The sequence below is a fragment of the Tenrec ecaudatus genome, chromosome 18 (genome assembly GCF_050624435.1).
Source record: "Tenrec ecaudatus isolate mTenEca1 chromosome 18, mTenEca1.hap1, whole genome shotgun sequence".
In the NCBI taxonomy this organism is placed as follows: Eukaryota; Metazoa; Chordata; class Mammalia; order Afrosoricida; family Tenrecidae; genus Tenrec; species Tenrec ecaudatus.
This window is the reverse complement of record NC_134547.1, coordinates 8879721-9021006: the sequence shown is the minus strand read 5'-3', so window position 1 is coordinate 9021006 and position 141286 is coordinate 8879721. Positions and strand designations below refer to the sequence as shown.

General features: G+C 50.7%; 4 protein-coding genes across 7 annotated transcripts; 1 reads left to right on the top strand and 3 right to left on the bottom strand.

Moving 5' to 3' along the window:
- Positions 1–48587: 48587 nt before the first annotated feature.
- On the bottom strand, positions 48588–66578 carry BCAT2 (branched chain amino acid transaminase 2). 2 transcript variants are annotated; one of them, XM_075537090.1, is made up of 11 exons: positions 66489–66578; positions 61635–61709; positions 61030–61233; positions 53335–53445; positions 53140–53259; positions 52721–52884; positions 50992–51134; positions 50545–50630; positions 50208–50348; positions 50047–50121; positions 48588–49003 (listed from the first exon to the last, which is right to left on the bottom strand). In XM_075537090.1, exons 1-11 carry the CDS (start codon positions 66519–66521, stop codon positions 48965–48967), a joined length of 1191 nt encoding a protein of 396 aa, XP_075393205.1. In that variant the 5' UTR covers positions 66522–66578; the 3' UTR covers positions 48588–48964. The 2 variants fall into 2 exon arrangements, with proteins under 2 accessions (XP_075393205.1, XP_075393206.1); XM_075537091.1 differs by lacking the exon at positions 66489–66578 and adding an exon at positions 66314–66441.
- Positions 66579–68241: 1663 nt separating this feature from the next.
- On the bottom strand, positions 68242–96952 carry HSD17B14 (hydroxysteroid 17-beta dehydrogenase 14). The gene is made up of 9 exons (XM_075537093.1): positions 96865–96952; positions 96357–96395; positions 96130–96212; positions 94717–94783; positions 87214–87305; positions 69379–69483; positions 69009–69076; positions 68518–68614; positions 68242–68415 (listed from the first exon to the last, which is right to left on the bottom strand). Exons 1-9 carry the CDS (start codon positions 96950–96952, stop codon positions 68242–68244), a joined length of 813 nt encoding a protein of 270 aa, XP_075393208.1.
- A 578-nt stretch (positions 96953–97530) lies between these two features.
- PLEKHA4 (pleckstrin homology domain containing A4) lies at positions 97531–131360 on the bottom strand. 3 transcript variants are annotated; one of them, XM_075537121.1, is made up of 20 exons: positions 130793–131360; positions 130260–130443; positions 129393–129500; positions 127791–127863; positions 127600–127700; positions 127323–127432; positions 126440–126640; positions 125266–125557; positions 122497–122571; positions 121483–121530; positions 121251–121331; positions 120635–120784; positions 119932–120030; positions 116608–116748; positions 107033–107132; positions 106881–106957; positions 101182–101343; positions 98933–99000; positions 98431–98543; positions 97531–97997 (listed from the first exon to the last, which is right to left on the bottom strand). In XM_075537121.1, the coding sequence occupies exons 2-20, from the start codon at positions 130341–130343 to the stop codon at positions 97738–97740; spliced, it is 2343 nt and encodes a 780-aa protein (XP_075393236.1). In that variant the 5' UTR covers positions 130344–130443; positions 130793–131360; the 3' UTR covers positions 97531–97737. The 3 variants fall into 3 exon arrangements, with proteins under 3 accessions (XP_075393236.1, XP_075393237.1, XP_075393238.1); XM_075537122.1 differs by having other exon boundaries at positions 130260–130349; XM_075537123.1 differs by lacking the exons at positions 130260–130443; positions 130793–131360 and adding an exon at positions 129663–129794.
- Positions 131361–135110: 3750 nt separating this feature from the next.
- Positions 135111–140281, top strand: PPP1R15A (protein phosphatase 1 regulatory subunit 15A). Its single transcript, XM_075536998.1, has 3 exons — positions 135111–135410; positions 137308–139504; positions 139881–140281. The coding sequence occupies exons 2-3, from the start codon at positions 137312–137314 to the stop codon at positions 140217–140219; spliced, it is 2532 nt and encodes an 843-aa protein (XP_075393113.1). The 5' UTR covers positions 135111–135410; positions 137308–137311; the 3' UTR covers positions 140220–140281.
- Positions 140282–141286: the final 1005 nt, after the last annotated feature.

The window sequence follows — 141286 nt, the reverse complement described above, 5'->3', positions numbered from 1 at the left end:
AGACCAATCCAGGCCAGTGGGTAGAAAGTCTTTGGATCCAGTGGCGTTGTAAGCATCTCTGCACTGGTGTGGGTCTCCCCGTGGCTCCTCCAGCTCAAGAGCTCTGCCTCCATCAGCGTAACTCCATGTGGCTTGTCAACAGGAATATGTCACAGGGAGACAAAGCAGAGAGAGTGTGTCTGGCCTCCAGTGAGCTATTTATCTCCATCGCACCTCCAAATGAGGTCATCAAGCTGCCACCTGAATGACAGGTTACACTCCACCCCTTCCTCAAGTTGACAGTAGATAATGTAACTGCCGCAATTCTGATGTACAGAGGGTTACTGTGATTCTGAAACACCTGGAAGATAACCTAACAGCAACAACACACACAGCACAATCATTCTTATTGTTTTAGTCTTGCTAGTTTTAAACAAATAACTCCAAAATTGAGACTGTAAGCCACTTCTCCTGGAAATGATCTGAAACTCAGAAGGAGAATGAGAATGTGTTAGGCCGGGTTGACTAGAGACACTCATATATGTGTAAGAGAGAGCTTTATATCAAAGAGCCATTGTATACTGAGGAAACATCCCAGCCCAGTCCAGATCAAGTCCATAAGTCCAATATTAGCTCATATGTCTGATACCAGTCCATAAATTCCTCTTCAGACTCTTGTTGCCACTAGCAATGATGCCGAATGCAGGAAAATCACAGTCCAGTGGGTGAAAAGTCTGCGGATCCAATGGTAGTGGAAGCATCACAGGGTGGTGACAGCAGGTTTCTGACATATGGTTTGTCACCACATGGGTGAACTCAGAGAGAGAGAGAGAGAGAGAGAGAGAGAGAGAGAGAGAGAGAGAAGCATCTTCTGATGGCAGAACCAAGAGAGAGGAAGTTCCCAGAATCCTCATGAGAAGTCCACACCCACAAGGAAGCATCATCAGGCTGTGACCTGACTGACAGGCTAGACTCCACCCCCATACTTATTTGTCAAGTCGACATGAAATGATTTAAGCTACCACAGAGAAATTCCATCTTCCACAAAGCTAGGTGGCATGGCAAGTTCCGTTGTAATGAGGGCATGCCAACACCCAAGTGATTCAATAGGAGTGTAGGGAAATGTCCAGCATGGATGGCAAAGGACAGGCCAATGATCAAAACCGCCCCCCTCCCTTTGTTTGGGGTGTGCTGGTTGTGTCCTGAGTCCTTAATGAGTTGGTCACTGTGGCAGTTACAGAATTGTGTGTCGACTTGAAGTGTATGGTGGTGTCTAACCTGTCAATCAGATCACAGCCTTATGGTCCATCCTTGTGGGTGTGACTTCCTCATAAGAAGGGTCCTGGGAACCTTACCCTCTCTCTCTGCTTCACCTACCTGCTGTGAAATCACTCACAGTGCTGCCAGACGCACCGCCATCGGATCCACACCACGCTGCTCCCTCCTGTGGGGTGATCTCCCTTCATTCTACATCATTGTATGTGGCTGCTTGAGTCTGAGGAGGGTTTTATGGACTAGTATTGGACTTATGAACTTGTTCTGGACTGGGCTGGGATGTTTGTTTGATATATATTTTATACATACAAATATAAAATTTATATAAAAATCAATATAATTATTTATTATATACATTTAATATATTAAAATATATGATTACCTCTTGATATAAAGCTCTCTCTTACCCACATATAAATGCTTCTGGATGTGTTGCTCTAGTCAACCCAGCCTAACACAGTCACCAGGGGGGGGGGGGGAAAGTAGAATGCCTTCTTTTCAGAAAAACAAAACAAAAACTGAGCACCCTTTGGCAATTAAAAACGTTTATCCTCTAGTGCAGGATGCAGTGTAGAAATTTGTTTTTGCAGCCCCCTTGGCTCACTCCTGGTGGCATAACAGTTATGCATTGGGTTCCAGAGCACAAGGCCAGCAGTTCGGAACCCCCAGCTGCTCCTCAGGAGACAGAGGAGGCTTTCCACTCTGGCAAAGAGTTTTGGTCTTGGAAATCCACAGGGGCAGTTCTACCCCGTCCTGTAGGGTCACCATGAGTCGGAATGGCGGTGAGTTTTTTTGTTTTGGTGGTGGTGGTGGTTTTGGATCATTCCAGAGCCCCTATGGGGGGCAGTATCATGCACTATGAGAAACACTGAATGAAACACTGCCCTGCTTTCGGGTTTTTATAGGACAGTGAGCAGAAGGAAGAGGTGGAAGAGAAAAAGAAGAGGACACAGGAGAATACATACCCAGTTGTAGGAAGCTCCCCGCAGGTGAGGAGGGGTAAGGTGGAGATTGCATTCTGAACACCCTGGGAGATGTTGCATTCCTTTTCTGGGGTTATTGAAAGAAAGTACCGTACTACAAAGCGGGGGCGCTTTAGACAAGATTAATTTTATCATCTCACGGTTCTGGAAGTCAGAAGTCCAAACGCTCCCATGCTTTCTTGCAAGGGGAGGATCTTTTCTGCTGTCTCAGCCCCCAGCTATTGTGAGCGACGGTTGAGTCTGTAGCCAACTCGTGGTGGTGCCAGGTATTGCAGGTAGAACTGCTCCTTCCGGTTGGCCGGACCGCCATCTTTCCGGAAGCAGTTCCCCAGGCTCTTTTTCACACGGAGCTGCTGGGTGGATTCCAAATGCCAACTTTCAGGCTAGGCAACCTCAAACTTCTGGTGCCCCCCAGGACTTTTTGGTGTTCTTTGTGTTCATCCAAAGAGCCCTTTCTGCGTGGGCAGCCCCCGGGCAACCTTGCTGGGGCAACTCAAAGCAACCATCTGAGAAGTCCCGTTGGATTTGTGGATGCAGTTTACCTGCACGGGTCTTACAGATGCCGAAATAGGGGACTCGTAGCAGAATAGGAGGAGGCGAGGGGGGTGGAGTGACCTCTGTGAAACGGAGGTTTCTAGACGGTTACTGAGAAATGGGGTGAGTAGTAGGTCTTTTGAAAAAGAAGGAGGATGGACATCAGACATTGATGAGGTTGAGGTAAAGGTTCGCATACAGCACTACAAGAGTTTGGGTGGACCAACAGAAGCTTCCGTTGGTCCTGCGGTGTTCACATTGAAGAGGCCTAAATCAGTCATTCTATTCACCTCAGTTGGGAAGAACTCATGATGGGAAGCCTCACCTGGGACCATTAGAAGCAGAGGCTCAAATAAAGATACAAACTGACAAAAAGACCAAGGTATTCTGGGTCAGCCTACAAACAACAAGAACAAAAATGCCATGGGGGCAGGGGCGCAATGTCTGATGTGCTCTGACTTCACAAAAGGGATTGAGAATCAAACTCAATGCCAGCCCCAAATAAATTTCTAGAAGTGGACGTCGGACATGTCTCTACCCTCCAGCTGTCTTGACCAATTTTGACACCCACTGTCCCTTCCACAACACTCTACTCCTCTCCTGGGTTTGTGTGCTAGTCCAGGTTGACTAGAGAAACAAATTCACAGATGCTCATGTGGATAAGAGAGAGCTTTATGTAAAAGAGCAATTGTATATTGAGAAAACATCCCAGCCCAGTCCAGATCAAGTCCATAAGTCTGATATTAGCCCATATGTATGATACTAGCCCATACATTCTTCTTTAGACTCATGCAGCCATGCAATGATACTGAATGCAGGAAGATCACAAGTCAATGGTGGAAAGTCTTGTGGATCCAGTGGTGATGGAAGCATCTCAGCGCTGGCATGGATCTCTATGTGGCTCCCCCAGCTCCAGGGCTCTGGCTGTATCGGTGTAGCTCTATCTGGCTTGTTATCAGGACTATCTCCCTGAGAGAGTGTGTGTCCTGGCTTTTCATCAGGAATGTCTCCCAGAGAGTGTGTGTCCTGCCTCCAGGGAGGAAGACCAGAGTCCCCAGAATCCTCAGGAGAAGGCCGTGTCCACATAAAGGCATGATTGACTATGACCTGATTGACAGGCCAGACTCTACCCCTTTGCTCAAGTTGACAGGAGATGATGTAACTGCCACAGTTGGTTAATTCACTGCAATGGCCACCCAGAACATATTCACAATTATGGGGTTTATTGGGAAACAACTGGTTATAAAACAGGTTCAGAAACAGACTGTCTCCTCTCAGCTGTGCTGGCAGGCACACCCAAGCCCCCAGCCTCATGGCCTGCCTGGACAAGTCTTAGAAAGCACTTTCAGTCTTTCGGCCCTGTGGTCCCTTGAACTCCATCCTGGTTGGACCTCTGCCCACCAAGTGGCCACCCTGCCTGACAGCCTCACCCAAAGTCAGGTATAGCTCTGTGGGTCAGCAAACTTAGCTCCCCTGATTACGTGTCTGGATGCATTAATAATTATTGGCCATTAGGATGGACAATTGGAAACAAAGAAGAAAGGGCAGTCGTTGGAAAATATGGTCTTGGTGACAGAAGCAAAGCTGGAGACCACATGATAGAATTTTGCAAGACAGTGAAGAAAGCTGATGGTGCCCGGCTATCAAAAGATATAGCATCTGGGGTCTTAAAGGCTTGAAGGTAAACAAGCGGCCATCTAGCTCAGAAGCAAGAAAGCCTACATGGAAGAAGCACACCAGCCTGTGCGATCATGAGGTATCAAAGGGATCAGGTATCAGGCATCATCAGAACAAAAAATCATATCATATGAGGGGGATTGCAGGGTAGAGACCCAAACCCCATCTGTAGGCAACTGTTATTTCCCGTTACGGAAGTGTTGCGGGGAGGAAGTGAGCCAGTCAGGGTGTAGTGTAGCAACAATGAAACATACAACTTTCCTCTAGTTCCTAAATGCTTCCTCCCCACCCTCTATCATGATCCCAATTCTACCTGACCAATCTGGCTAGACCAGAGGATGTACACTGGTACAGATAGGAACTGGAAACACAGGAAATCCAGGGTGGATGATCCCTTCAGGACTGGTGGTTGAGAGTGGCAATACCAGGATGGTGGATGGAGAGTGGGGTGGAAAGGGGGAACTGATTACAAGGATCTACATACAACCTCCTCCCTGGGGGAGGGACAACATAAAAGTGGGTGAAGAGAGATGTTGGACAGTGTAGGATATGACAAAATAATAATTTATAAATTATCAAGGGTTTATGATGGAGGGAGGGTAAAAATGAGGAGCTAATGCCAGGGCCTTAAGTGGAGAGCACATGTTTTGAGAATGATGAGGGCAATGAATGTACAAATGTGCTTTACACAATTGATGTATGATGGATTTTGAAAACAGTTGTATGAGCCCTTAATAAAATGATTTAAAAAAAAAGAATTTTGCAAGACAATTTCTTCACGGCAAACACCTTATCTTCAGCAACAAAAAAAAAGGGAACTATACACATGGACCTTGCTAGACAAAACACACAGGGATCTAGTTGGCTACGTTTTCAAGAAGAGATGGTGAGGAAGAGCAAAATCAGCGATTAAAATGAGACCGGGGACAACAGTGCAACGGATCATTGATTGTTCAAATGTAGAATCAGACTGAAGTTGAAGAACATTAAAACTACCACCAGAACCAGAAATAGCTTCCAGTAGATCCCATTTGAATGTCACGAACATCTCAAGAACAGATTTGACATGGTGTGTGCCAGTTACATACTCTGTTGTCAATTTGAGAGGATTAAGAGTGAAGGGGTGGAGTTTAGCCTGTCAACCAGATCATAGCTTCATGACCTAATTTGGAGGCGCTAAGGACATAAATAGCTCACTGGAGGTGGGACACAGACTCACTCCCTGGGAGACATTGCAGCTGAAAAGACACATGGAGATACACTAGTGCCCTGGGCTGGAGGAACCACGTGGAGACCCCTGCTAACGCTGAGATGCTTCCAAAGCCACTGGATCCACAAGACTTCCCACCCACTGACCTGTGAACTTCCTGCATTTGGTGTCATTGCATGTGTTGTGTGAGTCTGAAGAGGACTTTATTGATTGGTATAGGACATATGGGTTAATATTAGACTTAAGCACTCGATCTGGACTGAGTTGGAATGTCTTCTCAATATTCAATTACTCTGGTATATAAAGCTCTTTCTTATACACCTATGAGTGTCTCTCTGAATTTGTTTCTGTAGTCTACCCGGACTAACACATGGTGAACATTATTGACAGATGACCAGATCAGGTGTGCATATATAGCCGAGGACCTCTACATGGACAAGAAAGAAAGAACAGGTCAAAGTTGGTGTTAGAAGCAGATGCCCTGGCAAAGAATAATAAAAGTGTGGGCTTCCAGAAGAACAAACAAATCTGTCTTGGAAGAAGGACAAGACAGAATGCTCCTTAAAAGGCCAGGATGGTGAGATGTTGTCTCTCATACTTTGGACATGTTGTCAGGAGAGATCAATCCCTGGAGAAGGACAATGTGACAGTTACATAATCTCCTGTCAACTTGAATGAAGGGATGGATTCTATCATGCCAATCATGTTATAGCCAATGATCCCTCTGTGTGGGCATGGCCTTCTCTTGAGGCCACCCCCGGTGGTGGGACACACACTCTCTCTGCTTCACATTCTGTTGACAAGCCACAGGAAGCTACGCTGATGGCAATCAGAGCCCTGGAGCTGGAAGAGTTACATGGAGAGCCACGTCAGCGCTGAGATGCTTCCACAAGACTTTTCACCCACTGACCTGTGATACTCCTGTTTTCATCATCATTGCATGTGCTGTGTGAGTTTGTAGAAGAATTTATGAACTCAGACATATGGGCTAATATCAGATGTATGGGCTAATATCTAACTTATGGACTTTCTCTGGACTGGGCTGGAATGTTTTCATAATACACAATTACTCTTGGATATAAAGCTCTCTTATCCACATATGAGGGTCTCTGGATTGGCTTCTCTAGTGAACCCAGACTAACACAGACATCATGCTTGGTAAAGTAGCAGGGTAGTGAAAAAGAGGAAGACCTTCCACAACATGGATTGACACAGTGGCTGCATTGATGGGCTGAAAGAGTAGAACAATCGTGCAGATGGCACAAGGCAGGCACTGTTTTTCTCTGTTGTACGTGGGATTGCTATGATTCGGAACAAACCCAATGACACTTAACCATAATCACAAAGCAAATGGAAGAAAGAATCAAGCGAAAGAGCTGAATAAAAGATTTCAAAGGGCAGCTCAAGAAAAGTAGATCTAATTGAACCATGGAATGTTATAATATCTGTAAGAGCTGCCAATCCAATGATTAAAAAAAGAAGGCAAAGTAAAGTATTATACTGAAATGTGCAAACACTTGGAGGTAGAAAACCAAAATGGAAGAAGATGTCAACATATCAACAGCCGAAAGAACTGAAGAAAAAATTCAAACCTCGAGTTGCAATGTTGAAGGATTCCACTGACAAAATATTGACTGGTTCAGGAAGCATCCAGAGAACAGTCATGGTACCCAAAATAGTAGACATTCAACCATTTCTAGAGGTAGGATATGATCAAGAACCAATGATCCTGAAGCAAGAAGTCCAAGCTGCACTGAAGGTATTAGCAAAATTCAAGGCTCCAGGAATTGACAGAATATCAATGGTTTCGGCAAGCTGGCGCAGCACTGGAACGACATCTATGTCAAGAAATTTGGAAGACAGCGATCTAGCTAACAGACTGAAAGACACCCATATTTGTTCCAATTCCAAAGAAAGGTGACCCAACAGAAGGCGACAATCATCAAGCAATATCACCAACGTCCCATGCAAGTAATCTTTCTGAAGATAATGCAACAACAATGGCAGCAAGGCAACAACAAAGAGTTACTAGAAATTCAAGTCAGATTCGGGAGAGAATTGGGCATGAGGGAGATCGCTGCTGATGCCACAGGGTTCTGGGCTGAAAGCGGAAAACACGAGCAAATTGTGTCCTAGGGACTATGCAAAGTCAATTAGACTGTGCAGATCATAACAAACGATGAATAATATTGGGAAGAAGGAGAATTCCAGAACATGTCACAATCTTCAGGTTGAACCTGTCATGAGACAAGAGGCAGTTATAAGAACGGAACAAGGAAATACTGCATGGCTTAAACTCTGGAAACGTGTGTTCCAGAGTTGTACCCTTTCATCACATGTGTTCAGTCTGTAAGCGGAGTACGTACTGTGAGAAGTTAAACCATCTGAAGAAGAACCCAGAGTCCCATATGCGGATGACAACGCCTTGCTTGCTGTGAGGACGTGAAGCACTCGCTGATGAAAATCAAGGATTGCAGCCTTTCAGTATGATTTGCAGCTCAATGCAAAGAAGGCGCACACACACACACACACACAAAAGCACAAGTGGACCAATAGGTAACAGCATGATAAATAGGAAAACAGATTGTCAAGGATTTCGTCTTGCTTGGATCCACAATCAGTGCTTGTGGGTACAGCAGTCAAGAGGTCAAAGGATGCGGTGGTTATCCATGCTGAAGGCTGCGATCCTTGATCTTCATCTGCAAGTATCCCAAGTCTCCAACTTCTCGGATTAGTCCCTAGGCATACAACTTGAATGAGTACAATCATTTTCTTTCTACCTTGTGTTGCTTGAGACTGCTTCAATGGCAAAGGAGACCTGAAAGACCCACAAGGCCGAGGTTGAGGTCAGAGAAACCCTCTCATAAAGAATGCGAATCCCAAGCTAGTCACATAGAAGTTGTTCACACACAGCCAGCTCTGGGATACAGAAAGGTTTCTCCCCACCCCACCCCAGGTTGGCTGCTGCTTGCTAGCATCCGAGCAGTCAGCTGCTTAGAAGTGATCTATCTCTCTGAGGGCAGCAGTCATCCAGAGCAATCACACTATTGTCTGTCCCACTGTAGGTGGAGCATCCTCCCTGCTGATAAGGATAATGGATTGTTTCCCTGAAGGAGAGTCCAGAGTCAAGGTCGAGCCCACTCAAGGAGGACCAAAGTTAGGCTGCCATCTTCAATACAGGATGCACCCATCTTGTCACATGTGTAGCCCTAGCTTGTCTCCTTCCTGTGACATGTATGCCTCTTGTACAGCCCCTTCCTGTTACGTATGTGGTCACCTATAATCGGGGGGGGGGGGCTTGCACACCCTGTAAGTATATATAAGCCTTGGTTAGAAATCTAGCTCCTCCTCCCTCTCTCTGTGCAGACCTGGCTGCTGAGGTCATGGCCATCCTGGAGGTGAGCCTGCTAACGTGAAATGTGTCTGACTCCTTTATTTTACTTTCTCTCCTATCCCTCCTATTCTGTATGACTTTACTATGATCTTTATATATTATAACCGTACAATTGCGCCTATGGAACCCCCACCTTGTGATATGGTTAGAGGCTGGTTTACCCTTACAGGCAGCTACTGGAGGGATGCAGGGAGGTGTCCCCGCATCTAGCCATTGCATCCTCTCTTCCCATAGGTCCTACCCTGAGACCACCCGAGAAGCTGCCAGAAGAGCCCACGGCCACATGGTCAGTGCCCTGTGAGCATCCCTTGGTGACCAGAAGAAGGCTGCTTGGTCCACGGCTGGCAGCTCCAGGGCCCATGGATAACATGCGATGTGGAAAGCAGCCGCGGTCAGAACCAGTAGAATTTGGAAAGAGGGTGAACAGGCTGAAGATGCAAAGAACTGGGTGACGGTGAACGCCTGTATGCTTGTGATTTTACTGTTCCGCGGACAGCAGCCAAGAATCAGACTGTAGGGTCAGCCACATGCAAGGTCGAAAATTGGATTGTTCGGAGGACGCTTCTGTAGGAGACCGGCCGAGGGAAAGCACTCTGGGAATCTACAGGGCCCGTTAGAGTAGGACTATTGATTCCCACCTGAAGAAATTCTTTCCTGGATCAGAAGGCAGAGGAGATGGGGAAGGGGCTGCGGCAATGTATAGGATGGGCTGAATGTAGACGTGGCCTTCTTGCACCCGCCACAGGCATGAAGTGCTCTGAAATAAAACGAAAATATTAAAAATTGCTATGAAGAAAATAGTGCTTAGGGGAGATCGAGGCAATACTGGACACACAATTCCCTCATTACATTTTATTTCAGAGCATCGTGGGCCACAAAAAATTATCTCGGGTGCCGCATACACCCGAGGGTCACCAGTTTGACACCCCTGCCCTAGATGGCTGATAATCCTTAGGGAGAATAGCCTCTGACCTGCTTCCATTGACCCCCAAGGGTCCGACCATTTACCATAGATAGCAGGCATCGTCTTAGGTTAAGCATATATTTGGGGGAGACAACTTGGGATAACTTTCTGTATCCCACAGACCTGTGATGGGGAGAGACCGGTCCCCGGAGAAGGGCATCCTGCTTGGGAAAGTGGAGTGACAGCGACAAAGATGAAGGGCCTTGAGGAGATGGATGGACACACTGGCTGCAGCCAGGGGCTCAGACAATAACCATTGTGAGGACGGTGCAGGGCCGGCCAGGGTTCTGTTCTGTGTCATGTCGGGTTGTTAGGAGTCGGTCCAACTCTGTGGCCCCTAACAACCATGGCCGGCCCAGGCAGGGACAGCCTTTGCCCTCAGAGAACCTTCCCCGGGCATGTGTTCAGTGACTCAGAGTTGGAGCACGAGGGCAGCATGATCACAAGCATGACCCTGACCATCAAGTACCAAAGGGCGCCAGAGTCGATCTTCCGATCTATGCTAATCTGCGCTTGGAAACTTCCTAATCACTTCCTTCTTGGCATCCCAGGTGATTCTTGATCAGTGATGCGTTGATCTGCCAGCCAATCAGGATTTGTGATGACTTCCTTTTGTTTGCTAAGGTGGCAGGTTACCCAGCTGTGAAGACGTGGACGTGGACGCGCCTAGTGATGACCTTGTGCTGAAGGTCTCGCTCAGCCAACAGTTTTCTTCATCCTGTTTAAGTCTTGCTAAAAAGGATGTCTATCTTATGGGTTTGAATTGAGGTGGGGGGTGGGAAGGGGTGTCCCTTATCCCTGAGATCAGCAGAAAGCAGAAGCAGAAATGTTCCCTAGCTAAGAGACAGCGGGTCGTCTCTCACATTCCTGCACAGGCCCCCCTACAGGAGGTGGGGACAACAAAATCAGGCGAGAATTAGCCACCCATAAAGAGTTTAAGTGGGCATGCTCCAATTCAGGCCCCACCTGTCAGATGGGCGTTACACCTGGGTGGCAATCAATACCATCAATCACACCTCCCCAGAGGCTTTAAATATCCTGGGGGGACAGGAAAGCAGCTCTCTCTTTACTCTGCTCCCTGGTCAGAGGCAGGTAGGAGGTGCCCACATAGCTGGACACACACGCACCCACTCCTGGGCCTCCTCGGGCCCACAGCCTCTCCTCACTCACTCTCTTTGACCCCCGCTCCCGGTCCATGGCAGGTCGGAGAGGATTCTCTCCCTCTTTGACCCTGCTCTAGTGCCCGCTTGGCCGTGGCGCTCGATCTCTGGCCTCAGGTCACCACTGTGGGTGCACTGTCCCACGAGGTTGCCCGTGTTCAGTTGTGGGTCCCAGCGCGGCTTCTACGTGGTTTTGCACACTTCCCGACACGAGTGTCCTCCTTTAAGGCTGTAAAACCTGAAACTTCATTTATAAAAACCCACTTGGGGAACCGAGTACAATAAGGTGACCAGATTTTAACATTGGTAAAGCAGGACACCATCGATAAAACTCATATCCTGGCGAAACAGCCACATGGCAGCCGAAAACCGTATACCCTAGCTTGTCATGCATTCTTTCCAAAAATCGGGACTTTTTAAAAAAGCCCGGGACGTTGCTAAAAATTGCTAAAAATCGGGACTGTCCTGCCAATGTCTGGTCACTTTAGATTACAAGGATGTACATAGAACCTCCTCCCTGGGGGATGGACAACAGAAAAGTGGGTGAAGGGAGACGTCGGACAGTGTTAGAGATGACAAAATAATAATTTATAAATTATTAAGGGTTCATGAGGGAAGAGGAGCAAGGAGGGAGGAGGAAAATGAGGAGCTGATACCAAGGACTCAAGCAGAAAGCACATGTTTTGAGAATGATGATGGCAACAAATGTACAAATGTGCTTGACACCCTGGATGGATGGATGGATGGATGGATGGATGGATGGATGGATCGACTGTGATAAGAGTTGTACGAGCCCCAATAAAAAGGATTTTTAAAAAGACACATCCCTTAAAAAAACAAAAACACTTGAATGACAAACTGGGCTTCAGTGTGAATTCTTTCTTGTGTGAAGCCAAGAGCAGAAGTTAGACTCAGATCCAGATCTGACTTTATAATCATGTTGAGGGCCTCTGTTTTTGATTCCTCCAGTGCACCACTCAAGTCAAAACCGCACGGCCACTGACCCTATTCGGACTCCCAGTGTCACCAGGGGACAGAGTAGAGCCTTTAGGTAGCTATAAACAGGGACTGGGGTGTCCCTCTCCAGGCCTTGACGCTCCCCCTACAGGAGGTTGGAAGAGAGCCAGGCGAGGCTCAGCCAGCCCAAAAGGCTAAGGCAGGGGTGCGCTCACATTTTTCCAGCATGCGAGCTGCTTATCAAATGATCAGGTCAAAATGATCTACCAACTACAAAAATGAAAAGCATATTTATTTTTATTTCTTGATTACATTTATTCATAAATGCATTGAGAATTCTTTATATGTACAATGCATGTTTATGTACCTTGCCTAACAGCATGAGTCCATGTTGCACAACACAACACAATTACCTAGGTACATTTTTTGTCATGACCTGAGTTTACTCTGATGACTTGCCCTGAATGGAATGAGCCAGGGATGCCTTGTCTGGACTGTAGCAGCTGACAGCCAGCCTCAAGCACACTTGCAAATGATCATCAGTCATGTTGGAACGGGACATGGACTTAATGATCTTCACATGGGAAAAGGCTGACTCACATAAATAAGTAGGGCTGAATACTGCAGTCAAGGAGGGAGCACATTTTCTCATGTTTCAGTGCTTTCCCTCTGCGAGTAAGTTCCAGAACTGTTCATGCGCATGGACTTCAGCTGAATGTCGGCTTGAAGTGTCAAAATCTCCCATTCCGTGTGAAAGTGATGCGTTTTTGTCTTCCTACTTGGTCCAGCTTTGAAGAGATAAAAAACAAGGTCTATAAATTGGCGATAACTTGTCAGTTTTGCCACACTTAGCGCAGTTTACGCATGCGTTTGACACCTAAAATTGCATCTGATTGGCTGCGCTGTAGATCTGTGAAGTGACGGGATTGATGATAGGTTTACATCTGTTTGTTTGTTTTTTTTTTAGTGCTATGCGATCTACCCACACTACATTTGACTAGTAGATCACGATTGATGTCTTGAGCACCCCTGAGCTAAGGGCCAGGTGCCAGTTCAAGCCCAAGTCAGATGGGTGGTACAGCTGGGTGGGCCCAAACTAGACCACGTGGGCTTCATTCAACCCATGAGGTCAACCAATACCTTCGACCACGCCTCCCAGCCAAAGGCCCCAAATACCAAGACCTGGACACCAGCCCGACCCCTTCTGTTACTTCACCTTCCTCTCACTGTGCCCCAGGCTCTCCGGTCTCAGGCTACCAGGTGTAGGTGTGCAGTCCCGTGTTCAGTTCACTGTAAAACCTGAAACTTCTTCCGTGCTTTATAAAAACCCACTTGGATCACAAATCAGGCTTTGGCGTGAATTCTTTCTCCTGCGAAGCCAAGAACCGAGGTATTTCCCACTTGAGAAACCTAACACTACCTCGTTGGTTTCCCGATCTGTGAATCTTTACAGGGACAGAAAACCTCTCCTTTGGCACCCCTGGGGGGACCCACGTGTTGACCTTAGGGCTAGCAGTTCAACACGTAACCCACGAGCGCCCCCCCTCCCTCCGGGGCTCCCCCAAACACACCACAATCATCACCTAGTTTGCTCAAAACTTTCCAGTTTGAGCTGGTTCTGTCCAAGGTGGCATCGCTCTGCTTCATGAGACACTGGACGGGCAGTCGGGCTGCGCTGGAGAATGCACCTCCAAGCTGCTTCACTAGTTCGCAAGTCTGGACTAGCTGGTGGTTGGAAGCCAAACCTGCCCAACCAGCTCACCTGGGTCACTGACCAGAAATAAGGACTTCTCTCGTCTGGGAATTCAAAGGGTTCTTTTTCGTTTGACCTCCTGCAGAGACATTTCCTTTCCACCAGAGATACTGAATCCGAATCTATACGTCAACACATGGCATGCCAACATCCCGGTCACCTGTACCTCTGTACTGCACACATGTGGTGAAGGCAGGGTTGTCTGACCTCCCAAGGGGGATGGGCTTCGACAATGATTCTTCTTATCTTTGTGTAGTGTCTATGAGGTGAAGGTTTACAGAACACATCATGGCTTTACAATTTTAAAAAATGTACACACATTCTGATTCCATACTTCCCTGCCAACCCTTCAAGGTACTATGGCTCAGCCCACGGCTCTCTCTGTTTCCTGTTTCCTCTCCTCCTTTCTTTGTCTCTAGCTCTCTGAACTTTGTCTCTGAGCAAATGATGCCCTTTTGTTCTTAGATGGTTGATTATTCTAACGTGGTCCTGAGTCATTTCCAGACCTGAAGGGCAAGGGTCATAGACAGATCCCACGAGTCTCTGTCTAACCAGTAAGCCTGAACAAGGGTAATTTCTATGAGGCAAAGGTCAGCCACCCTCCTTCTCTCCCACAGTTGTCATGAATCCTAACTGACACCAACTATTCCTCCCATGTCACTCTCTACTTCTCTGCTGGCTTGGATGACCCAATGGCCATATAGAACTCACAGACAATACCCACGATTATAGAGTTTATCAGGAACGTGCCAGGAGACAATTCAGGATCAGAAATGACTCAGGGTACAGTTCCTCAGTCAGGACAGCTTCTTCTCAGCTTACTCTTCTGCTTGTGTCTGCACACAGGTTTCTCTGGGCCTCTTGGACCGTTAGGTTGGATCCAGTCTATGCCCTGAGCAGGCAAGAGTTACAATACTGTTGAGTTTGGCCAGGAAGTGCCTGAAAGCACCCTACTTCAACAATAAGTCTTCTGCACAAAGGTCTTCAACCCTCTGCAGACTAGCAAGCCCATCTGCCAATCTCCTGGTCCTGCTGCCTCTGCCTTTGCCCCTGCTTCTCTCTGTCTCTCACCACATCCAGTGACACAGCTCTCTCGCTCTCTCCTCATTCTGGGAGGTTCTCAGTAAATGCACCTCAAGTCCAAAGAATACACTCGTAGCTCTTTGTTCTTGATGGTCCTAAGGGCCGCTCTTCGCTCTAGGTTTGGCCCTCTCTTCAGCTTGCTGAGATGGCAACACTGACCAATCCCCTCATTAGGATACTATATACCTTACTTACATGGTCTCACACGCCTTACTGGCATTTATTACCAAGCTATTCAAGCCCTTTGATGGGTCACATGCACCTTATTTGAATAGCCCCACCCATGTAGCCAGAGTAGCCATTTTAACTAATCCACCACATTTCACATAAGAATCAATTAGGGGGTGGGCGGGCAGGAAACACAGAGTGGAGACTCAAAGCCCATCTGTAGACCGTTGGACATCCCCTTACAGAAGGGTCACAAGGAAGAGAAGAGCCAGTCAGGGTGTAATATAGCACAGATGAAACATACAACTTTCTTCTAGTTCTTTAATGCTTCCTTCCCCCCACTATTGTGACCTCAAATCTACCTTACAAATCTGCCTAGACCAGAACATGTACACTGATACAGATAAGAGCTGAAACACAGGGAATCCAGAACAGGTAAACCCCTCAGGACCAATAATGAGAATAGAGATATCAGGAGGGTAAGGGGACGGTGGGGGGGAGAAAGGGGTAATCAACTACAAGGATCAACATATAACCCCCTCCCAGGGGGAAGAACTACAGAAAAGTGGGTGAAGGGAGATGGAGGGGCATGTAAGATATGAAAATAATAATTTATAAATTATCAAGAGTTCATGAGGGAGAGAGGGTGGTGAGGGAGGGGAAAAAATGAGGAGCTGATATCAAGGGCTCAAGTAGAAAGAAATGCTTCAAAAATGATAATAGCAACATATGTACAAATGTGCTTGACACAATGGATGAATGTATGGATTGTGATAAGAGCTGTAAGATGCCCCAGTAAAAGTATTTAATAATTTTTTTTTTTAGGAATCAATATGTAGGAATGCTTTGGAACAGTTCTTTTCTCTTGCTTTGGATCCTGCACCTGGCTTGTTTCATCTCACTGCAAGTTCTTGGGACATGAGCCAGGGACCTATTGTTTAACCTTACTTGCCAACTTTCACAGGCTTGTGAGCTGATGATTTGGGTTTGTCAGCCTCTGCAAACACCTGGGTCAGAAGAAGCCTCCAAACAGACAACTGACCCACATGTGCACCATGTTTCTGATGGTTCCTCAGTTCTGTTAGATGTTCCATCAAGTTATTGGACCCAAGGATGAGAGGGAGAGTTCTAAGGGAAGGAGTTGATGATGTTGGAGTGGGGCAGCCCTTTTTAAAAGTTGGAGATTTGGGCCTTCTTTCTTTAAGTACTGCTTGATAAGAATTAGCTTTGTTCTTATCTTTCTTTAAAAGAAGGAGTATTTGTATAAGTTTACACACAAATTTGATGTTGTGGATGTTTAATATTTGTGGGTATTCATTTGAACAGTTATTTTGTTTTAGCAGTAATTTTCACATTATCTGAAGGATCTTCTCTTTTAAATTACTCATTAAAATATTCCCAGAGTTCTTGTACTTCCATGACTGCCAAGTGGATTCTATCTCATAACGACTCCATAGGGCAGAGTGGAACTACCCTATAGGGTTTCTAAGACTGTCATCCTTACAGAAGCAGAGAGCCTCATCTTTCTCCCACAGAGCAGCCAGTGTGTTTGAACTGCTGGCCTTTGGGTTACCAGCCCATTACTTAACTAAGATACCACTGTGGTTCCTAATTTAATCAATAACAACCTACCTTATATACTCGTGTATAAGCTGAGTTTTTCAGCACCAAAAATGTGCTGAAAAACTGGGGTTCAGCTTATACACGGGTCAGTGGTACCCCAGCGAGGTGTAACATCTCACGGGTGATTGCCGTTCCTCCGCTGTTCATTCAAAGCCCCGCTGACACTGCAGGGCCTTGAATGTTTGTTTACTCACATCTAACCAATCAGAGCCGTCCTGTGACATGGACGGCTCCAATTCACAGAAGCACCCACAGTGATTCACTTACGCCGGCAGCTGAACTGGTAAGGATGTGTCTGTAGCTACGCTCTGTCTCTCCCCTCTGGTCTCTGTGTTAATTCACATCCTGCATGTCCCACCCTAGGCTTATACTCGAGTCAATCCGTTTTTTCTGGTTTCCCAAGTGATAATTAGGTACCTCGGCTTATACTCGGGTCTGTTTATATTCGAGTATATACGGTATATAGGTGGTTTAAAGAAACATGATGAAAAAAAAGAAAAGAAAAAGTCTGGAACAATCTTAAAAAAAAAAAAAAGAACCATGATGGTGACATGTTTAAGAGATCAGCTGAGGCACAAAAGATCAGCATCTCAGAGACACCCGCCACTCTGTGGCAGAAAGAAGTGGCAATCTTCTCTGTCAAGATTTCCAGCCTGAGAAACACTCGTGGGCCTTTCCGCTCCATCCCACAGTTGCTCTGTGGATCAGAATCCCTTCAACACAACTGGGACTATGAGTTTGCCCCAATCCTCTTCTGTTCAGTTTGAAGTGAGCTGTGTGGGCGGGGAGGGGGAGGGGATGGGGAGTAGCATGAGCCAGTATAGCTTTTAAGATAACGAAACTGTGGTTCTTGGAGGATCCCTGGTGACACAGTGGGTTACAAGTTGGGCTGCGAACCATCAGGTCAGCATTTCAAAACTACCAGCCACCGCATTGGGAAAAGATGAGGCTTTCCACGTCAGTAAAAAGTTAAAGTCCCCACCATTCCCCCCGCCCCCCAAAAAAGTTACAGTCTTGGAAATCCACAGGGCAGTTCTTCTCTGTCCTATAAGGTCGGTATGAGTCAGCATCAACTCAATGGCAAGTGAGTTTTGTTGGTTTTGCGTTATCGTTTTTGGAGTTCCTGGGAGGTGCACACTGTTGAGCACTCAACTCTGAGCCAACAGGTCAGTGGTTTGAACCCACTCAGAGATGCCTCAAAAGACAGACCTGACCTTCTGCCTTCATAGGGCACTCTATGGGGCAGCGCTATTAGACGCCTAGGAGGTTAGCTTGAGTTGAACTTGACTTGACAACGGCAAACAATAGCTGCTCGTGGGAGATCATGGCCTGGTTCTCAGGAAAGTTACACGCTGAAACAATTAGGGAGCAAAGTATATAGTACTTCAAATGTTTTCTCAAATGCTTCCCCGCCAAAAGTATTCTATGATAATACAGAGAGATAGAGAGGGAATGAGAAAGCCCATACAGTGCACTAGCGGTCATTGGGAAGCTAGATAGGGAATGTACAGAGTTCTGACCACAGGTGAGGGATGTGAATGATCTTGCTAACACAGAAAGCATTGTAAACTAGAGTATGGCAGAGATAATTAGGTTAAAATGTGGTACCTGGTTGTGGTAGTTACATAATCTGGTGCCACCTTGAGACTATTAAGAGTGATGGGGTGGAGTGTAGCCTGCCAATCAGATCGCAGCTTGATGACCTCATTTGGAGGTGATGGAGATAAATAGCTTACTGGAGGCCAGTCACATTCTCTGCTTCACATTCCTGTTGACAAGCCACATGGAGACACACTGATGGAGCCAGAGCCCTGGAGCTGCCACGTGGAGACCCACGCCAGCACTGAGATGCTTCCACTGCCACTGGATCCACAAGACTTTCCACTCATTGGTCTGTGATCTTCCTGCTTTCACCGCCACTGAATCCACAAGACTTTCCACCCACTGGTCTGTGATCTTCCTGCATTCAGCATCATTGCATGGCTACATGAGTCTAAAGAGGAATTTATGCAATAGTATCAGACATGTGGGCTAATCTTGGACTTGTGGACTTGGTCGGGATTAAGCTGGGATGTTTTCTTAACATACAATTAGTCTTTATATAAAACCCTTTCTTTTTTTGTTGTTGTTGATGATTTTTCTTTTTTTAAAATCATTTCATTAGGAGTTCATACAACTCTTATCACAATTCATACATACATCAATTGTGTAAAGCACATCTGTACATTCATTGCCCTCATTATTCTCAAAACATTTGCTCTCCACCTAAGCCCCTGACATCAGGTCCTCATTTTTTCCCCCTCCCTCTCCGCTCCCCATCCCTCATGAATGCTTGATAATTTATATATTATTATTTTGTCATATCGTGACCTGTCCTATGTCTCCGTTTACCCGCTTTTCTGTTGTCCATCCCCCAGGGAGAAGGTCACACGTAGATCTTTGTAATCGGTTCCCAATAAAACCCTTTCTTATACACCAATGAATGTCTCTGAATTGGTTTCTCTAGTCAACCCGGACTCATGCACTAGTCATTAGAGCTCCCTTTGGACTCATTTTGAATTTGTTCTAGTTTTCAATATTTCTTGCTTTCTTTCTTGACAGTACCCCATCCCCCCCCAGGCTTATTTTAATACAGTGGTTAGTCTTTTTGTTTAAAAAGCAGATTTGTGGTTTTATTTTTTTTAATCGTTTTATTGGAGGCTCTGACAGCTCTTATCACAATCCATGCATCAATCCATTGGGTCAAGCTCATTTGTACATAAGTTGCCATCATCATTTTCAAAGTATCTTCTTTCTACTTGAGCCCTTGGTATCAGCTCATTTCCCTCTTCCCCCCTCCCTCCCTCATGAAACCTTGATCATTTATAAATTATTATTTTTTCATATCATTAAAAATCATTTTATTGGGGGCTTGTACACTTCCTATTACAATCCATGCATGCATCCATTATGTCGAGCACATTTGTACATTTGTTGCCATCATCATTTTCAAAATATTTTCTTTCTATTTGAGCCCTTGTTATCGGCTCATTTTCCCCCTCCTTTATGAATTGTTGATGTCTCCCAATACCAACTTTCTTGTTGTCCATCCCCCTGGGAGGGGGTTATATGTTGATCACTGTGATTGCTTTCCCCTCTCTCCCCCCACCTTCCCTTACCCTCCTGGTATAGCTAGTCCCATTATTGGTCCTGAGGGGTTTATCTGTCCTGGATTCCCTGTGTTTCAGTACCAATGCACATGCTCAGGTCTAGCTGTATTTGTAAGGTAGAATTGGGGTCATGATAGTAGGGGGAGTAAACATTAAAGGACCAGAGGAAAGTTGTATGTTTTGTCAGTGCTACACTGCATCCTGATTGGCTGGTTCATCTCTTCCTTGTGACCCTTCTGTAAGGGGATGTCCAATTGTCTATACATGGGCTTTGGGTCTCCACTCCTCCCTCCCCCTCATTCACATAGATATGATTTTTTGTTTTGGGTCTTTGATGCCCATATGCAACTCTTGTTAATATGACCTAACTATGGAAGTGTATGTGTGTGTGTGAATTATATCTCAGTAAAAGTATTGGGAGTGGGGGAGACACCGACCAAAAAAATGCATGGAGTTTTCTGTAAATTGGTGCAATGTTTGTATACATTTGAAATTATATCACAATCCAGTCACCTCTCTGCTATGGATTGAGTTATAACTCCCACAAATATATGTTGGGGTTTTACTCACTGGTACTTGTGAAGGTGAAGTTGTTTGCACATAAAGTGTGTTATGGATAGCATAGTGTTCCCAAACATACATGCTATATAGAGGGGGAGAGGAAGGGAGAATGAATGACACATACCATACACCCCTCTACAGGGGGAAGAACAACAGAAAACATGGGGAAAGGGAGACAGCGGTCAGTGTGAGCTATGAAAATAATAACAATGTACAATCTCTCAGGGGGTTATGAGGGTTGGGGGGAGGAGGGAGAACAAAAGAGAGCTGATACCAAGGGCTCAATAGAAAGTAACTGTCTAGAAAAGAAGGAGGAAAACATATGTACAAACATGCCTGATACAATTTTGCATGGATTGTGATAAAAGTTGTACGAGTCCTCCAATAAAATAATTTTAAAAATACATGCTATAAACAAAAATCCCTACTCCTGTGGTTCAAAGTGAATGGAAGAAACAATATAGTCAAAGAGCTAAAGAGAAGATTTCAAAGTAGACCAAGTCAAGTATTATATAAATTGGCAAAGCCCCGAGTTAAGAAGCCAATGGGGACACCGACAAAACATACAGCTTTCCTCTAGTTCTTTAATGCTTCTGTTCTATCAAGACCCCAGTTCTACCTTACAAATCTGGCTAGACCAGAGCACGTACACGGGTACAGATAAGAGCTCACAACACAGGAAATCCAGGACAGATAAACCCCTCAGGGCCAATAATGAGAGTAGCAATACCAGGAGGGTAGGGGGAAGGTAGAGGAGGAGAAAGGAGGAACCGGTCATAACGATCGACATAGAACTCCCTCCCACAGGGACAGACAACAGAAAAGTGGGTGAAGGGAGACATTGGTCAGTGTAAGACATAAACTAATAATAATTGATAAGTTATCAAGGGTTCATGAGGGAGGGAACGTTGGGGAGGGGGAAAATGAGCTGATACCAAGGGCCCAAGTAGAAAGAAAATACTTTGAAAATGATGGTGGCAACATATGTGCAAAGGTACTTGACACAATGGATGGATGGATTACGATAAGGACTGTAAGAGCCCCCAATAATATTATTAAAAACAAAAATATTTTAAGTCGCCAAAGGGGCAGAACACACTCAGCATTTCTGATCTAGGGGGGGGGGATAATTTTAGAAACCTCAAGCCTCCAGTTGAAAACCTGAAGGATTCTATAGGCACAGAATTGAACCATCTAGAAAGCATCAAAAGAAAATGGAAAGATTACACAAAGTCGCTACTGAAAGTAATTGGCTGACATTGAACCATTGCAGGAGGAAGCCTATGAAAAAGTCCAAGCTGCACTCACAGGCTTGGGGAACAAGACTCCAGGAACTGACTGAATACTCATTTCAGCAAATGGATGTAGTGCTGGGAGCACTCACTTGTGTATGCCCCAAAAAATACCTTGGAAGACCTAACAAGATGGACAGAACCTAAATGCCCATCGATGAAGGCATGGGTAAGCCAACGATTGAAGAACCGGTAGGACATGATGCTGAGTGAAATGATAGTCAATCCCAAAGGACAAATATGGGATGGGATCACTATTGTAAAAGGTCCAGGAAGGGTGATCACACTCAAAGAGGGTCTTTGGTGATTACCAGGGATGGGAGGGGAAGCAAAGCTAGGACACGAAGAAAGACGACACGGGGAAACAATTGGGCCAACAGACTAATGGACCAAGGGAACCCGTCTCCAGGATCCTGAGACCCGATGACCTAGATGGTGCCTGGCTACCAGTACCAACTGCTCTGAAAGAGGCCATATTAGATTTGGGCTAGAGTGGGAGAAAACTGTGGAACAGAAATTAAAATCATTCAAGAAGGACAAGGCTTGTTGGATGGACAGATTGGTGGGCCTCCAAAGACTATGGCCCTTACTCACCATTCAGGCCTGGAAGGGAATTCATCTCCATTCCTCAGTTTTCAGCCAAACAATAGACAAGTCTATACAGGGACACAGGGGGCCCTGGTAGCACAGTGGGTGAGTCTTCTGCACAGCTCACTGCAAAGTCAGTCGTTTGATCCCATCCATTGCTCCTTGGGGGAAAGATGAGGTTAGTGGTTCCATCGAAGATTTATAGTCGCAGAAACCAAAAGGAGGCTGCTAGTCTGTCCTGCGGGGTCGCTATGAGTTGGAGTTGACTCAATGGCAGTGATTTTGGTTTGGTTTTTCTATCAAGCAACACCTTGGAATTACCAACCATTGGAAATGGAAAGGGCGGCGTTTATCCCAGGACAAAGCACAGAAAGAACAAATTTGTGTTGGAAGGAGTACTGCCAGACGTGAAAATATGAGGACATCGTGGCTTCTGGTCGTGACTTTCCACATGCTATCAGGAGGGACCGGTCTGCTATGAAGGACATCCTGCTCAGTGAAGTAGAAGATCAGCACAAAGAGAAAGACCCTCACTGAGATGGAATGGCACAATGGCTATAACAATGGGCTCAAGCACAGCATTGATTGTGGGCACAGGGCAGTGTTTCATTCTAGAGTACTTAGAGGGACCGCACAACAACATACCTGTGATTACCATCCCATTTGGGAATGGGTTTTCTTGATTCGTGAGTCAGAACTAGTTAAGGTATGTCTTCAGTTCACCTCTTTTGGAATATAAAAGGAGCAGGTTAAGCAAGCAGAAATGAGGGGAGAGATGCTGTGGTAGTTACACAATTTGGAGTCAATTTAAGAAGGGGTGGAGTCTAGCCCGTCAATCAGGACATAGCTTGATGACCTCATTTGGAGGCCCCCACGGAGATAAATAGCTCACTCAAGGCCAGATACCCACAGACACTCTGCTGGTTCTTCCTGCTGACAAGACACATGGAGCTATGCTAGAGCCCTGGAATTGGAAGAGCCACATGGAGACCCCTGCCAGTGCTGAAATGCTTCCACTGCCACTGGATCCACCAGACTGTCTACTCATTGGCCTGTGATCTTTCTTGCGGCATTTGTTGTCATTGCATGTGCTGCTTGAGTCCGAAGAAGAATTTATAGACTGGTAATGGATCTATGGGCTAATATCGTATTTATGGAGTTGACCCAGACTGGGCTGGGATGTCTTCTTAATGTACAATTGTTCTTTGATATAAAGTTCTCTCTTACACACATGAGCGTCTCTAGATTCGTTTCTTTAGTCAAATCCGGACTAACACAGATGCCATGCTACCTGGAGAGGCAACAAGGAGTCAAGGAATAGAAACAGAAATGGACCCTCCCTCAGAGCAGTACAGAGAGAACGCCTTCCCGGAGCACAGGCAGCCTGCATTCAACTGTGAGAAAATAGTTTGTTTGTTTGTTTGTTTGAAGCCACCCATGTGTGGTACTTTATGATAGCGCAGCACCAAATAACTAAGAAAGGTGCCCTGGTGGCATAGTGGGTTACATGCTAGACTGCCAACCACAAGGTCAGCAGTTCAAACCCACCAGCCACTCTTTGGGAGAAAGAGGAGGCTGTCTGCTCCTGTGATGACTTATAGCCTCAGAAGCCCACCGAGGCAGTTTCATTACTCTGTCCTACAGAGTCACTGAGTCTGAATTGACTCAGTGGCACAGAGTGCTGCAGTAACTAAGACCGGGTGTTGGAAGATGTTGCAGTTAACATGAACTCCTACTGGAGGAGGGTGAGCCTTAAGTCCTTCTTAGAAGGAGGAGAAGGAACATATCTAGGAAAGGTGGCCATGTTCCAGAGGGAAAAAGACAGCTGCAGGCCAAGTCACGCCAAGGACCAGCGACCTTCAGGAGAAGCTGGGAGAGGGCAAGGGGCTGTTTCTCGGCGCCTCGGAAAGAATCCACATGGCCGGCATCCTCGTTTCCGACTGCTGGCATCCAGGACGATGAGAAAACGCATTTCTGTCCTTAGAAGCCACCTCGCTGGGATGGTTTTGTCACGGTCCCCCTGGTAAGCGAAGTCAGCGCTCTGATGTGGAAGTGCGGCCTGGTCCGCGTGATGGCGCCAAAGCTCCTGGCGGAAGTTGAGAAAGTTCCTCTGGAGAGCTTCCGGGTCAAGATGGAGGACTAGTCCCACCAAGAGTAGAATTCTCCTCCCTAAGAAACAGGAGAAGCATCCCCAGTAAAAGACGTTTTAAAACCCAAGGAGAGAGAGCTTGAGATGCCGCTAGGCCCCAGAGGTCATCATTCAAGGTCATGAAATCTACAGAGAAACAGCATCCCATGTTGTCACTTGCCCTTTGATAGAATGTCAACAGACATTGGGGGGGCGGGGGCAGGGGGCTCCACGTTGATCCTTGGTTGTGGCAGTCTCGGAGAGCAGCTCCTGTGGGGCGGTCACGTCCATCTCCAGAGATTTGGCAGGTGTGTGTGTGTGTGTGTGTGTGTGTGTGTGTCATGGACTGGACTATTCAGGAGTATTTGCTTTTTGTTAATCATCAATTCCGTATGAAGCAACTCACTCGGCGGCTCAATTTTCACCAACTTCCGTGGCTAAAAATAGTAACGCCAAAAATGTCCCCCGTTTCCCTACCCCAAACCTTTGACCATCCCTGGCCAAAGTTAGCTAACGAGTTGTTTACAGTCGGCTAGCTCCTCATTGCCAGGAGTCCGCTGTCCAACTCGCCGTGACCCTGTTTGACCGACCCTGAGATTTTCCTGGACTGTAATCTTACAGGGGAAGAGATGCCCAGGTCTCTTCTCCCTTCTAGCTTCAGGTGGGTTCCAAGTGCCCCCTGTTCCATAAACAGTGGGGTGCTTAACCGTGCTGCAACTAGGGATACTGGTACAGCTGAACCCAACCCAACCTTCTACCATGGGGTGAGTTCCGACTAACAGAGCTAGACCCAACGGGGGCTAGAACAACAGTGGGATTCAGCTGGTCCCCAACGATTCAGGAAAAGAGATACCTAAAAAATATTTTTAGTTAAAAAAATATATACCTAATTTTTTGTTGAGCTAGTTGTTAAAATGGACCTGTAATCACCGTTTTGGATCAGGTGGATGGATTTGTGGAAATCACAAATTCACATTCCTTTCTCTCCCCCAGCCCCCTAACAGTCTATATGTATATATTTTACTCATTCCAATATATCCCTTCTCTTCCCATACATTTCTGTTGTCCAATCCCATCAGGTGGGGTTATACAATGATCAGTGCAATCAACTCCCCTCGCCCCAATTTCCTAATAGTCTTAATGGCATTTAATTCACATTGCCTACAATTCAGTAATTCAATCATATTAAGAAGAGTAGCACGATCATCTCCACAATCAATTTTGGAAGATTTTCTCCGGTCCTTGTACTCATGGTTATCATCTCCCTATTTCCCCACAACCTCTCCTGCCAGACCCCCAAGGAACCATGATTCCAGTTATTGTCTCTATCGCTTTAATTAGCCTGGATCCCTGCTCTTTAAGATTCCCCTGCATGACAGTATTCTAGGAAACCAAGGCAATATTCACTGTGTCAATAGGTATGGAAAATTAGAACTACCAATAATTAGACATATACTGGTAATATGCATTTATTTCCTAAAACGTGTTATACTTTTGATGAAATATGGTGTGTGGGAAAGCCCAGTCCCCCCACAACTAATCGTGGCTTCGATAGGCACAATTGTATGGTTAAGATATATATAAAGATTATAGTAAAGTCATAGAGAGCATGAGAGATAGAAGAGAGACTGAAACAATGGAGTTAGACGTATTTCATAGTAGCATGCTCACGTCAGCCTCACTTGGTGGTCCACGTGGAGAGATTTATTGCTAACAAAGGCTTATATATTCTCTGGGGGCATGCAAGCCCCCTAATGACAGGTGAAGACATACATCACAGGAAAGGGTTGTGCCATAGGTAATACAGTAATGGCAGGGGGTGATCTAGAGGTATCTATGTAATAGGAAGAGGAGGTAATGTGACAAGATGGGTGGATCCTAGATTCTGGGAGGTAGCTTAATTTTGGATGTCGCCCAGCCAGTTTGACCAGTTCTCTGGCTCACTATAGAAACCATTATCGGTAGGGTGGAAACCTCACCTACAGGAACCAAGCTAATGGTCGAAAGCCTTTAGGGAGAAGTAGCCCACTGTCCTTAATAGCAAGGAGTGGACTCTATCTGGGGTGGGACCAGACAGTAGTCTGGCAACTGACTGCCTTCAGGGAGAATGTCTCTAAGCATCTGACCTCCCACCATGTGCTGGCAAAAAGTCCCTAATATTTGGCATGTCTTTGGGGGAGACAGAGCTGGGGAAGACTGTTTATAATCCCACAGGTACCTCTTTAATTGTTCTTTTTAAAGTGCTAACTGTATGAAATAATAAGCTACCCTTTGGTACATAGTGTTTTTATACTTAAAACAGTCATTAGCACAATGATCAAGGTACAGCACCCCCACACGCAAACACACACACACACAACAGGACAAACAACAGAAACATGGGTGAAGGGAGACAAGATGGTATAAGATATGAAAATAATAATAATAATTTAAAATTTATCAAGGGTTTATGAAGGTGGGAGCGGGGAGGGCAAAAAGAGGAGCTGATACCAAGGGCTCCAGTAAAAAGTATTTCGAAAAGAATGATGGCCACCTATGTACAAATGTGCTTGATACAATTGATGTGGGGATTGCGATAAGAGCTATGCACTGAATCTACGCTAACAGGGTTGAAAATTTTGGAAAAGGAGAGCGAGAATGAGAATGGTTGCCCAATAGAATTAAACTAAAACCAAAACGAAACTGCCATTCAATCAACCGTGACTCATAGCAACCCTCTAGGACAGGGTAGAACTGCTGTGGTAGTTACAGAATCTGCTGTCAATTTGAGACTATTAAGAGGGAAGGGATGGAGTTTAGCCTGTCACACAGGTTATAGCTTCATGACTTCATTTGTAGGCGCTAAGGAGATAAATAGCTCCCTGGAGGTGGGACACAGACACTCCCTGGAAGACATTCCTGTTGACAAGTCACATGGAGCTATGCTAGGGTCCTGGAGCTGGAGGAGCCACGAGGAGACCCACGCCAGTACTGAGATGCTTCCACCGCCACTGGATCCACAAGAGTTCCCACCCATTGACCTGTGATCTTCCTGCATTCTGAGTCGTTGCGTGTGTTGTGTGAGTCTGAAGAGGAATTTATAGACTGGTATCAGACATCTGGCTAATATTGGACTTGATCTGGACTGGGCAGGATGCTTCTCTTAATGTACAATTGCTCTTTGATATAAAGTTTTCTCTTACACATAGATAAGCATCCATGAATTTACTTCTCTGGTCAACCTGGATGAGCACAGCTGCCCATAGTGGGTTTCCAAGACTGTAACTCTTTGTGGGAGTAGAAAGCCTCCTCTTTCTCTCCCAGAGCAGCTGGCGGTTTCCAACTGTTGATCTTGCAGTCAGCAGCCCAACATGTAACCACTTTGACACCAGATAACCTCTCCCTATAGAATTGATGCCTCCGCCTTGCATGTGCAGAAATGTTTGAGGGTGGATGATTTTACCACAAGCGTGTAAAGGGAGCTGGGGGTGGGGTGAGGGGAGGGACGACAGCGCTATTCAGATCAAGGTCTCCATTCGACAATTCTGATATTATCCCATAGGAGTGTGCATGTGAACTTATTCAAGCGGTGAGTTTGACACTTCCTATGAGCTGAGATTAAGGAGCCCTGGTGGGTACCGGTTATGCATCGCACAGCTAACTGCAAGGACAGCAGCCAGAAAGCACTAGCCACTGCCAGGGAGGGAGATGGAACTTTCTCCTCCTGTGAGGAACCACAGTCTTGGAAACTCACAGGGCACTTCTCCCCTGCCCTGTAGGGTGATACATGGAGGCGGTACTAGCTCCATGGCAGTGAATGAGTTCAGAGTTTGGTCAGATGAGATCGCGTCATCCGTTTGACGACTGGGGTCAGGAGCCTGAGACATTTGTCCTGAAGTCCCTCGCAAGCCAACCAAGCTCCAGGACAAGACCTGTTTTATAGTTAGACTTTGGCATGCCAGCAAGAATCTCGATATGATTTATTGCCTACAGCTGCCTGCTCTGAGTGTCTTGTCTGTACAGGGAAGCCTGGAACACTGATTCTAAGAGGCATGTCATTTTAACAGACCTGGTATTGACGAGGAGCTGGGAGTATGCGGGAGTTCTTCCTGCTGGGGTTTTCTCTGCCTGCTTGGAATACTTACTCTTGATGGGTGAGTTGCTAGTTAATCAAGTAACTCCCCCAAAATACATTGTCACACGGGGAATCCAGGACAGATAAACCCCTAAGAACCAATAATAAGAATTGTGATACTAGGAGGGTAAGAAAAAGGGGAGCAGGGTAAGGGGGAACAGATCACAATGATTGACATATAACCCTCTCGGGGGGGGGGGGCGGACAACAGAAAAGTGGGTAAAGAGAGACAATGGTCGATATAAGACATGAAAAAATAACAATTTATAAATTATCAAGGGTTTATGAGTGGAGGGAGGGAAAACATATCAGCTGATACCAAGGGCTCAAGTAGAAAGAAAATGTTTCGAAAATGATGATGTCAGCATACATACAAATGTGGTTGACACGATGGATATATGTATGGATTGTGATAAGAGCTGTAAGAGTCCCCAATAAAATGATTTAACAAGAACGAAAGAAAGCAGTTACATTATCTCCAATTTTCAAGTATTAAAAAGTACTGCGGTGGCAAAAAAATATGCTAATGTTTTAAACTTAACCACTGCCATTGGGTTGATTCTGACTCATAGTGACCCTCTAGGGCAGAGAAGAACTGCCCCTAGTATCAGCTCCAACTCCAGGAAGGGGAGGTGTTCCAATCTCTCTGTACCCTCTCCAGAATTTATTTTTTGGTGTGTTGAACTTTGGTGTCACTGGCAGATCTTCCCCCATTTAGTCTATTTTGGTAAAAGCTTTTGTGTGTAATTGGTTCCATTGGTCTACATTTCTATTATACCAGTTTCAGGCTGTTTTGACTAATGTGGCTTTATAGGATGTTTTTAGTAGGTTTTTGAAGTGCAGAAGTGAGAGGTCTCCTACTTTGTTCTTATTCTTAAGTAGTTCTTTACTTATCCTGTGTCTCTTTCCTTCCCTTATAAAGTAGGTAATTAATTTTTCCATTTCTTTAAAGAATGGTTCTGGGGTCTGGATCAGAATTGCCTAATATTTATAGATTGTTCTGGGTAGTGTTGACATTTTCACAATGTTAGTTTTTCCTATCCATGAACACGGAATATTTTTCCATTTGTGGAAGTCTTTTTTGGTTTCTCGTAGTAGTGTTTTGTAGTTTTCCTTTGCTCCTCTGATGAGATTTATTCTTAAATATTTCATCTTTGGGGTGGCAATTGCAAGTGGTGTTGTTTTCTGGACATTTTCCCCTCAGAGATATCTTTGCTATTGCACAGGAATGCAATTGATTTTTATATGTTGATCTTGTACTCTGCCACATTGCTGAATTGAATCTTTTGATTAGTTCCTACTATGTTAGACAGGGTTCTCTGGAGAACAAAACCAGAATGCTAATAATTTTATATATATTTATATAGATAGATAACATAAGAATAAACAGTTAATTAAATTATAAAGCAGTACAAATGGCTCAGTGCAACTCACTCCCATGAGACTGTTGTGAAACACCGGCAGCCCTTCAAGTCTTGAGGGCCACCAGGTAGTCCTCTGTAGAGCAATTCAGGCTATCCGGGCACAGGCAGCAAACAGCAAGGCAGGTCACCAACAGTCAGCCAGATGACAGGGTCTGACAGTCTCCAGCTCAAAAGATGTAATTTCCAATAGCGTGGCGAAGAAGGTCTTGAAGGAACCTCAAATTACAGCGACACAGTCCACGGGTTAGGTGTCCCACAGGTAGTGTAGCTTGCAAATGGAGGCACAGAACAAGCAAGGCAGCCACACACTGGTCCGATGATCAAAGAGCAAGAGACAAGAAAGGCAAGGTTCACCGAGCCATTTATCTTGCCGCCCTTCAATTAATCCCACATGTGTTCATTGACCATGTTGGCACAATAAACGTTAACTATCTCACCAACAATTTTCTTGTTGAGTCTTTGTATAAAATAGATTTTTGTAAATAGCGTTTAACTCCTTCTCTGCCAATTTAGATGTCTTTTATTTCTTTTTGTGGGCTTAGCTCTGGCTCAGACTTCCAGCACAATGTTGAATAAGAAGAGTGGCTGAAGGCCTCCTTGCCTGGATGCTCTCCGATTCTCATGCCCATTTACATATTTGACCTTATTATGTTAAGGAATTTCTCTTCTGTTCCTATTTGAGTGTTTCCCCTGAATTATAATGAATAAGACCTTTAAAAAAAAACTCACTGCCATCAAGTTGATTTTGACTCAGGGTAGGAGAGGGTAGAACTGCCCCTGTGTGTTTCTGAGACGGTTTGTAGAAGAAGAAAGTCTCATCTTTATACCAAGGAACAGCTGCTGGTTTTGAACCACTGACCTGGTGCTTAGCAGCCTAACGCATCATCCAGTATGCCACCAAGGTTCTTATTAAGGCCTTTAGCGTAGGAGGATGGATATATACTGTAAGCTCCTCCCCTCCATTAGGTGAGGCTCGAGTTGGTTATGCCCTCCTCTTCTCCACTAACAACAACAACGTGCTTCTTTATTTAAATAAGCCTTTCTTTGAGTAGAAGCTCCCTACGTCCCCAACAGTTATGAGGTAGTTAGTTTATTGTGTGAACCTGGCTGATAAACACATGTGGGGGGAAAATAAAATAAAAAATAAACACATGTGGGGTTAATTGAAGGGCGGAAGGTTAAATGATTCAGTGAGCCTCACCTTTCTAGTTCTTGGGTCTCTTGCTTTGTGATGGTCAGACCAGGGTGCAGCTGCCTTAGCCAGTTCCCTGCTTCAGCTTGCAAGGCTTATTTCCTGCAAGACATCCCCAAGGAGAAACCACATGGACCACGGACCTATCCCGATGCAGCCCTGGGTGCCGGAGCAGCAGTGTGGAGATCCCTGCCAGCGCTGAGATGCTTACACGTTCACTGATTCGGCTTTCCTCCTGCACGCAGCATCATTGCGTGTGTTTTGTGAGATGGAGGAGGACTTTGTGGATTGGTGTTGGACATATGTGTTAATGGGTTAGTGTTGGACTTGTGGGCTTGGGCAGCCCTGGGTTGGGATGTTTTCTTGATGTGCATTTAAGCTTTATATAAAACTCTCTCTTATACATGAGTTTCTGTGGCTTTGTTTCTCTAATGTAGCAGACGAACACAAGTTATTAATCTGTTGATGGTAAGAACACTCTTTCATCGTGTTGGCCAGGGAACCGCACCCCTTGACAGAATAAGGAGTTTGCAAATGAGGAGCTTGAACCCACCAAGAGGACTGGACAGCTTGCTACCTGATCATGCAGATAAGGTACCTGGGACCCTTGCGGCGCTGGGACCACACAAATAAGGTCTGTGGAACCCCAATGAGGGATTGGTCAATATGGCCATCTGCTAGACTAAAAAGAGGAAGAGCTGGTGGGTAGTGGTTACACTTGGGCTACTAACCTCAAGGTCAGTTGTTTGAAACCACCAGCCGCTCTGCAGGAGAAAGGAGAGGCTTTCTACTCCCGGGGAAAGTTTCTACTCATGGAAACCCGCAGGGGCAGTTCTATCCCGTCCTGTAGGGTTGATATGAGTCAGAATTAACTCCATGGCAGTGAGTTTGTTTGTTCTGTTTTGAGTCTTAAAAGAGTCAATGGTCTAGCAGAGATGGGACCACTACCACCAGAGATCACAGCCTTTGGACCTATGGTCCGGCTCTTGGCGCCTGCTAAGCCTGGGAGACGGTGAGCTGGAGTGCTGGAGATAGGAGCGTTAGAGAGACAGCAGCAGCAGAGGCAGGAGATCCATGGCAAGCAGTGCAGTGAACTTGCCGGCCCATCGAGTGCGAGAGCTGAGCTCCCTCTGGAAGGAGGCTTGCTGGTGGAGTGGAGCACCCCCGGGCATTCAGCGGCAGCACTAAAGAGCTTTCTATCATTTTCCTGAGCAAAAAATCCCCAAACTTGCTGCCGTTGAGTCAATTCTAACTCACGTCGGCCCTATAGCAGAGGGTTGAACTGTTCTTGTGAGTTTCTGAGATGGTAACTCTCTGTGAGTCTTTCTCCCAAGGAGTGGCTGGTGGGCTCAAACTTCTGACCTTGGGGTTAGCAGGCCAACGCATAATCACTAGGTTACCAGGGCTTCTTGCCTGAGCGAGGCAGAGGCCAGACCAGACCAGGAGGACCAGAGGGTCAAGAGCCAAGAACCAACGAGAGAGCTGCCTGTGGGCATGATGAAGAGGCCAGACTGACTGAAAAACTGCATCCTGGGTCTTTCCTGATCCTGAATCATAAGCCATCCCTTCCCTAAGAAATGCCATAATGGTGAATACCGTCTGTGAGTTCTGTGTAGCCAGTGAAATGCATTTTCTCACTCAGGGGAGTGGTAGGGAGTGCCAAGGGAGAGAGGGCTGGTGTCAGAGTTGGCCGGGCAATGTCTGATGTCCACCTGCCAGGAATCAGCCTTGGGCTGGGCTGCTGAGGGCATTCTTTCCCCATCCACCCAAGCCCTTTGAACTGCCGTCTCAGGGTACTGTATATTCCCCTTGGGGCCATATTTGCATTGGTTGTTGGTTTTTCCTGCAGTGATTTCTATGGTTCTTTATTGAGTAAGAAAAAAAATAGTGCTTTGTCTGTAACAGGAGTTGCAAACCTTACTCCCTAGTCTGTCATTTATCTTTGGGAACTTGTTTAGCATGGTTTGTTTGCTCAACAAGTGTGTTCCTGCTGTCCCTGTGGCTTAAGGTTTGGCCGAACAATCGATGGATCTGTGAGGGGAACAATCATGCCATGAAGGCGTGCTCTCCTAGGGACTGCCAGCCATGAATCAAAAGAGGATGATGGCACATCTCTTTTCAATATGTTCAGACCATCGACTGTATGATAGGTGAATTATACACCAATAAAGCTTTGCTCTGTTTTAGTGTGGGAAACAGAAAGGTTCTTCCCCAGGTTGTCCCCCCATCTCATATGCCAAACCCAAGATGCTGCTTGCTAACACATGGTCAATGTCTAGCCACTTGGAGGTCAGCTGCTTGAAGGTCATCTCCCTGAGGGTGATCAGCCATCTAGAACAATCAGACCCTAGAGTCTGTCCCACCCCAGCTGGGGCCCATTCCCTGCTGATAAGGATGATGGATTGTTCCCCTGAAGGAGAGCCCAGAGACAAGGTGAAGCCCACTCAAGGAGGACCAAGGTTAGGCTGCCATTAGGATTTTAGAGTCTGCCCATCTTGTCACATGTGTTCCGAACCCTAGAGCCTCCCCTTTATTGCATGTGTACCCCTACCCCGTCCCCCTGATATTGCACATATGCCTATGGTACAACCCCTTCCTGTTATGATGTAATTAGGGGGTCTTGCAAGTCCCCGAAAAGTATATAAGCCATGATTGGAAATATATTCGCACTCTCTCTGCGCAGACCTGGCTGCTGAGATCATGGCCATCCCAGAGGTGAGCCCTTGCATGCTTTCTCTGGTCTATTGTCTCTTTAATTTTACCCCTCAATTATACAACCACCCCTTGGACACAATCAATTGTGGGGGCTGCTACCCCACATTAAAGGGATTCCGCGCCGCTTTTCAAGAACCTGCCAAACTGTTTCCTCGATTCATTGTGCCTTTTTACATGGCTGGGTAGTATTCCGTTTCATGTACGTACCACACTTTGTTTGCCCAGAGATCTCTCTGACGGATCCTTGGAGTGTTTCTACCTCTTATGGATGCACTTGACTGGTGATGCTGGAGGAAAAAATCTAGTGCCGTGGACTGCAAAAGAAGGAATACGTTTGTCTTAGTACAGTCAGAGTGCTCCTGTGGGCAAGGAGACTTCAGACATGTTGACAGGAGGGACCAGTTCCTGGAAAAAGACATCAGGCTTGGTAAAGTAGACTGTCACTGCCATTGAGTTGATGCCAACTCATAGTGGACAGGTTAGGACAGGGCAAAACTCCCCCCATGAGTTTTGGAGACTGTAACTCTTGACGGTGGGGGAGGCCCTAAATAAGGTGGCTGCAACAATGAGGGCAGACGCAAGAAGCACACTGTGAGGGGTGCAGGGCTGCGCAGGGTTTCATGCTGTTGTGCACAAAGTCACTATAGTTGGGAACTAATTCGATGGCACCTAACAACAACATTGAAGTAGAGCTTCGTAAGATAGCCAAAACAACAACAACCATTTAAAAAAACACCCACAACCAGACGCACTGCCCTTCTGTCACTTCTGACTCATAGCTAGTTGATGGGACAGAGTAGAATGGCTCTTTAGGATCTGCGAGATTACCAATCATTCCTGGAGCCAATAGTCTCATCTCTCTCCCTCAGAGAGGCTGGTGGGTTTGAACCACTGACCTTGAAGTTAGCAGCCCAATGCTTAATGCACCGAACTACCAGAGCCTCTTTCAGAACAACCCCCCACACACACACAAAAAATCCACCCCAGTACAATCAAGTCAATATTGATTGAAAGCCCTATAGACTTTAAACCTATAAGGGAGCAGACAGCCTCACCTTTCTCTCCCAAAGAGGCTGATGGGTTTGAACCACTGACCTTGTAATTAGAAGTCCAACCTTTACCCAATTGCATCATCAGGGCCCCATAGGCGCCTGGTATGTTTAGGGCGGCTGGCTTCGGAGTAGGCCCCGTCCTGTTTAGTAACAATCTTCGACGTTACCCAAGAGGCTATGTGCCACAACCCTAACCCAGTCATTGAGTTAAAGCAGATTCACGGTGACCCTAGGGACCCTATGAGTCAAATTGGCCCATGGGGTTTTTGACCCTGCCAGCCTTTAAGGCAGCAGACAGCCTCTTCTTTCTCTTAAGGAGCTGCTGATGGGTTTGAACTCCAGCCTTTCAGGTAGCAGTCCAATGCTTCATCCATCCGCCCACCAGGGCTCCAAGTGACCACCTTGGCACAAAGTTAAGAACTTGTTTTTTTCTTTGACCTAAGAAAAGGCCCTGCTGCTAGACTTAAACAGACAGACTTGGGGACCAAACAAGAGATATTTTAAATATTCTTAGGGGAGGATGTGGCAGTTTCATCATTTCATGACAACTTGAAGATATAAGACCATAGGGGTGGAGTCTAGCCTGTCATTCAGGTCACAGCCTGATGGTACCTCCTTGTGGCTGTGACCTTCTCATAAGGAGGGTCCTGGAAACCTGCCTCTCTCTCTGCTTCACCTTCCTGTTGACAGAGCCACACAGCTGAGAACTGCCATAGCCTTGTGAGCCCTGTGATGCTTCCACCGCCATTGGATCCACAAGACTTTGTACCCACCGGCCTGTGATCTCCATCATTGCAAGTCGCTGTGTGAGTCTGAAGAGGGATTCATAGACTACTATCGTATTTATAGACTTGATTTGGACTAGGCTGCGATGTTTTCTTGATATTCAATTACTCCTTGACCTAAAGCTCTTTCTCACACATATACGAGTGTCAATGAATTTGTTTCTCGAGTCAGTTGGCCTAACACAGAGGGTCTTGACACAAAACTTTTACCATAAATCCCCTCAGCCTCCCTCAGGGAATGTTCCAGATAATTGCCACCTGTAAAGCCCTTTTACTCACTCACTCACTGTCCAGTCGATAGGCCAGGGCAGAATGTATGGACCAGAAAGACCCTCTTACTCAGTGGCTCATGGTTTACAACTACTGACTTTATAGTTAGCAACCCAACTGGAAAGCACTGTGCCACCAGGGCTCCGGTTAAAGCCATGTTTGTGTTTCCAACCAATCACCACAAAGCTCCTGCTTTGAGTCCTGCCTCCCGATCTTACAATCAAAACAGGGGAAACTAGTTCCTGGTTCCCAAACTATATCTGTCCCCGGGAGGCAGCTGACCCTGGACTTGGTGTTTACTCCAGGTGAGCTGAGGTGTTGCCGTTTGAATGTTTGGGGGTTTTCATTAAATCTTTGCTTCACTTACACAGAATCTGAGAAATGTACTCTAGTGTAATGCCCTCTGTGGCCGTTACATCATCTCCTGTCAACTTGCAAAGGGGTGGAGTCTATCCTTGTCAATCAGGACACAGCCAATGAGGCTTCTAAGTGGGCATGGCCTTCTCCTGAGGCTTGTGGGAACTCCTATCTTCCTCCCTGGAGGTGGGAGACTCTCTCTGCTACAGATTCCTATTGACAAGTCACATGGAGCTATGCTGATGGCAGCCAGAACCCTGGAGCTGGAGGAGCCACATGAAGACCCACGCCAGAGCTGAGATGCTCCCTCCACCACTGGATCCGTAACACTTCCCATCCACTAGCCTGTGTCTTCCTGCATTCAGCATCATTGTACAGCTGTGTGAGTCTGAAGAGGACACTATGGACTAGTATCGACATAAAGGGTAATATCGGACTATGGACTTGGTCTGGACTGGGCTGGAATGTTTGGGTCACCAACAGTCAGCAGCTCAGGAGCTTAGCAAAGCAGGCTCAGATGGGATAACAAACTCAAGTGATGCATGAGAGGACTCACCAGCCTCAAGCTCAAGCGATGGACACATCAGTAGTGTGGCGAAGCAGGTCTCGACGGAACCTCAAGCTCTAGCGACACGATCCATGGGTTGGCTGTCCCACAGGGAGTATAGCTCACAAGTTAAGGCAGAGAACTAGCTAAAGCAGCCACACGCTGGTCCGATCACCAGAGAGCAAGAGAATGAGGGGCAGGCCTTGCTGAGTCATTTATCTCTTTGCCCTCCCATCAAACTGCGACCTGATTAAGCCCACATGTTCCTATTGGCCAGGTTTGCACAATAAACCTACCTACCACACAGACGGCCACGTCTTCCTCCCACAGAGCAACTGGTGGGCTCCAACCGTGACCTTTCCTTTAGCAGTAAATCCCTTAGGCACTGTGCCACCAGAGGGCCTTCTGGTGTACGGACCTGACTGTAAACCACACTGTTAGTGTAGACAATGAAGCCTGGCCCCGTGTGGGAAACTGAAGCCCAGGAAGAGGGCGGATGCAGGCAAATTCTTTATGCTCATGATTAAGGAAGCCTGGGAGGCCGAGCTTCAGAGTGGAGGGAGGCCTCCACATTTGTGAGCTGGAGAAGAGTCCCCGTCACATTCTCCTAACTAAAGACCATCCCACAAGATCCTCCCATCACAGTGCTACCTTTTTTTAAAAAAAAAAACAAACATTTTATTAGGGGCTCATACAACTCTTATCACAATCCATACATATACATACATCAATTGTATAAAGCACATCCGTACATTCTTTGCCCTAACACAGTGCTACCTTAATGATACCTCTTACAAGCACCTGGCTGATTGCTAGCTGGCCGGCAGCTTTATCTGTAGGAGCAGACAGGTTGCTATTGCTCTCCCTGCTCAGGGGGGCCAGTCACTCCCCTTACCTGCCCCCAGCACTGCCGTCAGGTTACTCATTGCGGTAGTTACATAATCTGGTGTCAACTTGAGACTTAAGAGGGAAGGGGTGGAGATTAGCCTGTCAATCAGGTCGCCGCTTGATGACTTCATTTTGGAGGCACCACAGATATAAACAGCTCCCTGGAAGCGGGACACACGCACTCACTTCAAGACATTCCTGTTGACAAGCCACATGGAGCTACACTGATGGCAGCCAGAACCCTGGAGCTGGAGGAGCCACGTGGAGACCCACGCCAGTGCTGAGATGCTTCCACCACCACTGGATCCACAAGACTTTCCACCCACTGGCCTGTGATTTTCCTGCACCAGGCATCATTGCATGTGTTGCATGAGTTTGAAGAGGAATTTACAGACTGGTACTGGACGTATGGGCTAGTATCGGACTTATGGACTTGATCTGGATTGGGCTGAGATTTGTTTTTGTGTGGACAAGTATATACAGCTCTCTCTTACACACATGAATGTCTATAAATTTCTTTCTCTAGTCCACTCAGACTAACACACTCACCCCAATGAGCTCAGGGATCTCTAGGGTTAAGATACTGCCCACCTTGTTATGTAGGTAGGTGTCTATGGTTGGGGGTGGGGTGTGGGGTGGCTTGCATGTTTCAAGACGATGTAAGTTGGTGAAAGAATACATACAATCTCTCTCCCTCTCAGGCCTGGCTTGGTGAAGGAGGTGAGCACCCAAAACCTGTTGCCTGTCCTTTTACTTCTTCGCTTCAATTACACACCATCCCTTAGACCCACCGGTTGAGGGCTGGCTCCCACAGCCCAAGGCTCCGAGCGTGTTTACAAAGTCATTCTTATGAAGGAAGCCAGTCCAAGCAGTCAGAGCTTGTTTCCCAGGAGCTAGGTGGGCCTTAGCCTGTACAGGATTGGCACAGCTGCAGGCTTAACCCTTTCTTGCATACATACCTCCGCTAATGTTTGGGGTTTTCGACAACGGTGGTTCTTTGCAGGTACACTGTCTGGTGTTTCTTCCTGGACATGTCTGGGCCCATGGGAACCACCCAGCTCTCTGTTAGCAGTCAAACACTGAACCCTCAACCTGCCAGGACTCCTTCTTGCTCTCTAGGTACAAGTCCCAAATGCCTGGCCGGTCCTCTGGAAAAGGTCAGACCTAAGGGAAAAATAGGGTGCAGGCAGGGAGGTCGGGGGGGGGGGAGACAGGCTGGGAGACCTCACCCCCTGAGTTTCTTCACTTTCACTTGAGAAATGCGTTTGAAAGGGGGCTGGAGTGGGGACCCTTCCCTAGGATCTAAGGATCCAATCTAGGTTGAATTCCTAAAGTCATTGAAATTGCATGCATAATGTAAGCCTCTCCAATCCTTGAGTATCTTTTAAAAAGCATGATCAAATGAACTGCAGCAGCTGGCAAAGTTGGCTGATAAACCCAAGTGACTTCAACTTCCTGCCGCCTGATGACTTGAACTCACTGCCCCCTGACTTCAACTCACTGCCCCCTGGTGACTTCAACTCACTGCCCCTTAACTTCAACTCACTGCCCCCTGACTTCAACTCACTGCCCCCTGGTGACTTCAACTCACTGCCCCTTAACTTCAACTCACTGCCCCCTGACTTCAACTCACTACCCCCTGGTGACTTCAACTCACTGCCCCTTAACTTGAACTCACTGCCTCCTACTTCAACTCACTGCCCCCTGGTGACTTCAACTCACTGCCTCCTACTTCAACTCACTGCCCCTTAACTTGAACTCACTGCCTCCTACTTCAACTCACTGCCCCCTGGTGACTTGAACTCATTGCTCCCCAGATAACTTAAACTCACTGCCCCCTGGTGGAGCAATTTAAAGAGGGATGATGAGAACATTGGGTGACGTTGAGGAAGGGCTCCACACCCCTGAATTTATTGGAGTGGTGTCTGATTGCACATGTCCACCTACATTTTTTAATGTAAATCTATAAAGTGGGTAATGGATAGTGGGATGTGGGCACTGAGGGGAGACCAACTGGGTTCCCTCAACACCACAGGAGTAGCTCTTGGGCAGGGGACCTGTGCCTTGCTCAATCTCTGTATCCTCACCTCTAAACGGAGATGGAAGAACTGCTATAAGAATGAGACCCAGTACCTGGAGGAGGAAGGAGCCCTGGTGGCATAATGGGTTATGTGTACGGTTGCTAACCTGCTGACCACAAGGCTGACAGTTCAAGCCTACCAGCTGCTCCTCGGTTGAAAGATGAGACTGCCTGCTCCCACTGGGGTTTACAGCCTCTGTTCTGAAAAAGCTTCTCATTCGAAGGTCGTGAATAATGAGTGGGTGAAACTCAGGGTCATAAAAGAGACTAAGCTTACTAATCAGCTAGAGGCTGGTGGGACCCTGGAGACAAGACGATGGTTACATACGCTTCAAGTCTGGAACTGAACTCACCTTCCAGTTAGATAATCAACCATTTAAGATCAAAGGGTCTCCGGGGAACTCCCTCTGTCTGCAACAGAGGGGGAGGGACGGGAGGAGAGAGGTTCCTAAACAGAGAGCTTTGGAGAGGTGAGCATAGAAGATCTGACTTGAACAGTTAAAAGAGCGTCAGTACATCCCCGCTCTCCTCATGCTAGACCTGATCTGGTTTCCTGCATGATCCGGATCTTGGGTTTGTTTGGTGTTTGCCTGTTAGGATGTATCTCAGAGGAGGCATGTCCTTGGAGGTCACCCTCTTGGAGTTGTGTTATATGTTTTCCCATTTTTCAAGATGTGAAACCCACAGCTGATGAACTTGCGGAGACAGCAGGTAAAATGAGTGTGTGGGGGTGGGGTACAGTGGTGGAGGCAGGGATGAAGGGGAGATGATATCAAGGGGTCCATGTAGGAAAAGAATGTTTGGAAACTGATTGTGGTAACAATTGTACAATTCGGCTTGACGCAATTAAACTAGGGAAAGATATGCTATAAAAAAAGATATGCCATATATATTCTCCAAATTTTAAACAAATACCTTAATGATGATAAAATAAAAATATTTTCCAAAGTTAAAAGAAAAAAAAGATCCCAAGGGCAAAGGTCAGCGGGTTGGGAAAGGAGGAACTGAACCAGGGAACACGGGGAGGATGTGGAGCGAAGGTGGCACACTGAGCGGGGCTTCCGTGTGTGGCAGTTATGTAATCTGTTGTCAATTTGAGACTTGAGAGTGAAGGGGTGGAGTTAGCCTGTCAATCAGGCTGCAGCTTGATGACCTCATTTGGAGGCGCTAAGGAGATAAATAGCTCACAGGACGGGCAGGGGGGGAACACACTCACTCCTAGACCCACATGCTTGCTGACAAGACACATGGAGCTACGCTAGAGCCCTGGAGCTGAAAGAACTAGTGGAGACCCAAGGAATCTGTGCCCACCCATCCCCCCAGCAAGGGTGGCAGATCAGAACCCTGGGGGTGGGGGGTTGTTGTTTGATTTTGGCTTGTGGAAGCAGGTCAGATCTCTTTACCTCCTCTGTCTTAGCCTGGAGCTCCCAGGACACCTGTGCACTGGGTAGGAGTTGAACCCAGGTCTCCCACTTGGAAGAGGAGAATTCTGCCATTGGACCATGCTATGGTTGGCAGGAGAGGGTTTGGGTTGTTGGGGGAGTGTTGTGACTAATGAGTTGGGGTGCTGACTGCCAGGTCAGCAGGCAAAACCAGTAGCAACAGTTCCACAAGAGAACGATGCGTCTGTCCGCTCCTGTAAGGATTTACAGCCTGGCAAACTCACGGGGGCAGTTCCAGTCCATCCTGGAGGGTTCCTGTGGGTCAGACAGACTGCCTGGCAGTGAGGGGTGGGGGAGTTGTTAGATTTCCCGGGTGGGAAATACTTCGGTTCTTAGCCGAAGCCTGGTTTGTGATCCAAGTGGGTTTTTATAAAGGATGGAAGTTTCAGGCTTTACGGTGAACTGGACACAAGACTGCACCCCAATCCTTGGTGACCTGAGGGGGGGGGGGAAAGAGAGAGAGAGAGAGAGGTTGTAGCAAGGCCAAGCGGAAGGGTGAAGAACTGCTGAAAAAGAGAGTGGTGGCCTCCAGGTTCCAGTTTAAGGGCCTTCGGCTGGGAGGTGTGGTTGCTGGTATTGGTTGACTCCCATTGGCCGACTTAAGCCCACGTGACCTAGATTGGGCCAATCCAGGTGTACCGCCCACCTAGGTGCACAGTCCCCCTGCTGGCTTGGGGTCTAAATTGGCACATGCCCTTTGGCTTTTATCGGCTTCCAACCTCCTGGAGGGGCCCTTAGGCATGGAGAGGAAGAACCCCTTTCCTTGCTTCCTAACAGGAGGAGGGAGGGACCTGCATGGTGGGTTCTGAGTTGGTCTGCCAACCACAAGGTCCACAGGGCAGCCGTGGGTACCCTAGGGAGCAGTTCTACTCTGCCCTTTAGGGTCAATACCAATCGGAAATGGAAAGCCAGCCCCCAGGCCCGGAAATTCCCTGAAGCCATTACCAGCCAAGGGAATGAGAGCAACCTTGGGCTGCTCACCCAAAGGCTGATGGATTGAACCCAATGAGAGGGCTTGGTCACAGGTTGTCGCTTCCCCAACCCGTAGGGGTTCTCTTGGCAACGCAGAAGCTTCACGGCTGAGAGAGCCCTGTTGGGCTGCCCACCTCAAGGACAGCAGTTTTAAACCACTGGCCGCCTCTTGGGAGAAAGAAAAGGCTCCCTCCCTCCTCCAGAAAATAGTTCTCACGGGTGTTGAGTCAATGCTGATTCACAGGGACCCTGCCCCCCATGGGCTTCCAAGACTGTAACTTGGGGTGGGGGGGTAGAAAGCCCAATCTTTCTCCCAAGGAGCTTCTGGTGGTTTCGAACTGCTGACCATGCAGATGGCAGCCCAACCCGCAAGTAACCACTACCTGGGAAGCCCACAGAGGTAGTTCTGCCTTACCCTGCAGACTCGCCGTGAGTCAGAATGGACTCAATGGCCGTGGGTGAGACCGCTGATGGACAGGTCACAGTGTCTGGGCTACGCAGGCCCATACCCCCAACCCCAGTGCCCAGCCACTGGCAAACTAGACCAGAGGCAAAGTGAAGAGCCAAGGGCACTCGGCCAACTGATCACAGAGACCTGTTTGGATCTAGAGGAGCCTGGCTCTGTCCGCACAGAGATAACACAAATGATTGTGGGGGAACAGAGTTGAGGACGCCCAGACTCGTACAGCGGGAGAAGTTTCCAGAAAGGAAGGCCCGGGGGTGCAGTGGCCAAGCACTTGGCGGCTCACCCAAAGGCTTCAGGGCAGATGAGAGTCCAGAAAACCCAGTCCGTGGGGCCAGTCTACTGTAGGAGAGCTTCATTTCTGAGAAGCCAGTTTGCAGAAGGCCACTGATGACAGTGAAAGCCCAAGGTCCATTTGCAAAGTCCCTAACTGTGATGGGTCACTAGATTAGGGACAAGAGGGAGGGTGGTCTCTATGCTAAATGAAAATTAGCTGTTGTGTTAGTCTGGGGTTGCCTAGAGAAACAAATCCAGGGAGGCACATGTGTATAAGAAATAGCTTTATATAAAGAGTAATTGTATATTAAGAAAATATCCCAGCCCAGTCCAGATCAAGTCCACAAGTTCGATATTAGCCCATATGTCTGATACCAGTCTGTAAATCCCTCTTCAAACTCACACAACACATGCAATGACGCTGGGTGCAGGAAGATCACAGGCCAGTGGGCAGAAAGTCTTGTGGATCCGGTGGCAGTAGAAGCATCTCAGCGCTGGCGTGGATCTCCACGTGACTTCTCCAGCTCCAGGGCTCTGGCTCCATCAGCGTAGCTCCATGTGGCTTGTCAGCAGGAATGTCAAACAGGGAGAGAGTGTGGGTCTGGCCTCCAGTGAGCTATCTATCTCCCTCATGCCTCCAAATGAGGTCATCATGCTGCAACCTGATTGACAGGCTAGACTCCGCCCCCTTCACAAGTTGACAGGAGATGATGTCACTGCCACAGCTGCCCATGCCACAATACAGGGGTTAGAAAGAAATCAGGCACACTAATTAGACACCTATGGGAAAATCCAAAACTGAGCATGCTCAGACTAAGGCCACGTAGGCACAGGTGAAGCTAAACCTGGGCCCACACACAATGCTAGGCACATGACATCACGCAGGTGTGCATAAACTCAGCCAATAAGGTCAACCAATACCCTCAACCACGCCTCCCCAGCCAGTAGGGGTAAAAAACAGCCGTGGGAAGCTGGCCCTTCTGTCTCTTCTGTCGTTCAGGTGCGTGGTACAAGCGGAGAGTGAGATTTCTACCAATTGCGACCACACATATAACTGCATGTCAGGTGGGCCCGCTCACCTTCTTGGGATTTCCAGCTCGTGGCTCCGCATGCTGGTTCCGCGCTCCTGCTCTGGTCTTCCTTCCACGTGTTTTTCCACGCGCCCCTAAAAGGCCATTTTCAGTCACGAACTTTCCCATAGCCCCTTGAGAGCCAGAAACAGCGTGCACTACCTGAGACTGTATTACCTGAGACTGCCCTTTCCATCATCAAAGTTACTTGGATTGACAAAAGTGCTTCTGCCGCGTGGATTCCTTCAGCGCTGCGAAGCAAGAGCCAAGGTATAAACCATCCCAGAAACTAACACCTGGACTAAGCCTCCCCTGAATTCCTTCTAAGGAACCCTGGCGGGGTGGCCGTTGGAAACCAGCAGCCTCTCCCAGGGAGAAAGGTGAGGCTTTCTACTCCCGTAAAAAGTTACTCTCTGTTTTGAGAATGATGGAGGGCACATGTGCCTGACACAATGCACAAATGTGGCTGACACAATGGATGGAAGTATGGATTGTGCTAAGAGTTGTAAGAGCCCCCAATAAAATGATCTTTAAAAAAATATTACCATCTTGGAAACCCACAGGGGCAGTTCTACCCTGTCTTACAGGGTTGGTAGGAGTTGCAATCAACCAAACGCAGTCAGTTTGGTTTGGTTTTAGAGAATTTCTGACCACTAGCCAGGGGGGTGAACAGTCTTGCCCTGGGCAGAGTGCATTGGACAGTGGATAGTCTCCAGCCCCCCAGCCCTGGGAGGGGCAGTCTGCCTTAGGGGCTTGTCTGGGGGTGTCCACGATGGAGACTATATTTGGTAGTAAGGAGCCCAGACCTGACCGCCTCATGGGAAGGCCCTGGACCAGTCTTTGACCCCACCCCATCTGCCTAGCATAATGTACTAACGCACACGTCCCAATCATGGTCCCGCTCCTGCTTCTGTAACTGTGATGTACTGATCTGCCACCAGTCAGGCTTCGATGACCATTTCCTTTGTCCTCCCACGTCCTTTCTATGGTCGCCATGTCTCCGTAAACCCCTGGGTGTCATTATGACCGGAGCTCCTGTGCTCCCTCCTCCGGATGACGTGCCTTTGTCCTATTTAAGACTGAATAAATGAAGGAGGGGGGGAAAGACTTAATAAATGTTCTCCTTAAAATATATGAAGGGACCCCACCTCTGACGGCACAGTGGTTTCCTTGACGATTGCTCACTGCAAGGTCAGCGGTTCGAAACCACCAGCTGGTTCTGTGAAGCGTTCCAGTCTTGGAAACTCACAGGTGCAATCCTAGCCTGTTCTCTAGGGCCGCTATGAGCCCGCATCGACTTGATGGCAGAATTTGGTTGGGGGTTTGGGTTTTGTACCCTGCAACACTACTCCGTCACATGGGTTTGTTACGATTTTCAGGAGAGAGGCGACCACAGTGCAGGGGCAGAATGCTCCCCTTCCATGTGGCGAGCCCGGTTCAGTTCCCAGCGTGTGCCCCTCACACACTGCCAGAGGAGGCTGACCAGGTTTCAGCAGACCTTCCAGACACAGACAGACTAGGAAGAAAGGCCTGGCAATCTCCTTACAAACATCAACTGTGAAAACCCTAGGATCCAAGGATCTACCTTGGATCACTCATGTATAAGCCGACTTTTTTAACATTTTTATGCTGAAAAAGCCCCCCTCAGCTTATACTTGGGTGAGGGTCCCACTTACCTGTTCCCCGGTGCAATGCAGGTGTTCGCTGGTCTCTCCCGCTCATCTGCAGGCACCTGCAGCCTCTGTGGGTGGCCCGAGGACTGCTGAGATCACCGCTCTTCTTTGCTCCTGCACGCAGCCAGCAGCCTGTGTGGTCCATGTCCTACTGGGCAAGCACCTGCCCGCTTCTGTGGGCTGGTACCTGGGGCGCACCGCATCCTGGTCAGATGATGTCGGAGGCTGCTGCTCTTCTCCAGGGCTGTGACCAATGACGTAGCCTCTACAGTCTTACCTGTGCTTGGACATGCCCCCCTGCTCCACCCAAGCATTGCTGAATACAAGTACCGGTCCATCTCTGGTCTTGAATATACAGTCCATTTATTTACAGTACTTAGTCTTCTATGGTTTATATTTTATTGGCTTCTTAACTCCTATCGGATCCAGTGTTGACTAGGCTTGCACAGAGCAGCCTGTGTTAGGGTTCATAATACACACACTGCGTGTGTTGTATTAACTCTTCCCATACACATGTGGCAACGCTGTGTCTACAGTATCGCAGTGCATGCATCATGCAGCGCATATGTTATGGTCCCTGACAGACACAGGCTGCTCTATGCAAACAGTCATCCTGGAACATCGTCAGCCTGCGTTAGGCCTCAAACTATACAAGCTGCATTGTGTACGTGCAGTAAGGCAGCGTATGTAGTAACGCAGTGTGGATAGTTATTGTTGACACCATATTGTTTTTGTTGACCCTCTTTTCCACGTACAGAGCTAGTTTACTGTCTTTCTTTGAAATATTCAAAAACATTCAACCCACTGATGCCTCAATTAATGTAATTTTATTGGTATCTATCTTTATTTTGAAATTTACCAGTAGCTTCTGCATTTCCCGCCCTAGACTTATACTCGAGTCAATAAGTTTCCCAGTTTTTGTGGTAAAATTAGGTGCCTCGGCTTACATTCGGGTCAGCTACTACTCGAGTACACACAGTAATCTGAAACTGATCATGGGGTGGGGCAGCATCTTGTCCCCCTTCTACATGGGGCTGACCCTTTGAATCGACTGAATCTAACAGGGTCTTCACCCTCAAACTCCAAACCAAACTCACTGCCATGGAGTCGATGTTGACTCATAGGGACCCTGTAGGACAGGGGTAGACCTGCCCCTGTGGGTTTCTGAGACTATCAATAACAATCCTCATCAAGGAGAAGTCGATGGGTCAAATGACCTTGAAGTTAGTAGTCCTGTGCTTGGCCCACTGCACCACCAGGGCGTCCTGGTCTCCAGCAAGGAAGAATTCTTCATTGAACTGTAGGGAGCTAGATAAGGGACAGAGGGTTGTCCCTGCTATGCCTGCAAAGGCCCCATAGAGGAGGTTGGAAAGAAATCAGGCAACCGTTAGACACCTATGAAGACCCTAAACTGAACTTGCGCATACTCGAGCCCCAGGGCCGGGTGGGCCGACCAAACTAGGCCCAGACTCATGACATCACACAGGTGGGCCTAACTCAGCCAATGGGGTCAACCAATCCCATCAACCATGTGGCCTAGAATAACAGCAGAGAGCACACTCTGAGGCCATCTCTTACCCTGCTTCTCTTCTCTCTGAGGCAGGTAGAGGGCAGGTGTACATGCGCCCACTCCGAGCCTACTGGGGCACACAACTTCTTGACCCACATGCTCTCAGCCTCTAGGGTTCTTGACCTTCTGGGATTCCCCCCCACACACACACTCCAAGATCCGCGTGCAAGGGTGCTTTCTTCCACGTGGCTGCTCAGGCCCAGGTGTGTGCCCTTTTGAGACTGTAAAACCTGAAACTTGTCCTGTTCTTCTTAAAAACCCACTTGGGTGACAAAACGGGCTTCGGTGTGAATTGTTTCATCGTGAGAAGTCAAGAACCGAGGTCTGACCCACTTGAGAAACCTAACAGAACCACCACTGCCCATTAGGGGATGTAAGGGAACCAAGACCAAGTCTTCCGACCCTCCTGCCTGCGGAACTCACGTTCCAGAAAGACCAAGAGGTGACAGCAAGGAGCTCTGGCAGCGCAGTGGTTAAAGCGCACTACTGAAGGTCAGAAGTTCGTACCCACCAGCCTCTCCTGGGGTGGGGGGGGGGTGGAATGTGACAAGGGATCCATAGAAATCACTTCTGAAAATCAGCTCAGGGCAATGTCATCAACAGATCATGGGATGGTACAGGACCGGTCACCAAAGTCCCAAAGCCTGAAGCCACTGTTTCTGAGACTAAAGGGGTAGGTCCCTCCACCTCTCCGGTTGTTAGGGCCAACCTTCCGGTTAGCAGCCTCACCCACAACGCCACCAGACTTTAGAATCGTCTTGAGGTCCACCTGCTGCAACGTTACCCACCATCTGCAGGACTGGCTAGGGTGCTGCAGAGCCAGGTGAGAGCTGGGGGCAAGGGACAGGTGGGTATAGAGTATAAAGACTTGTTGGGGGGCGGGTTGGGGACCTCCAGGAGGCCAGAGCCTGGGGACCTGGCTGGCCTGAGGCACTGAGCTGGGGCTGCGGAGTGAGAGGCCAGGAAGAACAGGTACCAGGGAGACCATATGTGTGGTTGTGCCCAAGACAGAGCTGGGAGCGGGTGAGGGGCGCTATTCCATTGAGTTCGCGATAAAAAGAACACACCTGCGTCAGAGAAAAGGAGAAAGCAAAAAATCGGGTCTGCTGGGTCCCTAAGTAACAGGCTGAGGCCAGAGGTCTCTAGTTAAGACCTACCACCACCCTCACCTCTTGTGGGGTCCCCGCCCCCCGAAGTCACATCACTAGACAGAGCAGTGCACGTCTTGATCTTTGGCATTTTATTTCAAAATTGCAGCAAGAAGGACAATTCAAATCAACGGCAGCACCGGGAGTTCCCGCGAGGGAACGGAGAGAGGCGGAGTCTTGACCCCAAGCCCTAGGGCTGCGCCGGGGGATCGGACTCCCCCAGGGCCCCAGAGGCGAGGCTGGCGGCCAGAACGCCCGAGTCTGGCCCTTTTATGGCTTTGGGGTGCAGCAACCACGTGGGGGCGCCCGAGATCCAGGCATCGGGCACCCCGCCTTTTCCTTTCCTATTGCACTTTTTCAGGTGTGAGGACGACGGGGCTGGCGAGTAAAACGCTACACGCGTCGGCGGGGCGACGGGTTTGAAGATGGCGGGGCCCGGTCTGCAGCGTCAGACCGGGAGCATCCATTTGTGGGCGCTTGTTCCGTACTGCGGGGGCAACGGAGGCAGAAAGTGAGGCGCGGGCTTGGGCCGGACTGCAACTCCCAGCAGCCCGTGGGACATCCCAGACTGCCGTGTTTATGGAGCCGCGCCCCAGAGCCTCCTGGGAAATGGAGTCCAATCCGTGGAGGCTAGCTAAGAATCGTGGGTCCAGGGGAAGCATGGCAGAGAAGGGGGGCACAAAACAGAGTAGAACTGCCCCCTGTGGGTTTCTGAAACGGTAACTCCTTATGGGAGTAGAAAGCCTCATCTTTGTCCCGCAGAGAGAGCTAGTGGATTCGAACTGCCGACCTTGGGGTTAGCTGTCAGCCCAGTGAGTGAGGGCTACCCCTCCTGGCTCTTAAAGGGTTGGGGGCGTCAAAACGATGGACGGGAAGTTCAACTAGATGGTTGTTCTCAGTCTGGAGAGCTAGGAAAGGTGCCCAGAAGTTCTCGGGAGAGAAGGTTCAGAAGAATGGGAATACTTCCAGAAATTCATGGCTGGGGAACCGTTCTTGGGTCAGATCTGGCCTCGGAAGACCAGCATCTTCCTGTAAGAAAGATTCTTCAGGCCAAGTGGGGTAGCCCTGGACCCAGGGCCTCATGAGAGGCCAATTTCGAAGGCCAGAAGACCGGCTTAAGGCCCACAGGTTCACAGGAAGGCGAATTTCTCAAACAAGAATACCAGGTGCAGCAGAGGCTCATGAGAGTGGGTGCTGACACCAGGATAACTCAAGGATGGGAGAGGATCACACCACCAAGATGCCTAGGGATGTGGAGACTCAGCACCCCCTCCCTCCCCCCAGGTGAATGGAATGGGGATTTCTTGTGCCAAACGCTCCCAGGAAAAGCTTATCTGGCCCCAGAGGGACATTTCTGGCGGCCTGATTCTTAGAGTACAGACTCAGCTGGGGCTCCCAAAGGATCATGGGAGGGGCTGTTCCTGGCTCAGCACTCTGGAGGGAGATCAGCTTTCATTCCAGAGGCTCCTGGGGACTCCATGTCTCTAGGGAACAACATGTCCTGCCAACTGCCACCTTAGTATACCTCACCTGAATGGCCTTCAGCTCCGTCTGCAGGCGGAGAATCAGCTCAGGCCCGTTTTCCATGGTGGGAATGTGAAGTTGCTAGCGGGGAGAGGGGGCCGTGAGGATCAGGCTCCTCTGTGTCCCCTTTGCCCCTCCTGCCACCGATGCCAGTCTCGCCTGCTCACCTGGCCCTGGTACAGGATCTGGTGCACTGGGCAGACCTGGCAAGCTGTGCCCGAGCCAAAGACTTCACGCACCCTTCCGTCCTCCAGCGCCCGCAGCAGCTCTTTCATGGTGACCTTCCTCTGCGAGACCCGGAACTCGCCCTGTGGATGACGGGGACAAGGGGCCAGAGTTGGTGCTAGCCCAGAGGGTGGACCCACCGCAGGGCTCTGCCTGAGACCTAAGGGGAGACACAAGAAGCTGGTGTGCCCAGCCCCTTCCCGCCCCATAACCCCCCTGATGCCCAATCCATAAGGCATCAGTCCTGTCACTACCACCTCCACTTCCCAGCGCCCTCACCCAGGTCTGAGTCAGGTCCAGCACGCTCTGTCTGAGGACTCCAGGCAGGATGACACCGTCCAGTGGGGGGGTCACCAGCTCCAGCACTTGGTCAGGCGGGAGAGCGGGGCAATGTTATGTTTCCTCACCTCCTTATGCCCACTCACCCCAGCCTCCTAGAAGCCAGAATTCCCAGAATCCCCCGGGGTTGGGGGCTCTGATCTGCAGTGGTTCTCTTTGGGGGTCAAATGATCCTTTCACAGGGGTTGCCCAATTCATCACAGTAGCAAAATGACGGGATGTAGCAATAAAAATAATTTTATGGTTGGGGTCACCACCACATGAGGCGCTGTATCAAAGGGTCACTGTATGAGGAAGATGGAGAACCGCTGCTCTAGGGCCTGGTGCATCCCTTGCCCTGGGGTTCTGGGAGAGGGGCAGGGCTTGGGGAGTCCTGGGTGCACTCACCCCCATCCTCATGGGTCCAGTAGATGAAGATGTTCATGGTGCCCACCTCGGTGAGCTGGTGGTCCGGCCCGTACAGCCAGAGGACTTGCTCGCAGCCCCTGTTCCTTGCCTCCTGCTGTACGAACACGGTGGGCCCGTAATTCCTGATGGAGGGCAGCCTGATCAGCAGGGGACAAGAACCCTGTCCTCCCACTGTGCCCCAAAAGGGGTCTCCTAAGCCCCCCCCCCTCCTCCCTGGGACCATGTCCGAGCCTCTCAGTCTGCCCTTCAAAGGTCTAGCCTGGTCCAGGCATTTGCTCAGATGTTCAAAACATGGACTTGGTTGGTTTGGGGTTTGTTTTATTTTGCCCCTCCTCCTGGACACTTTCCCAGGAGTCTGGGTGGTGTCGCAGTTACCTGTTGGGCTCCTCACCTCGAGGTCAGAAGTTCCAGACCACCAGCTGTTCCTCAGGAGAAAGATGAGGCTTTCTATTCCCTTAAGGAGTTACGGTCCCCCAAATCCTCAGGGACAGTTCTACAGAGTCCCTGTGAGTCAGCCTGGCCCCGGGTGGCAATGAGTTTGGGTGTTTTGGGCTTTTTGGTTTGTTTTAGATACTTTCGCAAGTCTGGCAGTGCTGTCGGGTAAGCTAACTATAAAGTTAAGGTTGGTAGTTCAAACTCACCAGTAGCTTCAAGGGAGCTTTAGAATTGACTCAATGGCAGTAGGCTTGGTTTGGTTTGGGGGGTGGGGTGGGGTGGCATGGGACACCTTCCCTGTACCTTTCTCCCACCCCCACTGTACTGATCCCCAGTATTCAAAACTTCTGTACACAGGGAACCATCTCCCTTCTCCCCACTAGTCTTATTTGAATGGGGGTCACCTCCTCCAGGAAGCCCTCCCATCTCCCAAGCCTAGCCAGGCCATGGCTGGACCTCCTGGGAGGACCCCAGAGAACACATGGCTCTGGACAAAGGGGGTAGAGGGAAGGGGAGCCTACCACCAACTTGGAGCTCCACATGGCAACTCTGGCCGGACAGGGAGCTGCCCCTCAGGAGATGTGTGTGGAAAGTACCAGAGGACCCCTTGTGTGTGTTTGGGGGCGGGGTGCACACTTCCTGTCTTAGGACCACCCTTGATGTCCCAGGCAAGACACTCCTTTCTTCTCCCTGAGTCAAAGCCCTTGGGGGGCAAATCAACCAGCAAGTCCACCGGAGGCCTTCCAGGGAGACCGCCTGGAGGAGAGAACCTTGACCTACGTCTAAGCTTCCTTCTCGAGAGCCAGGAGGTAGGAGGTTCAAGTCCACCCCGAGGCTCCTCAGAAGAAAGGTCTGAACTTCATTTCTGGGGCCAGAGAGTCCTCCTCCCCCTCCCCTTCTCCAGTGGTACAAATGGTTAACGTGCTTGGCTGTTAACCAGGAGGCTGGAGGTTGGGACCATCCTCTGGGGTGCCTCGCAAAAAAGGCCTGGCCACCTACTCCCCTGCCCCCCAAAAGATCGGTCATTGAAAATCCCAGCGGAGCCCAGCTCTGCTGACACTCAAGGGGTCACTGGTGGCTCCTGGGCACCCTGGTTCCCAGGTTTCCTTCCTGGAAGACCGGCAGGCAATCCTACCCACCTGCTGCCCTGCAAAACCCTCTCCACGACCCGCAGATGGCTTGGCTTCCCTCTGGTCACCCCTCAGCAGAGGAGGAAACCGAGGCACGAGCATTCTAGGCAAGACGTGGGGGAGGGTGGCGTGTGGCCGCTTACCCCCCCAGCTTGCAGTCGCCAACCCCACCCATCCAGGCCCTCACGAAGGCGGGGTCGGCCAGGAGGGAGACGGGTGTCACGGCATCTCCCCGGAAGTAGGAGCCCACGGGGCAGAGGATGACATACAGCAGGGCGCTCGTGGAATGGCCAACACCCAGGGAGGGCTGCGAAGGACACAAGGCACGGGGTGGGGGTGGGGGTGGGTGGTGAAGGGGCATCAGGGACCCAGAGGTCCAGCTCCCCACCTTCCACCCAAGACCCAGACAGGAATCTGAAATCCCACTAGCCCCCTCCTCCCTCAGATCAGGGATTCCCACCCACCCCCCATTGCTCCATCCCTCCTCCCTCCCTTCCTGTGGCCCCGCATCACCTCCACCCTCCCCACCAGTGGGGCGGGGGGACCCTCAGAGTGCCCCCACCTCGTTCCCGATGAGCACAGGCCGCACATAGAGGCTGGTGCCGGTGGCCTCGGGAACCCAGGCCTGGTCCACTTCGATTAGGCGTCGGATACATTCCAGCAACTCCCGCTTGTCGAAACTCTGGGCAGAGGATGGAGAGAGTCAGGGGTCCCCGCGCCCCTCCCCGCCGCCAGCCCGCCTGGCAGGACCCCTCACCGGCAGGCAGAGGCGCTGGGCCGAGCGCAGCATACGTTCCATGTTGAGCCAGGGTCGGAAGAGACGTATCCTCTGGTCCTGGCCTCTGAAAGCCTTCATGCCCTCAAAGAGCTGCAGGGGCGGGTACAAGGGACCGGTGAGAAGGGGGTGCTGAGACCACAGGCCACCGCCCCGCAGTGGCAGGGGCTGCATGAGGCCCACAGGAGGCTGAGACGCACAGACAACGCACCCACCGAGACAGGTAGGGGCAATGACTGGGCCCCCAGCCGAGATGGAGACCCGCAGAGCGGCAGCAGAATGAGCGCCCAGGACAGGGATCATGCACACTGAGTGGCGAGGCAGGACCCAGAGACCAGACAGCAGAGAAGACCCAGCTTAAGCCCTGACCACCTTGTTGCTAATTTTCCAGGAAGTGGGGGAGCGTGAGGTGAGGAGTCTTCAGCGCCACCGTATTCAATGCCAAGGAGCCCTGGTGGGGTCCTGGAGTACTCATCTGACTGCTACCCCCAAGGTGGGAGGTTCAAACCCACCAGCTGCTCCTGCAGAGAAAGACCCTAAGCGACGGTGGCGGGGCTACCCTGCCCCATTCGGTCCTTATGAGTCCGAACTGACTCAGTGGCAGGGAGTGACCATATACTGCCACTGGGCCCCAAATGTCAGAGTTGTCAAGAAGGTGTGTGTTTTAAGGTATTTTATCTTTTTTACCCCCAGTAACACCTAATTTGTAAATTAAATGGTTTAGCCCTTGTCTTCCAGACATTCAAACGGATGAGGTCAGACCACAGGGTCTGGGACCAAGATCTAACAGCAAAAGGCAAGAAGGAAGGCGCCCAGGTGAGATGAACCAACAGGTGCCAATTGATGAAGCTGGGTGATCTGGGCCCAAGGTGAGCATTAGAGCAGAAAGATTAGGGATAAAGAGGATTGTTTGCCCTGAATGCCTGCGCCAAACGAAAATTAACTGGCCATGCCACAAGGAAGGGCCCGCAAAGAAATCAGGCACACATTAGACACCTGGGGTGGGGTGGGGAACATCCAGAGCTAAGCATGCTCAGAACCAAGGGCATGCCCACACGGGGCACCAGGGACTGCACGTCACACAAGTGCACTTGAACTCAGCCACTAAGATGGGCCAATACCCTCAACCACGGAGCAGAGAACTGACGGAGCACAGGCCACACCCTCTTCCAGGTGGCTCTCTCAGGGCTGGTGGTGGGATCTTCCTCACGCTCTCCTAATGCACCCATTTAGTTAGGCACGCCCCCTACCCACCCACCCAGGCCCCCGTGGATTCTTTCAGCAAGACTCGAGACATCAACCAGCCCAGCAACCTAACAGAACCACAAATGTTGGCATTGACGGTGCTGGCAAAGAGTCTTATAATCACCTTGGACTACCAACCAGAAGAACCAGTAAGTCTATCTCGGAGGAAGTACAGTCAGAAGGCTCCTTAGAAGCAGGATGGTAAGAGCTCTCCTCATGCACCTTTGGCCACGTGAGCGGGAGGCACCGGCTCCTGGAGGAGGGTTGCCATGTCTGGGAAGGTGGGTGAAAAAAGGAAGTCCCCGCATGAGATGGCTGTACACAGAGGCTGCAGCAGTGAGCTGCGCCCCAACAGACGTGAGGCTGGCCCAGGACCGGGCAGGGTGTGCGTCTGCTGTACAAAGGGTCGCTATGAGTTGAAACTGACTGTATGGCGCCTAACAGGGGCACTTTACAATGGAATGATGCTATATATCATGAATGACCCTCCATTGTTCTCTGGACAGAACTCCAAACCAATGTGGCCCGCCTTCTAATACTCTAGGGGGCTGGATGGCACAATGGGGTAACGAGTTAGGCTGCTAACTAGTCTAACTGGGTCAGCAGTTTGAACCCACCAGGGGGAAAAAAAAACAAAGCTTCCTGCTCCGGTACTGATTTGAAGCCCTTGGAAACCCACAGAGGCGGTTCTGGTCTGCCCAGTCAGGTGCCCGTGAGCCCCAATGAACTCGATGCCAGCCAGTATGAGCCCCAAGGCCGTCGCCTTTACATAAGCACACTGCCACCCTGCAGTGGGTGGGTTCAAACCCCGGGCCTTTCTGTTCATCGCTGAGTGCGTAAGGACTGTGCCGCCGGACCTCTCCCTCGGCTCCCGGGTGGTTCTAGGCTCCCCCCAAGCTCGGGTTGGCCTGGGTTGGGAAACGCTCCTAATTTCGCCCAACTCATCTCTCAGCTTCCGTGTTGCAGACCACAGAAACATCAGCATGCCAGTACACAGACTGGGAGTGCCCACCAGAGAGGATGTGTTCGCCTTAGTACCCGCACCCCAGCCAGTCCCCGTGGGCAGAGCTGTGCGTGGCCAGCACAGGGGCTTGTTGAGTGATTGACTGAATGAAATCAAAGTGGAAAGCAAGTAAGATTTGCCAGAACATTTTTAAAAGGAGCAAAAGATGAGAGAGAGTATATGTGTGTGTATATGCGTGTGTGTGTGTTGTGAGTGTGTGTATGTAAGTGGGATACCTATCAGGGATTACCTTACCAGATATTAAAACGTATTACAAACCTACAATACTTAAAACAGTGCAACATCGGTGGGATGGGCAATGGAACAGACAAGAAGACAGGTGATAAGCCAATAGGAGAAAACATCAGTAACTGAATAAATGTGGGTTCAAAGGGTCGGCCACCCGGGTTCCTCACAGACAATTAACAAGACCAAACTCACTGCCATCGAGTGGATTCCGACACACACAATCCCGTAGGACAGGGAGGAATGCTCTCTTTGCGTGTCTGAGACTGTTCATCTTTGTGGGAGCAGACCGATGGTCTCTCTGAGGGGGCCCTGCGGGGTTCAAACAGCTGACCTTGCGGTAACCAGCTCAGTGTGTGCCCCGCCAGGCTTCCTTCTAAAGAACTGAGGCGACTGGAAATGATTTTTTTTTCCTTTGTTAAGTCTCACAAGGTTGTCTAGAGTACAGGAAATGGGTTCTGCGGGTAGAAGTGGAACTTGGTACGACTTCTATGGAAATCCATGTGACATGCTCTCAAAATCACAAAATGACCTTTCCATCCAGGAACTCTTGAGGAAAATTCAATAGTATCTTTTTTCTTGGGGGGGGGCTGGTGATTACACACAGCACTCACCTTAAAAACTCATGGCCATCGAGTAACTTCCAACTTACAGAGAGACCCTAGAGGGCAGAGTAGAATTGCCCCTGTGGGTTTCCAGGTTGTTAACGCTTTACAGGAGTAGAAAACCTCATCTCTCCCCAACTGGGCTGCTGATGATTTCGAACTGCTAATGTCGCTGTTAGTAGCTCAACCAGCAACCCACGATGCCACCAGGCCTCTCAGGAGACACAGCACAACACACAGGGACTCGGCTGCTTCTATACGTTAAGCATCTGTGACACAGATGTCACGGCTCGCCCTGTGGGTTGCTGCTCGCCTGTCACCATCAACTCACTGCCCCTAAGGTGCGTCTCGGGTCCGTCGAGTTGCTGCTGTCAACTTGATCCACAAAGATCATTCTTGAACCAGAACGGTGCTCTCAAGCGCACCTTCTGGACGAATGAAGCTAAACTGGTTTAAAGAACTGGGGAGTGGGTTGTGGGACTATGTTTGGTTTCAGGTTTAAAGGTAAATTTCAGGGCAGTCCTTTCTGGGGTTCCTCCAGCTCCAGGAAGCCTGGATTCCATGTCAACTTGACATTTGGTTCACAGTTCCCCCCTCCCCTCCTGGTGATGAAGTTGCTTTGGCGGATCTTGGATGAAAATGTTCCAAAGCAGTTCCTGGTGAGGTCAATTAGCCGCACCTTCCATTTCCTCCTCTGGATCCCAGCTTCCTTTGTTGCCCCAGGCAAGTAACGTCTTGCTTGGATAGTCCCTGACAAGCTTTGAAGATCCCGGACAGAACAGAAGCACTAAATGTTCTGTTGGGACGGGGGACTAGGAGAGAAGTCCAGACCCTGAACCACGGCCCTGGGGCTCCGATGTCACAGTGGTGACTGACTGGGCAGTGTTCCACCACACAGGCCAGCTCACAGAAGCCATCCGCTCAACTATTCTTTCTGTCCCTATTGTCGCCCTCCCTTGCTTTTAAAGAGAGCGGTGCCTGCCCTAGATGTGACCTCTGGTGGCATTGTGGCGATGCATTGGGTTAAAGAAGGTCAGCAGTTGGCAACCAGCAGCAACCACCGTCTCCTTCGGAGACGGGTGAGGCTTCCCACTCCTGTCAACAGCTGCCGTCTCGGAAACTCAGGGGGCAGCTCGACCCTGTGTGATAGGGTCGCTGTGAGCCAGCATCGACTGGACGGCGGTGAGTCTCTTGTTTAGGAAAGCGCAAGTCCAATAGGAACAAACAACCCACCAGCATCCGGCTCATTCCAACTCCTGCCAGCCCCGGGCAGGCTACATGGTAACCCTTTAAGGGAGCTGCTGGTCGGTTTGAACCTCTGATCTGGAGGGGAGCAGCCCATGGCGTAACCCACTAGACCACCAGGGCTCCTTAGTCTAATATTAAGGAACTGATTCAATGAGCTGCCTTGGTTACAGCAACTACAAAGAAGGAGAAAAGGTTTTTCAAGAGCTGCTGTTGAAGAACACTTCAAGATATAAGATCTAATCTAGTACAAAGCACCAGCTGTCAACAACAAGGAATGCCCAGTTCCTCCGAGCGGAAAGAGAAGCTTGTCCATCAACGGTGGACTCTGGGAAGAAACGTTCTAGAAGGGCGTGGAACTGGTAGCAGGCCTCTTGGAGGGGCTGTTACGAAGATGGGTATGGGAACAACATATCCCCTTTGGTACATTTTGGAGTTTAAATGATGAGAATCGATGATCCACTTTTTTTTTTTAAATAAAAATAATTTTCTAATGAAAAAAGGCTGTCATGGACTGAGTTGTGATTTCCTGAAAGATGTGTTAAATCTCCACCCTTAGACGGACTATAAATGCATTTTGGCTTAGAAGTAGGATTTTTACGTGTGTTGTTATGTTAACGAGGGCGTCTCAGGGCAGGGTGGCTCTGAAACCTGGTCGCTTTTGAGTTCTCGAAATGTCAGAATACACACTTAGGAAAAAACCAATCATAATTACACGAATAACAATGAGCACAAAGAAGAAGAACATGTTCTAGAGTTGAATGTGGGGGGAATTGTCCAACTCTTCTGGATCCGACTGAATTACTGAGAGAAATGTGGGCATGAACACAGAGCTCGCGCTCTGTGACAATCCCCTACAAGAACTCCGCCCAGTTACTGAGACGGAAGAGACTGACATGGCTGAGGTCCTGCTGTGGACTTTCTGCCCCCAGGACTGGGCAGAGAAGAATTTGCTCTTTAAAGTCACCTGCTTGGAGTACTTGTGTGATGACAGTACTCGGTACCTGAGACAGTCGCCAAATCAAAGCAAACACAAAAGCAACCAGGTGTGCAGGGCAATGAGTAGCTTAGTGGTTGCCCAAGGCTTGGAGAAGAGGGAATGGGGAGGGAGTGCTTACTAGCTAGAAGGTGTCTATTCTGAGTGGTGAGAACATTCTAGAACTAGACAGTCGTGGTGGCTGCAGAACACTGCAAGCGTATCTCAGGCCACTGCATTGTACCCTTTAAAAGGGTCTTGTTATGTATTTTTACTACAGTAAAAAGAAAACCTAAGTAAAAATCTATCCCTGTTATTCAGGCATGCATTTAAGGGAGGGTGTTATGGGACATGAGTCTTCTGTGTCCTAAGCTGGTCTCAGCAGCCTCCTCGGAGAGTCCCGGGATTGTAGAAACATGTTTTGTACAGCAGGGCCTCTAAACCCAATAATTTCTCTGAGCTCACTCAACTGAAGAAAAAAATGCCAGTGGACAACCTGGCTGGGGTGGCTGACACGAAGAAGAGATATGGCGTTCTCCAGAGACCCACACTGCAGAGATCTCAGTGAGCCTAGTTCTGTCTGCCCCCTGAGACTTACCACACTATCTAAAATGAATCCATCCACGGTGTGATTCCACAGTTCACACGTGACTAGAAGATTCTGGAGGGGAAAGTTCTCAACCTTCTGGATACGGGGATCAAAGATTCTATAGAAGATTCCTGATCAAAAGGAGGAAAGAGCAGTACAGAACCTCAGATCTTCATGGAATCCAGTTTCGGGAGCCGTGAAGGCTGGATGAATCCCTGAAACGGTTGCCTTCGGAAGTATTTAAACCTTAAACCAAAAGCAATCCACTTGGAAAAATTTTTAAATATCATTCTCTGGCCATACCAGTCAAACATGTCCTTAACTCCTCCCCAATGTGGTGGCTAGAACTGCTTGCTTCTCTTGGGTGAGGCAATGGTTTCAGCTTGTATTGATGATTTCATGGGCCTTATACTGTCTGCAGTATGGATTACAACTTTTTCTTTAAAAATCCCTCACAGTCGGATCAAGAGGTAGCAACACGATAAATGGAGACAGAGATTGAAGTTCTCAGGGATTCTGTTTTGCTTGAAACCACAATCTACACTCGTGGAAGCAGCAGCAGTCAAGAGATCAAATGACCCACCGCACTAGGTAAATCTGCCGCCCAAGACCTCTTTAGGGCGCCGAAAAGCAAGGATGTTACTTTGAACACGGAAGTGCCCCTGGCCCAAGCCTTGGTACTTTCAGTCCCCTCAGATGCACGTGACAGTTGGACTTTTTGAATACGGAAGATCGAAGGAGAACCATCGCGTTTGAATCTGTGGCGCTGGCAAAGAATGTGGAAAGTACCCGCGGACTGCCCGAAGGACAGACCAATCTGTCCTGTTAGAAGTCGGGCCAGAAAGTTCCTTAGAGGCCAGGATGGGGAGCCTTGGTCTTACATACTTGGGACATATTGTCAGGAGAGAAGATGCCCACAGCTCCACTCAGAAAAGCCACCATGTCCTGGATCTCCCTCTAGAAATCCACCGCTGACCTCACACTCTCCACGGGCCACTCTGCACGGGCCCAAGGAGTTGCTCCCCCTCCTGGGTCCTCATTTGGGGGCTGTCACACAGTACACCGCATGGGGCACCTGGTCAAGCCCCCAGGTACCACCTGACTCTTCTCTCCCCGCCCCCCTGCTGCCCCAGCCCGTCAGACCCTTGTGTCCCTGGTTCCTTGGCAGTCCCAGGGCCGAAGCGACAGCCTTTCCTACGTGACCCCTCAGCTCGGCCTCCTCCAGCTCCGCCTCCCCAGAGGCATCGAACTCTCCCCCAGAGGGCTCTGCTCACAGCCACCCCCATGGCTCCCTGGGGTCTCAGGACAGAGAGGTCCAGCCCCTAGCACCTGCATGGCCCTGATGATGTCCTTGACCTGGCGCCCATCCAAAGATCGCCCCAAACCTGCCAAGGCAATTTGTACTTGACGGTCCTCTCTCCCTCAAGTACCCTCAAGAGATGCCTCTGTTTCTTTCTAGTGAAGGCCGGATCGATCTTGATCGATCAATCGATCGATCGGGAGTCTCCCGGCCTCCCGCAAAGCCCAGGGCTGGGTGACAAGCAAAACGTGGGGTGTTCAAGTTCCGGACCTCGGCATCCTCCCGCCTGGGATGTGGGCGAGCTTGGAAACCAATGGGTGGGTGGGGACACAGGAAGGAGAAACCGAAAACCCAGCGCGGTGGCCTCAACCAATAAGATGCGGAGCGAGCACGGTGGGGAGTGGCGAGTGGACAGCAGCGGGCTAGACACGCCGGGAAAGCACGCGGGAGCGGGGAGGGTGGCGCCACCTGCAGGGAGTAGTGGAGGCCCGAGCAGGCTGGGTGCAGCGAGAGGTTCTGGAAGGGCTTGATTTGGGGCTGGCTCCAGCCCCTGGACTGGGTCCATTCCACCATCAGCATGTGGTCAGTGAACGTCCTTCCAAACAGCAGGGGCTCGCTGGGGTTGGGCTTCTTTTGAGGCTTCTGCGTCCTTTCCAGCTGCAGGTCTGCAGCCTGAGGAGAGACAGGGGACCCCAGGGGGTGTCCTGGTACTTGGTGTCTGACTGCCCAATGGAAAAACTACACTTCCCATGGATCCCTGGGGTCACCGTCCCATAGAGAGAAGGCGTTTGCTGCCCTAGAGCTTTCTGGGAAATGTAGTTTCCGCTCATTTCCACTGCCTTAGGGCAAAGCCATTGAGATTCGCCCACTGCCAGTCACCTTTCAGTTCTGTGATGGGACCTTTAGGAACTGCCCAAATCCAACCTCAACCATCCCAAGCCCCTCCTCCCGCACACAAAAGAGTCCAGACAGCTAGACTTTCCTCCTTCAGACCCTGGAGTCCCACCCTCCTGCCCTCTTTCTGTAGACTCAGGAGTCTAGGTCCCGGGCCCCCACGAGTCCTCTCCTTTTACCTTGAAGTTGGAGGAGACACATCTTCTGGAACCACACAGAAGCCAAGGGACAGGAAGAAGTTTTCGTGCCCAAATCTGGGAGTGGGAAGAGAAGGAAGTAGGGTCAACAGGAGAGGACAGGGGATCCTGGCACCCCCTTTGCCACCTCCTGCCCCCAGAGGCCCCTCCTGCTAAGGTGCCTCCTTACCAAGCCCCTGGTCCTGTCTGATCCGCGTGGATGAGACAAGATGCCAGGAAAAGGCCATGTGGAGGGCCATTCCCAGGAATAAGCAGACTCAGGGCCCCTCCCCGCTCCCCAACAGAGGGCAAAGTTAAACCCTGGCACCTCCCACCACAGGAACTTTGGCCCCAGCTCTCTGACAGGCCCAGAGGAGACGGCAACGAGGAGAGGTGCACAGGTAAGTGACTGGGGACCCCAAAACCCTGACAAGAGCTAGAAAATTGAGGACCCTACAAGAGGCACCTCCCCAGGGGCCTCCAGCCCCCTCCTCCCTTAGACCAGGAAATGCCCTCAGACCCTGGAGTCTGGAGTCCTTTCCACAACCAGATCCAAGAATCCTGCCTGGGATCCAATACCCCAGCCCCCTCCTCCCTCCCTGTTGGTGGTCCTGCTCCCACCCCAGAATCTGGACCTCCCACCCCCACCCCCCTTCTCTCTCAGACTCAGGAATCCAAGTGTGTATTTTTTTTCAGGGTGTCAGGGCATTGACTGGGCTGAGATGGTCTGAAGTCCCCCACCCCCACCCCTTAGATACCACTTGGGTCGCAAGACAGTCCGATTCCTATGAGCCCTGTGGTTGGGGGGCAGCCAGCCACTAATAAACAATGCTGGGTCGCACCACCCCTTCCCCTGGCTTTGCCTGGAGGGAGCTGGGGAGATGTCTGGCTGTGTCCAGCTGGGTGGCTTTTGAGTGCCCTTTGACCCCATCATCCCACTTTTCCCCAGTGGTGGGAAGTCACTTGGAGGAGGTGGTGAGGTTGGGGCAGACAGGGGCTGGGTGAGCTAGCACCCATTAGTGAGAAGGCCAGGACCAATGATCAGGAAGTGAGTCGGAAGGGAGTTAAGCGCTGGAGGAAGGCCCCTCCAGGGGAGGGGTGCACAAGTGGCTGCCACCATGAGTTCAGGCATAGGGACAATTGTGAGGGCAGTGCAGGTCTGGGAGGTGTTTCATGCTGTGGTGCCACACAAGGGCTGGAGGCCCACTGTGCCTAATGTCTGGGGTCACCGAGGCTGAGTCCCGGATGGAAAGAGATGGACACACAGGGGCAGCATGGGGAATGCGACTGGCAGAGAGAATGAGTGGAAAGAGAACTTGTGGGGGGTATTTTGAAAAAGCAGAAAAAGCAAAGGGAGGCCAAGGGGCATGGAAATCTATCTGGTTCTAAAGAGAGAGGGAGGCACAGCCGGAGAGGGAGCAACTAAGGGCGGAGGAGAGGAGAGGGGAGGGAACAGAGAGAAACTCCAGAAAGATAGTGAAAGCCTGAGCAACAGAGCAAAAAGTCCCAAGGGCCTGGGGGGGGCGGGGGGAAGAGAAGCTGATATCAAGGGCTCAAATCTAAAGTTAATGTTTAGAAAATGATGCTGCTGGAGAGGGGTAGGGGGGAAGAGGAGCTGAAACCAAGGGCTCAATAGAAAGTAAATGTCTAGAAAAGAACGCAGCAACACATGTGCAAATATGCTTGATACAACGGATGCATGCACTGTGGTAAGAGCCCCCAATAAAACGATCTGTTTTTCCTTTAAATCATTTTATTGGGGGCTCTTAACAGCTCTTATCACAAGCCATCCATCCAGTGTGTCGAGCACATTTGTACATCGGTTGCTATCATCATTTCCAAAACATTTCTTTCTACTTGAGCCCTTGGTATCAGTTACGTTTTGGGGTTTTTTTTTCTTTCCCTAAAATGATTTTTTGGTTTTGTTTTGAAATCATTTTATCGGGGGCTCGTAGAACTCATCACAATCTGTCCATCCATCCGTCCATTGTGTCAAGCACATTTGTACATTTGTTGTCCTCATCATTCTCAAAACATGTGCTTTTCGCTAAAATGATCTTTTAATGGGGGGGAAAAAGACCTAAATAAAAAAAGTTCAGAGGGCCCAGCGAGAGGAGGAAGAGAGCAGAGATGGTCTTAGAGTTCTGGAGGCAGAGCAGGGGTGCAATCGAGACCCAGACAAGTGAGGCAGACTGGGTGGAGAGACTGCCAGAGACCCAGAGACCCAGGGAGAGGAAAAGAAGGGGACAGGCAGGCAGATCCCTGCTGCCAGGAGGCCAGGCTGAGGGAGGGTGTGCTTCTGGGCACAGCGCCACGGGGCAATTACACAAGCCCCAGCGGCCACTGAGGGGACCCTCCTTTGAGGGGGGAGGGGTTGTCAGCAGAGCACTTGCTCAGTTGGAGGCTTGAGTGTCCCCCAGACGTGCCTTGTCAGAAAGGCCTGGTGATTGGTGTCTGGGGGGAGGGTGGAATCAGCTGTTGGATACCCCATGGTGCACAGTGAGCCTCTAATGCATTCTCAGCCCCAAGTGGAGATGGACTGAGCCGCCAATGGTCCTCAGAGACTCTGCCAGGGTGGAAGAAGCTGCCCTCCTTCCCCTGGAGTATTATGACTCTAGAGGCAGGTGGGTTCGACTTAGGAAAGGTACCCCACCTCTCCTGTAAGAAAACTAAAACCCTCCAGTCAAGACAAGTTCATGGAGATTGAGGGGAGGGGGCTGGTTTAGAGAGGAGCTGGAACCCTTGGGAAGTGGGTGGAAACAGCCTCGTTTCCGGCATCTCTGGGAGGGCTCAATGTGCCCATCTATCCTCCTGCGGGGGCGGGGGAGGGGGGGAGAGGGAGGGGGGCGGGGCTGAGTTCTTGGTGCCACGCAGTCGGCCTTTCAGACAGTGGCAACGTTGGGACTTTAAGTCAAATGCAACCTAGTACCCACCACGAGGCTGTGGGGACAGAGCGTGTAGGAGGCTTGGGGCTGACTTGAGAAATGAAAGAGGGAGGATGGACCTACAGGGCAGGGCTTTGGGGCATGAGGAAGCTCCACTCTGCCCCATTTCAGCTCAAGACTGCCCTAACTCCACCTGGCACTGCCCTCCTACAGTCACCATGAAAGTCCTGCCAAAGTCCTGCACCATCACCCCCACCAACACCACCCCCTCCCCCGACACACACACACACACACACACACACACACACACACACACACGGCAGTTGTCCAAGTCACAACCCAGGAGAGGCCCCATCAGAGCACAGGGCTGTCAGCGTCTCAGCCAAGGAGAGTTCTCCCACAGTACTTGTTAGATTTCAGGACTGATCCCAGTCAGGTCCACCCCCGCCCCACCCCCAGGCCTCTCCACATCACAGTTCGAGAGTTCCCACTAATGCCTGGGAGGGGCCGGCCCTACCAAAACTCAGTCCTCCCTCCTCCGGCCACCCCGAGGACACAGGAGTATCCTTATCACATTTCCTGATTGTCCTGGTCACAGCTCAAGATTCTGTCTCAATTATACTCACTCACTCATAGTGTCTATGCTGACTCAATAGCGACCCTATAGGACAGATCAGAACTGCTTTGCAAGGCTGTAAATCTTTTATGATTATTATTTATGACTATTAATCAAGACCGCTTTCTTGGGGGTTCTTCCAGCTCTTATTGCAGCCCATACATCCACCGCATCAACCATATTTGTACATAGGTTGTCATGATTATGTTCTAGACATTTACTTTCTACTGAGCCCTTGGTATCGGCTCTTTTTTAATCCTCCTGGCCCCCCTGTAAATCTTTCCTACAGCAGAAGCCTCGTTGTTTTTTTTTTCTCCAGGAGAACGGCTGGTGGCCCAACTCTGCACAACCCCTGACAGCCACTAAGATGCAAGGAAAGTTCCATGTGGATCTTGAGAAAGCTGACCTCCGCCCCCGCTGCTGTCCATCAGGCCAGGAGGCCTGGTTGGCAGGCTCTTACCCCAACAGCAGCTGCTGGAGAGAAGGGCCTGGTGGACTGATCGCTCTTGAAAGATAGCAGCTACGCCTCAAAATGGTCAGCACCCCCCCCCACACACACACACACCACAGGGGCCAGAACGGTCATCAGGCTGGGCAGGCAGAGAGACACTCAAGGACAAAGTGGACACGGGGCCCCGCTGGCTTCTCCCAAGGTTAGGCTGCAGCCGGCGGCACACCAACGGTCGCCCGCTTCTAGGAGCTTCTACCGGTTTCCCTTTCGCTCAGAAACTCTGTTCTCTGAAATCACAGGGTCTGCCAGCTGTTGTTGGCATCGTCCCGGGAGGAATGGAACGTCTCGCTCCTGCCTGGCAGCCCGTATGTCACACTGGCACCTGGAACCGCCTCGATTCCCCAGCGGGGTGTGGAGCATCAGATAAGGGGGTTCGGGATGCTGCCTTCCACGTCTAACTTTCCTGCCAAAGAATTGGGGCCCCCGGAGGAGTCCTCTTCGCAGGCCAGACGTCAAGTTGAACTTCGTACACCTTCACCCTGCATGCAACCCCTGAAACGGTGCGCCCCTAACCTTGGCGCCCCGAGAGAGGCTGCCAGTTTCCACTTTTAACACCAGCGGGCCGCCCCCGCCCCCATCACAGCCCCACCCCCACCCTAGCGCCGTGCCCCCCCCAACCTCAACTCCCTATTTCTCCTTGTTTCCCTCTTCTGAGCCCTCTCCCCATCACCTCACAATCCCATCCCCGCCGAGGAGAGGCAACTCCCCCAAAAAGAGCCTCCCAACTCCTGTCCCGGGGGGCGCCCCCGCCATCGCCGAACCGGAGCCCCGGCGCCCGGCCGGAGGGGCGGCGCGCCCAGGGCCCCAACCGGAAGTGCGCTCTCCCGGGGGCTCCCCGGACCCACCTGCCCGACTCGCCCCAGCGCGGCCGTAGCCATGGTCGGTGCTCCGGGGAAGTGTGCCCGCCCGAGGCGCGGCCCCGGCGAAACGCGTTCCGGCCCCGCCCCGCGCACGCCCCTCCGCGCGCCCCCGCGCCCAGCCCTCCCCGCCGCCCGGCGCCCGCAGCCGAGTTTGGGGTGCGCAGGGGCGGGCGGGGCCCGGCTCCGCTCCAGGGACTCTCGTGCAGCGCCCCGGAGCGCTGGACGCAAACGCCTTCTTGCAGGCGGGTGTCCCTCCGTGGCCTCGGCTTTGCAAAGGCCCTGTGGGTGCTGGGCACACGCGGAGAAGGAACGGGGGAGAGACTTGCGAGGGATGGAAAAGGGACCGTGCAGGGACGGCGCACACGAGAGTCACGCGGCCGCCCTGGAGGGGTGCGTCCCTGCAGTTTTATGACTACGTTTCTCATGAGATAAAACACACGACCCACCACCACGCCATGGGTCCACTTGGACGCCTGTCCATCTCTTTTATTAAATCTCCATGTCAACCCGTTCCCCTCCCTCCTAAGGAGCCCTGGTGGCACCGTGGATTGATTATGCATTCCGCTGCTCACCCCCACGTGGCTGGTTCTAAGCCCTTAGCTGCTCCGCGGGAGAAAGACGAGGCTGTCTACGGGTTGCTTAGCCTCGGAAACACCCGGACAGGCTAACCTGGCCCCACCGTGTCCCTGGGGGACATTGAAATGTGGGTTCTTTAGAAAACTCGGAGTGCTGCCCCCCGGGGCAGGATTTCATGCGTCGCCCTTTGCGAAGGACTCTGTCCAATTTCAGGAACCCGAACCGAACCAGCCGATTACAGTACGCTTCTGTAACCCATGGTAGTGACCTTTATAGCTATGCCCCCCCACCCCCAGGCACGCCTTATCCGCAGAGCCTTGCGAGGTCCAGGCTCCCACAAATTCCTGCCTACGGGTTCATGTGTCCCAGCGGCGTCTTCAAAACACGGTCTCTGGGTCACCGCAACCTCCGCACTTTCACCCTCGGGGGCCTTGGCCCCGCACGATGACAGCCCCCCTCCCAGCCCCCCGGGCCCGCCTCCAGCGCCGGCAGCCACTTCGCGCGCCCTCCCCGGCAGGGCGTCACCCTGTTTTGCTCGCGGTCGCGGCGTTGCAGGGGCGGTGCCCCCGGCCGGCTCCCGCCCCCGCCAAGGCCTATCAGGGACTGCCGCACACCCCCTCGCCGCGGCCAATCCGCTGCCGCCCTGCGGCCCCACCCCCGCACGCGGGCCAGGCCGGGACCCCGCGCCCCACTTGGAGGCTGCGACGTCTGCAAGCGCCCAGCTCCTCCTTTCTCAAGACCCAGCGGCGCGGGTCTCAGCCCACCTCCCCCCTCGGGCATGGGACTATGGCGCCCTCCTCCTTCAGACCCAGGAATCGGGGGGCCCCAAGCACCCCCTCCCTCAGATCCATGAGTCCCAGCCCCCGGACCCCTGCACGCCCCGCACACCCCTTCTACCCAGGCCAGTAATGCCTGCTCTCCCCACAGAGCCCGGAATGAAGGCAACGCCGGCTTTCCCTCCTCTATTATCTCCCAATTAGCGCTTAATTCCGTCTCCCTTGCGGGCCTTTTAATCAACGCTCAGACAAGGCAGCCGCTCAGCTTCCCGCCGCCCCGCCCCCTCCCCGCCCCGCCCCTCGCTCGCCCCGCCCCTCCGGCGTCTGCCCCGAGGCCTGCCGGGAGTTGTAGTCCTCCCGGGCCCGGGGAGCAGCCAGGCAGAGCATCAGGAGGCGTCCGGGAGCACTTTCACGGGGGTCCCGGGGCTCGCCTTTCGCCCGGTGCCCAGCTCTGCACCCCCAGTCACGAACAGCTCGATGCCGGTGCAGAAGCTGGCTTCGGCGGCCAGGAACACGGCGGCGGCCGCCACCTCGGCAGGCTGGCCCATGCGGCCCAGGGGCTGGGGAGAGAGGCAGTAGAATGGTGACCAGGCCAGGCGACCAGGAGTGATGGCCGGCCAGCCCACTCACCCCCTATACACCCCCACCCGTCCCGCTCCTACCTGGGCCAGCGTGCCTTCTTTGATTTCGGCCTCGGGATCCGGAGCCGAGGCCGCCAGCTGCTGCCACATTGGCGTCCAGATGTTCCCAGGGGAGATGCTGTGGGGGGTGGGGGTGGGGGTGGGGGAGAAAAGATCACCAGGGAATTTTTCCCCCGAGTCTGGATTCTTGGAGGGGAGGGGGGTCTTCTGATCGATTCACACTACAAGTGGCTTTGAACACCATTCGTTTCAGACAAGGAACACGTTGCCAAACGTGGCGGGGGTAAAATCAAGAAGCTCCTGACACCTTGCACCCCACCATGTTACAGAAGCGAATAAGCACAGACCCGCTGTTGAGGGTGCGGGAACGAACATTTGGGGTGGGTTTGAACAGCCATCCCTTGAGTTGGTGGTTAGCAGGGAAGCCCTGGGTGTCACCCAGGGGCCTGACTCACACCCAGTCCTCCTGCTTCCCCCCAGGAGCGTCCTGGCCTCTGCAGGGGGGAACTCACCAGTTGACCCGGACGCCATGTTGACTCTCATCCAGAGCTAAGGCCTTGGTCATGGATGTGACAGCCCCCTGCGGAGAAGGGAGACCAAGGGAGTTGAGATGGTGGCAGGAGGGACTCGTGTCCCCTCCTCCCAGCCTCAGGGTCCACGTGGCCAAGCACACTCTTTCCTACAGGTGGGTCTCCTTTGGATGCAGGAGACTTGGTGTGTGTAGGGTGCAGCTTGGTGCTTAACTTTCGCCCAGGTCCTCTGGGAGAAATCTGGGACTCAGAGGGACGACGCCCTGGCCCTGATTCTACAGGCCCAGGTGTCAACAGGGAGGCCCACAGGAGGCTGGGGTGGGGGTGGGGGGGGTAGAGGGGGCTGGGTTACCTTGGAGGCCGCGTAGGGAACTGCCTGCTTCTGGCCGATCGCTCCCGCCAGGCTGGCGATGTTGATGATATTCCCTTTGGTCTTCCGCAGGTAAGGAAGGGCAAGCTGGTGGAGGGGGGGGGGGGTGATGAAGGAATAAGTTAGCCCCAGGTCCTTGCTGGTGTGTCCCTTCCCTGCCCCTGCATTCCTGAAATACAGGCACATGTGACCATGTTCTGGGGACATGCTCCTAGTTGGTACGGGCATCTCTTAGGGACAGGATGGGACCCGGAGCTCTACCGTGTCAGCTTTTCCCAAAGGCTCCTCTGCTGGGTATCTGCTCCACCATCTCTCCTTCGGGGTCTTTATCTCCCCGACCTCTATGGATTTCGGTCCTCCTCTCTCTGAGTCTGTCCTCTCTGATCTCCGTCCCCCCTTGCTTTCTGGGTCTCTGTCCTCTCTCTTTGACCTCTGACCCTCTCTCTCTCTCTTTGGGTCTCCACCCCCCTCTCTCTGGGTCTCTGTCCCTCTTTGGGTCTTTGCCCTGCCCCCTTATAGGTCTCTATTCCTTTCTCTCTGGGTCTCTGTCTCCTGTCTCTCTGTCCCCCCTTCCCTCTGAATTTTTCTCTCTCTCTCTCTGGGTCTCTGTCCCCCTCTCTCTGGGTCTCTGTCCCCCTCTCTCTGAGTTTATCTCCCCCTCTCTCTTGGTCTCTCCATTTCCCAACCCTTGTCCCCAGCAGCAGGACTAGGAAATGAAGGCTCTGCAAACACGGAGGACTGCAGGGCACGTGTGCTTATCCATGCATAGATGTCCAGTCCTCTAAGGTTCCCTCCGCCCTCGGAGGTGAGGGTGTGGGAGTCCCCCACAAAACACACCTCATTTTCTGCCAGCCTCCCCTCTGAACCTCCCTCCAGGTCCCTAAATTCTCTCTGTTCTCGTCTTTCTTTTGCCTGTGCACACGACAGTGAAGACAGTCCGATGCTCCGCTTCCATCCTTTTACTCAGGCTAGGCAGCCACGCTGCTGCTGGGTCAGGCGCCGACTCAACAACCACCTACTGCCAGCAAGTGGGTTCTGACCGACCCATAAGGACCGCCCCCGCCCCTGTAGGCTAAGTCAGCATAGAACACCCCTTTTAATATATACAATATTTTATTGACATTTCTTACTCCTTCCAATAGATCCCTTCCCATACAGTTCTGTTGTTCAGTCGCATCGGATAGGGTTACACAAACACCCATGCTATCAAACCCCCCCCCCACACACTCACTCACTTCCCCTACCCTCCGGGAACCCTTACTCCTGTCACTGTCTGGGGTGGGGGTGCGGGGGTCCTCTATCTTGTCTGCCAGGCACCGAGCGATCTTAAATGTACAAAGGAACATAAGCAAGTCTAACACGACCAACGGGGTCTATCACGCGCGGGCCATCATAGTGACGGAGGGAATCCTCAAGAACCAGAGGAAGAGTTATGTGGCTCATTGCTGCACAGCACCCTGCAGTCATCCCCCCCCCCCCCCCACTCCCGGCCAGAACTCTTGATGGGAGAAGAAAGTCTCATCCTTGTAGGGGGAGAGCAGTTACCGCCACCACCCCCTTCCAACTCCTAACCTTGGAGATTAGCAGCCCCACCCACACCCGGGCGGAGGGGGGACCTGCTCCTTCCAGTTCCTGCCAGTAAAGATTAAGGACCTTGGGCCAGCCAGCCACCCAGGGGTTCTTGAGGCAGGGATCCCAATAAATTCCCTCTCCAGCTCCCCACTGCCGGCGAGTGCATTCTGCCTCACAGTGACCCGACCTAACAGAGGAGAAATGACCCCCACAGGGTTTCCAAGACCCAATGGACGGCAGACTTTCCTCCTCTTTCTCCGGAGAAGGCTGGTGGATTCAAACTTCTGACCTCTCGGTTGTCAGCCCAGCACTTAACCCACTGTGCCACCAGGACCCCTGCCCCTGGGTCCACCCCCTCCGAAACAACCCCCACCGTGTTTCTTAGTCGCTCGATGTGGTGCAGTTTGTGGTTTACCCAGCATTCCACCCACCTCAGGAGCTCTGGTGGAGTAGGGGTTAAAGTACTCGGGATGGTGGGTCCAGAGGGAGGAGGGAGGGCGGGCAGATAAGCTTCCAGTGGGTCCTGGGTGGAGCTAGGTGACCTTGGAGCAAGGAGATGCTAAAGGAGTTCCTGGGAGGGTCAGTCCAGGTAGGGGCTCTTTGAACCACCTGGACCGCTCAGGTGAGTTGGAGGGAGGGATTTCTGTCCTCTATCTGTCTTCTCAGAGATGCCCTCCCCCCCTCCTTCCCCAGCAACCTCCCCACACTCCCCCCTTCATTTCTCCTCTAGATCCTCATAGCTACCTGCCCAGCTACTCATTAACTCCCTGCCCACCTCCACAGGTCCACGTGACGTCCCCAGGGCTCGGGCACGGTTTGGTGAACCAGCCGTACAGTTGACGCTTAAGAAATATTTGTCTTCCGTTCTCTCCTTGCCGCCCTCCCACACATTCCTGGAAGGTCTCTCCTCTGCCAAGGTCACCCCCAGTCTCCCACAAAGTCCCACTAGAGCAGTGGTTCCCAACCTTCCTCATGCCTCGATCCTTTCATACAGTTCCTCATGTGGTGGTGACCCCCCCCCAACCATAACATTATTTTCGTTGCTACTTCATCGCTGTCATTTTGCTACTGTGATGAATCGCCATGTAAATTATCTGATAGGCAGGATGTGACTTCGTTGCTACCAGTTGAACAGAATAAAAGCATCGTGATTCGTCACAAAAACAATATGCCATTATAGGTTGTGAAATAATTAGTTCTAATGACAAATCAATGAAATTTTGTCTTGAAGCATCGTGTCGCATGGGTAATAACAGTCTTCACAACCGGCACTCGTAGGGGGCGTGTATCTGCCTGTGGGCGGACCGCCTGGAGACGGATAGAGTAGCGGTGTCTCGGTTCCTAAGACCATCGGAAATATGTGCTTTTGGTGGTCTTGGGCGACCCCTGTGAAAGGGTCAAGGGGTCGCGACCCACAGGTTGAGAACCACTGCACTAGAGCCTACCTGCCTGCTCTCCCTCCCTGGCCTACTCCCTCCCGCCCTTTCTCAGACACCAACCCACCCCTGCTATCCTGAAGTCTCTCCCTTTTCACTCTGGCCTGCACCCCTTTCCCCTAAACGATGGGGTCCCTGGACCAATATGGGGGACACTTCCGCCGCCTCCAACTTGGTTTTGTTTCCCACCAACCAAACCCTTTTGCCATCAAGTGGATTCGGACTCATGGCGAGCCCACGGGGTACAGGGTAGACAGTGCCCCCGCAGCGTGGCCGTGGCTGTGGGCTTCGTGGTGGATACCAAGAATGGCAGGCCTGACCCAGAGCCTCCGCAGCGCTCTCCTGGGCAAGCGGAAGCTGGAAGAATACACCCACTGTCCTGCAGTCTATTCTGATGTCCACCCCAAGGGGGCAGAAGAGAAGGACGGTCCCTGGGGCTTTTCGAGAGTGTAACTTTTTTTTTTTAAGGATTAGATCATATTAGTCTAAAGACAAATAATGTGTGAGATGGAGAAGACACCCCCCACCCCCCCATCAGTATTCAAAAAACCAGAAAAGTCACAGAACATTAAAGAGATACTTGCACCCAGATCAAATGCTGGTCCCGTCTACAGGGAGGTCCACTGGCCCAGTATGGAATTCCGTCCAGCACCCTGAAGATGACCATGGCCTCTCCCTGATGACGGGAAGGCTGTTGGAGAAGCTTGCCTGTGGCTAGAGCGGATCTGCCAGTCTGAGGAGATACTCTGTGGAGGGGTCTGGGGATCCCACCGTCCCCCGTCCCCCGCTGCCTTCTCCAAACCGGGTGTGAGCCTGTCACTCCTGCTGAGAGTAGATAGCTATCTTTCTCCCACAGAGCGGCCGCCGGCTCTCACTGCTGACCTCTGGGTTCAGAGCCCAATGGGTCACCACCACGACACCCCCAGGGCACTGAGGGAACGGGTGCCTTCGAATGATGGTGTTGAAGACAGTGAACAACAAGCCCATCTGTCTGTCGTGACAAAGCCCAGCCAGTAAGCTCCTTACAAGAAAGGACAAGGAGACGGCCTCTCCTGCACCCTGAACCTATGAGTCGGGAAGGGCCAGTCCCTGGCGCAGGACATCAATCAGAGGGTCAATGGAAGAAGAAAAAAAAAAAAAACCAGATCCCTCAAGGAGACCAACAAACCAGCCAGAGGCTCCCCAAGTGGACCAAACTAGAACAAGGATGAAGAAGATGGTCAGGACCCAACAGTGGTTCCGATAGGTAGCCAGATTCAGGGACAAGGAGGGTTGGTTGTCCCTGTCATGCCTGGAGGGAAATCAGGCGACCACGAAACACCTATCAAGACCTTAACTGAGTATCCTCGAAGGCAAGCCCCCAGCCAGGTGGGAGGCACACCTGGGAGGACCAACCTGGGGGTGGGGAGAACATCACCCAGGTGGGCTCAACCCAGCCAATGAGGTCAACCAATACCTTCGACCCTGCCTCCCCCAGCCAGGGAGTGAGCCAGGATAAAGACAGGCACGCTCTGGGATTTCCTCTTAGTCTCTTTGACCCTGCTCCTGGACAGAGGCAGGTGGGAGGGTGGAGGACACACAGCCACCACTGCCTGGATGTGTCCCCTCAGGCCCAGCTCAGGGCCTGTGTGGGACCTACAGCCGCTCCCTTTCCCCAGGGCTCTCTCCGGCCCCAGTCCTCCTTCCCTTTTCTCCCTCAACCCCTGAGCCCCTGGGATCCCTCCCCCAGTTCTGCACGCGGGGGGTGCGTTGTATCAGGAGGTTGCGGTGACCAGTTGTGAGCCCCAGCGCAGTTTCTCTGAAATAGCGCGGACTCTTTTGAGACTGTGAAGCCTGAAACCTGTCCCGTCCTTCATCAAAGCCCACTCAGAGGACAAGAGGGGCTTCGCTGTGAATTCTTTCTCTTGTGAAGCCAAGAGCCGAGGTATCATCCAGTCCAGAAACCTTACAGCAGAGGTCCTCAAACTTTTTAAACAGGGCCAGTTCACTGTCCCTCAGACCCATTGGAGGGTCGGACTATAGTTTTAAAAAAAAACTATGAACAAATTCCTATGCACACTGCACATATCTTATTTTGAAGTAAGAAAACAAACGGGGCAAAAACACTCAGTGGCCATCCATCCATCCATCCATCCATCCATCCATCCATCCATCCATTGTATCAAGCACATTGGTACCTAGGTTGCCATCATCCTTTTCAAAACATTTTCTTTCCACTTAAGCCCTTGAGATCAGCTCCTCATTTCCCACCTCCCCCATCTTCCCATAAATCAGTTTTATAAATGGGTGTTTTTCACAAGAACAAAAGAAATCAGAAACAACCACAAAGAAATTCAGCCTGGCAACCCCTCTGGGGTCCGTGTTGCAACCAGCCACGTGGGCGGCGCGGAGTTGCAATCCACTTGGTGGCACCCAACCCCCTCCACAGCCCTTCCTTTGTGGCACTGAGTTCCACCTGAGGAAATTGAGACGTCCAAGTGGGGGAAGGGAGGAAGGAGGAGGGGTGGATGTCCTCACCCCCATATCAGAGAGAGGTGACCCCAGGACCTTAGCACACTCAGCCCTAGGTGAGGGACAGGCCCTGTCTGACTTCCTCACTCCCACCCTGCCCACTAGGGCCTCCAGGGAAATCTCAGCTCTTCCCTTCAGCCAAGGGATGTCATACGGATCTCAAACTGAGTGAGCTAGCTCGGGCACAAGAATCCCTTCCAGGCCAAGGTTCAGGACAGCTCCCAGCGCCTCAAGGTGAGGGCGCAGCACTCCGGGCTCTGTGGGCAGGGAGGCAACTGTTCTGGGAACCAGGAGCTGCTCTTACCCCTGTTTGACAGATGGGGGGACTGGAAGCAGGAAGGGTGAGACGCCACAATCCTCCAGCCCCTGAACGCCCAAGTAAGGCTACCTGCCTTAGGAGCCACTCCTAAGGGAGAGGGTCAATCTCAACTCACGCACGCTGCCTCCATGTAGATTCTGACGCTCAGCCATTCGGTAGGTCAGGGTGGAACCGTCCTTGTGAGTATCCGAGACGAACCCTGTCTTTCTCGCTAGGAGCCACTGGGGGTTCCCAAACCTGACCTCCCCGTGAGACAGATGCATAACCGATGCATACAGCGGAGCAGGGTCAGGTAGCCCAGTAGGGACCGGCTGGGGCTGGGCTGTAGTCATGAATTAGGGCCTTTGGAGAAAGGGAGAACTGATCGCACCCCAGGGGGTCAAACAACAGAAACATGGGTGAAGGGGGACAGCGGTCGGTGTAAGACACGAAATAATAATTTATAAATTATCAAGGGTTCAGGAGGAAGCGAGGGAGAGTGTGGGAGGGAGGGGGAAACATGAGGAGCTGATACCAAGGGCTCAAGTAGAAAGGAAATGTTTTGAAAAGGATGATGGCAACATAAGTACAAATGTGCTTGACGTTATGGATGATATATGGATTGAGGTAAGAACTGTAAGAACCCCCAGTAAAATAATTTGTATATATTTTAGATGGAGCACAGCTCCACGCTGGACACTGGGGTGGCCCGAGGTCCAAATCAACCTCACGTCAAAGGTGACCGATTTGGGTCCATTCCACCCACGGCAGCGCCATTGAGAGGCCAAAGGCAGAAGCCACCACGGGTCCACCCACAGGGGAGCGGAAGCAGCAAACGGAGTTCTTCTCCACAATGGGGTCCAGAGAAATGCAGCCCCGGCCTGCGCCCCAATAAGGATGCTCTTGACGCTGAGTGACATCCTCGTTTTAATATTTCCTAAATGAGGAGCTGATGCCAGGGGCTTAAGTAGAGAGCACATGTTTTGAGAATGATGAGGGCAATGAATGTACAAATGTGCTTTACACAATTGATGTATGTATGGATTGTGATAAGAGTTGTATGAGCCCCTAATAAAATGATTAAAAATATATATTTCCTGCTTTCTTTTCTATTGAGGTTTTTATCTGTTTCACTTTGTTATTCTTGTTAGGTTTTTGTTGGTTTTATAAACATTTTTCTGTGTATGAAATCCAGCAGAGGTAAATCTAATGGTTCCTTTGGGGTGGGGGTAGGGGTGTGTGTGGCCCTGGTGGTGTAGTGGTTATGCGTTGGGCTGCGATCCAAGTGGTCAGCAGTTCGGAACCACCAGCAGCTCCTTAGGAGAAAGACTGGGCTTTCTCCTTCCGGAAATAGTTACAGCCTTGCAAACCCACAGGGGGTCACTGAGTCAGCAACAACTTGATGGCAGTTTGGTTTCCTGATTTGGGGAGATGGCAGGGGAGAATGGGGGAAATGGAGAACTCATAAAAGTGAGTACAAGAATGTTCTAAAAACCATGTGGTAAAAAAAAAAAACCATTGTGGTGATGATTGTAAAGTTCTTCCTGATGTAGTTGGATTAATAATTGCATGATATGTGAATTATATGCCAATAGAAAAAACTAGATTATGTAACCATAAAAAAGAGCAAGGACACTGAGCCATCTAAGTGAGGCAACGACTAACTCCGAAGTGTGTGATACAAGGACTGTAAATAATAAAATCCAAATCCGAAGGAGGAAACTGTATCAGAGATTAAATTCTGAACACCAGCCTTGCAGAAGGCTCTGGATGACAGAGGAAGCCCAAAGTTGACTTGGAGAGCTGGGGGAGAAAGCAACTGGACCAAAGGGTCTGGGGGGACTTAGGGAGAGAGGTGGAGTGGGGAAGAGAGTGGTGAGCAAACAATGCCATAGACAGGGGAACAACTAGGGAATTAAAATCAACAACAAGGCAAGGAGGATGTAAAGATCCTGGGGGTGTTGGAGCAACAGCAGTCTAGCTGAGAAGAAATACTAAGAGGCAGAAGAAGGGCGAGTGTGATGGTGGGAAAGGAGGAAGGTAAAAGGAAACAGAGGAAAGATCTAGGAAGAAAAGCTATGGATAGAGGTGTAAACATAGATGTGCACTTATGAAAATATGTTAATTCATTAAAATAGAGGTATTGGCATAGGTACATGCATTTATATGGCAATACATTGAGGAAGTGGACAGACTTTGAGGCTCTGCTGAAGCCCCCCTCAACGCAAGAGCATTTTGTTCTGAAAAACTGGCATTCTGTGACGCTCACCCTCCCAACATGATCTCTGAAGACAAAATGGTGAATGTGGTGAAAAAGCGGATGGTGTCCGGCTATCAAAAGATACAGCATCTGAGATCTTAAAGGCTCTGTGTTAAACAAGTGGCCATCTAGCAGAGAAGCAACAAGCCCATATGGAAGAAGCACACCAGCCTGTTCGGAGATCAGGTACCAGGCATCAGAAGACCCAAAACAAACAACAACAACAAAATATTGTTGAGAACGAGGGGGATCAGGCCAGACACCCCAAAACTCATCTGTAGCCAGTGGGACATCCCCTCACAGAAGGGGTGAGTCCACCAGGGTGCAGTATAGCACTGATGAAACACACAATATTCCTCTGGTTCCTTGAGGCTTCCTCACCCCCAAGATCATAACCCCAATCCTGCCTTTCACTGTGTGCTAGACAAGAGCATGGACACAGGTACAGGTAAGAGCTCAGGACACGGAATCCAGGTCAGATAAAGCCCTGAGGAACACAAATGTGAGTAGCAATACCAGGGAGGGTAGGGGGAAGCTGGGGAGAGGAGGGGGGAAGTAACCAAGGGAGAAGGGAGACAGCAGTCGATGTAAGATATGAAATTAATAATTTATAATTTATCAAGGGGTCATGAGGGTGGGAGGGAAGGGGGGAGGGTAAAAAGAGGAACTGATCCCAAGGGTTCAAGTAGAAAGAAAATGTTTAGAAAATAATGATGGCAACATATGTACAAATTTGTTTGATACAATTGATGTACTCATTGTTATAAGAGCTGCCAGAGTCCCCAACAAAATGATCTTTAAAAAAAATTCATGCCCCCCCCCAAAATCATTTCCAGGGTCCCCACATGGATAGTCAGGAAGATGAACAGCCTTGCTATCAGACTGAGAGCCTTGTAAAGTTGATTGTAAGGGATGCAGTTAAGTTAAAATGTAACACCTGATCCTCTCTCTGATCGCACTTCTGACTCCTGTTAAAATTGTTTCCGTTTTTAATTTGTTCTGCTTTCTTTTAGAGGGACAAAGTTTTTCTGTTTCGTCTTTTGATAGAGGGGGGTAACAAAGTCAGTCTGTCCCTAATCAAATACTGGAAATGCAATAGCACCCCTGGCAGGATAAAAAAAAATCCTTTTCTACGTAAACCAGTGAGGATGTTCAAATTCAGCAAGTTTGGGCAAAGAACCAGCAAGGCCATGTGGATAAGCAATGGAGCTGAGACCTCAGGGAGGGGCAGGCCCAAGGCTGCCTCCTTGTTTCCTGTGATTGATCCAGACCTTGTTTGTCCCATGGATACAATCTTTGTTCATGGACACAAACCTGCTAAACATTCTCTTGTGCTTGGAGTGTGAGGTGGATTCGCACCAGAATGTTGAAGCGTTTGGAGGTACACAATGCAGCAGTGGTCTTGCAGAAGTAAACTTAGGAGTTCTTAAATCTTTTGTCTCAAACAGTGAGTGACAGGCATCCGGGCCTTATCTGCTGCCAACAAAATGACCATCTACGGCAGCGTGGGACTGCCCCCAAGGGGTCTCTTTCTCCCACATAGCAACTGCTGAGGTCAAACTCAGGGCAACCCTAAGTCTCTAAGAGAGACTCCTGCTGGGCATAGAACGATTCATTAATGGTCACAAGCTGGGCTGCCATCGCAGTGGTCAGCAGGTTCGAACCACCAGCTGCTCTGCAGGAATAAGCCTGGGCTTCCGACCACAGAGGGGGCTGGTGGCTTTGAACCGAGGACCTTGCGCATCACAGTTCAACGCATAACCACTGTCCTACCGGGGCTCCCTAAAACAGTGTGTTCTTTGAGGCGGCACGGATCAGGGAAGGCTTTTACCGGAAGGCTTCTTAATCCAAGAAAAGAGGATGAGTGAAAGGCGCGTGGGGGTGAGCAGGTGTGGCGGCAGGCGGGAGCTGATGGAGACATCACTTTTCAGTGTCCTAGAACTGGTTCTGGGACTGGTTCTCTGGCCTGGAGGCTGGAGCAGCCTGCAGAGGTGTCGGCCGCCCTCTGGCGTCCGCAGGGGGCACCCACAGGGAGGTCCGAGAGAGGAGGCTTGTAGAGCATTCGGTTCTCAACCTGGGGGTCGCGACCATTTGGGGGATCGAGGGACCCTTTCACAGGGGTCGCCTAAGGCCGTCGGAAAACAAATCTTTCCCATGGTCTTAAGAAACGAGACACCCCCCACCCCCGCTATCCGTTCTCCAGGTGGGTCTGCCCACATGCAGGTACGCCCAACTATGAGTCCCCCAGCACAAAGACTGGGACCCCATGCCGCAAGACACATGTCATTGATCTGTCATTAGAAATAAATATTTCGGGAAGAACTGGAGGAAATCATTCTAATCGAAGTAAGTCAGGCACAAAAGGACAAGTACAACATGAGCCCGCTGAGGTAAGTATTAAAAAAAAAATGCAAAGTGGCATAGGGGAAAAAGCTACTATATACAAACATTTTTAGGGTGAAGACTGTGTAGTATGGCAGAGACCAGACCAAAACCAGGGATGCACATGGTAGACAACTGGGGAGGAGGAGGGGAAAGGAAAACAAAAGGATGAATATAAGGAAGAAAAGGGTAGTGGGGTCATGGGGCACTAACCCACCCAAGGGGAGGGTATTGTTTATATCTCCACAGGGAAAGTGGGACCAGACTTCAACCCAGTGCTGCAAGGTGTGAATGCAATATCCCGGCGTGGAGTAGGGAACCAGTGGAGAGGTCTGGGAGGCTGGCCCCAGCACCCAAAATTAAGTGGATTCCTGCCCCTCCCCCAAGAAGAATTTGTTTCAAAGGACGACATTGACTCTGCAGCCCCGGGAGATGGACATATCTGATCAGAGCACACGGGACCAGATGAAGAGGGAGGAGGAGAGAGTGGAGCACAGCCTGGCCCACCAGGCCATGAGGATGATGTTCCTAAGTAGAGCAGCCAGTCCACAGAGAGAACAACATGGCTGGCTGCACTATGAGACATGATGCCCCTCAGTGACCAAGGGCGATACAGGGGACAGCACCGGAGACACAGTGTGCGAATTGCACCTGACCTGATCCCACCACACCGAGGCAAAGCACGGGGGGAGTGCAGCGGAACAGCAAGGGAATGGAGTGGCAAGGTCCCCAGGGAATGCTGAAAGTGGACTTTGGGGCCAGGGCGTGGTGCCCCAACAGACTGGACTGGAAAACACTCCTAAAGGCCAACAAACGATCCTTGAACTAAAAAAAGAAAGAAATATTTCGCAATATATAATGACAGATTGTTTTGGGGGATTACTCAGTATGCTTTCATGATGTTCCATTTGTAACCATGAAAATAGATCCAGTCGATCAGCAACACACAGTGATGAAGTCACCACAGAAATAATGTTATGGTTGCGGGGGTCACCAGCACAGGTGGAACTGTCTGAAAGGGTCTCGGCATGAGGAAGGTAGAGAACCAGGGGTTCAGACAGCAGCGATTGAGAGAAGAGCTCAGACTGCAGGCCTCATTGGAAGACACAGGTCTTTAGGGCTACAATGTAAGCACAGATGGAGAAAGAGAAAAGGTTCGGGCTGCCATCCACTGGGCTGGGAATCGAACCCACGTAGGGACAGACTCCACCGGGCTTCCTAAGCCCGTCATCTTTGCCAGACTAAATTCCCAGGAGCCATGGTGCTGGTGGGAGCCACCAACCTCTGCGTTAGTCATCAAGAGCTTCACCGTTTACACCCCCATAGCTTCCTCTGATCCCCAAATCAACCCTACTGCCGAGTCCGTGCCGACTTCCAGCCACCCTGTAGGACAGGATTGCCAGGTCTCTCTAGTGGGTCAAACGGCGGTTCTTGGCTTCGCAGGAGAAGGAATTCACACCGAAGCCTAGTTTGTCATCCAAGTGCGTTTTTAGGAAGGGTGGGAGGAGTTTCAAGTTTTACGGTCTCAAAAGCCGGCACGCTCTTTCAAGGAATGGTGAGCCTGGCCTCGCGTACTTGGCACATGTTAGCAGGAGAGACCCATCCTTGGAGAAGGGCATCGTGGTTGGTCAATGGAGGGGCGGTGAAAGAGAGAGACTCTTAGGGAGATGGGCAGACAGAGTGTGTGGGATATGGAAAGATAGTTCCCCGGCTCGTCACCCCCAAATACAGATGTCAGACCTAGGACACTGCTTGCAACTAATGGTAAATGATCGTCAAGGTATCTCCCTGAAGACACCAGCCATCCAGAGCAAGCAGACCCTACTGTCTGTCCCACATAGGTGGGGATCGCTCCCTGCTGTTAGGGACAGTGGATGGCTTCCCCCTGAGAGTTCAGGCTAAATCAAGTCTCCAGCTCAAGGGCAATCAAGGTTAGGCCACCATCATGAAGCTAGGGTCCGCCCATCTTGTCACTTGTGTACCCCCAATCCCTACCTTTCCTATTGTGTGTATACCCCTAGACCGCTCCCCTCCCATTACTGTATTACCTATAGCACAACCCCTTCCTGTGACGTATGTCTTTACCTGTAATCAGGGGGTTTGCATGCCCCCAAAAGATATATAAACCTTGGTTAGAAATAAATCTCTCTCTCTCCTGCCCTCTCTGCCCGCGCTGCGTGTATGGACCTGGCTGTGAGATCGTGGCCGTCCAGGAGGTGAGCATGCTACCATGAAATGTGTCTGACTTCTTAATGTTACTCTCTCCCATCTCTCCCTATTCTCGATGACTTTACTATAATCTTTATATATTTTAACCGTACAATTGAGCCTACCGAACGAATGATTAGTTGTGGGGGGCTAACTTCCCCCACAACGGTGGCCGCCACCGTGGGCTCAAGCCCGGAACCACAGTGAGTTTGCCTCAGGACGGGGAGGTGTCTCGCTCTGCGGGACATGCACGAGGTCCCTGTGAGTTGGAATGAACTTGTTGGCAGCCAACCATAGCAACCATCGTGACAAGAGCAGGTTGCCAACTCACGCTCCCTCAGAACGATTGGGTGGGTTCCACCTTTGGGGCAAGCAGCTGGCCGCCTGGGTTCACTAGTGTAATTGCATCTGCCGCTACAACCCTGTGTCCCCACCAGGCCCCACGCACAACCGGCAGGGCTTGGAGACATCTTTAGGGAGGGGACACCGTTCCACCCATCACAGATCGCCAGACCCACGTGTTTCCTGTCCCTCCGTTTGTTTCAGAGCTCGGCACTGGTTCGCTCCAGTTCCCCTCCCGGCTGAGAATTTTCCTGTCCACCCCTGGTATACTGAGATTGGCCTGGGGATGTGGATAAACTGTAGGCTGAGGTTCAGCGTATCGTATCTTGGGTGCACAGGTAAACAAACCCCCAGCAGGGGGTGGGGCTGGAAGGAACCTATGCCAAACCCGGGTTTGGTGTGTGTCAGAGGAAGTCAGCCTCCAACAACTCATCACGGGTTTGGTGAGCTCCATTGTACGGTTAGAATGTATAAAGATGATAGTAAAGTCGCAGAGGGTGAGAAAGACAGTACAATAAAGGAATCAGAGACATTTGATGGTAGATGCTCACCTCAGCCCCTCAAGGATCCATGGGGAACTGGGACAAGGAAGAGAGATCCTTTACTATCCTGGGACATCTATAGGGAGCCATAAAACATGCATCTTCAGTAATTACATGCGTCACAAGGTGGGTGGGATCTACATTAAGGTCCCGGAGCTCACAGGTGAGGAAACCTCACACCTGCATTGGGGGAAGGTGCAAGGCAGGTTGGGTGTCATGCGGGGAAGACAGAGCAAAAGGATCATGTCTGCTTGTGTAGGGAGATAGAATCAACCATGTGCTCACTTTAAGGCAGCACAGCTGTCAGGGTACAGTCTTTGGGAGTGCTACTTAAAACAGGATCATGTACTCGAACTTGACCTCTAACTTACCAAAGTGGTGGCTTTCCTACCGTGGAGTACCAGCTTTCCAGATTCCCTCTGGGATACCTTAGGGAATACAGTCCTCGTCCTATCTCCCTCAGTGTTCGTTTCCTACCAGTGGGTGTGCTTGTGTCAAAAGAGGTCTGCTCTTTGGGGATGCCAGTCAAACCACCGGCTGTCCAGTCCATCCAGGACTCTAGCGAGCCTACAGGACGGACGACAATGGCCCCGTGTCCTCCCGAGGCTGCGTCTTCACCAAGCAGACACCTCCCTTACTCGGCTGCTGGCTTTCAGCCTCTGACCACCTTTTGGCTAGCAGTCACGTGTCCTTGTCCGGTGTCATTCGATCTCTTGACTGTGGTTTCCGCGAGCCTTGATCATGGAGTACCAGTGGTGAAGAGGTTTCACATTGGACCACTAAGCCTCAAGGTTGGTGGTTCTGAACCACCAGCTGCTCCGAGGGAGCAAGAAGAGGCTTTCTACTCCCTGAACAAGTTACAGCTTGGAAAAGCACAGGGACAGCTCTACTCCGTCCTAGAGGGTCAGGAGCCGGAATCGACTCAACGGTGTCCATGAAGATGCCCGTGGTAGAGGGAGGGGGGAAATGAGGAATGGGTACCAAGGGCTCAAACAGCAAGTCCATGCTCAGAGAATGAAGATCGTAGCATATGTACAAATGTGCTCGAAGCAGTCGATGGATGGAATGTGATAGGAGCCGTACGCGCCCCCCAAAAATGATTTTTTAAATGACAGTTTCTTTAAATCATTTTATTGAGGACCCATACAACTCTTATCACAATCCATCCATCCATTGTGTCAGGCATGCTCGGGTATTTGTTGCCACCATCGTTTTCAAAACATTTTCTTTCTACTTGAGCCCTTGGTCTCAGCTTGTTGCTTTATTTTTTAAAGATCATTTTATTGGGGGCTCTTACAACTCTTGTTACAATCCATACATCCATTGTATCCAACATATTAGTACACATATTCCATCGCTATTTCCTAGACATTTACTTTCCATTGGGCCCTTGAGTTCGGCTCCTCTTTTTCTCTCCTTCCCACCTCACCCTCATGACCCCTTGATAGATGATAGATTGTTACTATTTTCCTATCTCACACCGACCACTGACTCTCTTCCCCTCTGCTTTCTGTTGTTCTTCCTCCTGGAGATGGGTGTGTGGTGATGTGCCATTCATTGTGATCGGTTCCCCCTACCCTTTTGGTATCACTACTACCATTCCTGTTCCTGGGTTCCGTGTGTCATGAGCTTTATCTCTTGCCTATATCTATGTACATGCTCCGGTCCAGTCCAGAGTGGGAAGCAGCACTGGAAGCCTCAAGGAGCCAGAGGAATATTGTGTGATCCATCGGTGCTCTACTGCACCCTGGTTGACTCTTCCCTTCCCTGTGACCCCTTTGTGGGGGATTTTCCATTGGTTACAGATGGGCTTTGGGTCTCCGCTTGAGAATGACAGTTTTAGAAAGCTCTGTGGGGCCAGTTTTCCTCGGGGTCACATTGGGCTGCATCAGAATGGACTTAACAACTGGGCGGACCCTCATCCCCTCTGAGCGGCGCCATCATGGAAAGATGAGAACATGAGCTTAATGAAGAAACGGTCACACATCTCATGCCACGGATGGCTTTCGAAGACTTGCTGGTGAGCAAAGAAGTGAGTCAAGCCCAGAAAGACAACCATTGGGGTGGGGGTGGGGGAGCAGAGCTGGTACCAAGGAGTCAAACAGAAAGAGTTTGTTTGTTTGTTTGTTTGTTTGTTTTTCAAACAGAAAGATTTTGAAAACGACAAAGGCAACTTAGGTACAAATGTGCTTGACACAATCACAATGTATGGATGGATGGATGGATGGATGGATGGATGGATGGATGGATGGATGGATGGATAGATGGATGGATATAAGAGCTGTCGGAGTCCCCAATGAAGTGATTTTAAAAAAAAGAAATAAAGACAGAAAGACAATCATTGTATGAGACCCCTGTTGTAGAAGAAAGGAAAAATTAAGAAAGAAAAGGGGAGGAAATGTTTTCCTACCAAAAGAAAAAGAGAAGGTGGAAGTCAAGAAAGAAAGGGAGGGAGGGAGAGAGAGAGAAGGAGGAGAGAAGGCAGGAAAGAAAGAGAAGAAAACAATGTAGATGGAGAAAGACAAAGGAAGAAAGAGGTAGGAAGGAGAGCCCCAGGGAGGAGTTGACTGGGACACCGTCACTGGTGAGACCACAGGATGGGCCACTGCACAACCACAAACAGCAGATCCCGCACCCAAAAGGGGGGAAAGATCGAAAACAAATACAAAGACAAAGGTCACCACCTTCAAAACCCCCCAGATTCCATCCTCTGTCAGATCGAACCACTAGTCTGAGTGGTTACACGGAAAGGCGGGGGAAGGTGAAAGTGACTCACAAGCTAGGTACAAACCAACCAACCAACCAACCAACAAAGCTTGTGGAACTGGAACCTCAAATTCCTTTAAATAAATAAAACCCCCCTAATAAATTGTTAAAATTAAAAAAAAAAAAAAAGAATCCAGGTTAAAACTATAGCTAAAGCCATTATCAAAAACTCATATCAAGTGCAGATTTTTACCATAAACATCAACACTTAGTAGGAAGTAATTTGAAATGGAACCCTTTTATTGCTTACGTTCACAGTATAATAAAATTCTCAATTTGAAAAATAAATAAATAAATAAATAAAACCACTGGGGCAGTTACATCATCTCCAGTCAACCTGAGCGAAGGGGTGGAGTCTAGCCTGTCAATCAGGTCATAGCCAATGAGGCCCCTGTGTGAGCATGAGCTTCTCCTGAGGATTCTGGGAACTCCTGCCTTCCTCCCTGGAGGTGGGACATCCCCTCTCTCTGCTGCATCTTCCTGCTGACAAGACACATGGAGCTACCCTGATAGCAGCCAGAGCCCTGGAGCTGGAGGAGCACAGGGAGCCCCAAGATGCTTCCACCACTACTGGATCCACCAGACTTTCCATCCACTGGCCTGTGATCTTCCTGAATTCGTCATTATTGCATGGCTGTGTACGTCTGAAGAGGAATTTACAGACTGGTATTGGACCTATGGGCTAATATCGGACTTAGGGACTTGATCTGGACTGGGCTGGGATGTTTTCTCAATATACAATTCCCCTTTGATATAAAGCTCTCTCTTACATGTCGGTGAGTGTCCTGGATGTGTTTCTCTAGTCCACCCAGACTAACACAACCACCCTCCAGCCTGGTTGAGACCAGAGGACCCCTCAAGACGATCACCCTGAAGTCACTCTTCAAACCAGGGACCAAACCAACTCCTCGCCCTGAGGTCACTTTGTAGCTAAAGAGCAGATTGGTTCAAAAAAAACACAAAATAAAATCAGGAGCACGCCAAGAATGACTTGAAAGATCAAGACGAGAAAGGTAAGGGGGTAGGGAAGCTAGATGAAGGGAAACAGAACAAGCAGAAAGGAAACCGTGAGGTTGTTCACACCGTAAAGAAAGCAACCCACGGCACCAAACAACCTGTGTTGAAATTGTTGAAGGGGAAACGAGACGTGACGCTTCAAAAAGGGCACAATAAAGTATGATTTTGGAAGAAGAAGAAGAAGAAATAATAATAACCCAGTGGGGCATGTGCCAATAGAGAGATTGGACTGAAGCTGCCACCAGCTAAGGAATGCTGAGGAGCTGCCAGAAGCTGGAAGGGACAAGGCAGACTTCTTCCCTAGAGCTTTCAGAGCACAGTCCTGCTGATGTCCTGACTTCAGACTCCTGACCTCCAGAACCAGGAGCCAATGCACCCCTGTGGTCTTAAGACACTCAGCCTTCCACTGTCCCCAGGTCCTTAGTACACACAGTCCCATTGTCCGAAGGTGGCGCTCACCCCAGTTGGGGCGCCCAGACTCACCTTGGTCAAGGTGTACATCCCCAGCAGGTTCACCTCCAGGAGCTGTCGGAAACCTTGGAGAGAGGTCTCTTCAGGCCACTGCAGGGGTGGATCTAAGAGTGAGAACAGGGCAGAGAGAAGAGGAGAGAGTGAGTGGAGCCTTGTAACCAGAGAAAGGGCGGAAGGGGGCCCAGAGCGACAAGCAGGAGGTGAGAAGGAAGGGAAATAGTGGAGCAGGTAAGACCAGTGTTGGGCTCTCCTCGTCTGGAGCAAAAGAAAAGGGGAAAAAAAAAACAAAGATTCAACAAAGAAACTAGCCCACAGGACTAGCAGCTCATGGGAACCATTGGGACCAGGAGAACTAGATGGTGCCCCACGACTAAGGACTGTTTGGACTGGGAACACAATAGAGGGTCCCTGATCCAAAGAAAGTAAAACATAGAACAAAGCTCAAACTCATTTTTTCTTTCTTTCTTTCTTTTTTTCAAGCCAGGCTTACTAGACTAGCAGAGATTAAAGGAACCCCATGACTGTCACCCTATGATGCCTTTGAACCCAAGGTCACCTTCCAGGCAAATAACACATTGCTCATAAAATGAGCAACATCGCCCACCAGCCAGCTTTAATCCTAAATCAACTTTTATCTTACGCCAACATAGAGATCGTAGGGAGGGGAGGGGCAACTAGATCAATGGAAGCAGAACAACTTGAATGGGAATCATAAGTAAATGCTGGCAGGGGGTGGAAAATGTCACCCACATCCTAGGGCAATCCGTACAAAATTGTTCAGTGGGTGTGGGGAGTGCAGAAAGGTTTTTTTCCCCAGGTTGTACCCCCGTATCATATGCCAAACCTAAGATGCTACTTGCTAACACATGGCCAATGGCTATCCACTTGGTGGTCAGCTCCCTGAGGGTGATCAGCCATCTAGAGCGATCAGACCCTATTGTCTGTCCCACCCTAGTGGATTATTCCCCTAAAGGAGAGCCCAAAGACAAGGTCAAGCCAACTCAAGGAGGTTCAAGGTTAGGTTGCCATCCTGACTTTAGAGTCTGTCCATCTTGACACGTGTATTCCCCTAACACCTCCCCTTCCCATGGCGAGGCCACACCCCTAGCTCGTCCCCTTCCTGTTACCTTTGGGGTTACCTGTAATCAAGGGGTCTTGCACGTCATATATATATGCTGTGATTGGAAATATATTCTCTCTCCCTGGGCGGACCTGGCTGCAGAGATCATGGCATCTTGGAGGTGAGCAATTGCATGCCTTATCTTGTCTGATGTCTCTTTAATTTTACTTCTCAGTGACACAACTCTCCCTTAGACCCCTTCAACTGTGGGAGTTGGAACCCCACAATGAGAACTTCACTTGTGTGAATTTTCCCCTGAAGCACAGCCAAATATCAAACTCACTACCATCGCATCAGTGCCAACTCAGAGCCACTCTATAGGACAGGGTAGAACTGTCCCTGTGAGTTTCTGAGACTGTCAGTCTTTATGGGAGTAGAACACCTTGTCTTTCTCCACCGGAGTGGCTGGTGGTTTCGAACTGCTGACCTTGCACTTAGCAGCCAATGCCTAATCACTACACCATCAGGGCTCCTCACATGAAAATATTATTTTTTAAAATAAAGTCAGATCAGTCCCAGCAGTGCCACGTCCTGGCTGTGTCAATCACCTTGTCTCTCCACCTGCAGAGCTTATAACTGTCACGAATTAATAACTGCACCTGATACTCGATGTCATGCATGTATTTGTGGAGTACATAGTAGGACTTGGGGGAAAGGAGAGTTAAGAATGCCCTACATTCTCCCCAAAAGAACAACAAACAAATCTGTCTCGGAGGAAGACTAGCCAGAATGCTTCCTTAGAAGTGTTTTAGAGGGGGAAAAATAATAAAATAATAAATAATAAAAAAATAAAAATTTTATTTTTAAAAAGTGTTTTAGGAAAAAAAAGAAATCAGAAGGCATATTGCATTGAACAAATCTGCTACACACGACCTCTTTAAAGTATTAAAGAGCAAGCTGTAAGAGCCTCCAATAAAGTGATCTTTTAATAAAATAAATACAAATAAAAATTCAAAATACAGTTTAAAAAGTGTTTTAGGCTGCAAAAGAGACACACTCCTCATGTCAAATATAATCAGAAAAGAACATGTATTAAGTCTTTAAAGACAAGAGGAGACCATCACCAGGTCAATGGCATCCACGGATTCCCAACTGGGAAAGAAGATACATTGGGTGGGGAGGTGGGGGGCAGGAAGAACTGTCACAAAAGTATGATTGGCAGCAGATCAATATGCAGATCACCATGACAGGTGGGACTTGGGACTACAGTATTGCACCGGGCAAGATCAACCACACCACTGTCTTAATAACTAAAGCCTTTATTAAACAGCCGGATCGAGAGCAGGCTAACGCCTGGAGCCCTCTCGATCCAGAACAAAATTCCAAACTTTTCATAGTTCAAAACGGGGAGGGATAGCCTAGCTGTTACATTCGTATCAGGGTAGTGGGGTTATGGGGATCAGCACAGCTCCAGGTGCTAATTCAAGGTCTCACGAGATAGCATACATTTTTTGCTAATTGGGCAGGCAGGGTTTGGAGATGTCACGTGAGCATCAAGGTCTACTTGAGAGGGCCGGTAGAGGGAAGAGAAGGGGGCTAGCTGTTATCAGGGGTTAAGGCCAGTTTGAACAAAAATGGATTTCCTTCGTGTTTGGGAAGGGGCCAGACCAAGGCAGCCCCTTGTACCAGCTTCTGGGGAAGCCAAATGACCTGGCTGAACTTCAAAGCACCTGAACTTCAAAGCACCTGCCTTCAGAGTTTCACAGAGCTTACCTGCCCGGACAGAACAATGCCCCCTCTCCCTAGCATTGTTTCCTAAGAACATGATTCACTGACAGGACATCACCTGCCCCGAAACTTGCCACCGCAACACAAAGCACCTCCCCTCCCCTTACCGGCTCATATGCCTTTAAGCTCGTACCCTATATAAGTCCCGCCCACCCCCGTACCAGGTGTGACTTCCCTGACCTAACTCGTTGGGTCGAGGAATCTGCCTGGGGGCTCAAGATGCCCCCTTCCCCTTCCTTGCTCTCCCTTCCCTCCCTCAATAAAATCCTTTTCTTTCACTTCTTGTTTTTGTCTAAACCCTGTCTCTGTCCTGCCACCCCGTCTCCACCTCTCAATATGTACCTCGCCAGATTGATTGCTATGTACATCGCCAGATTGATTTAAGGGCTTACAAGACTGGTCCAGAGCCTTCCGACCAAGGCAGGCAGGGAAACACTGATAACACATTAACTCACGACTCTTCACCAGGAAGCCCTGGGGACAGTGGTTGGTGAGACATTGGGCTGCTAACCAAACCGTTCAAAACCACCAGCCGCAGGAGAAAGACTGGGCTTTCGACTCTCATAAAGAGAGTTGAGTTAACAGTCTAGGAAAATTCACCAGGGCAGTCCTACCTTGCCCTATAAGCTTGCTACGAGTCGGCATCAACTGGTAAAGTCCGAAGGACAGTGAGTTCCATCCAGGACACACCTAGGCAAGCACTTCAAAGAGAGACTGTCCGTCCTTGGGCTGTCCACTCTCCCGGCACTCTGCCTGAGATCCTCTACATCCTTCTTGAAGAAGCACAGTGCATTCCAAGGAGGCTTCCTCTGTGTGGGGACTCTGCAGATGGAGTTTGGCTGTCTCTTTCTTTTGCAAACCAGGGTGCCCAGAATTTAAACTCTTAACACCGAAGCCAGGTGCTTTGGGCATGGTACCAGGAGGGATCCGGCCCTGGAAAAGGACATCATGCTTGGTAGTGTCCTCAGGACAACAAAGAAGCCCCACGAGGAGATGCGTGCCGGGAGGGCCTGGGAGGAAGCGTAAGCGACTTCATCTGCACACGGGAGACCATGGGGCTTGGAAGACCAACATGTGTAAGTCAGCCTCCGCAGTCCCAAGGCGCCAAAAGCGCACATTCTCTATGACATCTCTTCACATCCACCCTCCACAAATGATAAGCGTCTCCTACAGATGCCTGGCTTCACAGCCAAAGGATCCCTACCTTTAAGAGTATCCGCTGCCTTTGTATTTTATTTTTTTAATCGTTTTATTAGGGGCTCATGCAACTCTTATCACCATCCATGCATCCATCATGTGTGTAAAGCACAGTTGTACATTCATTGCCCTCATCCTTCTCAAAACATCTGCTCTCCATCCAAGCCCCTGGCATCAGCTCCTTATTTTTACCTCTCCCTCCCTCCCTGCTCCCTCTCCCTCACGAACTCTTGATAATATACAAATGATTATTTTGTCATATCTTGCCCTGTCCAACGTCTCCCTTCACCCACTTTTCTGTTGTTCATATTTCATTCTTAAAGGGCTGACTGACACGGTTGGTTTCTAGCTGGCCAGAAGGCTCAGGATATTCAAGATGAACACATTGCCCATTTCATTGTATGTACTAACGAGAGGCTTGCCATGCCCACTACTACAAAGCCTAGTTGTTGAATCCACGCCAGTGTGGGAAACGAACACTGAGAGAGATAGGACAAGGACGAGATTCCCTAACTTATCACAGAGGGAAGCTGGAAAGCTGGTATTCCACGGTAGCAAAGCCTCCGCTTTGGTTAAGTTAGAGGTCAAGTCCAAGTACATGATCCTGCTTTATATATCATTCCCACAGATTCTCCCCTAACAGCGATGCTGCCTTACAGTGAGCACGTGGTGGATTCTATCTCCCTACAGAAACAGACATCTTCCTGCCGTGTCGCCCAGCCCTCCTCATACCTTCCCCCAATGCAGGTGTGAGGTTGCCTCACCTGTGAGCTCAGGGACCTTACTGCAGATTCACCCACCTTGTGACGCACGTAACTGCCGGATATGCATGTCTTCAGGCTCCCTATCCATGTCCCAAGAGAGTAAAAATGCTCTCTTCTCCCACCTCCATGTGGACCATGGAGGAGCTGAGGGGAGCAGAAAATGTGTCTGACTCCTTTATGGGCCCCTCTCTCTTATCCTGTATGATTTTACTATAATTTTTATATATTATCACCTTACAATTGCGCCTACGGGCCCTTCGGTTGTCAGAGGCTGGTTTCCTCTGATTACCCAGACAGCTCTTCTCCTGAGATTGGAAATCAGTCACCTGCACCCCGCTTTCCTGTCTCCTTGATTCTATAATTGCAGCCACGTCACTCCTAAGGACCCATTCCACAGTGGGACCGGAGCCCACAGAGATGGGCTGGCACAGGGGCTGCACCAATGGGCTCAAACCTAAGGAGGACAGGTGTCTAGGGTCCTGTGAGAACACCACTAAAGACGGCAGCAGACATTCCTTCTTTTCCGAAGCTCACTCTGTCCGTCAGTCTGTCTTCTCCGCCCAGTTAAAGGACACCAGCTCACCTAAGCTGGCATCCAGCCCACTGGGAGTGAGACCCACCAACACAAAGAGGCACTGATCCTTCAAAGACTTAACTACCCTAGAACATCCTTTGTTCACCCTCTGGCTGCTCTTGGGTCTCACCCTAGGCACACCTACCTGGCTCAGGCTCCCCCCGACTATTTAACTCTTTCCTCACCGCTGTTGTGGTTTATTAGTATTACCTACTTGTCTCTTCCTTGATGTGATAGAGGTTTTCATGGTCTTGATTCCTTTTAAGTTAGCTAGTTCTCTAGCATTATGTTAGAGTAAACCAGCCTCTAAAAATCATGCGGTCTGTGGACTCAACTGTACGGTGATAATCTACAAAGATGATAGTAAAGTCACAGAGAAGAGGAGAGGTAGGAGAGAAGGTAACATAAAGGTGTCAGGCACATTTCATGGTAGCATGCTCACCTCTGGGACGCCCACGAGTTCAGCAGCCAGGTCCGTGCAGACGGAAGAGGTGAGAGTATATTTTCAATCACAGCTTATATATACTTAGGGGACACCGGGGAGGCATGCAAGCTCCCCTGATACAGGTAACCACCTACGTAACAGGAAGGGGTTGTGCCATAGGCAATACAAGCAATGGGAAGGGGAGGATCTCGGGGTGTACCCACAATAGGAAGGGAAGGTACTAGAGGGACGCATGGGACAAGATGGGCACATCCTAGATTCAAGATGGCAGCCTAACCTGGGTCCTCCTGGAGTGGGCTACACCTTGTCTCTGGGCTCTCCTTCAAGGAAACCATCCACTACCCTGATGCTACCTTCAGGGAGAGAGAGAGCTTCTAACAGCTGACTGCTAGCAAGCAGCACACAGCCTGGGGGAAACTCTGAGACTAAGGGCAGGTTCTAATCTTTTTTTACCTGGCTAACCTAAATTCCTTTCACTTCATTTCCTTTGATCTCAGGTTCCTTCGCCTCCCTCAATAAATCCTTTAATTAAAGGTCTTGCCCTGTATCTTGTCTCTGAGGATGATCAGGATGGTGTCTGATGTCCTCAAGGTTCCTATGAGTTCGCCTTGAGGGCACCTCACAGAAGGATGTTCAGAAGGCAAGGAGATAAAAAGAGGGGGGGTCAGAACAACAGACAAGATGGGAGATGGGCAAATCAAGGGGGGGGGCTGATGAGTGCCTAGAAGCCAGGACACCCCTGAAAGAGCACTGACTTCATCCTAAGCCTTTAATGTGAGTCCAAGGCCAAGGCCATCTTGACTACTTCATGTCCACTCTGTGAAGTCCCAGAGACCAGAGAGGCCAGGGGCCCAGAGAGAGCTCCTTGGAAATCCGGGAAGGGCAGGGTTGGCGATCGATTTCAGGATCATGAACAGTTGAGACTTCCAAAAGAGGGTCTTACAACGGTTTGTCCGCCATGGTAGGTGCCACTGTGTGCATCCATCTGGTAGAGGGTCCTTCCTCTCTTTCCCTGTCCCTCTCCTGTCCCAAACACCATGGATGCCTTCTCCGGGGCCTGGTCTCTCCTGAGAGCATGTCAAAATATGTAAGACAAGTCTCACCAGCCTCCTCAAAAGAGCCTCTGAGAGGCATTCTGCCAAGACGCTTTGTTTGTCCTTGAGCAGTCCATGGTGCTGCTGAGATTCTTCCCCAGCACAGTTGAAAGGCATTGCACCCCCCCTCCTTATTCAATGTCCAACCTCACACGCACTCAAAAATGTGTGGTCCCAAATGAGACTCATTAACAGCAATGGATGACGGCTGGTTTTCACAAATAGATAGCCAGGCTTTTCTTCCCAGTCTCTCTTAACCTGGGTGCCCCACGGCCACCTGACTCAGCCTCCCAGCCTCCAGGGACAAATGGGTGGTGGCTGCACAGGTGGTGCATGGGGTGGGGATCGGGCTTGGGTCTTGTCCTTCCTGGAAGGGAGCATCCTACCCCTGAACCTTGGGTTGACCTCATTTGAGATATGTGTAAACTGAGGCACAGAGAGACAAAGATACCAGACAAGGGCATATGGCAGCACGAAGGAGTTAAGACGGAAGGGCCATTCAAGGGGGCCCAGAGAGGGAGTGCAAGATGAGGGGTGTGGCGAGTTGCAGGAGGAGGAGGGACAGGAGGCCCTGGGTGGGGTCCACAACTCACGGTAGCCAGCGTTGTTGACCACACAATCCAGACGGCCGAAACGGCGCAAGGTCTCGGAGACCAGGACCTGGGGAGAAGATAACAACTGATTGGGAACCTGTGGTGGGGGTGGGGGTGGGCTGGTGGGGGCTGTCCTCTCAGCCACAGCAGTGGGGGAGCTAGAGGGAGATGGGACAGCACCACCCACCCCCAAATCACCAGGCATGGGAGGTGAGGGGGCAGAGATCGCAGGGTGGTGAGGGGCTCACCGCAGGGCTGTTTCGGAGGTGCAATGAGAAGGATATAGAGAGCCAGAGTGGGGCATGGGGACAGAGAGCCAGAAATGGGAGGGGAGTCTCTGGTTGGAAACAGAAACCTAAGAGATGCTGACGAAAAAGAAACGATGGAAGGGGAAGGGATCACTAGAATGGACCGTGATCACAGGACTCATATTGAAGGCGATTTAGCCGTGTGTGTGTGTGTGTGTGTGTGTGTGTGTAGGGGAGTGTCACGGGATGCTCTAAGATAGATGTGGTAGTGATTGTCCAGTTCCCCCTTGAAATGATTGAAGGATTGAACTTACTCAATTGTAGGCTATGTCAATTGCATGCCAATAAAACTGTTGCGGGGGGGGGGGGGGGGGGGAGAAAAGCTAGAAACCCAGCATTGGAGGGGAGCTATTAGGGAGCCCCACTTGGAGGAAGTCAGTCACGGAATCCATGTGACAGGTGTGATAAAGGCCTAGTGGGTTCCTCCTCCGGGGACGCTGTGTAGAGGCATTCAACATGGTTTGGCGTCTGACTTTCCAGCATAGACTGCCCTACATACAGGTTCTAACAAACCGAGGTGATCCTGAACCCCTGGTGGTAGGAATGTTTACCTTTCTACAAAGGGCCCCAATCTGCATGTGGCCTGTGCCCAGGCCGACTTCGAGGAGTCCGTGCTGTGAGACCCAACGTTCTCATGAGGCCCCAAACCAAACAAACAGGACCAGCAGGGCCTAGGGTGCGTCCCTGTGTGCTAAATGTGTCCGAGACAGGACCAAGCATGCTTTTCTTATCAAGGAGCTGAAAAAATGGTTGTGAACGTGTGGGAGTCAGAAAGCTGAATTAAACAGAAAGGAAGCTTTTTTGAATCATCGACAAATCGAATGGAAAAAAGTAAAAAAGAGGCTAGTGGAAGTGGAAGTGGAAGGGAAGAGACCATTTCCTGGCGGGGTGTGGGGTAGGGAGGCATGTCCCTGGCCCAGGGAGTATATTTAGGGGAAATGCATAGTCTGATCCCTTTGGGTCCCATGTAACCAAAGAGAGGGGGGAAAGAAAGAGTGTCCAGCATGGGAGGGGGCGGGGGAAGGAGCCCAAGGGGAGAAGAAAGAAGGGGTGGTGACACTTAGAATGGGGTTCCCCCCTCTCCCGGACACAAAAAAATGCTCACCTTCATATCTTCCTCCTTAGTCACATCACTGAGGATGAAAAGGGTACCAGGAAGTTCTTTCTCCAGGACGCGGCCCCCACTCTCTGCAGGGAGAGAAAGACCCGGGAATGGAACTGGTGGGGGGAGGGGGGGACCGGGCTCCTGGGTGTGAGGTGGGGAAGGGCTGGGGCTGAGACTCCGGGGTCTGCAGGAGGGGTTGGAGCAAAAGCAGGGGGGTCCTCACTCACCTTCCTTGTCACAGATAACCACCTGCGCCCCGCTGTCCACTGAGAAGATCAAAGGGAGAATAGGTTACCCGGGCACAACGCTGCCCGCTGGCGGACACCCGGAGGAGGGCCGGGCCGCCCCGAGGTCACCTCGTATTGCGCACGTCTCTTTAGGGTTCCCGGGGCAAAGGGCAGAGGCCCAGCTGTCTCCGCTGCTCGGCCCCTGCTGGAGCCTGCCATGGGCGCCCGGGGCCCTCGTCCCCACCCTCCGGAATCACCCCCAAACCCGCAAGAGACCCATGCCCCAAACCAGCCCTAACCCGGGCAAGGCAACGAAAGAGACGAACTGCCTCTAGACGCAGCCCAGATCTCAACAACCCCAAGCTCCAGGGTGTCATTCAAAAGCCCATCTTGGTGTGGCGATCGGATTTTTACAAGAGCTGTCCCTTCAGTGTTGGAATCGCTGCCTCCCAGCCCCTATTAGTCCCCTCGCGTCTCCCCAAACCCGAGCGCCCAGAGACATACTCACCGAAGGCGCGCACGATCCCCGCTCCGATGCCGCGCCCGCCCCCGGTCACCACCACCACCTTCCCAGCGTAGCGTGTCCGCGTGGCCATCCTGCTCCGACCTGTCCTCTCTCGCTCTACAAACTCCCCGGGCCAGACTTGTGCACACTTGTAAGGTCCTCTAAGGCCGTCGGATCAATTTCTCAATCGAGGCTGGGTTCCAAGGACCCGCCCCAAAGGCGGAGCTGGGGAGGTCTTGGGCCTGTAAATTCCAACCCAGCCCCTTCCACCTTCAGACCCAAGAGCCAGGGCCCTCCTCCTTCCCAAGTAGGAATCCAGGTGTCAAATCCCAGTCCCCACGTCCCTCATTCAGAAATCTTGGTACTCAGCCCTCCAATGGATCTCAGACCCAGGAATCCAAGTCCCCATCCCTTCCTCCCTCAGACCCCTGAGTCCCTGAGACCCAGGAGTTCTGGTTCCAAGTCTCCCCTCCAACCACAGAATCCGTATTCGAGACACCCCCAACTCCTCATCCCTCAGACCCACGAATTGGGCCAGTTCCTTCATCTGATCAAGGAGGCCAGTTGTCTTCCCCCCAGCCCCAGGCCCGCATTCTGGGACTCCAGCTCTGCTCCAGGAGACACCCCAATGTTGCAACTCCAAACAGATCGGGAAGAACAAACAATCTGTTCACTAAAAGTTCAAAGTTTTAATTCAAGCTTGGACAGTGTTGGGAAAATCAAATTTTCGCTGTGGAAACCGGGGTCTCTCCCAGGCGTGGAAGAACCCCCCCCCCCCCGCCCTCGGGCCACGCCCCAGGCGCCTTGATTGGCTCAAGATCTGCAGGCGGTACCTCTAGGCCCCACCCCACACTTTGGTTGATACATTTGGGCGGATCAGAAGCTGGACTGCAGTAGCGTAACTCGTAAGGGCCACGCCCCCTCGGCCGGAGACAGGGCGGGAGGGGCGGTGCCAGGCTCCCACGTGGACTCCCAGGGGGCGGAGCCTCTGCCACGCCCACTACTCAGGCTGGAGGAAGCCCCCGAGTGGGAATTGGCCACCGGAGATCTTGGGGGAGAGACCGCTCGGGGTGTGGGGTCCGGTGGGGGCGGAGGGGGAGGGGGGAGGGGCTCTCCTCGGGCATCCGAATATCCACCTGGAGAAGATGCGTGAGCAGTGAGAATGACAAGCTGCACGTCGGAAGAACCGGTCTGTCCTATGGTGCTGACCCCTCCCCCTCTGCACCCCTCCCCCCGCCAGCCTCCTCCCTCAGATCCAGGGGTTCTAATTTCCAACCTACTCCTCCCGCAGTCTTTCTTCAGACCAAGGGGTCCTAACCCCAGCTTCTTAGACCTAGGAATAAGGACCTCAGACCCCTCCTCCTTCATACCCAGAGGCTGATCCCCACCCTCGGTGCCCCTCCGCCCAAATTATTAAGCCCCGCCCCCCACTTTCCTCTGACCTGGGACCTTAACTTTCTGAGCCCCGCCCCTCTCATTACGCATAAAAAAACAAAGGATCCCCAGCTGTTCCCAGGCTTCTCACTGGGTTTTAGAATTCGACACTTCCAGAGCCCCCCACTCGCTCACCTGTCATCATCCGGTGCCATTGTGAGGCCTCTGTAGCCAGAGCTTGGGAGAGGCTGAGGACCCGCTCCCGGTGACCATCAGATGTGGGCAAATAAGGTGTAGTATTCCTTGGACTAGAAGGGAGGGGGTGAGGGGGGTTGTACACCTGTACAGTGAGACCTAAAGGCCGCGCTAGTCCTTCTGGGACTTGTAGTCCTAAGCACGTGGCTCTAAGGGACCCCAAACAAGGGTGTCTCACAGAAGCCAACGTGCATCATGGAATTTGTAGTTATAGCCACCCCCATCTCCGCAAAGGAGGGGCGGAGTATGGTGATCCACAGGGGGCATTAACCCCTGGAAAGTGCAGTTCACACTGCAAGTCTCCGGCTTTCTGATTTTTTGTTTCACGTGCCCAGTAACCAAGATCCTGTAAATATTCAGTATCCGGAAGTCTTTCGTCGGAATGCCACTCCCCTCCCCTTTGGCATATCGCCCTTCCTGCCCCCAGGTCCGCCCTCCTCACCTACTCCAGGACCCGGAGCTTCGGAGCCACTTCGCAGTCCCCAGGTGTCCCAAGGCATCTAGAGCAGGCTGGGGAGGAATCCGGTGTTAGGATTGGCGTGATGCGAAAGGGGCTCAGAAAACACACAGACACACGCTGTGGACAGACTTCAGTTAGGGGCCCTGCGCTCAAAACTCACTACCATGGAGTCTATTCTGATTCTCAGCGAGCCTATAGGGCAGGGTCGAACCGCCTCTGTGGATCTGCAACACTGTAACAGTTTATGGAAGGAGAAAGCCTGGTCTCTCTGCTGGTGGTTTCAAACTGTTGACCTTAGGGTTAGCAGCCCAACGCACTGCTACACCAATCCTCAAGTGGATTCCAAGTCACAGCAGCCCTAGGGAAGGCTAGAACTGCCCCTGTTGGTGTCTGAGACTGTGACGCTCTACAGGAGTAGAAAACCTCTTACCTGACCCCTACGAGCTCCAGGATAAAAGCATGGAAGGTTAAAAAAAACTCCCTCGGCTTCCTCCGCCCCCGATTCTAGGAAATGACAGGCCTCTCGTGACTTTGATCAGCCTCTGAATCACTGGAGGCAGCGTCAGGACGCCGGCCCTCCAGATTTCCGCCTTTTGTTTCAAGAACGATGAGCTGTCCTGTTTGTCACCCCCCCCCACACACACACACCACTTAGACCCAGAGTTGTGCATTTCCTGTTCCGCTGATGGCACAAACATTCCAACCCGGTTAACAGCATGGTCAGGGGTTCAAAGCCACCAGCCTCTCTGAGGGAGAACGGACGGGCCTGTCTGCTCTCCAAAAGATTTACAGGCGGGGAAGCCCTGCCTAGGAATTGGCAGTAACTCAATGGCAGTGGGTTTGGTTTGGGCTTGGCATCATGTACCAAGGAGCCCGGATGGCAGTTGGAACCCCCTCGCCCTGCCTCAGGAGAACGGTAAGGCCATGTCTGCTTCCACTGAGCCCCAGTGGCCTGGTGGTTACCCACTGCAAGTTGAACAGTTTTAAACCACCAGCCCCTCCAGGGAGAAAGACAAGGCTTTAACTCCTGTACTGAGATACGGTCTCGGAAATCCACAAGGGCAGTTCTACCCGGTCCTGCCTATAGAGTTGCTATGATTTGAAATAGACAGTTCTCCTACAGGGCCACTAGAAATCAGAATCGACTCACCACCACGGTGGGTTTTATCATATGTCTATTGATGGTAGCTACCATGGAGCCAGCTCAACCTGCTATGAACCAGAGTTTTCGTTGAGTGGCTTTTGGGAATAGACTGCCAGGCCTTTCTTCCTCGTGTTTGTTAGTCTGGAAGCCTCCGCTGAAGCCTGCTCAGCATCAGACAAACACGCAAGTCTTCACTGATGGGCGCGCGGTGGCTACTGGGGTGCAGGACTTGATAAGGGTCAACGTCAAGGGGACCTGGACCCCTGTGTCCCAAAAGAAAGGTGGGAATTTCACTACCCTGGAATCACCGTTGCCCCCATAACTCGTCTCTACCTCCCGGTAGACCACCATTGGTGTGTCCATGTGTCAGACGAGGTGGCTCCCGTGTTGCTGTACTACTAGAAGTTGTCACTGGTATTTCAGCCTTGGGGAAATCAAGTGATGGCATTGCATTGGGTCGTTCTGCTGCACAAGACCTCTAAAGCATTGAAAAACCAAGAGGGGACTGGGAGGACTAAGGTGGGCCTAACCCAACCAGGGTATCTTCCGTCACCTCCTACAGCCAGCAGGCTCCTTAGCGGCCAGGAGGGTGAGACTTCATCCATCTCACATGTTAGCGTGAGGAACCAGTCCCTGGAGAAGGGCACCGTGCTTGATAAAAGAACAGGCCCCCAAAAAAACAAAAGAGGAAAATCCTAAAGTAGATAGACATGGCGGGCTGCGACGAAGGATTCAGACAGGACCATACCTGTGAGGCAGGTACAGGACCGGGTGGGGTTTGGTACCCTTGTACATGGAGGCCCTATGCGTCCAAACCTAACAATCTCCCAGAAAGAATGGAGGGGCGGGGCCTCAGCGATCAGTGATTGGAGGGGCGGGGCGGCGCTCCAGAGGCCACGCCCCAGAGGGGGTGGAGCAAGATGCAGACTCCACCCACCTCCCAGCCACACGTCTGGGGCGACTCTGGGAACCGAGGTCCGGATGAGGGGTTGGTAGCGAGCACCCCACTTTACGGAGAGGCGGATTGAGGCTCAGACTCGCGTCATCGCCCGCCCCCCCCTTCCCACCCCCACCCTCTGCTCCTCACCCTGGGCTCCGCGTCGGGCTGGCGTCGCGCGGGGGGCAGGGTCCGGCCCAGGGGGAGGAGCCTGGGGGAGGCGCTGGGGAGGAGCGGCCTGGCCCACTCCTGGTGTCTGCGCATGCGTTCCAGCTGCTCCTGGGCGCTCATCCGGGGCCGGGGCGGAGGGGCCTGCAGAGAGGAGCATTGCGGGCCTCAGCCGCGGGCCCCCCATGTTCCCAAAGCCTTGTTCCCCCACGGGGTCCCAGAGTGGTCGCCGAGCACCCAAACAGACTCCGCACATTCAGACCTTCCGGGACCCTAAGCACCCTGAACGTTCATTCTGAGCCCTGGGTCTGCAGAATGTGCAAACCTGGTGGCGTTGCGTGTACACGTCAGACTGCTAACGACAAGGTCCCCAAAGATGCGGCTGTCTACGATCCTTGCGGAGTTCAGTCTCCGAAACTCACAAGGGGCAGTGCCACCCTGCCCGACAGGGTCGCCATGAGCCGGCATCGACTTGATGGCGGTGAGTTTTCAGGTGTTGTTTCTGAATTAGGTTTGCAGAGGGGCTCCAATTTACAGCAGAAGCCCCAAATCCACCCTGAGTCTCCCGAGAGATTCGGTCTCCTCTGAGTCCTTTCTGAGCTGTGACTGGCATGTGGGAAGCTCTGCCCACAGTTGTCAGGGCTTCGCCTGGGTGTGCCAACTCAGTGACCCCATAGGACAGGGTAAAACAGCCCCTGTGGGTTTTCTAGGCTTTAAGGGAGTAGACAGCCTCTCCCCACACCCAGGAGGGACTGGTGGATTTGAACTGTTGACGTGGTGGTTAGCACCCCAACCTGTAACCCCTATGCGGCCAGGGCTCCCAGTCATCCTATTAGGAATGAGTTAAATCCATGGTTTGACCAGCGAGAGCAGGCTGAGTTTTAAGTTGCTAATTTTGTATTGCCCTCCAATGAAGTTACAAATATCCACATGGCCTTTGGCAGAAATAAAAGAAAAAGTGCCCTGGCCCCACTCCAGCTTAGCACCATGGTGGAATGAACAGGCTGGAATGAACAAAGTCCAAGGTCCGAGTGGAGACCCAAAGCCCAACTGTGGACAACTGGACGGACATCCCCTCACAGAAGGGTCGCAAGGAAAGAAGGAGACAGCCATGGGGCAGCGCAGCCCAGAGAGAACACAGAACATTCCTCTAGTTCTTTAATGCTTTCTCCCACCCCCACCCCCAACTATCATGGTCCCAGCTCTACCTTACAAATCCAGCTAGACGGGAACATGTGCACTGGTACAGATAAGAGCTCTGGACACACAGGATCCAGGACAGATCAGCCTCTCAGTAATGGGAGTATCAATACAAGGAGGGCGGGGGAAAGGTGGGGGGAGAAGGGGCAGAAACGGGAAGAGACTATAATGAACGACGTATCACACACACACACACCTCAAGTGGACAAACACAGAAGCGTGGGCAGAGGGAGACAATGGATGGTGTAAGCTGTAAAAATAATAATTTAACCTTATGCAAAGGGCTTAAGTGGAGAGCAAATGCTTTGAGAATGATTGGGGCAAAGAATGTACAGATGCGCTTTATACAATTGATGTATGTATGTATGGACTGTGATAAGAGTTGTATGAGCCCCTAATAAATTGTTTAAAAAATAATTTATAATTTATCAGGGGTCCATGAGAGCGGAAGGAGGAGGAGGGAGGGGAAATGAGCTGATACCAAGGTCTAAAGTAGAAAGACAATACTTTGAAAATGATGATGACATATGTACAAATGTATTTGATACAAGTGATGTATGGATTGTTATAAGAGCCCCCGGTAAAATGATTTCTTTATAATTAAAAATAATAATAATAAAAAAGATCAAGTACCACTTCTGTTTCATTGAGTTCTGCAGTTACTGTCATTGTTAGGTGCCAGGGGATCAGTTCCACCCCATGGCAGTCCTGTGTAGAACATCATGAAACACTGCCCGGTCCTACACATCTTCACTGTGCCTTTTAAAAAAAATCATTTTATTGGGGGCTCATACAACTCTTATCACAACCCATCCATCCATCCATCCATCCATCCATCCATCCATCCATCCATCCATCCATCCATCCATCCATTGTATATCAAGCACATTTGTACATTTGTTGCCATCATCATTCTCAAAACATTTGCTTTCTACTTGAGTCCTTGGCATCAGTTCCTCATTTTTCCCCCTCCCTCCCCATTCCTCCCTCCCTCATGAACCCTTAATAATTTATAAATTATTATTTTGTCATATCTTAGACTGTCCGATGTCGCCCTTCACCCACTTTTCTGTTGTCCATCCCCCAGGGAGGAGGTTATATGTAGATCTTATAATTAGCTCACTGTTTCTACCCCACCTTCCCTCCACCCTCCCGGTATCGCCACTGTCACCGCTGGTCCTGAAGGGATCATCTGTCCTGGATTCCCTGTGTTTCTGGTTCTTATCTGTACCAGTGTATATCCTCAGACCTAGCCAGATTTGTAAGGTAGAATTGGGATCATAATAGTGGGGAGTGGGGGAGGAAGGAAGCATTTAGGAACTAGAGTAAAGTTGTATCTTTCATCTTTGCTACACTGCACCCTGACTGGCTCTTCTCCTCCCCAAGACCCTTCTGTAAGGGGATGTCCAGCTGCCTAAAGATGGGTCTTGGGTCCCCAATCTGCACTCCCCCTCATTCACAATGATTTGATTTGTTGTTTTTTGATGCCTGATCCTTTCAGCACCTCATGATCACACAGGCTGGTGTGCTTCTTCCATGTGGGCTTTGTTGCTTCTCAGCTAGATGACCACTTGTTTACCTTCAAACCTTTAAGACCCTAGGTGCTGTATCCTTTGATAGCCGGGCACCATCCACTTTCTTCGCCACATTTGCTTGTGCGCCCATTTGTCTTCAGCGATCATGTTGGGAAGGTGAGCATCGTGGAATGCACCGTATCTGAGCCCCTTGTTGCAGCCGCGGCAGTCATGTTCAAACGGCTGTAGGAATCCATCTGGGTGGGAGCCTTCCTCTTGTGCTGCCTTTCCCTTTCACCCAGCAGCATGTCAAGAATTACAACCAGAACATTCCATGGAGGGCAAGAATGGGGAGACTTGTTGTCGGGAGAGGCCAGTCGGTCCCTGGAGGAGGACACCGTGCTTGGTGAAGGAGTGAGTCCGTGAAAAAGGAAGTTGGCCCTGCACAAGACGGATTTGGGCATAGCGGCTTCGGCCCCGGGCTCCGCAGGATCGCTCAGAACCAGGCCGTGTTTTGCTCCATTGGGGCTGCTTTGGGCGGGAAGCCACTCCAGGGTACCAAACAAGAACAATCAGTCCTTCCCGAAGCAGACTGGCACGTCTTCCTCCAGAACAGCAGCTGGAGACTTTCAACTCTGTCCCTGGGCATCTCTACGGGCTTAACCGCGGGTGTAGCCAGCGCATCTTCCGTTTCTCCTGTAATTAAGCCCGTCTGCCTCAGCCCGCGCCCTGCAGTCAGTTCCCCGCGCGGCCGCCAGACGGCGAGCGCTCCTGCTTTTTAACACGAAAGAGACCTGTGGTCACTTTTGTCCCTTCTCAGCGGTGGCTCCCACCTCCGGACCAAGTGACCGCAAAGGTCTGGTGTCACACACACATGCACACACACACACACACACACACACCGGACCAAGTGACTGCAAAGGCCTCATCACACACACACACACACACACACACACCAACAACGCGGGCTCCAGCCACCCTGGCCTCCTCGCTGCCTCTCCCACCATTCAAGCACTGTGCTGACTTTGAGCCTTTAAAGTGAAGGTTCCATCTGCCTACAACACGTTTTTGGAAAACCCCGCGGGGCTCCCCAGACATCCCAAAGCCCCTTCCCTGGCTGTTTTTATGTCTGTTTCATAAGTAAAACCTGATCCTCCCGCAGTAAAATGATTTTTATAAAAGAAAAAAGGAAGGGGTAACCGATTGATTACAAGGATCTACATAGAACCTCCTCCCTGGGAGACGGACAACAGAAAAGTGAGTGAAGGGAGACGTTGGACAGAAAGTAAATGATGTATGTAAGGCATTGGGTTCATATGCTACAAGAGAATTCTTTAAAGTTTGGGTTTTTTTTAAATAATTTTATTAGGGGCTCATACAACTCTTATGACAATCCATCCATACATCAATTGTGTCAAGCACATTCGTACATATGTTGCCATCATCATTCTCTAAACACCTGCCTTCTACTTGAGCCCTTGGCATCAGCTCCTCGTTTTTTCCCCTCATGCCCTGCTCTCCCGCCTTTTCTTGTTTTTTTTTTGTTTTTGTTGTCATTGTTTTGTTTTGTCAATTTGTCTTGCTCTGTCTTTTTATTTTTGTGCATTTTATTATCTCTGCAGGTCTATCTAGATAAGATAGGCTGGATAAACAATCTAGAGGCAAAAATTAAGGGACCAATGGTTCCTAGGGGACATGGGAGAGGGGGAGGTGAGGAAAAGAAAGTAGTGTTAACCAACCCAGGGATAAGGGAACAACAAGTGATCCAAAATCAGTGGCAAGGAGGGTGTAAGAGGCCTGGTAGGAACTGATCAAGGGCAATGAGAGGAATTGCTGAAACCCAAATGAAGGTTGAGCATGATAGTGGGACAAGAGGAACGTAAAAGGAAATAGAGGAAAGAACTAGGAGGCAAAAGGCATTTTTAGAGTCTATTTGAGGATGGGGAAATAGATCTATGTGCATATATTTATAGGTTTAGTATTAAGGTAGCAGATGGATATTGAGCCTCCACTCAAGCACTCCCTCAATGCAAGAATGCTTTGTTCTATTAAACTGGCATTCTATGATGCTCACCTTCCCAAAACGATCGCTGAAGACAAATAGGTGCATAAGCAAATGTGAAGAAAGCTGATGGTGCCCGGCTATCAAAAGATATAGCATCTGGGGTCTTAAAGACTTGAAGGTAAACAAGTGGCCATCTAGCTCAGAAGCAACAAAGCCCACATGGAAGAAGAACATGAGCCTGTGTGATCATGAGGTGTTGAAGGGATCAGGTATCAGGCATCATCAGAACAAAAACTCATATCATTGTTAATGAGGGAGAGAGTGGTGTGGGGACCCAAAGCCCATCTGTAGGCAACTGGACATCCCCTTATGGAAGGGTCTCAGGGAGAAGACGAGCCAGTCAGGGTGTAATGTAGCAACAATGAAACAACTTTCCTCTAGTTCCTAAATGCTTCCCCCCACCCCCTACCCCCAGTATCATGATCCCAATTTTACCTTACAAATCTGGCTAGACCAAAGTATGTACAATACTACAGATAGGAACTGGAAACAAGGAATCCAGGAGCAGATGATCCCTTCAGGACCAGTGGTGAAAGTGGCGATACCGGGAGGGTAGAGGGAAGGTGAGGGAGAAAGGGGAAACTGATTACCAAGATCTACATATAACCTCCTCCCTGGGGGATGGACAACAGAAAAGTGGGTGAAGGGAGAATCGAACATTGCAAGCCATGACAAAATAATAATAAGTTATAAATTATCAAGGGTTCATGAAGGGGGGAGGGAGTGGAAAAAAGAGGAACTGATCCCAAGGGCTTAAGTAGAAAGCAAATGTTTTGAGAATGATGAGGGCAACAAATGTCCAAATGTGCTTGAGAATGGATGGATGGATTGTAGTAAGAGTTATATGAGCCCCCAATAAAATGATTTAAAAAATAAAAGAAATGATTGCCAAACATCCTTACCTTGGTTCCTGGTGGGGGAGAAGGGCGGTGGGGCACTTCAGGGCTAGAAGCCCTGGAGATCTTTGGGGATCCCAGACCTGGAGGGGCAGAGCAGAACTGGGTAAGGTAGGGAAATGGTGACAGAGACCCCCTACCTGAGCCAGGATGCTCACCTGAGGAGAGGTGGACGAGGTCTCTGTCACCCCCAGGGGGCCGTCCCCAGTCAGCCTCAGGGGACCTGGGGGAGCTCAGCTCCAAGGACTCAGGCAGACTCTGCAGGGGTCAGGAAAAGGGATGAATGATTAATACCACCTTTCATTTTTAATTCTTTCCCAGTTCTTAGCCTGGGTAAGGTTAAGACTGTAAACCAGAATCCAGAGGCCCCGGGTTCAAATTTCAGCACTGCTATTTATTGGCTGTGTGACATTGGGAAAGTTGCTTTACCTCTCTGGGCTACACTTCTCCTTTGGAGCTGAAGATGGGGGCCAGATGCATAAGGTATGTGGAGAAGGCAGTTCTTGTTACTATTATCCCCATTTTAAATAGGGGCAAACAGAGGCTCAGAGAACGAGGTTGAAAGTCGAGGCCAAAAAAAAAAATGTCGAGGCCACACTGGTCCCAGGAGCTGGGATCTGAACCCAGGTCCCCTGGACTCCATAGGGCTCAGGACCACACAGCATGGAAAGAATGCTAATCAAGAACAGAAGCAGAGCAGGAGGTGGCTGCAGGGGCTAATGAAGGCCAGGGCTCAGCAAAGACAAGCGTGGCGCTGCCTCCCGAGCCCCACAGGCACTCTCTGATGGTCTGTCACGAACCTACAGAAGGCGGTGCCCTGGTGGCGACCGTGGTCACGCACTGGGTTGCCAACCCCACGGTCTGCAGCTGGAAAGCCCGGGCACTCCTCGGGAGAAACACGGGGCTTTCCACTCCTGAGTCCAGGAAACTCACAGAGGCAGTGGCCCCTGCCTGGCAGACTCACTGAGTCATCATCAACTCGGTGGCGGTGAGTTCTGTTTTTTTGGTTTGGGTTTTGGAGCCTTTGGAAGCAGGAGACAGATGAGACTTTCCACTCCTGTCGGGCGTCCAGTCTGGGAAACGCAGCCACGGGGCTTGTTCTACCCTGCCCCCCGGGGTGGCCAGAGTTGGAATGGACTGGGCGGTGGCATGTTTGTTTTTGGAGTCTGTGTTTTGTTTCTGGACAAACACATTGTTTTCGGTTCCTAGTTCGCATTGTGTCGTCATGCAACCACCCTGCCCTTTCCCTTCTTTCTGGGAAGTAGCAGGGGAGGAGTCCTGGACGCAAACTGAGAACTTGTTCCACAACAGGTTGAAAGGCTGGTGGTTCCCAAGGACCCAGAACTGCCTCAGAAACCAGGTCTGGAGATTGGTTTTCCAGAAGGTTCCACTCAGGGAGCCCCTCATTAAAAGCTCTACCCCATGGGGGAAAGGAGACAGCGGTCGGAGTCAGAAACAAAATTAATAATCATTTATCAAGGGGGGAAGAAGGAGAAAAGAGGAGCTGATACCAAGGGCTCAAGTAGAAAGAATATATTTTGAAAAGGATGATGGCAACCTATGTACAGATGTGCTTGACACAGTGGATGGATGGACTGTTATAAGACCCGTAAAAGACCCCAATGAAATGATCTTTTCATTAAAGAAAGAAAGAAAAAAAAAGCTTTACTCTGCACCCATGGAGTTTTCCTGGAATCAGAATCGACGGGAAGGGGACTTGAAGTTCATGGAAAAATGGAATTGAAGATTAATGGAATATTCCTTCCTACAAACCTCAAAGCCCTACATCTGTATGGGGCGTATGCCCTTCCTTAACCTTCGTTTGCACAATTCGGTGACAGTAAGCATGCGTGTCCAGGGGCCCTGGTGCCACAGTGGGTGATGTATTGGGCTGCTAACTGCAAGGTTGGTGGTTCAAATCCTACAGCTGCTCCACGGGAGGAAGATGAAGCTTTGTGCTCCTGTAAGGATTTACAGCCTCAGAAACCCGCAAGGGTGATCCTACTTTGTCCTTGGTTTGTCCTTGGTCCTAGGACTGGGAATCTCCTCAAGGGCAGTGAGTTTAAATTATGTGTGTGTGGTCTTCATTCACCACCACTGTCCGTTTCCAAATTGTCCAGTGTCCCCTAGCAGCCAGCCCTCCTTTCCCCTCCCTCTCTCCCCCTCACTCGCCCCTAGCGAAATCTAATACACGTTCAGCTCTATACACCAGTACCGAATTCTTACAAGAGACTTGGATGCTTTTAATTCTGGATCTTTCATCTCCAGGCACAACCACCTCTTTTGCCCTGAGTCCGGAAGGACCGGATGGTGCCCAACTACTACAGCTCCACATTTCGATCGAAGATCGTATAGAAGAATCCTGATCACCAGGGGGAAGATGCAGAAAAGCATTGCAGATTCTCATGGAACCCACACATTCTGCAGCCACAGAGGCCAAGTGAAACCCCCCACAACGGTAGTCCTGAGATAACTCTCTAGAACCAGCCTCTAACGTGGCTGCAGCAATAGTTTCTAACATGAGAACAACGTGAGGATGGCCCAGGACCTGGCAGTGTCTCATGAACAGTCTTGCACACGGTTGCTATGAGTCGGAAACAAAGCCATCTTAAAACCAAGCCAGTTTGGCTTCACTAGGTTATTGCTTTTGTTTTTTAAGGCTTCTTTGAGCATTATGTTTTTTTCCCAAGAACTATCTAAAACATAAAAATAATAACTTTAAAAAAAAATAACTATCTACAAAGAATCAGATTGACCGTAATACAAAGAACCCACACAACCATCAATGTGTAACCCCCCCATCTCCCCGAGGGGGGTGAACAACAGAAACGTGGGTGAAGGGAGCCAGCGGATGGTGTAAGATCTGAAGAGCAATAATCATTTATCAAGGGGTCCCAAGGGTGGGCGGGAGGGACAAAAGAGGAGCTGATACCAAGGGCTCAAGTAGAAAGAAAATGCTTTGAAAAGGATGACAGCAACCTATGTACACATGTGCCTGAACAGTGGATGTACAGATTGTTCTAAGAGCTAGAAGAGCCCCCCACCCCCACCCCCGATAAAATGATTTCTTATAAATGAAAATAAACTAAACGCACTGCCTTGCTCAGCGCTGCCATCCTGCAGGACAGGATGGAACTGCCCCTAGGGGGTTCCCAGACGGGAGTAGAAAGCCCGCCCATCTCTCTCCTGAGGAGCGGCTGGCGGTTTTGAACTACCGACCCTGCAGTGAGCAGCCCAGCGTGTAAGCACGACATCACCGGGGCTTCTGAATTGGCACTAGCGAAGTGAAGGCTGAGACTGGCAGCTGGGGGGCGGGGGGGTGGTGCTAGCAAAGGTCTGAGTTTGGGCGGGAGCGTGGCAGGGCAGGTTGGGGAGCAGCCGTTCCGGGATACACCACTTTGGGACTGCCGATGTGCAGTGGAAGGGGCTGGGCAGCAACTGCCGGATCCCATCTGTTTTGCTGCATAGATAGATGCTCAGTGCGGAGAAAGGGAACGTCATCACTGCTGGGGGTCATGGCGCTGAACCGGATTCATCCGACCCTTTGTCCCAAAGCATGAAACCCCGCCTGTCCTGTTACGTCCACACCATCTTTGTTGCCTGACACTCACTGTTGCTCTGTCCACAAAACTGATCAACTTCTCTCTCAGCGGTGGGAGGGGAGGGAAAAGGGGGGTTGTTCTAGCCCAGGTTTTTTTTCTTTTCCTTTTTTTTCTATCTGTTTTTAAGCCCTTCTTGGGCTCCAGTCTTCACATTCTTTCTTTCTTTCTTTTTTAGTCTAATCTCTTTTTTTAAATCATTTTATTGAGGGCTCATACAGCTCTTATCACAATCCAACCATCCATCCATTGTGTCAAGCACATTTGTACATTTGTTGCCCTCATCATTCTCAAAACATTTGCTTTTACTTGAGCCCTTGGTATCAGCTCCTCATTTTCCCCTCCCTCCCTGATAATTTATAAATTATTATTTTGTCATACCTTCCATTGTCCGACGTCTACCTTCACCCACTTTTCTGTTGTCTGTCCCCGAGGGAGGGAATTATACGTAGATCTTTGTAATCGGTTTCCCCTTTTCACTCCACGTTCCCGGTATCACCACTCTCAGCACGGGTCCTGAAGGAATCATCTATCCTGGATTCCCTGTGTTTCCAGTTCCTGTCTGTACCAGTGTACATCCTCTGGTCTAGCCAGCTTTGTAAGGTAGACTTGGGATCATGACAGTGGGAGGAGGAAGCATTTAGGAACTAGAGGAAAGTTGTATGTTTCATCGTTGCAACATTGCGCACCCTGACTGGCTCCAGCCTTCAAAGTCTTATTGATAACTTCAGGGCACCCTCGGAGGTGATCTCTGCAATATCTCCGTCTGTGATCCCATGATCGAAAGGATCAGGAGTCCTGGGTTATTTACGAACACCTTCTTCTAGCCCGGGGACCCAGTGCTCAGATTCTAAGAACGGATGTTTTAGAGTTCGGGAAAAGCAGAGGGTCAGGGATACAGCTATGACTAGAGTCAGGAATAGGGTGCAGGGAAGGTATGTGTAAGGAGACCTGGTGCCTTCTTGGGTTAAGTGTTGGGCTCGTAACTGCAAGGTCAGCAGTTCTAAGTCACCAACCCCTCTGCAAGAGAAAGAGGAGGCTTTCAGCGCCCATAAAGAGTTTCCGTCTTAAGGGAATGCAGGAAAGATAAACCCCTCAGAGCCAACAAGGAAAGTGGAGATACCAGGAGGATTAGAGGAGGGTGGGGGAGGAAAGGGGGAATGGATCACAAGGATCAACCTAGAACCCCTTCTCAGGGGAATGAATAACGGAAAAGTGGGTGAAGGGAGAGAGAGAACGATGTAAGATATGGAAAAAATAATCTGTAATTTATCAAGGGTTTGTGAGGGAGGGAGGGCGGGTGTGGGAGGGAGGGGGAAGAAATGGGGAGCTGATATCAGGGGCTCAAGTGGGAAGAGAATGCTTTGAAAATGATGATGGCGGCATTTGTGTAAATGTGCTTGACACACTGGAGGAACGTATGGATTCTGATAAGTGTAAGTGCCCCCAATAAAAATATTAAATTTAAAAAGAGTGACCTCCGTGGAAACGCACAGAGGCAGCTCTATAAGGTCACTATAAGTCAGAACTGACTCAGTGGTAGTACATTGGAGAGTCAGGGTAGGGATAGAGTACTAAAGATAGGATTGGGGGGGAGGGAGGGGGAAAAGAGGAGCTGATACCACGGACCCAACAGAAAGTAAGTGTCTAGAAAAGAGTGATGGCAACATAAGTGCAAATATGCCTGATACAACTGATGTATGATTGTATTAAGAGATATAAGAGCCCGCAATAAAATGATCTTTTAATTTTAAAAAAAGCACCTTGATAAAATCTTTCTCAACTTCAAAAGAAAAAGCATAGACATTATTAAAAGAAAGCTGTATATTTTCTCTCAAAAAATGATAGGATTAGAGATCAAGACAGGGTTGAGTTAGAGTTAGGATTGGGGATGAGATTAGATTTCATGTTAGGGTTAGGATTAGGGTCGGGGTAAGGGATGGGGTTAGGTATAGCATTAGGGTTGGGGGCAGAGTTAAGGTTAAGATTGGGTTTAGGCTAGGATAGAGTTTAGGGGTAGAGTTAGGGTTAGGGTAAGCATTAGGGTTCAGATCAGGTTAAAGGTAAATTTTAGGGTTAGAGATAGGCTTACAGGTTGGGAATAAAGAGAGGATTATAGATAGCGAGCAAAGTAGGGTTCAATCAAAGGAGGAGGAAAGTGATTAAGGTCAGGGGTAGAGTTAGGGCTAGGACTAGGATTGGGGTTAGGGCTAGGCTTGTGGATAAAGGTAAAACACACTGCCATTGAGTCAGGCTCATTGTGACCCCCTGTAGGTTTTCAAGACTGTAACTGTTTACAGGAGTAGAAAGCCCAGGCTTTCTCCCGCAGAGCGGCTGGTGGTTTTGAACCGCCCACCCTATAGATGGCAGCCTGCCTAACGCTACCAGGACTCCTCTGTGGATAAAAATGGGTTCCAGATAAAGAAAGGGAGGAGAGGGCTAGGGTTAGAGGTAAGGTGAGACAGAGGGAAGTCTGTGTTCTCTCCTTTGACTTATCACCTTTGGAAGGTTTATGAATCATCAGTTTTCCCTTCGGCAATTCACACGCTTTCTGTTTCAGCTCCATCTTTGCCATTTTCTCCCTGTGACTTCCGTGTCCCCACGTCTTCCCGGAGGTTCCCCTTTCCATTCCTTCTTTCTGTTCCCACTCCTCCTTCCTCCCCGTCCCTTCTGAACTTCGTGCTGGGACACATGCTGCCCTTTGCCCTCAATAGTTGGTGATTCTAAGATTCGGGGACCTCCCTACGGTGACTGTTGCCCTTACAGAGGCATTTATTGTGTGGCTGAGAATCGGGCTCAGCTCCAGAACTGCAGGGTGACTAAGGGCTCTAGGTTTGGGGGTTCTGCCAGTCTCTATCGGGCCAGTAAGTCTCGGCTCATTCTCTCTCTCTCTCTCTCTCTCTCTCTCTCTCTCTCTCTCTCTCTCTCTCTCTCCCCCCATGCCCCCAGAACTCTGCAAGGTGGTATGTTCTTTTCTGTCTAACAAATGGCTCTCTGGGGTTGAGCTGCTCACCGCAAGGCCAGCGGTTCAAATCCACCAGCCGCTCTGAGGGTGGAAGATGAGGCTGCCTGCTCCCGTAAAGATGTACAGTCTTAATGGATAGTGTGGTGATGATCGCGCAGTTCTTTTTAATATCTGTAAACCACTGGATGGTAAGGGATGTGAATTAGATGGCAATCAAACATTTTTGGAAAAAGTGGGTATTAGAAGACCCCAAACAAATACAGCAATGCAAATAATGGGGGTCAGAGTGGAGACTCAAAGCCCACCTGGAGACAATTGGATAGTCCCTCACAGGAAGGGTCACAGAAAAGAACAAGTCAGCCAGGGTGCAGCACAGCACCAACGGGACACACAACATTCCTCTAGTTCTTTAATTCTTCCTTCCCCTCCCCACATTATCATGACCCCAGTTCTACCTTACAACTTCGGCTAGACCAGAGCATGCACACTGGTACAGATAAGAGCTCTTGACAAATGGAATCCAGGAGAGATAAACCCCTCAGGAGCAGTAATGGGAGTAGTCATACCATGAGGGTAGGGGAAAGGTGGGGGCAAAGGGGGGGCAAACAGGGAAGTGAATGTAATGATTGATGTCCTCCCCACCCCACCCCCAGCCAGGGGGATGAACAACAGAAACGTGGGCAAAGGGTAACAGTGGACAGTGTAACATATGAAAATATTAATATTTTATAATTTATCAGGGGTGCGAGGGGAGGGCAGGGAGGGAAAAAAGAGGAACTGATACCAAGAGCTCAAGCAGAAAGAAAATGTCCTGAAAATGATGATGGCAAAAAAATTTTTTTAAAGGAAAATGAAAAGAAAATGATGATGGCATAAGAAAATGTGATGAAGAAGCTGATGGTGTCCGGCCATCAAAAGATATAGCATCTGGGGTTTTAAAGGCTTGAAGAGAAACAAGCAACCATCTAGCTAAGTAGTAACAAAGCCCACATGGAAGAAGCACACCAGCCTGTGCGATCATGAGGTGTCGACATAGGATCAAGTATCAGACATCATCAGAAAAATCAAATTATTGTGTATGGGGGGGAGAGCAGAATGGGTACCCAAAGGCCATCTGTAGGTAACTGGACATGCCCTTACCAAAGGGTCACGGGGAGGAGATGAGCCAGTCAGAGTGCAGTGTAGCAACAATGAAACATACAACTTTCCTCTAGTTCTTTAGTGCTTCCTCCCCCCCTATATCATGATCCCAATTCTACCTTACAAATATGACTAGACCAGAGGATGTACACTGGTACAGATCAGAGCTGGAAACACAGGGAATCCAGGACAGATAGACCCCTGAGGACCAATAATGAGAGTAGCCATATCAGGAGGATAAGGGGAAGGTGGGGGAGGAAAGGGGAACTGATCACAAGGATCTATATATAACTCCTTCCCTTGGAGACAGACAACAGAAAAGTGTGTGAAGGGAGACATCAGACAGTGTAAGATATGACAAAATAATAATAATTTATATAAATTATCAAGGGTTCGTGAGGGGGGGAATGAGGAGCTGATACGAAGGGCTCAAGTAGAAAGCAAATATTTTGAGAATGATGATGGCAACAAATGTGCTTGACACAATGATGGATGTATGAGTTGTGATAAGAGTTGTACAAGCCCCCAATAAAATTATTTTTTTAAATGAAAATGATGATGGCAAACGCGTTTGATATCATTGATGTATGGATTGCTGTAAGAGCTAGAAGAGCCCCCAATAAAATGATTAATTAATTTTTAAAAAATGAATGAAAGAACAAAAAAAGTGGGTATGAAATAAATAAATAAATCTCGGCAGAAAATAAAGACATGGATCGACAGCCTTGAAATCCCAAGGCGCAGGTTGACATGGTCCTGTAGTGCCACTGTGAGTCGGAACTGACTGGGTGGCAGTAGGGCTGGTGTTTGGGTCCTCCAGGGAAGAGGCACTGATGTGTTGCGTTTGTCAGTTTCCATGGTGTGAAACAAATGCTCCCATCACGGTCAACAGCAAGCCACCCCGTGACATCACTGAATGTGGACTTGGGAAGAGAGCCACACACTTAGCTCTTGGGTGTAAGCTGATATAGTCAGACTCTGACACATACTGAACTGTCATCTTAATCAGGCAAAGGATGAGGTCAGGTCCCTAGGCGACTCACCTGAGGCTAGTATGTAATCAAGGGAGAGGGAAGGAGGTGGGTAGAGCCAGGAGCAGATTGGACAGGGAGTTGGGTGTTTGAAGAGGGAGGTAATGGGGTAGGGGCAGCGGATAACTTACTATACGTAGCCCTTATAACTTCCCCGAAATGGTTACATGAGACTATGCAAATGAGGTGCTTGTGATCTACCAAGGGGATTGGTCAGCTTACTAATAATGCAAGTAAGGTGTATGATACCCTTAGGGGTAGTCCGATGCAAATAAGGAACATGAACATCTAGACAGGGGATTGGTCGATTTTATCCTCCTTCTCAGCTTTAAAAGGACCCATCTCAGAGCAGAGAGGGAACTTGCCTGCTACCTGACAGGAGGAGAGAGAGTTTTTGGATGTAGGGTCTCTGTGCTGGCAACCTCCTAGACCCGGAGATAGGCTGTGGCACTGAGTACAATGAAGCATGGTGAGAAGCAACAGCAGAGAAACAGCAGAAGCAGAAGCAGGAGATGGCGGAGCGGGCTTCCTGGCCCAGAAAGCAAAAGAGTCGGCACCTTCAAGCAGAGACATACAGGTGGGGTAGGGTGCATTCGGGTGGTTGACGTAAAATTAAACTGCTTTGTGGCACTGAGCAAAGAAACCAGGCCAGTCCCTCTGGCCTCTCTGCAGGCATCTTTGAGAATAATTGTATCAAAGAACTGTATCCTGAGTTATTTCTGATCCAGAAGTGTAACCTGTTACTTCCCAAGTAAACCCCAAATGGTCCATGAGTTCTCTCCAGCCATTGGGATGAGTCATCCCACCCAGGAGAGAAGTAGGAAGTGCCATTGGAGAGACAACCGGTGTTGGAATTGATTTAAAAGAATTTTTTTTAAGGCCAAAGCGTAGAGATGCATCTGAAGTTAAGCAAATGTTGATGGTCATTCTCTCTCCCCTTCCTGAACTTGGAGAAGGTTAGACATTGCTGCCAGGCCTTTGTTCCAGGTAAGACTCACCTCTTTCTCCGAAGACTCCTCGCCTGGAAGCACAGAGGATGGAGACCCAGACTCAGGGTTGGGGGGTGGTTTCTGGGGACCCCCCAGACCTGCCAGCGTATCTTCCATCATCCACAGCTGCTGCTGAACGGATGCTCTGTCCTGCAGGGAAGGAGAGGATGATGGGGAGGGAGATCATGCATTTGCTCCTCAGAGCTGGGAAAAGGCAAAGGGGGGGCTGCTTCAGGGAAGGACTGCTCCACGGGGGGTTACAAGATCTTGAAAAAGTGGATCACCAGGTCTTCTGAGGCACCTCCAGGGGGGCTTTGAATGAATGCCTTGACTGTGGTGATGACTGAATACTACTTTTTCATATATTTAAACCATTGAAATTGCACGGTTCGTGAATTTTAATTTATTTTTATAGTCCATAAATTATATGTAAAGAAAACTGTTCAAAAGTGGATGTGAGAAATCCGGCTAGACCAGAGCATGTACACCGGTACAGAGAAGAGCTCACAACACAGGGAATGCAGGACAGATAGACCTCTCAGGACCAATAATGAGAGTAGTGATACCAGAAGGGTAAAGGAATGGGGGACAGTCAGGGAGAACTGATCACAATGATCTACATATAATCCCCTCCCAGGGGAACGGAGAACAGAAAAGTGGGTGAAGGGAGACATTGGTCAGTGTAAGAAATGAAAAAATAATTTATAAATTATAAAGGCTTCATGAGGGAGGGGAGGAGAGTGGGGGAGGAAGGGGAAAAATGAGGAGCTGATACCAAGGGCTCAAGTAGAAAGAAAATATTTTTAAAATGATGTACAGATACACATATGTAGAGATGTGCTTGACACAATGGATGGATGGATGGGTTGTGATAGGAGTTGTATGAGCCTCCAATACATGATTTTTAAAATGAAAAAATGGATAGAATAAAGTTTCTTTAATATATTTTTAAAAAGTGGACATGAAATAAGTATCTGCAGAAAAAGAGTCACAGTCTTGGACACACGAGGGGCAGTGCTGCGTGGCCTTTGGTGTCACTGTGGGCTGGAGCCGACTTAATGGCAGTGGGGGGCAGGTAGGGTCTCCCCGAACTGTGTTTTATAGATAATCCACAAATCCAGCCTCATGTATTGAAATGACGGTCTTCTCCATACTGCTGTGGGGAGATACCTGTCACAGCTATTGTTCCTTTCCATCCTGTTAGATTCAACTTATGGGGACCCCCCTTCTCTGGTACCATCTTTACTGGAAGAGAGTCTGTTGTGAGTCAGATGATTTTTTTTAGTGTTATTTTTAAACCGTTTTATTGGCACACAATCCACATTATCATGTAATATAGTTCTATCAGAGCCAAAGGATTCTCATTAGCTAAGTTTTTCAAAGTAGAAATTACAAGCCAGGAGCCAGCACTGACTCCACAGTAACGGGAGTTAAGGGGTGGGGCTTTGAATAGAGTGGGAGGGGCTTAGCATTATGGGGGTGGGGTTAAGGGATGGTGAAGTGGGAGGGGCTTAGCGTGAAAGAAGCAAGGCTCAATTCTGTATAGGAAGCGGGTAATACCAGAAGTCTGTTTTCAAATTGAAGACCTGTGGTTAAGACTGGAACCTTGCCCTGGTGGTGCAGTGGTTAAGCACTTGGCTGCCATGTAATAAACCAGCTGTATTAACCCACCCAGGCGTTCCTAGGGAGAAAGACCTAGATCCATTAAATAGGGGTTGGGGGGGGAAAAGAGGAGCCAATACCACGGGCTCAAATAGAAAGTAGATGTTTAGAAAATGAGGATGGCAACATATTACAAATATGCTTGATACAATTGATGGATGGAATGTTGTAAGGGCCCCCATTAAAATCATTTGTTTAAAAAGAAAATATTGCAATCGCCAATGACTACGGGAAGAAAAATTCACCCAACCCAAACCCACCTCAAGTCGATTCTTCCTCCAGAGCCCCTTGGAGGACAGAGTAGAAGCGCCCCCATGGGGTTCCCAAGGATAGCATCTTCAGGGAAGCCCACGGTCACATCTTTTTCCTGACAGCAATGGGTGGGTTTGAACCACTGACCTTTGCAGGCCAGCGCTTAACCACAATGCCACCAGGGTGTCTCCTGGCGGGCAAAGGAGAGAGGTGGGAACCTGTGGGCGGCAGTTCTTGCAGTGTTTCACTTGAAAGACCCGCAGGGAAGGAGGGGCGGGTTAAAAACTAAAAGGTGATACCAGAGAGCGTGTGGACAAGGTGGGCGAGAACAGGATCCTGCTCTGGGAAGGAGGATGGGGCTGGAATGCGGAGAAGGGACAGCACCACCAGGGCCCATCCTTAAAGAGGCCAGCCTAGGAGACTCGTAGGCAAGTCTACCTTGTCCTACAGGGTAGGAGAGGGAAACCTACTCCACGGCTTAGAACAGGATTGCTAGATTGACGTTGCAGAAGCCTGTCTAAATTGAAGAGGCGGGGCTTATAAAGGAAGTGTGGATGGGGGTCCTATTTTAGGGGTGGGGCCTGCCCGAAGGGGTAAGGGAGTTAGAACTGGAAGTCTGCCCAGAAAGAGAAGTTTTTGTTTGTTTTTAAATCATTTTATTGGGGGATCATGCAACACTTATCACAACCCATCCATCCATCCATCCATCTCCATGCATCTATCCATCCATCCATCCATCTATCCATCCATCCAACCATCCATCCATGAATACTTCCATATATCCATCCATCCATCCATCCATCCATCCATCCATCCATCCATCCATCCATCCATCCATCCATCCATCCATCCATGCATCTATCCATCCATCCATCCATCCATCTATCCATCCATCCAACCATCCATCCATCCATCCATCCATGGTGTCAAGCACATTGGTACATATGTTGCCATCATCCTTCTCAAAACATTTGCTTTCTGCTTGAGTCCTTGCTATCAGCTCCTTATTTTTCCCCCTCCCTGCCCACTCCCCTCTCCCTCACGAACCCTTGATAAATTTATAAATTATTATATTTTTGTCGTATGGAAGAGAAGTTTTTTTAAGCACAATGATCAAGATGCAAAATACGAGAGATGAACTTGAAAGATGGGGACCCCGCTGAAAGGGGCAGTTCTGACTTTCACTAAAGGTGGGGCTTTAAGAGAAGGGGTGTGGAAGCTCTGAGGGGGCGCTACTCCGAAGGTAGCTCTTTAAATGAAGGGGGGGGTGTCGCGCGGGGGGGGGGGCGACTGTCACTACATACTTGTTAGACTAACAAGGACAGAACGGAGGAGGGCTTTAGGGTGAAGTGGGAGGGGCTGTAGTGCTGAGGGAGGCACTTGGGTGCCAGAGAGGGCTGGGGCAGGGCAGGGACGTACCTGGGGGGAGCCAAGATGTAGCAGGTACTCCAGAGTCTCTCGCAGCGTGCCCAGCTCCTGCTCCAAGCCGCTGTACGAGTCCCACACCCGCTCCCGCTCCTAGGGCCCCGGAACAGAGGAACACCGGTGGAACACCCCCTCTGGCACATCATTCCCCTGGAGGCGAGGGGGACTACAATTCCCGTGAGCCTCTTTGCTCTGACTTCTGGGGAAGCCCCCCTCCAACCCTCCAGGTAGAAACAGACCCTGGAATGCCAGTGTACTGTCAGTGTAGACAAATAACCACACCCCATTGCCAGGGGTGTCTGGTGGACCCCTAACCACCCTATAGGGCAAAGCAGAACTGCTAGGTCAATCAATCTTTGCATTGAGTCAATGCTGACCCATGGCGGCCCTATAGGGCAGGGTAGATTTGCCCCTGTGGGCTTCCAAGCTGTCATGATTTATAAGAGTAGAAAGCCCCATCTTTCTCCCATGGAACTGCTGGTGGTTTCGAACTGCCGACCTTGTAGATTGCAGTCCAACTCATCACCACTGCGCCACCAGAAGCAAACAGCCAGTCTTTCCGTGAGCAGCCCAACTTTTAAGCATGGCTCCCCCGGTTGAGGCAGGCTCAATTCACAACTACTTTCCCGTGAGCCACCTCCGGGGCAGGTCCCCTTCAGGGACCACCTGAAGCATCCTGGGCCCTCTCGATGCTCACCTGAGCCAGGTGACAGAGAGCGGCCCTCACGCAGACCAGCCGGTCCTGCAGAAGGCGCTGGCGCCCCCAGGCCCTCCCGGGAGCCCCAGCCTCGCGAGTTGTTTGGCTCAACTGCTGTCGGGTCAGCTCCAGAGCGGCCTCCAGCTGCTCCTGAATCGGGGGAAGAAGGTAATGGGACTCCTGAAGCCCCACCCAGTCTCCTGGTTAAGAAAGCCGCTGTCTTCCCGTCTGCAGCCTTTTCCTCTTCTTCTGTTTAACAAACAGAACTTTATTTTCTTACAGTGTAGGAGGCTGCAAGTCTGAATGATCCTGGCATTCTTCTTTTTTTAATCGTCTTATTACAGGCTCGTACAACTCTTATCACAGTCCATCCATCCGTCCATTGTGTCAAGCACACTTGTACATTCATTGCCCTCAGCATTCTCAGAACATTTGCTCTCCACCTAAGCCCCTGGCATCAGCTCCTCATTTTCCCGCTCCCTGCCCCGCCCCGTTCTTGTGAGAGTTTTAGCATCTAAGGAGCAACAGCTTCGGGGGCGTGGCTTATAGCAAAGCCACGCCTGTTTAAAGTGGGAGGGCGGGGCTTCGAGGTGAGGGGCGGGGTTTCCATCCTGACCTTCTCCTCTTGCCTCTGGTCTATCTCTTCCTGCAGCCTCTTCAGCAGCCGGTCCTGACCGCACAGCTTGGTCAACAGCGTCTGCAGAAAGGCGGGCAGGAGCTGATTGTGGGGCAGCGCTGGCTTGTTTCCCGCTGCCCCCCCACACACACACATACTTTACCACCACCACCACCACCATCTTCCAGAACGTTCTTCCCCCACCGCTGGGTACAGCTCAGAGGGAACTTACATCCGTCTCCAAGCTTTGGTGGAAGGTTGAGTCCACCGGGGGCCCAGGCTGAGGAGGGGGAGAAAAGCGCAGGTCAGGCGGGACAGTCTAGTTCTTACAGTCGCTCAGGGCCAAGTCCAGCTCGGTTTCGACAGCCACTTCCCTGGACCAGCTTCACTCTGAGCACCTGGCAGTTTCAGTTGTCAATTGCTAGGAAGTGTCCGTCAGTCTTAAGGTCAAGGAATGCCAAAGGCCCTTCTCCCAGGGCCCCTCAGACTCCTGCCCCCAGAATAGAAGGCAGTACATTTCGGGGACTTTAAGGCACCCAGTGGGTGCTATATGACTTTGTGTGATACGCTTTCCTTCGCCAAACCAAACGTGCTGACATCAAGGGAAAGCCGACTCCTAGTGACCCTATAAGATCGTGTAGAACTGTTCCTGTGGATTTCCAAGACTGTGACTCTTTCCAGGAGCAGGATGGCCTCATCTTTCACCTGAGGAGCCGCTAACAGTTTTTGAACTGCTGACCTTATAGTTAATAACCCAGTGCATTACTCACTATGCCACCAGGCCTCCTTCTATATCGCCCCCCTCCTCTTTCTTATCACAAGGAATTTCCAAAGGGTGGAAATGGCAGAGATCGGACTCAGACCTTCATCGGTCTTGTTGCCCGGAAAGACCCCCACCCTTATAACCTGAAAATCCTCAAGCACCTACCCCACCAACCAACATACCCACCCACCCACCAGGTGGAGTCAGGCCATCCCAACTCCAGCATGTGTCAGCACAGACATGTGCTCCACAGGGCTGCAGGTGGGCGGTTTTCTGGTAGGTCTTCCATCCAAGGTGCCTCTGGGTGGACGTGAACACCCAGCGTTTCAATCATCAGTATCTAGGTTCACCACCCAGGGACTCTGAGCAATGACATTAGAATCTTGCCATATCCAGTCTCTTTCAGGTAGGAATCTTTCCTGCCCATGGCCAGCAAGCCAGAAAGGGAGCCCTGGTAGATGTGAGGTGCCCCCGGATACCTACCAATAAAACCATGGAGGCTCGGGTTCCAGGGGACTTTGGGGGGAGCTGTAGATAGGTGGCAGAGCCAGAAGGGGCCTGGGAAGAATATGAAAACAGATAAGTTTAGAAACAAGCATGGCTTTATAAGGAATATTGGAGTCCCGTCCCCCACCCACCCACCCACCCCCATGTGCACTCTGCAGCTAAACCAGGGTTGAAAAAATCAGTCACTGAAAATTCCAGGAAATGCAGTTCTCCGTTGACACACATATAGCACATATATACTACACTATATATAGTATATATAGTATACCATATAGTACACTATATATTATATATAGTATGCTATATAGTACATTGTAGCTGGTATATAGTGTATAGTACACTGTATAGTATATATAGTACACTATATATAGTATATATAGTCATATAGCAGCTGCTTTAGTAGCACACTTGAATGGGTGCATCCAGAGTGGGGGTGCCTATCACCATGGTGATATGGTGGGATACACGTGGGGCTGGTAACTGCAACATAGGGATGTGCCTCAGGAGACTTTTTCAGGTTCAGAACTGGGTCCTCCCACAACTTCTGAGTGACCGCCTCTCTCGCTCTCAGCCAGTATGGGTAGACTAACCCAACAAAACAGCCCAGCTGCCATTACTGAACAGTTGGATTGAAGATTCCATAGAAACATCCTGATCAAAGGGGAGGAAAATGTAGGACAGGGTTTCAAATTCTCACGGACTCCAGACTTCCTGGAGCCATGGTGGCTAGAAGAACCTTCCCCAAACGATTCCCCTGCTATTATCTTTAAACCATTAAAAAAGCCCCTGTAGTTTTCTTTAAAAGCACACAATAATTCAGCTTAATTAGTAAAGAAATTCTGCCATGACCATTCCATTCTTCTAAGACCTACAAGGCAGCAAATTGGCAAGAGCAACTTGAAAGGTTAGATGAGAACCTTAGGAGGCAGTGAGTCTATGTGCATGAGGAGGGACAATTCAGGAAACGAGGGTGGGGTGGGTGCACAAGTCAAAGACTGCCATCAATGTCACTGAAGAGTATGGGTTAAAAACAGGTGGATGGTGTGTTCTTAACAACTATGCAAAAAAGAGGAGCCCTGGTGATGGTAGTGGTTATGTGTTGGGCTACCTATAACTCCAAGGTCCGCCGTTCAAAACCACCAGCCGCTTCGTGGGAGAAATGTGAGGCTTTCTACTCTCCTTAAGAGGTACAGTCTCAGAAACCCACAGGAGCAGTTCTAGTCTGACCCACGGGGTGGCTATGCGTCAGAAATGACTCAACAGCAGTGATATGTGTGCATAAAAACAAAGTACTATTTTTTCCTTTTTAAGTCCAAAATATTGGAAACACTGGAGAGGTGATGATTGCAAAGCACGGTGAACAGAAGCAACGCCCATGAACTGCACGTAAAAATGTTAAAACGGAAAATACTTCATTACATATCTACCTATACCAGCTAGGAGCTTGGGTGGGGTAGCGGGTTAGTGGCTAGTGGCTAAAGCAGTTCGTTTGAAGCTTTCTACTCCCATAAAGAGTCACAAACTCAGAAACCCACGGGTGCGGTTCTACCCTGTCCTACAGGGTTACTTGAGGGTAGTGAGTTCGGTTTTTAGGGTTAGACCGGTGAGTGTCTGATTCATGCCAATGCCACTTCTCTCTGAATCAAATTGTGCTAGGAAGACCAGATTTTTACTGGCTGGTTTTCCAGAAGTAGACCCATAGGTCTTTCTTCTGAACCCATTTGTTTACCACAGCCACCAATTCGGATGAAATCCCAATCCACTCCTACATTTATAACGACTTAGCAGTTATGCTGTCCAAAGGAGGCCTGGTGGCACTTCAGGATAAGCAATGGGCTGCTAATCACAAGGTTGGCAGTTCAAATGCACCAGACACCCGAGGAAGAAAGACGAGGCTGCTTGGTCCAGTACATGTTTACAGTCACCAGGTCTTTAAGAAACAACTCCATAAAGAAGAACAAGAAGCAATTGTACTCTGCACTGCAGGGTCGGAATCCAATCCATGGCAGAGTGATTGATTTGGGTCTTAATTCTTAAAGGGTCCGGCAGTAATGCCAAGGTTCTCAGCGTCTCTAACCCCTTCTCCATCCCCACCTAGCATAAAGCGACACCTGGCCTTCTCAGCCATCTCACGCACACCTTCCCCCCTCTTCTGCTGGTGCCACGGCCAATCGGAAGGAAGCGTGGGCTCCTCTTGGACATGATCATTTATTTCGGTCCCAAAAGTTTAACACAGGTCACCTTTGTTTGCTCTCTCTCAATCTCTTACCCTCTTCACCTCTTGTGGCCGCATGTCCGTCCCTCTGTCTCTTCCTCTCTCTAGCTTACCCTTTCTTACTTTCCGCTAGTCTCTCTTCACTCTGCCTCTCAATGTCCCCTCACCCTGCCCCCTCCACTCTCATTCCAATCTAAACCCCCGGGGCGAGTCCTTAACGCTAATAAAACTCTGTTCATTGAAACCCAGGCTCTGGGTCTGCTTTCCTTTGACTCCTGTTCTAACAATTCTAGGGTGGATTTTTCTGGGTGACCGTCCTCTGATTCTCAGAAGAAAACAGCAGACAACAACTTTGGAAAGTTAGATTGAGGATACACAAACGGCAAAAAAATTAACCTTCAAGTCCCAGTTACAGAGGAAAGGATTCTGTGAACCACAAGCCCCATAACGCTGGAGGGCAATAGTCTGGGAACCAGAGGACAAGGGAAATCCCAGGAATCTATGGGTGATGGAGTTTCCTTCCCCCTTACCTCTGTGTTGACCTGTGTTCGGGACTCTGAACTCCAGTGCTGCGGGCTCTTGGGAGCCCTTCCCATTGCAGCTTCAAAAGAGGGTCCTCGGCGAGGAGTGGGGGGCCGGGAGAGGGTCCGGCGCTGGGTGCCCCATTCCAGGGGTGGCCGGACATCGATGCGGTTCATGGGGGTATGGGGACGGGCAGGGGGTGCCGAGTCTCCCGAAGAAGGAGGGGGTCGGCGCGCCGGAGCAGAACGGGGCCGGGGGAGGATCAGAGGAGAAGGAGGGCGAGAGAGGGGTGTGAACAAGCTGTGGGGGCGAGAGAATTGGAGAACAGAGTGAACTAGAACCCACCTTCCTCCTCCCCAGGACCCACTAGGGTAGAACTCTTTTTTGCCCCCTGATCATTTTATTGGGGGCTCTTATAGATATTATACCAATCCATACATCAGTTATATCAAGCCATCTTGCAGGTGTTGCCACTATTATTTTCATTAACATTTTTTTCTACTTGGGTTCTTTGATATCAGCTTCTCTCTCTCTCTCTCTCTCTCTCTCTCTCTCTCTCTCTCTCTCTCTCTCTCTCTCTCTCTCTCTTTCATATCTTACACCATCCAACATATCTCTTCATCCACAATTATGTTATTTATCCCCCTTGAGGTGGGGGAGGATTATGCATCCATCATTGTTATCAGTTCCCCGAGACTGTTACTTTTTTTTTAAATACTTTTATTGGGGGCTCTTACATCTCTTATCACAATCCACACATTCCTCCAATGTGTCCAGCACATTTGCACATATGCCGCCCTCAGCACTTTCAAAGCATTCTCTTCCCACTTGAGCCCCTGATATCAGCTCCCCATTTTTTCCCCTTCCCTCCCCCGACTTGGTCTTCGGTCTTTATGAGAATTGAAAGTCTCATCTTTATCCCATGGAGAGGCTGATGGTTTCAAACTGCTAAACTTGTGGTTAGCTAACACGAAGTGTATTCCAGTACACCACCAGGGCTCCATCCGTGTGGCCCAGAGCATTAGCCACAGAGCATTAGCCCCGCCCCTAGCAGCCCCAACTTTCTCCCCCATTGGACCCGCCCTTCGCCCTACTTACAAACCACGTCTACACGATTGGAGTCTAAAGCCCAGTCTTATAAATCCTTCCCTCGTCAACTGCCCAGGTCTCAGTGTCACTCACTCCGGGCTCCTCGCCCTCCGGGGAAGATCGCTTGTGGGGCTGGGAGTGAGCATCCTGGGTCTGCCACGCGCCCGAGAGAGCCGCGCCACCTCCGGTGATTCTGGACCGCGCCCCTCTTCCCCTCGGCTCACCTCTGGGGGTCCACCGGGGCCACCAGGGCCCTCTCCAGGCTGGGGACGTGCAGGTGACCTGGGCTGCCCACTAGCAAGCGGAGACAGACAAAAAGGCATTACACTTTCACAAACGCTCCTAATAGCCTTTCTTCCCTATGTATAAGGAGGGGAGGAGGGGGGACCCCTAAATCTTGAGCCCTGGTTGCAGATGGCAGATACTAAGGCTTCTGTGGATGGAAGCTCACTGCCGTCGAGTCGATTCCAATGCATCGCCATCCTGTGGGTTTTCAAGCTGCAAATTCCTGAGACTACAGTTGTAAAGGAGCAGACGGCTTCATCTTTCTCCCACGGTGCTGAGGATGGCTTTGAATCACCAACCTGGTGGTTAGCACCCCCCGACGCCACCAGAACTCCTCACTCACTCACTGACATCGAGTTGAACTACTCCTGTTAGCTTCCGAGACTGTAACTGTTAACGGGAGTAGAAAGCCCGTCTTTCTCCCCCGCGGAGCGGATGGTGGCTTCGAACTGCTGACCTAGTAGATTGCAGCCCACTACGTAACCACTCCGGGCAACTAGGACGCCTCCGGGTGTGGAATACCCAGGAAGTGGCGCTTACAAGGGAGAGACGTTTGCTGATTGGAGGAACGGACGTTTTCCCCAGAGGCGGGGCTTCAAAAGACAGTGTCCTGATTGGACGCTCCTTTCGGGGGGCGGAGTTGGGAGTGATTGAGGTACCGGGAGGGGGCGTGGTCTGCACCTACACTCACCAATCATCACCCTCCGCCCGGGAGGCGCGGCCCAGCGCGCGGAGCCAGCCTCTCAGGTCCTCCAGTGTGTCCGCCGCCAGGACGTAAGTCCTCATGCCCGGGTGCTCCGCCTGGGGGAACAGAGGGCTGGGGACTTGGACGCCCTGGTCCCCTACAAAGCTACCATGGACTCTAGTCAAGACCCCTTCTCTCCACTAGTGGGTGCTCTGGGTCCTCCTCCAGACTGCCCATGAGACCCGCTCCATGCTTCGCGCCCACGGGACACCGAGAGACTCACGGTGAAGGTGAAGCGCCGCCCGCGAGGGGCTCCCGGGCCATCTGGCCTGATACTGTAACTGGGGAGCAAGACGCTCCCCAGGACGCTCTCCTCACGGCTGTCTACAAAAAAAGGCGGAGGGGGGGAGAGGAGGGTCAGTGGTCATCAGTGGTCAAGAGGCAATAGATTATAAGGAAATGGCTTTTGCTTACCCTTGTAATAGAAGAGACAATGACCAGAGAGGACGAACCAGCGGCGTTTCCAGAGCCGGAGACCAGCGCTATCCTGGAGAGAGAGATTTGGGAACAGAGGCCTGAGTAGAGGCGAGGGAAGTGGCGATGGGGACAGTGACATTGAGGGACAGGAACCCAGAGAGAGAAGCAAGAGGTCCAGAGATCCAGAGAGAGGCAGGGACAAGAGACCCAGAAAGAAGGGAATGACAGAGACCGTGTTGGATCCAATAGCTAAGGGTGTGGGAACTGGACACCAGTGTGTTCCCGGGACAAGGTGACTTTTCTAACTTGTTCGCAGAGGCTGCTGAAGCTGGGGACTCCACTTTGAGACCCCTTGCTGTGGGTGACCAGGGCCCTCCCTGCCTGCCACACTCCCCCCCACCACCACCACCACTGGCTACACACAGCTTTCCTGCATGTGCCTGCTCACAGAGCAGACTCAGTTTCCACATCAGAGCCGCCTTCCAAGACTGCAGTGAAGGGTAGCACTCATGCCCTAAACCCGAATTTCTTCACAGCATGCAGTACCCAAGAGCCTAATAACCCTATTGACTTTCCAAGGCAGACATGTACTTAAACAGAAGGGCCTCGTCTTCCTCTGCCTAGCCAGCTAGTGGGTTCCCAGGGCTGACCTTTCAGTTAGCTGCCTGGCGCTGTAACCACGGCGCCACCAGGACTGCTGGTAGCCCTCCCTCCTGTCTGAAATGGTCGTGTCTGGAATTTATTGACTAATTTGGTACCTGTCACCATCCTTGGTGTCCTAGTGAATTCCACATTGGGCTACTGACCCCCAAGTCAGCAGTTTGAAATTACCCACCGCTCCACAGTAGAAAGATGAGGCTTTCTACTCCCGGCAAGGTGTAGTCATAGAAACTCCCAGGGCAGTTCCCCAGGGAATCTGTCATATAAGGTCATTGTGAGTCGGAATGGACTTGATGGCTGTGAGCTTTGTTTTCTGCCCTTGTTCCCTGGCCCCCCCACCCCCACCCCCAGCCCCTCATTCCCAAGTCTGGAATGTCATAAGAAAGCTCATTGGTGTGATGTGCAGGTTGGTGCCTCTAAACAAAAGACTGATGATTGGACGCTTCTCACAAGGTGAGAATTCATCAGTCTAGTCCTAAGCCACGCCTCTTTCCCTTTGTTCCCTTTTCCCAGTCTGTCCAATGGTTCCCCACTTCTCTTCACCACGCCCTTCAAGGACTAGACATTGAATAAGAGAACCAGTGACAATAAAAAGAAAGGTCCCCATAGCTCACTGCCATGGAGTCAATTCTAACTCATAGGGAGTCCATTCTAACTCCTGGTGGCCTTACACGACAGGGGAGAACTGTCCCTGTGAGTTTCCGAGACTGTAATCCTTTACAGGAGTAGAAAAGCCTCCTCTTTTTCCTATGGAGTGGTTGGTAGATTTGAACTGTGGACCTTGCGGTGACTAGGGCCACACTTAACTGTGACACCGGGGCTCTTAGGGGCAAGGCAGTGATATAGCCCACAGGAACACGTGAAGAGAAAGAATGTGCTTCAGACAGCCAGGGCCCCAGCCCCTAGTGCCACCCTGCGTGGCCGAATCCCCCGTTCCACCTGCTTGTGCAGCCAGCCTCGGATGTGGACGGTGAGGTTGGGGTCCCTCCGGAGAGCATTGCCTCTCTTCCCGAAGGCGTGGACCTTGCTAACCGCCCTGGTGGACTTCTGAGGAGAGGAGAGGTTATAGAAGTGAACAAGATGGTCTCTTGGGGAGGCACCCAGGGTTTTTCCCAACCGGTGCCAGCCTGCCCTTGCAGGTTGGTGATGGGTTCGCGGTCGTCTTCCCATGCACTAGAATCGTGAGCCAAAGCACGCTGTGCACGTCACCTCCAGTCTGTCAGTGGAGGCTTGCTCCAGGCTGTGACACTCAAGGGTTTCCATGCAGCGTGAGAGATGAGACAGACTAGGAAGAACGGCCTGGCCTTCCCGCCATGCAGACTCATAGCGACCCTATAGGACCCGATAGAACTGGCTCCTGTGGATTTCGTAGACCGGAACTCTTTACGGGAATAGAAAGCCCCTTCGTTCTCCCCCAGATTGACTACTGGCTTCAAACAGCCAGCAGCCTATGCACAACCAGGGTGTTTTTAAATTTTCATTTTGTTTTGTTTTTCTACCCACCCACCCCTCCAGGGGGCCCTCTTGCGAGGCTGGGGCGTGGCCTTATCTTCTGCACCAAGGTCAAGGGCAGTCCTCACTCTGGCTTCGGATTAGGAAAATACTCCGGGTGGGGACAGAGCTGGGCGTGACTCTGCATTCCTGGTTGTGGCTGGCGGGCAATTCTGGACCTTCCCAGAGCAGGCCCTGGCGGCTCCGTTGCTAAGCGTCCTTTGCCCTTAGCAACGGGAGATGGGAGATGGGGAGCAGTACTGAAGCCCAGGGAGTGGCCCGCCCTCCTCCCCCAGCCCGCTGGGGAACTCGCACCTTGGCGCTCAAATTGTTGAGTGAGGAGATAGTGGAGACGCTGCTGGCCACACTGAGGCTGCTCCGGGGCCTGCCCTCCTCCATCAAGGACTGGGGGACAGGAAGAAAGAGGCTGTGTCTCAGTTTGCGCCGAGCCTTCAGGGGGGACTGAGCCGAGGGTCAGGGGCCTGGAGGATGGAGGAGGCTGAAGGAGAAAGAGGCTCTTGTTAGGGGGCTGGGGGGCTGGGGGAAGCCCTGGCTCGGGACCACATACCAAGGGCAATGCCAAGAGAGGTGGGCGGTTTGGGCAGCTGTTGGGGAGGGGGACAGTTATTTTGCTGCCCAGGACAGAGAATAGGGACCCTTTCTTCCTTGTTCTGGGTCTCTAGCCAGGAATCTGACCTCTGGGAACCCTATAGGCCCCGCCCCCTTCCGGCTGCCCCAGCTACCTGTCTCCTGAACCCCCAGACAGTCGCCATGCCAAGCCCTGGGGCACAGGGGAGGGATGTTCCTGCAGGCAGCACCCCCCTACCCCACCCAACCAGGGGACTTACCCAGCGCTGGGTCTCAACGACAGGGGGGCAAGAGGGCACCCTGGATGTGGGGGTGCCCTGGTCACAGGCTCCGCCCTGCTCTGTCTCTCGGCTGCTCCTTCACACTCTGTCTCTGGTCCCTAAAGGTCTCTCACTCCTCACACCCTTCCTCCCCGTCTCACCTCACTCTCTCTCCAAACCTGGTCTCTTCCTGTCCCTGCCGGCTCTGCCCCTTACTCATTCTTGTCCCCTTTCCCCCTGCACCTCCTACCTGCTCCCCAATATCACTTTCCCAACTTCTCTTTCTGTTTCCAAAACCCTTTCACTTAGAAGCTCTCGTCTTTAAGTGTGTGTGTGTGTGTGTGTGTGTGTGTGTGTGTGTGTGTGTGTGTGTGTGTCTAGCCTTAAGCCTGTCTCTCTGTGAGGCTCGCTGTCTCTTGTCTCCCTCTCTCTCACCCTCGCTCCGTCAATCTCTGTCTGTCTCTGAGGTCCTCCGCACCAGCCTTTCCTCCCCTCTCCTCTCTCTTCGCTTTCTCTCCGAGTTGCTCTTTCCTCCAGACGGGTCTCTCCCGCTGCCAGCCGCCCACGCGCCACTCTGTCTCCCCTCCCAATCCCAGCTGTGCCCGCCCCTTCTGGCTTCCCCATCACCGCCTGACCCCTGGCTAGCTGCCCCCACAGATGAAAGGAGGGGCTGGTTCCCTGGGGTCCCTAAGGCTGGCTGAGAGCTGGGGGCTAGAGGGGCTAGGGGCTGTAAGAGCCAAGAGCTGAGGCTCTGAGGAGCCAAGAGCCTGAGTGTTAGGAACCTGTTCCGGGATGCAAGGCCTCAGGGGTTGGTTGTGGTCTGGGGCGTGGACTGGTGGCACCCTGTGAGGATCCAGCAAAGAGTAGGGGCCTGAGGAGGTACAGGCTGGGAATCAGGGTTGCTGAATTCTGAGAGGCAAGGGGGCTGTGGAAAGTGTGGCTGAGTGGACGGGGCCAGGGACCCCTTGTCCGGGTCCCTCAAGGGGAAAGGGATGGTCCAGATGCCCGAATTCTAGCTGTCACACGCTGGCATCCCAACCATGCAGACGCCTCATGACACTGTGGGACAGGGCAGAACTGTCCCTGTGAGTTTCTGAAACTAACTCCTTAAGGGAGTGGAAAGCCTCGTCTTTCTCTGGAAGAGTCCCTGGTGATTTCAAACAGCGGATCATCTCTTGGTTAGCAACCCAACGGGTAACCACTGTGCCACCGGGGATGGGTGATGGTGGGTGCTGGTGGAAAACGAGCACTGAGGGAAATATGGCGAGATCTAGATTCCCTAACTTATTATAGAGGGAATCTGGAAAGCTGGTATTCCACGGTAGGAAAGCCTCTACTTTGATAAGTTAGAGGTCAAGTACATGATCCTGCTTTAAATATCCTTCCCACAGATCCTCCCCTGAACAGCTACGCTGCCTGAAAGTGAGCACGTGGTTGATTCTATCTCCCTGTAGAAGCAGACCTGATCCGTATGTTCTCTCTTCCTGCCGTGACACCCAACCTACCTTGTACCTTCCCCCAATGCAGGTATTAGGTTTCCTCACCTGTGAGCTCAGGGACCCTTAATATAGATACTGCCGACCTTGTGATTGATGTCACTACTGAATATGCGAGTCTTACGTTTTATCTGTAAAGATCCCAAGATAGTGAACGCTTGCTCACTTCTTCCAGTCCTACGTGGTCCATCAAGAGGGGCTGAGGTTAGCCTGCGACCATACAATGTGGCTGCCTCCTTTCTTTTATACTCTCTCCTGTCTTTCTTATCTTCTGTGACTTTACTATCATCTTCCTATGTCATCACCGTACATTGGCACCTTCTGGCCCTTCGGTTGTTGGAGGCTGGTTTCCTCCGACAGCTGCTGTGGAATCCCCACCTCAGATCCTGGGGAGAATTCTGAGCTAGACCAAGGAGGATGCTCTCAAGAGGGAGCCATGCTGGCTGCTTTTGGTGGGAGGGGCAGGATTAAGGACTCAGTCCGGACAGTGCCCTGGTGGCACCATGGGCATCAGGCTCAAGATCAGAGGCTCAACCCCATCTCAGGAAAACGAAGAGGCTGTCTGCTCCCTGAAGGAATTCAAAGTCTCAGGAACCCAAAGGGGCAGTTCTACCCGGAGTCCAATCAAAGGCTGACACTGAGTTTGACTGGTTTAGGGGGAGGAGTCCTGGGGGTGGGCAGTGAGTTATGTGTTGGGCGGTTAGCCAAAAGGAACTCGCCAGCCGCTCTGCTTAAGGGAGATAAGGCCGTCTGCTTCTGTGAAGTTACAGCCCCAGAAACCCCATCACGCTGTGCCATCCAGGGGTTTCTGTCTCGGAGTGACCCTATAGGACAGGGTAGACTTACTCCAGTGAGTCTCCCAGACTGTAGCTCTTTACGGGAGTAGAAAGTCTCCTCTTTTCTCCCTACTGAAGCAGTTCAACTCTGTCCTGTTAGGGTGACTCGGCGGAGTTGGACTGGAAGCAGTGGGTTAGGATTTGAAAAAGTTTAAGAGTGCAGGCCGTTCCTGGATGGTGTGTGAACCGTGATGAGTTTGGCTTCCACCTCGGAGGGCTGGATGTTCAAGTCTACCAGAGGGATTTCAGCAGAGAGGCCTAGTACTCTGCTTCCTAAGAATGCGTTTTTTGTTTAAATCATTTTATTGGAGGCTCACAAAACTCATCACAATCCACACCTATATACATTGTGTCAAGCATATTTGTACATTGTGGCCATCATCATTTTCAAAATATTTTCTTCCTACTTGAGCCCTTGGTATCAGCTTCTCATTTTTTCCCTCCCTCCCCCATCCTCCCTCCCTCATGAAGCCTTGGTAATTTATAAATTATTATTATTGTTTCATGTCTTACACTGACCAATATCTCCCTTCACCCACTTTTCTGTTGTCTGTCCCCCAGGGAGTGGGTTGTATATAGATCATTGTGATCAGTTCCCCCTTTCTCTGCCCACCCTTTCCCTTACCCTCCTAGTATCACTACTCTCATTATTGGTCCTGAGGGATTTATCTGTCCTGGATTCCCTGTGTTTCAAAAGCAGCTGTTTTAACCCCATGGAGCCCAGTTACACTCTGACCTCATGAGTGAGTTGATGCCAAGGCCACTGAACTGGGTCATGTTTTGGAGGCCAGAGGGGTGGCGAGATGGAATCAGGAAGTCTTCCATCCATTCCCATGAGGTCCAGTGGATGTCAACCAGCCAGATTGTACATTTGAGTAAGCAGGTGAAACATTGTAAATGACTGGGAAACAAACAAACACAAAACATGCACAGAATAGAACTAGGTTTTCGTGAGTTTAATCTTTATGAAAGTAGACAGCCTCAACTTTCTCTCTCTGAGGGGCTGATGGGTTTGAACTGCTGACCTTGCAGTTAGTAACCCAACATGTGCCCATTAGTCCACTAGTGCTCCTTAGCAACTGGCAGGCTGGTGGGGGGGGGGGCGGGTGTTGTGGGGCCTCCTTGCTATCCTGTCGAGTTTGATTCATAGCAAGCCTATAGGATTGGGTAGAACTGCCTCCATGAATTTCTGAGACTGTTCCTATAGACCGGACTAGAAGTCCCATCAGTCTCCCTGGAAGGAGCTGGTGGTTTAGAACTGCTGACATTGTGGTTACCAGCCCAACAGTAACCACTGCGCCGCCAAATTTCTACACAGAGTATCCATTCTCCATATCAGAGAGAGCCTCAAAGAGTTGGTTAAAGAAAACAACAAACTCCAGTATCTTTTCTTTCATTCATTCATTCATTCTTTTTTTTTTTTTTAACCAGGAACCTTTTGAAGCCCCTCTCGTATTTGTGGAGAGTCTGTGAGATGGCACAATGGGTTAAGCGTTGCAGGGCTAACCAGCAGTGCCAACCCACCAGCCGCTTCACGGGGCAAAAGATGAGGCTCTGCTTTCGCACAGGTTAACGTAAAGGTGGCATGGGCAGGGAAAAGGGGGAACTGATCACAATTCTGCTGTTATAGGGACATGAAGAGTGCAATGGGTTTGGTTTGAGGGGCACCAAAAAGAAGCAAGCCCCTCCCCCCCCCAAAAAAAAGAAAAGTTCAAGCCGTGAAAGCAAAGCCAAGTTCCCGTTCGCCTTCTCCTTTCATCAGTCACGCCCTCTAGCCCCAGGAGGGCAGCAGGCCACGGGGTGAGGAGGGAAACCACACCGGCTCCAGCCGGTTCCTCCGGCCTGGGAACCTGTTTGCAAGCAAGCTCGCAGGTTGGGGGCGGGGCCACGCCCGGGCGCGTGACGCCACCACGTCACCGGAATCTCCGCGACGCCCGTTCTCGTGCCCCGCCCCACGTCGACGTCTCGAAACCCCGCCTCCTCTCGTGACGTCACCAGCCCCCGGGACTGACTCGGGCTAAAAAGCTCCCGCAGGCGTCGCCCGGCTCGCATTGCGTCCTCAGCCGGCTCCAGTTGTCCATGACCTACCTGTTCTACGCACGGAAGACGTCGCGTCCGCCTGTTGCCATAGCACTCCGGACCCGCCGAGATCCCTAAAAGCCCCTGTCCCTGAGGGCGCGATGTACGCTCCGCGTGCCAGAACGGTCCCACCCGCCTGGAACTGCGATCCTTTCTGGCCGTCGGAACGGACGCTGCTGTCCCCGGGGTGAAGCGCAACCCGAGCCGGTGAGTGAGAGGTCGGGGCGCCGGGGCCTCCAGGGGGTGGGCAGGGAGGGGACCAGACCCCGGTCACTAACCCGAGGAGAAGGCTCGGACCGGGGTCAGGACAGTGGTGCCCCCCCCCTCCCTCCCCGGGGAGGAACTGACACATACACCGCGCCCCCGTGGGTCATTTCCCGAACCAGAATTCTTATTAATGTGTCTTACCGATTTGACTCTGAATAGTATGTGATCCTAGCCGTCGCTTGGGTACATGCATTTCTTAGATTGTGAAACCTGCAGTGAGTGCTAACGACCATGCGTTGTAATAGACTCGATGGCAATGGTCTTCGTTTTTGGTGGATGGTGGTGGTTAACAACAGAAGCGTTCTGTAAACTCTCCCAACGTTAAAATTACGAGACGTGGCCATGTTATTCAGAATTAGGCGAAAGCTTTTTTTATTTTTGCCTCCCTGCTTATCTTTCCCATACGACTTCATTCTCAAAGTTATTGCTACTCCGTTCAAAAAAACCGACTGGCTGCTACTGGGGTTAAAATACCATCACCTTTGCCGAAATCAACAACTATGTAAACAGCAGCACGTGTGCCCGCTTGTCAGTTGGGCTGATGGCACCACGTGATCCCTGGAGCATTGAGTCATAGCTCTTTGTAGATGGCAATAATGACAACTATGCCTGGAAGGCTTTAGAAGACTCAAAGGAATGCCCTTCTGTCGAAACCCTGCACATAAGCAGGTCATTTTTGTGACCCCTGCTCAGAGCGTGACACCCAGTGCAGCTCACACTCCCTCCACCCCCCAGTGACATCAAGCCGGGAGGGAGGGAGGAGGCTGTCATCTCAGCCTTGATTTCTGGGCTGGGGGCTGGGTGGGAGAGTAGAGGCTGGGACCTTTGGGGGAAGAACTGGCCTAGGGGCCTGCGTTTAAGGAGGCGGTGGGATTAGGCGAGGGAGACAGGGTGTGAGCTACACTTTGGGACCTTTCCTCAGGGGAGCTAGGTGAGGACTCTTCTCTTGGTCCCGTAGGACGGGGACTTTCAGGGACTGATGGAGGAGGGAGCTGGGGGCTTGGCCTCTTTTTTCTTCTAAACATTTTATTAGGGGCTCATATAACTCTTATCACAGTCCATACATATACATACATCAATTGTATAAAGCACATCTGTACATTCTTTACCCTTATCATTTTCTTTTTTTTTCTCCTCTTTTCTTTTTTTACATTTTATTAGGGGCTCATACAACTCTTATCACAGTCCATACATATACATCAATTGTATAAAGCACATCCATACATTCCCTGCCCAATTTCTTTTTAAGATCCTTTTCCCAACGTTTGCACAAAACTCAAAAAAAAAAAAAAAAGATCCTTTTATTGAGTGCTCTCACAGATGTTATAACACTCCATTGTATCAAACTACTTGTATATATGTTGCCATCCTTATATTTTGGAGTCCTTGGTAACAGCGCCTCTTTTTCCACCCCCTCCCACCTTCATGACCCCTTGATAAATTATAAATTATTATTTTCATATCTTACCCTGACCGCTGTCTCCCCTCCTCCGTGGTGTCTGTTGTTCATCCCCATGGGGGGCAGTGTGTAGTTATGTGTGGATCATTGCAGTCGGTCCCCATTCTTTCCCTCCTCTCCCCATCTTCCCCTACCCTCCTGGTATCGCTACTCCCATTCCTGTTCTGAGGGGAGGCCTCTTGAGTGTAAAGGATTCTAGACCCTGGTTCCTGGGCAGTGAGTGAGTCAGAGATGGAAGTGACTGGGCACAGCAGAGGACCTACCTCACGGTTGCCCCTGTGCTGTTGGTTATATGGCTAAGACTCAGGGTCAGGCCCTGAAGCTGTCCCCTAAAAGGCACCTACCTATATTTTATTTTTTGTCTCCTCTTGCCCCCAGGCAGATGGCTCCGAATCAACGGCCCCCTCTGGGTGCCTCCCAAAGGAGTGCCCACCCCTTCTTCTTCCTGTCCCCACTGGTGGGCATCCTCAACCGGGCGTGGAGCCGCCTTCGGGGCCCCGGACCACCAGAGCCCTGGGGCATGGAAGCTGCCTCCAGAGAAGCTGCCTTGGATGCGGAAACTGAGATCTCTCTGACCGTGGGCCATGCCACTTGGGGTGGGCACCCTCACGGGGAGGCTGAAGACAAGGGAGCCGCTGAGGAGGACGACGGAGCAGCAGACCTCAAAGCCCCCACTTCTCTCGGTGAGGCCTCAGAGGTTGACTGTGAAGGGTGTGCTGAGAAAGAAGCACCCAGGGTGGTCAGAGAGCAAGGAAGTGGACTTGCAGGGAGCCAGCCTGCCCCTCTGCCCTCCGACCTTCCTACAAGAACCCCGCCAGACCCTCTTGGGGAAGGGGAGTCTGAGAAAGAAGAAAAGGACGCCGCTGACCATCCAGAAATGCCCAAGACCTTCTCTTATCCTCCAGTCACCTGCACATATGGCTCCAGGCTGAAGGAAGAAGAGGCAGAGAAGGGAAAACTTGTCAAGGAAGCCTGGCCCCAAACCACAACTCGCCTCTTCTCCCCAGGCCCCATGCCAGGGGCTTGGCTGTGGACAGAAGAGGCCACGGAGCAGCAGAAAGATGAAGAGGATGGACCTGCAGAGGATGAAGAAGCCAGGAAGGCCTCCACGGCCTCCTGGCCACCAGTTTCGCCTCCTAGTTCCCCCCCTAGGCCTGGGGAGTGTCCTTCCAGAAAGTCTAAGGAGGAGGCGGCTGAGAAAGATAGGGACCCAGAGCCTCTCTGCTACAGCCAGGCCTGGAGGTCCCTGCTCAGTCGGCCCCTGGAAGACCCCGCCACAAAGAACACAGAGACACAGGAGGAAGCGGATGGCAAAGGTGGTGCTTCAGGAACAGCTGCGGCCAAGTGGGGAACGGGAAGGCCTTTCTTCTTCTCATCCACGCGGACCTTCCTGCGGGCCCTGGTGTTCTGGCCAGGAAAGGCCTCGGAGAAGGCAGGACACGAGGACGCTGCTTGCAGGGCAGCTCGGGAAGAAGGAGAAGCTGCGGCGGGTCCCACCTCGAGCCCATCCGAAAGTCCGTCCTCGAAGGTCCAGGTGATTCGGCCAGGAGAAGAGAAAGAAGAGAGCGAAGACCACCGCTCAGGAGAAGCTGAAGGTCCCTCCTCCCTCCAAGCTACAAGTGCCTTCTTGAACGACTTGGTGTACCGGCCAGGAGAGGACCCTGAGGAGGAGGAAGAGGAGGAAGACCATGATTCCGAGGCAGCTGAGGGTCCTTCCTTCTTGAAGGACTGGGTGTACTGGCCAGGAGAGGAGGAGGAGGAAGAAGAGGAGGAGGAAGACGAAGACAGTGATTCAGGGGCAGCCGAGGAGGAGGGAGAAGCTGAGTGGGTTTATGAGCCAGGAGAGGACTCTGAGGAAGAGGAGGAGGAGGAAGAAGAGGAGGGGGAAGCTGAGGGCTTGTCCTGCCTCCCATCCACAAGCGCCTTCCTGAAAGACTGGGTGTACCGTCCAGGGGAGGACTCGGAGGAGGACTCGGAGGAAGATAGTGACTCAGGGGCAGTGGAGGAGGATGAAGCAGCTGAGGGCTTGTTCTGCCTCCCATCCACAAGCGCCTTCCTGAAGGACTGGGTGTACCGTCCAGGGGAGGACTCGGAGGAGAATGAGGAGGAAGATAGTGACTCAGGGGCAGTGGAGGAGGATGAAGCAGCTGAGGGCTTGTCCTGCCTCCCATCCACAAGCGCCTTCCTGAAGGACTGGGTGTACCATCCAGGGGAGGACTCGGAGGAGGATGAGGAGGAAGATAGTGACTCAGGGGCAGTGGAGGAGGATGAAGCAGCTGAGGGCTTGTCCTGCCTCCCATCCACAAGCGCCTTCCTGAAGGACTGGGTGTACCGTCCAGGGGAGGACTTGGAGGACGACGACGACGAGGAGAACAGTGATTCAGAGGCTGCTCAGGGGGACTCCACTGGGAGGCCCCACCCTCCTCTCCGAGTGGCCATCTATTTACCTGGGGAGAAGCCCCGCCCTCCCTGGGCTCCACCCCGGCTGCCCAGTAGACTGCAAAGGCGACTGAAGTCCTTACAAGCCCCAGCCCCTGAGGATCCAGATCCTGAGACGCCCCAGCAGGCCAGAAAAGTGAGTGCAGACAGCTCCCCAATTCTTGGAAGTGGGCGGGCTAGAAGGGCGGGGTGGGGGGGGGCGCTTTGCGTGTGTGCACGTGACTGTAACTGAGGCCAAGACTCCAGGGGATTGCAGGGGATTGCATGGGAACTCCAGGGAACGTTTCTATACCTATCAGGCAATCCTTTGCAAGAACCTGGGTTTCCTGGGGGAAGAGGGCGGGGCTGTGACTCATGCTGAGCCACCTCTGTCGTCAGTGAGTCAGAGGAAAGGGTCCCCTGACAGGCGCATGACTCTCCAGATGGCAATTCCAGAAAATTCACCTGTGTTTCTCTCTCTGTCTGTCCATCTCTCTCTGATGTGGCCGTTCCCTTTTCTGTCGCACTGTCAGGTGCGCTTCGCGGACAAGGTCATCGTCCATCGCCTGATTGTCTGGGCCGGGCCAGCCCAGGCTGTCCGCCGGGGTCCCTGGGAGGAGATGGCCCGGGACCGAAGCCGCTTCGCCCGCCGCATCGCCCACACCCAGAAGGAGCTGGACCCCTGCCTCACCCCTGCCGCCCGGGCCAAGGCCTGGGAACGCCTCCAGGACCCACCCATCTCTCTGGTCGCCCCTGGGACCCAGACCCTCGGCCGCCCTTCCGAAGCCCCACCTCTGGCCTTGCCCCTGAGCCCCACGGAGGCCACGCCCTCCCCCTCCCACTGTCTGGCCTTCCAGGAGAGGCGGGGCTGAGGCCACGTGTTTGTGTGTGTTATTTAAGCGTTTGCATAAAGAATAAAGCCTTTCCATTTCTACGGGCCATCACATTCCTTCTGTCTCTGTACTCGCAAAAGTCGCACTCCTGGGCCCGGAAATAAGCGTGTCGGCCAACCTCTCGGCAGAGCACCCAACAAAACTACATTTCCCATCATGCCTCTAGGCAGCCTCTTGCCTAGCCTGGAGACTCTTTGAAAGAAGGGGTGGTGGGCTTTGTAGTTTTTCCTTCGCTTCACAGTGTTGCAAAATGTTAACTTGTTAACTGAGAATTTATACCAACGCTCCCTGACACAAGACATTCTGCACATTTGTATAAGGAGTAGCACCCTTTTCGACATAGCTTCTGCACCAAAAAGCTCTGGACTCTCCCCACTGGCTGTTGTATCAAAACCAAACTCCCTGCCCTTGAGACCATTCAGACTCCCAGTGACCCTATCGGACGTGTTGCAAATGCTGTTGTGGGTTTTTCCCAGACTGTAACTCTTTACCAGAGTAAAAGTCCCCTCTTTTTCCCCTAGGGGCTAAGCCGTTGTACATTGGGCTGCTTCCTGCAAGGTCCGCAGTTCGAACCCATCAGTGGAGAAAGATGAGGTTTTCTACTCCCGTCAAAAATTACAGTCTTGGAAATTCACAGGGGCAGTTCTACCCTGTCCTACAGGGTCATGAATTGGAAACAATTCCATGCGGTGGGTGGTTGTTTTTTTCCCCCTTGTTAGGCTAAATAGTTCGATTTTATGAAGACTTTAGGCCATGTTTTTGGTTTAAGATGATCTCAGGACAGTATTTTCTTTTTTTTCTTTTAACTCATTTTATCGAGGGCTCACACAACTCATCACAATCCATACATCCATCCACTGTGTCAAGCACATTTGGACATTTGTAGCCCTCATCATTCTCAAAACATTTGCTTCCCACTTAAGCCCTTGGTATCAGCTCATATTCCTCTCCCTCCCCACTCCCCCCCTCATGAAACCTTGATAATTTATAAATTATTATTTTGTCATATCTTACACTGTCCGACGTCTCCCTTCATCTGCTTTCCT

Excerpts from the sequence above, each read along its gene's own strand:
- PPP1R15A (XM_075536998.1), top strand. The coding sequence starts at position 137,312 with ATGGCTCCGAATCAACGGCCCCCTCTGGGTGCCTCCCAAAGGAGTGCC. Across the intron at positions 139,505-139,880 it reads CGCCCCAGCAGGCCAGAAAA|GTGCGCTTCGCGGACAAGGT; the intron begins GTGAGTGCAGAC and ends TCGCACTGTCAG.
- BCAT2 (XM_075537090.1), bottom strand. The coding sequence starts at position 66,521 with ATGGCTACGGCCGCGCTGGGGCGAGTCGGGCAG. Across the intron at positions 61,710-66,488 it reads CGCTGGGGCGAGTCGGGCAG|ATTTGGGCACGAAAACTTCT; the intron begins GTGGGTCCGGGG and ends TCCCACTCCCAG. Across the intron at positions 50,122-50,207 it reads AGATCCTGTACCAGGGCCAG|CAACTTCACATTCCCACCAT; the intron begins GTGAGCAGGCGA and ends TCTCCCCGCTAG.
- HSD17B14 (XM_075537093.1), bottom strand. The coding sequence starts at position 96,952 with ATGGCCACGCGGACACGCTACGCTGGGAAGGTGGTGGTGGTGACCGGG. Across the intron at positions 94,784-96,129 it reads CTAAGGAGGAAGATATGAAG|GTCCTGGTCTCCGAGACCTT; the intron begins GTGAGCATTTTT and ends TCTTCTCCCCAG. Across the intron at positions 87,306-94,716 it reads GGTCAACAACGCTGGCTACC|ATCCACCCCTGCAGTGGCCT; the intron begins GTGAGTTGTGGA and ends TCTCACTCTTAG.
- PLEKHA4 (XM_075537121.1), bottom strand. The coding sequence starts at position 130,343 with ATGGAGGAGGGCAGGCCCCGGAGCAGCCTCAGTGTGGCCAGCAGCGTC. Across the intron at positions 120,785-121,250 it reads ACCAGAGGCAAGAGGAGAAG|GAGCAGCTGGAGGCCGCTCT; the intron begins GTCAGGATGGAA and ends CCCCCGATTCAG. Across the intron at positions 116,749-119,931 it reads TACATCTTGGCTCCCCCCAG|GACAGAGCATCCGTTCAGCA; the intron begins GTACGTCCCTGC and ends CCTTCCCTGCAG.